The sequence below is a fragment of the Scomber scombrus genome, chromosome 3 (genome assembly GCF_963691925.1).
Source record: "Scomber scombrus chromosome 3, fScoSco1.1, whole genome shotgun sequence".
In the NCBI taxonomy this organism is placed as follows: Eukaryota; Metazoa; Chordata; class Actinopteri; order Scombriformes; family Scombridae; genus Scomber; species Scomber scombrus.
The window spans coordinates 13,047,896-13,192,074 of NC_084972.1; the positions used below are offsets into that span (position 1 = coordinate 13,047,896).

At 40.1% G+C, this 144,179-nt stretch overlaps 7 protein-coding genes across 8 annotated transcripts in view; 3 read left to right on the top strand and 4 right to left on the bottom strand.

Annotated features, from left to right (window-relative positions):
• The first annotated feature begins 705 nt into the window (after positions 1–705).
• LOC133978147 (vitamin D3 receptor B) lies at positions 706–31,020 on the top strand. Of its 2 annotated transcripts, XM_062416507.1 has the most exons (11): positions 706–806; positions 1,547–3,177; positions 3,454–3,527; positions 15,466–15,613; positions 16,624–16,754; positions 18,079–18,275; positions 18,959–19,058; positions 19,867–20,047; positions 23,297–23,448; positions 24,537–24,653; positions 25,291–31,020. In XM_062416507.1, the coding sequence occupies exons 4-11, from the start codon at positions 15,468–15,470 to the stop codon at positions 25,542–25,544; spliced, it is 1,278 nt and encodes a 425-aa protein (XP_062272491.1). In that variant the 5' UTR covers positions 706–806; positions 1,547–3,177; positions 3,454–3,527; positions 15,466–15,467; the 3' UTR covers positions 25,545–31,020. The 2 variants fall into 2 exon arrangements, with proteins under 2 accessions (XP_062272491.1, XP_062272492.1); XM_062416508.1 differs by lacking the exons at positions 706–806; positions 1,547–3,177 and having other exon boundaries at positions 3,186–3,527.
• Positions 31,021–43,998: 12,978 nt separating this feature from the next.
• LOC133978146 (histone deacetylase 7-like) lies at positions 43,999–90,248 on the top strand. Its single transcript, XM_062416506.1, has 25 exons — positions 43,999–44,137; positions 62,786–62,970; positions 63,328–63,415; positions 64,024–64,138; positions 64,340–64,419; positions 65,416–65,529; positions 65,845–65,942; positions 66,700–66,798; positions 67,261–67,414; positions 71,856–72,100; positions 72,369–72,614; positions 73,368–73,566; positions 73,827–73,960; positions 74,211–74,331; positions 74,432–74,481; positions 75,786–75,893; positions 76,124–76,179; positions 77,414–77,501; positions 78,154–78,273; positions 80,917–81,014; positions 84,643–84,761; positions 85,476–85,609; positions 85,701–85,785; positions 87,569–87,716; positions 87,802–90,248. The coding sequence occupies exons 1-25, from the start codon at positions 44,119–44,121 to the stop codon at positions 87,842–87,844; spliced, it is 2,946 nt and encodes a 981-aa protein (XP_062272490.1). The 5' UTR covers positions 43,999–44,118; the 3' UTR covers positions 87,845–90,248.
• Positions 90,249–96,894: 6,646 nt separating this feature from the next.
• On the bottom strand, positions 96,895–97,467 carry LOC133977809 (twist-related protein 2-like). The gene has a single exon (XM_062416097.1). The coding sequence runs from the start codon at positions 97,465–97,467 to the stop codon at positions 96,895–96,897; it is 573 nt and encodes a 190-aa protein (XP_062272081.1).
• Positions 97,468–108,602: 11,135 nt separating this feature from the next.
• LOC133978113 (heme transporter hrg1-A-like) overlaps positions 108,603–144,179 on the bottom strand; it is a 138,903-nt gene continuing 103,326 nt past the window's right edge. Inside the window, exons 2-4 of the mRNA XM_062416466.1 lie at positions 113,735–113,896; positions 110,066–110,233; positions 108,603–109,957 (exon numbers count right to left, since the gene is read on the bottom strand). Of these exons, the coding sequence (XP_062272450.1) occupies positions 109,821–109,957; positions 110,066–110,233; positions 113,735–113,864 (435 nt within the window). The 5' untranslated portion in view covers positions 113,865–113,896 and the 3' untranslated portion in view covers positions 108,603–109,820. The remainder of the gene's footprint in view (positions 109,958–110,065; positions 110,234–113,734; positions 113,897–144,179) is intronic.
• On the bottom strand, positions 115,499–127,409 carry LOC133977866 (uncharacterized). The gene is made up of 4 exons (XM_062416162.1): positions 127,203–127,409; positions 118,155–118,525; positions 117,124–117,170; positions 115,499–117,041 (listed from the first exon to the last, which is right to left on the bottom strand). The coding sequence occupies exons 1-4, from the start codon at positions 127,378–127,380 to the stop codon at positions 116,042–116,044; spliced, it is 1,596 nt and encodes a 531-aa protein (XP_062272146.1). The 5' UTR covers positions 127,381–127,409; the 3' UTR covers positions 115,499–116,041.
• On the top strand, positions 132,761–137,510 carry phf13 (PHD finger protein 13). The gene is made up of 5 exons (XM_062416103.1): positions 132,761–133,175; positions 133,902–134,003; positions 135,821–136,000; positions 136,122–136,548; positions 136,644–137,510. The coding sequence occupies exons 1-5, from the start codon at positions 133,131–133,133 to the stop codon at positions 136,874–136,876; spliced, it is 987 nt and encodes a 328-aa protein (XP_062272087.1). The 5' UTR covers positions 132,761–133,130; the 3' UTR covers positions 136,877–137,510.
• Positions 141,069–144,179, bottom strand: part of dnajc11b (DnaJ (Hsp40) homolog, subfamily C, member 11b) — a 9,729-nt gene continuing 6,618 nt past the window's right edge. Inside the window, exon 16 of the mRNA XM_062415542.1 lies at positions 141,069–144,179. This exon is cut by the window's right edge and continues 701 nt beyond it. The gene's annotated coding sequence lies outside the window, so the exon portion shown is untranslated.

A 144,179-nucleotide genomic window follows, 5' to 3' on the forward strand; every position in this document is an offset into this window, starting at 1 on the left:
GCTGATTGGTTTCATATCTGTTAACCTATTACTATTTATGACCATGACCTTTAATATGTTACAATACATAAACAGCATTTTGCACAGTTGTCACAGCTCAAGCTCTGCAGCTCTGTATGATTTCACTTTCCATCATATGCCACTTCAGCAAATGATTTTTTTCCTTATCTATAAGGTTTTATTCCCTCTTACTCTGCTGAGAATAACAAACTCTAATGCCCTGGACCAATATCCCACACATGAAAATATGTCTCCTCTGGAGCCACATTAATACTGTACATACTAATATGTGTTGTCAACTGATCCCTTTGCACTGTGGAAAGTCAAGTCTGGCTGCCCTTAAGGCATATGTCCGTATCTGCTGTTACTATGTAAGTTATTTATGTCTCTGCACTAGTGCCACGAATACTAATTCCGATATTTTTAGTGGGTCAAGTGTTTCTGATTTATTATTTCCACTCTCCTGGTTTCCAAACAGCAGGCTTGCTCACTGCGAAAGTCGGAGCATCTGAGGACACAAAATGGCTGGGCCAGGATACATGTCTGACATGGGTGTTGTGGAGCCAAATAAATCCCTGTTAGCAGAACAGCTTGATCCAGCGCTGGTGCCAGACTTGGAGACCGCCCAAGCCACAGGACAAGGATCAGCTCTCTATGAGCATGAACCTAACACCCACACACTTTACTACCAGTTACTGCACATGAATCAACAGCTAATAGGCTTATGACACATGTCTAAGGTGCTGGAGGGTTCAGGATATGCTAATTCTGAGGTTGAGACAGAATACAAAAGTGGACATAAACAGGTCTGTATTTGACAGTGAACTTTGCATGCTTGGGTTTTACAGTGTGACCCTAATTGTTGAGTGGTCTGTACTCTTTAGCCACACAGCGGGCACAAAATGTACAACTGTCTAATGTGGAAAAGACTGGAATATTTAGGAAATGTTTGTTGTGAAAATTCTTGTCGTTTCGGAGGCAAGGCAGTGCTGGCAGGGGATTTGGACAGCAGTGTACAACATACTGTAGCTTTAGCACAGTGCTGACTGTTAGATCAATGCAGGGGATAAATGGAGGGCCTGTGAGACTGCAAAATACCTGACACACACTTGATAAACTGAACAGAAGCAACTATGTAACTTGTGCATACAATTTGTGTTTTTTATACATTTTGAAAAGGGTAGGTGTAACAAGCTTTGGCTTCAGTCTACACCTTCTGCCATAAACTGTTTTTGCCATTATTCTGTGTCTGTTTAAGTACTTTAGTGCATTACTGTTTTCAGGTTTAAATGATGTATTCTGATCGAATAAGATCGATTCAATTTAACACATCAAAAAAACAGATTAGAGACAGGAATGATTCTTTTTATTTTAAGGTGTATAATGTGTTTGTAAAAGCTATCATATTTGTCCAAAAAAGGGGGCTGTAAAATGTGAGAAATGAATATGCACTGCTTTAGTAGCAGCTCATTTTATCGTAAGCAATTCACGTGAATCTGCAAAGCCAAGATCTGTTTTGTCTTATAATCTGCACTCTTGTTTTCAGCCTGCAGCAAGAAGAGGATATATAGACCGGATGGGGCCCTCCTCTTTCTTTCCCTCTCCCCTTCGTATCTGTCGCCTTTACTATGTTTACATTACTGACACACCCCTGACCTTCACCCAGGCCCCCTCCACTGGCCCTAACACCACACACACACACACACACACACACACACACACACACACACACACACACACACACACACACACACACACACACACACACACAATCATTACCACAACCATTTCCACCACATACCAGAGCTCACAGTGAACACAATTATGACTGAATAAATGTCGCTTCAATAAATATGACTGCAAAAAAGAGAAATATTATCGAGGACTGGAGTGCAAAAATATCAGCAATATTTGCCCGGTGCGGTGGTGTAACGGAGTTGTTTAATCGTCTATTTTTAGCATACTCGGTCGTCTCTCATGCATTGCAAATGTATGGCAACATCGCCATGCAGCGGCATTGCTTCCCCAGCCTACCACTGTACTGCAGAGTAGACACACCCCTCCAATACACACGCCTCAATGCACACATTTGCAAAGTGTCAAAGAAATCATGAAAGCAAATGCATAAAACCACACATTATGGACCAGACACAATTCATATTATGATTTCAACTGTGTGATATCGAAAGAAGCAGTGTTGCGGTTTGTTTGAATTTAACATACAGAGCCCATAGCCTGTCGCTATAAAAACACAAAGAGAGAGAGGGAGAGAGAAAACGCACGGCCTCAATAGGAAGACTTCGACCGACTGAGACGCCATATCGCGCCATATCGCGCCATATCTAATGCTGGCACGGTGATCCCCACATCGGGTCTCCGTTGATTCAGAGATCAGTGGCTAAAAAACGATGTTGCTTTAAACCTCACGCGGTCAAAGTTGTTTACCTCTTCGTTACCTCTGACGTCACGACACACCCCTGTTTGAGGGGGCGGCTCTCGGCGTTATGAGCACCGCGACCGACCAAACAGAGCTGGGCTGGACCGAAATGTCACCAACTGCAACACGGGAGACACGCCGAGCCCACCGGTGATTGGATATCGAAGGGGCTGGGGGGGAAATCCCTCTCTCCCGTAGAGGTCCTGAAGAGAGGGGCGGTGCATAACAAAAAAAAAAAAAAAAGTAATGGCCATCTATTTGGGTCCTGAAGAAGGAGGGATATTTCTCGTCGGACTACCGTAGGTGTGATTTAGTTGTCTCAGTGTTAGCGAGTGTGTTTCACCGTTATTAATACCCCCGTTGTGTTGTAGCCGTTTTTCCGTTAATTGTCCGTCGCCTGCGGTCGCAGAACGGTTAACAAGCTGGCCGGACTAGGTGCCGCGTTTTAGGGTTAAAGCAGCCAGCTAGCCCCGCTAACATTAGCTACTACCAGCGCCGCTGCTGCTGTGGCGAGTGAGCCAACGTCTGGAAAGGGCGTAAGTTACGAGTTTGACGTTTTTCTCCCCCAAGTCTCCTCACATTTCTGAGTTTGGTACAACGCAGTGCTCTCTCCTCAAAAGCTACCCCACCGAGTCAACATGGAGGGGACACACTTTCCAAGAGCATGAAAGAGGACGACGAACGGCGACCAAAGAGGATTAAAAGCAACTCGCTCTTGATGGGGGAAAAGTTGAGCTAAGGTATGAAACTCGCATGCACAGGAGGAATGCAAAAGTCGAGGCTTGAGTTATTGTAAGCACACAAGAAACAGGTTTAGCACATTTTTAAGTCTGTCCATTTTACATATGTTTTGCTTAACTACTTGCCATAAGCACTATATGATGATTATCAGTGTGTTGTATGTTGCTGTTGAAAATAGTTCAGCGTTACATAAACAGAGCAATAGCAGGTCAGGTACTAGGGTAAAGGCCCACTCTGTGACTTGCGACATGCCATTTTGCTTTTGTATTGAACAGGATTAACAACTTGGGATTAACTGAAGAGAGGTTTCAAGTCTTACCTATTGTACAAGGGCATGCTAACACCTCAGGTGAGACAATTTTCTTTTGCTTTCAAGTCATACCTGGTAAAATACACATGTGTACATTGATACTCTGCTGTGCTTGAACAGATACATTGCGAAATTGTTCATTCACCTCTAGATATGCCCAAACTCATATTGCTCTGAATTTTAAAATGTGTGCACTAACAATTTTCAAGGTTTGTTTACAGTCTTGTGATGTCACAGGTTGTTTCACATTAATCTCTCATCATTAATAAGAAACAAAATCCCAATACTACTAAGGTAGTACATAATGTATGAAGTATTATCAATATTACTGATATTAACACTGTAATAGCAGTATGGTTTAGTAATACATTTATATTTTCTGAATTGTAAATAGCAGTAATAAGAAACTTTAGTAGATTGAATGTCACCTGTCAAGATGTGACCTAAATCAGTGACACTCCTTTAAAGTGAAGGACTGAGGCCTGACTTGATCGGCTGTTTAATTAAATCTGCATAGCTGAAAAGGAAGTGGTCAAACAGTCCATTCAGGTGGTCACTATCTAAATGAGGACAGTTTATTATACAGACAAAGAAAATTCCCTCTATATAAATTAATATTAAGTACCACCTGTTTCGTCACATTCAATAACAGCTGCAATATATTTTTTATATATTACTTATATTGTGTAGACAAACAAATAATAAAATACTGAAAAGATTAACCTGCTCTTATCTCAACTAAGACATTTAACTGAGTGCTCACTGCAGTATTTAGCTTTCTTAACACTGTTGAAGTTTCCTTGTACGTGGACATGTACTATAATCTGGGCATGGAAAGATTTATCCATCCTTATCTGAAGCATTCATAGTTTCTTCAGAGAATCTTTTTCTTCCTCAGGTATCCTTTTTTTTTAACACCTCTAGGACTCTCGTAAATAGTCACGGAGGATGAAGCCACTGGATGATGATAATACATCATCAGGAATTAAGAGCGTCTTGTCTGTTTTGCGTCTTCTATATAAACAGCCTCCAGTGCCCGTCTCTCTTCTCATCATTAAAAGAAAACCTGAAACAACAAGGTGTACATATTCCTTCCTATCTTTGCAGTGATTTGGTAGACTGTATTTTTCACACCTATCCATTCCTGTTTATGAAACGGTCGGGCACCTGAAATATAGCATGTAGGGTGTTGTTTTTATATCAGCTGCTTCTTTACTCGAGTTAGGAAAAAATGAATGGGGCTTTCCTTCCCTACATCTTAGCTGACTTAAGATCAATGATCACATATGTTCTGAATTTAAATGGAAATTTACAAGAGAACCTGTATATTTGGGACAGAAAGTAGAGACTTTGCAGACACGGGGAACTGTCTACCTCGGCTTTTGATTCAGTATCCAATTAATTTGTTAGTAGAACAAACCATAGACATGCAATGGGAAGCTACGAAATAGGTTTGATTCTTTATTGACTGTAACTATCAGGTTGTTTATGGAGCTGTGTGCTGTGGTGATGGTACAGTCCATTAGGTCTGCTATACAGTGAAATACCCCGCCCCCTCCCCCCTTTCGTGACTACAGTAATTGGTTGCTTCCTCTCACATGTAACCCTATAGAAAGAAAGAGGCTGCTGTACTTAACTGTAAAGACCCACTTGTATGTACCTCGGTACATGCGTGCTGTTTTCCACATATGTTCAGTTGACTTTGAAACTAATGAAGTGTTAAGTTCCCCCTAATGTCTTTGGGTCCTCAATTACCCCCTGTGGTTGATGGTTTTGAGGCCAAACACCTCACACAGGTAATATTTGTGGAGTGCAAGTCACGCAGAACAACTTCTTCTTGGAAAGCAAAATATTTCTCACCATTTTTTTTATATATATATATATATATATATATATATATATATATATATATATATATATATATATATATATATATATATATATATATGGCAGTAAGTGTATATCCTTTTTTTTTAATAATCACACTTTTTTTTTTTTTTTACACTTTTACAATTCAGCTAGACTTAAATTAGAATACAAATGCCATTCATTTCTTATATTTTGCCTTTTTTTAGAGAGGTATTTCCTGAAAGAGAGAGCATTTTATGGAGGTTATATAACTTTGACTTGTGTGCGTTTGCACCCGTTTCACCCACATGTCCGTCGTCTGTCCGGTTCTGTCCAGTTGGTCCTGTGTGTGCATGACTGTGCGTGCTTGAGAATGTGCATTCTCTGTCAAATTCGGCACAGACATAAACAGGACTTTCGGTGTGTGTTTGAGTGGGCCTCTCCCTGCCTCGTCTCTTTCCCCTCTCCAGAGTCCAGCAAGGGGCCCAGCATAAGGGGGCAGGCTGCCGTCACTGGCTCTCTCTCCCCTTGCAGGCCAGCAGTGGGGCCGGGGCAGGGGGGGAGTGGTGCAGAGACCATAGGTTTGGACACGGGACATGGGACCCCCCACCCCTTCCACCCCAGTTTAGCCCATCCTGTGTGGGGCACAGGTCACCTTGTCATGTGCTATTACTGTTGCTGTAACATGCTCCCTGTGATCATAGGAAAAGAGCATGAGATAGAACCATGGAGGCTGCGGGAGGGAGAACGAGAGAGGGAAGCGAAGGGACAGGACTGGACTAGTCTGCTCAGCCAGTTGTTTAGCTGCATTACAGACTCAGTTTGTCTACTTTGTTGTTGTTAGGTCCACATTGTCTCTTTTTGTCCATTGTTCTCTTTCCTCTATCTGCTCTCCCCATGTATTGTCCTTGTTTTTTTCTAAAGAAATTTTAAACATCAGGCAGATTGGAATTAAACTTCTTCTGTCACAAATCCCAGATCATGTTTTCTTTTAATGGTTATTGTTTTCCTCACCCCCACCTTCCTGCCGCTTTAACATTTCCCTTTTTCACCCTGTTTTCTGTAATTGTTGTGCTTCTACGTGTGAATCAGGCGCCCGTGTATTTACATTGTAGCCCAGTTCTCTGCAGCCTGGGTCATTCCAGATCTGATTTGTTTTATGTCTCTTCTGTACTCGTAGTGACCCAGCCCGAGGTATGCAGTAAAACACATCGCCTTATGTTTTCTCCCTTCTCCCTCCAACTCTCTCCACAACTTCTCCCTGTCTTCTCTCTCTCTCGCTCTCTCTCGCGCTCTCTCTCGCTCTCTCTCTCCTCTTTTATATCTTTCTCCCTCTCTCTTTTTTTTCCTTTAAGAGAAACTTTTGGCAGCATGTAACAATTTCAGAACCATTTGCAGGATTGCGTCATGTGATGTAGAAGGAGGATGCTCATTGGACTCTCAGAGAGTGCCTCCTTCTTTCACTCAGGCGTTCCACAGCAATCCCTCTTTCTTCCAGTGCTGTTATAGGTCTGGATGTGATTCTGACTCTGACTCTTGTGTGTTGGGATGTGGTCTGTAAATTCATTGCTGACATTCTTGGGACGTGATGCCAGAGGTTTTTTATTTCCCCCTTTCCCCTCTCTCTTCTGCATGTCTGTGTGCAGTTAAAATGATGCCTCCTTGAAATGCTGTCTGGATCCTCCTCTTCACCTACTTTGTTATAACTTGCCCCATCCTCAATAGCTTTTCATTTTAATGCCCAGGTCTTAATGGCACCGCTTAATTAGGTCTCTTAGATGGTGGGCGTCGGTGAACTTGATATTGACTTTGATGAAAGTTAATCTTTTTCACAGCTGAAGTCTCATTTAGGTGTTTTCTGGTAAGTAAAAGGGCACCTGACAAGGAAAACCAATGGCCACTTTCCTGTTTGGTAATCATATCCTCAGACAATGGTGCAGCTGGAAATGAAATGCAGAGTAGAACAGAAGGAAATAAGCTACCTTATGAGTGGTATTGGAGTCCTGCCATGGTCCACCTTGGCACTTATCCCTTTATGAATATCTCACAGCAGCTCACTCTGTCGATACAGTAACTGCAGCAGGAATACACCGATTTTTGAAAGATATATTATATGGTAACACTCATCATGCGACATGCGCATGAAGTGTTACTATTTCTCATATTAGCGCTTAACAAGTCTCTGCTCTCTGTTTCTCAGGTTCGCCATTTGTAGTTGAGACTTCATTTCACATTCACTGACATCTAATATCAGCTAATTAGAAAGTGCAAGTTGGGTATCTTTTGGGGAAACCAGGACGCAGGTGGTGCAAACAGTTTACACTGATACATTGGTTATATCATCTTCTGAGGATATTATGCAAACTTGGTGGGACATTCCATCAACATTGTGAGCTAAAAAATTGTGAATGGTTCAATTCATGAATATTTAATTGAAGATTTTTTGTACTGTAGGACCCTTCATTATGGGTATTCGGTTATGTAACAGTTTTATGAGTGGTTTTTCAGATATATTGCTCTTAATTCTATCTAGTCCTCCAACAGCATTAGACGATTTATCTTTAAAAAATAAGCTAAATATTATGCACATTTACAGGTCTATTCATATTTTGGGGCTCTTCTGGAATATTTTTGCATGATTTACAGTAAAAAAAAAAAAATCCATAAAAATGGACCCTTTACGCAGCCCCTCGGTTCTCTGTCTCAAACTGGCTGTTTTCACTCGTGTCTTGTTAAAGCCGCCCTCCCAACGGGCCTGCTCTGTTCTGATTTGTTATCTTCCTTCAAGCTTCGTCATGGCCGAGTTCTGGATGCTTGGCAGACTACATGAAATAAACTATAGCCGTAGGACTATTTTTTTTCTTGTTCTGTATTCAAAACTTTGTCAACTTCTCAAATGCACAAACACGTGGACAAACCCTAGCAACCAAGGTTATGGCATGGATGAAAGTTTATGGGCATACACTACAGGCTGGCGTCAGCTCGTCAGCAAGGTGATAAAAATGTTGCAAATGAAGCGTTCAGAGCAGGTGAGGGCTTTTTTTGCAGGGAGCATTTCTACATATACTAACTCAAGCTTTGGAACTTTGTTTAGCATAGATATCTCATCAAAACATAATATAAATAACATAAAATCCCAAAAAGCATAATATGGCCCCTTTAAGAACTGATAAACCATCAACTGTTAATACTAAGGCGTCTGCAGACAGTGTGATGTCTTCAAATCCAACCTGGGACCAGTTCGAATGTCAGTCCCTGGATTATGAGACACATGCGCGTCATTTCAGCCATGATGTGAATAAATCAAAGGAGGAAAAGATGAGTCACTGCTCCACTGCATGCTAAGTAGCATTTGTTCTCCATCGGCTAGTTTGTTGGGTTAAAAGAAGGGGGAAACTCCCTGGCCTCTCCTTCGGCTACACCAGCAAACTTGGGGTAATGTCTTTATTTTGCAGCTTTCACCACCCAGTTAAAATGAGAAGCTAGACTCAGTTTGTGGTGTAACGCATAATTACAGCAGGCCTCATCTCTTGCTCATCGGCCACTGCCGCTGTGTCTCTCACATTGCCAAATTTCAGTCTTTCAGGCTTTTTCACCTTCATCATTAGTCTAATGATAATATGATTATCACCATCATGAGTTGTAGGAAATCGTTACAGGCATTTCCACCATTTCTTTCTACATTCTATCCATTGATCAAGAAAGTAATTGTGAGATAAATCGATAATAAAAATAGATTCGTTGCAGCCCTAGTTATTACATTGCTGGAGTTTGTTCAATCTCTCCAACAAACCTCAAAAGCTTAAGTGGTATTACTCATTGGGTGGGCAAGGGGGTGTGGTGGTTGTCACATGTGACTAGCCCCTTCCTACTAACTCAACCACATCCAGTGCCTTGAACCAACAAGGTTCCAGTCCAAAAGAGACTTGCATTAAGATCAAGATCAAGATTAAGATTAAATCAACATAAATGTATCAGTCTTTCTCATTCATAGAATTTGGTTGGCCCGTCGACAGATTTTTTCAGTCACATGGATCAGTGTACACACATAACACCAAAATCGCCTCCTCAAAATGTATTTTTTTAAAAAAGAAAAAGAAAATGAAGTAGGAACAACAGGAATAAATCACACTATAAATGTGACCCCAACATGAAAAGCCAATTGCTTTTCCCCCAGATACTTCTGAAGATGAGCTGTGAGAGATGACACATTTATTTATATTTAGCCAGTAATTGAAGTGGCTTATGATGTATTTTTAGCCAGCTTTTTAAATAACAAAAACAGGCTGTTTGTGTTGATGGTTCCTCTCTGGGCCGCGTCTCCTCGTAGCAGTTCTTGATCATATTCGCGACATCCATGAGGCTACAGTGGGGCTTTTTGTGCCACAAAAAGTCACTGTGACAAAGAGGTGACCCCTCCCTCACTCGCCGGATCTATGTATACATCTATGTTATTACTCCATCTCTCTTGCATCCCCTCCACTCCACTCCTCCCTGGTCTGCTTCTCTCGTGCATCGCTCTCTCCTCCCACACTACTCTCACTGCTCTCTCCTGTGGGCTGGCGCTTCCTCTCCCTGACTGCTAACAGCAAACAGCCATTTAGAGACCAGTAGATGAGAGCTCCACTGAACTGTCTGTGTAGTGAGGCGTAATTGACACATAAGCAGAGTAAAAACACAGCCATGTAGAGTTTCAATGATTAGTTGATTGATCAATAAGTTGATAGACAGAAAATTAAGCCATTATTATTTTTATAATTTAGTAATTGTTTAAGCAGCTTTTAATACGAAAATACTAAACAGTTGGTTCTTAAATGTGGTGATTTCCTGCTTTTCTTTGTAAAACATAATAGTAAACTGATTTTGGGCTGTGGGACAAACAAAGCAAGACTACAGGCGTTTTTTTTTTTTTACAATTTCAGACATTTTACAGACAAAACATTAATTGAGAAAATAATTGGCAGATTTATGAATAATGAAAATAACTGTTAGTGGCAGCCCTACTACCGTCATATGAAGATAACAGAAGCCAGAGGACATTGCTCTTCTGTAAAACAGTTGCTTTAAATTTGAGAAATTGTTCATTTATCATTAGCACAGGAGAATGTTAAACATATATTTTTGTACTTAAGTATGAATTGGTTTAACTGAGCAAAAAACTATGAAGTTACTCATGTACACTGGTAACAGTGTTTTAAGAGAGAGAAAAAGCTTGCATTCAATAAACAGCCCAGGTAACTTAAGGAATTCAAAGCATTTTACATAAACCAATGTTGCCGCCTTTAAAATCTGGCAGAACTTGGTCATGTTTAAGATATTCGACTCCTTCAGCTGGTGTAAGCTTACTCCTACTCATACTTGTCATGTGGTTGAAATGAGCTACCGTAATTATGTTCTGAAGCTTTCCACTTCACATGGATGGCAGTGTCACTCTTTGACTGTGATAGTCCATGTTTTATCCTCTGTGTACTTTTATTTTTGGAAAAAAGTCTATCCATGTCTATCTCCAAAGCTGTCGTGTGATTTCTAGTTATTTTTGTCTTAGTACAAACCCCTTTGAAAGAATTAGCAAAAGAAGATAAATAGTTTTTCTCGCTTACTCCCCCTTGACCATCTGTCTTTTCTTTTGTATAGAGTAGTCTGGAAGTCGGCGACATTGTGTTAATATCAATGACATTACTAGAAGTTCCCATTCCGAGTACTAATGTTGTCACAAGCCAAAAACAGTGCTTGTGTCTGTGTGAATTAAAGCCGTAAATGTCATTGTAGTCTTGGAGGCCTGTGTTTGACCAGTCAGTGACATTCTCTACTATAAACTACACATTAATAGTTCTTGGATCATGTCCTATCTCAGAAGTAGAGACTTCTTGGCATGATGGACCCCGCAGTCAAAATATTTCAGGAACTTTGATATTTGTGGGGGGGGAAAACAAAAAAAGTAGTCCAACAGTTGTTTTAGTTAAAGTTTTATCAAAAGAAAATATGAGAAATATAATGATAGGAAAAAAGCCACAAAACAAAGGTCAGTTTTTTAAAGATCATTATATTAAAGCAGGTATTAAAGTAAATGTTTAAAATGTGATTTTAAAAGATGATACATTTTAGTCCCCCTGATCTACATTAACGAACAGCCTGTAGTGACATAACTGAAAAGCTACGAAACATAAAAACTTACAGGCTTGTGTAGTTTTAGTGTCTGCCAGCATTGTGCTTCTTTGTTGCCTTGTTACCAGAGTTACAGTGGGTGTATTATTATTATTATTATTATTATTCAGGTCAATTTTCCAACATCCACACAACATTTTTTTTTTTTATTGATTTGTTTGGGCATTTTTATTACATAGCAACATTAGAGTAATGACAGGAATAGAGGAAAGCAAGAGTTGGGGAAACAACACACTGTGAAGGGCCACTGCTAGAGTTGAACTGTGGATGTTGCAGTTAAGAAAGCTGCATTAGGGGTCCAACAGTTGTTTTCTCCAAAAGTTGTTGGACTCCAAGTTATTAAGCTTATATAGTCAGTGGCAGTTCATAACATCCCTCCTGCTGCAATGCACCAATCAAAACACACAGCAGTAATTCCCTAATTGCTAAATGTATCTGTGTACAAGCTACAAACACATTGGTTTTAGATGCTTCTCATCAAATTTTATAATTATACAGTACATAGCGGCTTCTATTAGCCAGCCATCAGGTGAAAAATTTAAACATGGTTGCCCATTATGGAGCAGGACTCAATCCTGCAAGCAATCAGACATCACAGCATTACTGTTTATCCTTTAGGCTTTATGTAACACACAAGGAAGTGGCTCTGTGACTAATATTTACTGCATTATTATGGTGATGACAGATTTGATTGATGCTGCCGAAAGTCATACATACAATATGCACATCATTCAAGAGTGAGACATTCAGCAGAAGCTTAAAGTTCAGAGCTGTTCCCCTGTGTTGCATGCCCGAGACTGGAATGAGTGCAGATCTGGACTAATAACCTGATGCATTATTTAGAGCTCTCTCAATACTACTGTGCATTTAGTGTAATGGCCTGTCAAGGCTGAATGGGATCACTGAGGACTGACTTCACTGATCAGTTGATGATGTAGTAAGGTAAATGAGTGTTTTCCCTGTTGGTTCATTGTGAGTGATGAGTGAAAATGTCTGCTGGGATTAGTTAGCCTACATGCACCAAAACATATGTTATGCTTTATGTAGCTAATGTGTTACACCTGCTGAAAGATTCAATATGTTTTAACCAGTAACACATACTGCACTTTTTGGATTATAAAGGTTATTCATATATTGACTATGTGTCACTTTTCAAAATGTCAGCAGACATCCAGAAGGCCTAATTTTAATACTGTATATGAGAATGACTGGAAACTAATGTCCTAGGCCAGGCATAATTTAGTGGGGGTTTTTTTAAGGACATGTTGCATTACTGACCTTACTACAACTATTCAGTCTACAAAAATCTGACATTTTTGATAATGGACATCTCAGAAGTTGGGAACCAGTACTTTGACCACTTAAAAACAGGAAGATTCAAGTCTTTGTTATCCTTGTTTATGTCTCAGTTGTGTAACATCCAAATTGGCCATCCTGTCATCTAGCAAGTGCTTTAGTTTGGAGCTGCAATCAATTCATCATTTTTTTGTCATTTTTAAAGCTAAAATGCTTCTCAAATGGGACAGTTTGCTGTCTGTCCTTGCTAATGTATGACAAGTTTGAATATCCTAACATTTTGGGCAAAACAAGTAAATTGAAGACATCACCCTGGACTCTGAGAAATTGTGAATGCATTTTTTTTCTTTCTGACATTTCATAACAATTAAAAGGGAAAATAATCAGAAGCTCTACTATAAGCCTTACACAAAATATGTATTTTTCTATTAAATTAATTGTATTAAAGAACTATGATACTATTAATGTTGCTGCTTCTGGGGTTGACCCAGGAAGCTTTGTGTAAACCCCAAATGTAAAAAAGAGTATTTTAAATGGGATTATTCAGGTTTGCAGTGGAAATCTCCTGTTAAAATATGTATCTTATAATGTTGGTGCTTAGAAAGAGAAACAACAACAAACAGCCTGAGAGTCTTGGCAGGCAGGGTAACAACTGACATTAGCAGCACAGGCTACAATGCGTGTGAATGCTTGAAATATAAAACCGGTGCTCATTCATATTACATCACCTGAACGGCAAATGTTACTATACAGTAAATTGCCTGGAAGCTTTATCTTGATATGGCCATTGATAAACCCTACTGTCACATTGTCACATTTGATTTATTATGAGTGATAATTTACTTTTATTCCACAATGTAATTGTTCAGAAAGTCACCTGCTGTTAAATGGCAGCCCACGTAGCCTGGTATGTCATTTTTAACGACCTTTGACCCGCCGTGTGTACTTTACCTCTGCTCTTGAAAAGACGAGGTATGTGTGAAAGAGTGGAACAGAGAAAGAAACAAGTTGTGCACTGAGACAATCGGGGAAAACAAGAGAGTTTGGGACACACCCTTGCCTATTCTGTCACTAGAGGCTAGTTGGTCATCATAACAAAAAAACAAACAGTGCTCACAGAAACTATGCAGAGTAGACACTTCATACTTTATCAAGAGCAATTAAAATGTTGTATTTGTTGGGCGTAGCAATGTAGATTTAATCTGCTACATGTGTTTTTTCCCCCCTTCTGTGTAATGTGAAAAATGACTTGTCTGCTCTGAGTTTCGTTTCCATCAACTGGCCAGAGCTCACGGCTTTAGGAGCTCAGTGATGTGGCCGAGCACTCTGAAGTGTTTTCCCATCGACCTACAAGTTTCTCTGCGGTCTGTTGTTTATCAGAGTTCTGTTCAACCCATTTGCTGAATTCCCTCCACAAATATTTGCTGTTAGTAGCTGCTACTTCCAGTTGTGTGTAGGCTTACTGTTTCACTGTACCGTAACCTCATCGTATCAGATGTTCCTGGTCGGAGCATGTGGTGCCGTGATCCAAGACGTCAACATGCTGTAAATGCTTGAGCTACTGCTGTCCATGATGCCTGCAGCAGTAAGGCAATGACTGGATGCTCTGTTTGCTTTCTTCTTTTGACCTTTGGTTTAAATAGAACTAAATGTCCTGTTAATAGAATTGGCCAGGAACACAATTTTGTTTAAAGGCATACTGCTCATATTCACAGTTCAAAAAAACCACAGAAATAAGAATATCGTTTTTGCATTTACAGGAGGACTTAAAAGTTTTTTGTTTTTTTTTTGTTAATTAGAAATGAATGATGGAGGGATCTGTCAGAACATTTTAAATTATTCAGCAGGGCTCTTACCTCTCCGGCTGTTGATTTGTGAGTTTGTTGAGGTTTGTATCGGTTTAGTTACACACCCCTCCCTCCACTCTTCTCTGCATCTCCTTCCATCATTTGCTTCACTTTCGCTCTGCAGTGGAAGCAAAGAAAACAGTAAGAAAGGAGCTTTGTGAAAAGGACAGTGATTGTTTGTTTATGAGGATGCTAGCCTTGCGGTGACATGCCTTTTTTCTCCCTCTCACGAGGCTGTTAAGTGAAATAGATACTCAGAGCACTATGTAATCAAATGTAACCCAGATCTAGCATTTTGGAGTGGAACAAGGGTTTTTCCACTTGATTCATATTGCTCCAATTCCTTGCCCTAGGGCAAATTCACCTCCAAAGGGTAGACTGTGGACTTAAGTGTCTCCTGCAGGAAGGGACACAGTTTGGTTGGCATGGAGAGAGGTGACAGGAAATGTGTCTGACTTGGTGTTGGGTTTAAAAAAAACCAACTAAATAAGATAAAAACAGATTGTAGTTGAAACATGATCACTTTATTTTTTTTTAAAAATGCATGATGATTTTTGTCTGATATATAGTGCAACACAGAACAGATCAAAATGAAAAAAAGATTTTTAATTTAAGAAAATATACTTAATTGTACTTCAGTTGTTACAAGTTGGCAGCCTAATTTGTTTTTTTTTTCTCTTTTTCCTTTTTTGTGCTCATTGCTGGCAATGTTATTGAGTAAGTCAAGGGTTTGGATAACTAGGAGCTGGATTCATCTGTCTTTTTTTCCCCTCTTTCTCTCTCCTGTTTTTCTTTCTCCATTTCCTCTCTCATCTGTTTAGTGATGGAGCCCACGGTTGTGAGTACGTCCACTCTGGCCCCTGATGAGTTCGATAGGAACATACCTCGGATCTGCGGCGTGTGCGGTGACAAAGCCACCGGCTTCCACTTCAACGCCATGACCTGTGAGGGCTGCAAGGGTTTTTTCAGGTACGCAAACACATGCACCATTGTGTGAAGTTAAAAGCAGTCAGACGTTAATTGGCACATTTAGTGTACACAGATATGTACACACAGATACTATGCCTTGTGTGGCCAGCACACTAGCTCATACCACCATGATGGAAATAAAAAGATGCACATTGACCAAGTTATGGACACATATACACATTAGCATGCATACACAGGTCTGCATACTTGTATATGTACCCACCCACACACTCACACATTAAATGTAATTGCCACCCACAGTTCCATAAGAGAACATACAAAACTATGGTTAGTATTCATGTTCATACTAATGCCCGGCAGCAGGTAGGGAGCTCGAAACTACAGTTAATGTGTCGGCCACTGTTTGTTCATCGATGCACACGAGCAAAAACTAGAGCAAGTCATTATTTGGTGAGTTTGTGTGTATTTCATGTATCCGTCCATTTGCGCCTGTTCCTCTCGGCAGTGTATTTAAAGGGGGAGGATGAAATAGACGGATGTTTAGTAATCTCCTTCCTCATCCCTGAGCTGGCCCTTGTTTGAACTCTCACTAAGCATGTGTGTCTGTGTGTTTTTCCTCACGACTGTGTATAAACGTTCATACATACATGTCCATCACTGACTAAATCATTACACTTTGCGTCACCTTTTGGCAAGGTTTATCTTCTACCCCTGGATTCCTTGGCACGCATCCATAGTTTTGCTGTTTCAGCCAACCCCAGACTTGAAGGACAAAAATATTTATCCAGTTTTAACAGGATTATTATTTGTGCAAAACACTGTCAAAAGTGTCGCACTGCTGCAGCTAAATTCACATCCTTTGCACAAAGCTCTATTGTCAACATAGTAACAAACGTTCTGGCACGCATATTGAGCCATAACTATATTCTTAATAACTGAGAAAATTCTTGGAATTTGTTTTTATGTCACAGCAAGTCTTAAAGTCTTATGTTATATAAACTGCAATATCTGTGTATTTTAACAAATTGAAACGTGTATCATTTATTTAGGCGCAGTATGAAGCGCAAGGCGTCCTTCACGTGTCCCTTTAATGGCAGTTGCACCATCACCAAGGACAACAGGCGCCACTGCCAGGCATGCCGACTCAAACGCTGTGTGGACATTGGCATGATGAAAGAGTGTAAGTATGACAGGTGACCCATAAGTCATCAGGGCATCACTCTAACTGTACACCATGTAGTTTACTGTATCTATTTAAGTAGTGGCTGTTACATCCCAGTATGTCCCTTTTTAGATTAAGTTTCCTAAAAATAATTTATTCTATGAATTAGTATGAGATGCTTGGATTGGATAATCCGGCTAGCAGTTTTTGTAGCTGCTCAACATTGAAGAATATAGATCAGCACAGTTACCTGGGCTAACCCAAGGTCATCATCCCACTAAGACAATTAAGACATTAATAAAATATGTATATATGATACACAGAGACGTTATAGAAAACTCAATCTTGTTTCTTTTTCTTGGATGGATACTAAAATTTACACAACTGCTGTTTGCAGTTTTGGGGGCCTACTGTCCTTCTTGTAAATATTATGTAATATTTGGACTGAGGTCACGTATCCCTGGGTCTTTGCCCCCATTTGAGTGTTTACGTGTTCTATTTGAACTAGTGGAACCTCCCCACATTGTATACAGTAAGTATACTCCATCTGAAGTTTAAACACCTGCTGTTATGTACAATCTAGCGAGGCCTCTGCTTTCCACACAGTCTTGTTTATTTTCATTGTCTGTAAATAGCATGTACATCTTTCTTGTTTTCTCCTGATATCCGGATATTGTCCCCAGGCCTCTTTTAAGCAAAGGCCACCCGTTGCCAGCTGAATGTGTCTTACCCCCCACCCACCACCCCCTCCATTTGTGTTTCTGGGAATACCACAAGAGTAGTGGCAGCGGATACTGCGATTTACTGTACATGAACAGGAGCCAGTGGCATTTACTTCTTTTGCCGCTGCTGTTGCAAAAACAGCAGCATGTTGTTGAGACCCAGCTCTCTCACTCTCTCTCTTTCACTCTCTCTCTCTTTCTTACTTGCTCTCTTGCTCTCTGTCTGTGAGCTAATTCAGTGGCTACAACAACAAGGAGCGAACAGAACAAAGACAATGCCTTCAGTTGTTCAGTGCAGCAGGGGTCTCCATATGGACCGGTCCCCTCCCATTCTCTTCCTCCAGAGAATAACAACCCCACCACCACCCTGCACCACATTGACATACTGAAAAGCTTTAAAAACTGTGTTCCCTCAACTCATTGTGATGGTACACCTGAATTCTGTTATTCTGACCATCTCTAACCCTCTCTTTACCCCACGTGTTTTCTTTTGTCATATTAATATAATTGTCTATGCATAAACTGTTCTCTATATGTGTATTTTTTGTGTCCGTAATACTCAATCTTTCTTTACCACTTTGTCTCTTTACACTTGCCCCCCCCCGCCACACCCTCTCCAGTCATTTTGACAGATGAGGAAGTGCAGAGGAAGAAGGACCTGATTCAGCGGAGAAAGGATGAGGAGGCACAGCGCGAAGCGGAGAGGGAGGCACGGCGACCCCGGCTATCTGATGAGCAGAGTCAGGTCATCGCCACATTGGTGGAGGCGCACCACAAAACATATGATGACTCCTACTCTGACTTCTGCCGCTTTAGGGTTTGTGTCTCAATGCTGGGATGCCTGATATTAAATTAACATTGTTCAACTTAATTTATTTCAAATATATTTCATATTGCATGTTATGGATAAAAACAGAAAGAGAGTTGATATTGTTACTATAGTTTAAAGATAGGTGTGAACAGTTTCAGCTCTGTTGGACCAGTATGACCACCTTAGGTTTACTGTTTGTTTCTTCTATAGTTCAATGAAATAACAATATTGACATTAAATTGACATTATGTTACTCTGTAATGCGTTATCTAACATTCTCAGTATTTAATCAGACATCTCATTTGTGGTGCAGTACATTTTCATCCTGTCCACACAAATCCACACATCCATTCAACCTCTTTTTTTAAGTTAATATTATTAATATAGTTTGTGCATTTTATGCTTTTATTATACAGCAGAAGAGATGATGGCAGGATGGAAACCAGGGTCATTGTGGTTCATGAACAATGTCTTAAACCCCAAGGCCACTAGGGCTACTCTTTAAGCTTGTTCTTTTTTTAGAGGCCATTCAAAATGGCAATCTGTTTCAAATCAGAATCTGAAAAATGAACTCTAATTAGTCTGCCACATTTTCATATAAATGTAGAGAGTAGAAAGAGGTATTTTGTTGTATAAATATATAATATTTTTTTCTGCGGTCTCCCTTTATGCCCTTTTCTCCTGTTTAGCCTCCTGTGCGTGAGGGCCCAGTGACACGTAGCGCCAGCAGAGCTGCCTCTCTGCACTCTCTGTCTGATGCCTCCTCTGACTCCTTCAGTCACTCTCCTGGTAAGAAACACACTATGAAGTCTTTACTTAAAATCAAGTGAAAACATTGATTTCTGTGAGAAATAATTAAACTAGGTTTTCTGGCACTCTTAAGCTTTTGTAAGAATCCTCCTCAATCAAATATTACATTGAAAAAAGATCAGTTGCATCACTAAACATATAATTGACTTATCAATGAAACACATCTTAATTTGCATTAGAAAGTGGAACTGTCACACAATTCAAAGACAATAAGAAAACGGCAAGAAACTTAATATTGAGTTAATACTTGACTTAAGTCAGGCTGTTTTTTCCAGTAGGGGCTGTTTGCACGTTGGTTTATATAATCTGTTGTGCTGCTTTACTCAGAATCCATCGGAAATCCAGTGAATAACCTGTACCCTACAGACACCTGACTCCTACTAGTAAACATCAGTTCATTAATGCACCCATCACTAATGGAATGAACACAGCAAGGTTCAGCAGTCACGTGGCTTATCACCAACTAACAACAGAGACAAATCATTTATACAAGCCTAGCTAGCTCTAGATGCTTCACATCAGGACAGTCATCTAAGCTTTTTTCATTTCTGACCAGACACTTTTTAAGATTATCCATCCCATCAACAATACCCTCTATCTACTGTATTTTTCAGATGTGTCCCCATTCAGTCAGCACAGAGCATTTGTATTCATAAAAGAATAGTGTGATATTGCTGCACTATGTGTACATGTGTATAAACACCGGTCTTTCCCTTGTTTACTATTCTCTTTAGTCCTCTTTTCTTCTCTTGTCTCATTTCTTCTGTATTTATCCTTCTCACTGCAGAGTCAGTCGACACCAAAATGAACTTCAACAACCTGCTGATGATGTACCAGGAGCAGGGCAGCAGCCCTGACTCCAGTGAGGAGGAGGGCTCCAGCTTCTCCATGTTGCCCCACCTGGCTGATCTGGTCTCCTATAGCATCCAGAAGGTTATTGGCTTTGCCAAGATGATCCCTGGGTTCAGGTGTGTTTGTGTGTGTGGGTGTGAGTGTGTGTGTGTGAGAGGAGCATATTTTGTCTTTCTGTCAGGGTTGTCAATGTGTCACTCTGCATTAGTTGTTGATAACTGATGCTGACCGTAAAAAACATGCCTTGTCTGGAAAATTAGATTCCTAGGCCTATAAGCTGGCACAAAAGCTGGTCTCACTCAATTCTGGAAAGTGACCAATGTAGGATGGCAAGAAAGATTCTTGTTCAGCACAAATAATTCCAATGCTATAATTACATGTTGACCGTCGTTTTGTGATCAAGACACTGAAGCAGGAAAGGGTAACATCAGATTAGATGCAGAATTGGTACATGTTTGAATCAGTTCTGAGGCAGGCATACTGCATTGTTTGTTTCATAGTTTTATTAGAGTAAACAAAGACAAATGTTTGAATTCACATTTGCATTTATGTTAGTTGTCATATATAATTATGCCTATAGACTAGATGTAATTTTTTAAATGAATTTTAAAATGGAAGAGTGTTAAAGTTACTACATGAGGCCCCTGTGGACAAAAGCGTTAGTGTTTTCCCAGAATGAAAACCGCATTTCCCATGATCACCCGCCCCATGTGAGAAAAATCTTGGCTTGCGCGTGCCTTAGTTCTGGAAGCGAGTGGAAGAAAGACGCTACTTTATTTTTAAAACTATTTTTTGAACACAGCTGTTTGCAGGATACATAGTGATGAGGTAATGTATCCATTTGTGCTTATGTAAGATTATTAACTGTAATATGACATAGATGAAGCAAAGTAAACTTCCTTTTAGTGCAGTTCACACACCTGTTAAGCTGTATTCACACCAAATCCAGCAATGCAGCAACTTCCCGCAGGGTGTGAGCGTGTTTATTTGTGCTTTAGAACATAAGCGCTGTGAAACAATCAGACAATAACGTCTTATTTCTCCGATTCACTGCTTTGTTCTCACTACACTGCTCGCTGTCTTCATTCACTCTCTAGCTCACTCGACCACCGCTGCTCTCTCTCTCTTATGCTCTCGCTCACTCTCTGTTGTTCTCAGCGCACTCAAGATCGCTCTTTTTCTCATCTTTTTTAAAATGTACATATCTAATTTAACTTTTAACATTATCAAACAAAGAGAAATGTCCTCCTCCCATCCTCCCCTCATTCTAGTTAGGTCTTTGTTCTCTCTCATGCTATATAGACATAGCCAATGTTCTCTCTGACAGTCTTGATTGATTATGCAGGTCATATAGAGGCATCTGAAAGTTCCTTGTGGAAACTTATTAAGGTTACAACAGGTTACTCTTCTTGTTTTTTCTTCTGTGTTGTTTTCTCCATCCACACAATATTGTCACTTTTTTACCCCTTACCTGTTTGCATCTCTGTGACCAAATGGTGTATTTTGGCTAAATAAAATAGGTATACTTATATACTTATAACTTCCCAATAGCTATTTGTATGCATTCTTTATTTGCATATCTCCTAGTGACTCTTTACCTAAATATGCATTGAAGACTTTGTACACGGCCTTGTTTTTCTACCCGATGAGTCAATACTGTGCTACAGTAATGCTGCTGGTCTAAAGGCCATAGATTACTGATAAACTGTATATCACAGGTAGCTGGTGGAAAATCTTCAGAAATTTTTTTGTTGTGTTGTTCCTTCGCTGGATGAGTTTATTCATTTGCCATGGTTATGTTACACGTGTGAAGTTCAACACTTAAGTATGTTAGTAGGTGATTGCCTAACCTCAGAGGTAGATACTGCTGTAGTGCTCGGCGGTTACCTGTCTGTCTCACATTACACCATCAGGGTGTCTTTAGCATGAATATCCACATTTTCCCATGACAGACCTCCTCCAGAAAAGAATGCTTTTAGTTTTTAAAGTTTGAATTGTCCAAAACAAGCCGTAATAAATAGTAATATATGTCCCCTGATTAGCAAAGAGTGAAATAGAATTGAAAAAATGCCAGTGGAAGACAAACGCAAGCACATTATTTGTGGTTGTGAAGGGAAAATTATAATGGTTGGCCGGAGCTTTATATTGTTTCTTTCCGCTTTACGAACATGGCAACTGTTGCCTTGCAGCATGTTTGCCTCTCAGTGTGTTGACAGGGAGAAATTCTCTCTGGGGTCACCCCACAGTCGAGGCTAAAACGAGTCGGGGCCTGTATTTCCTGAAAGTTGTCATTCCCACTGGTAGCGACTGATGGACGTGGTTGGATTACCTTTGGAATGTTAGTCCACTTATGATCTTCCCTCTTAAGCCCTGAAAAACACCCCAGACCTCCCCCAAAGATTAAAAGGTTTCAGCTTATGGCTTATGTCTGCTGCTGGTTCAGTAGTTTCACTTCATAAACATTTAAACACATTTCATTACACTACTATATGCAGTATTTTAGCTGACAGTGATGATGCTTAAAACATTAGGTGCAGTAATGTATGAGATGAGTTTTCTATACACAATAGCCCACTGAAGCTTTTTTTCCTCCATAACGTATACCTGATAAAATGTGACTGACTTTGAACTAGGGCTGGGCAATATATCGATATCGTGATATGAGACTAGATATCGTCTTAGATTTAGGATATCGTAATATTGTGATATGTCATCAGTGTTGTCTTTTCCTGGTTTTAATGCTGCATTACTGTAAAAATATATAATTTTCTGAACTTACCAGACTGTTCTAGCTGTTCTGTTATTAACATTTCACCTACTTTGTCATTATATCCACATTACCAATGATTATTTATCAAACATTTCATTGTGTAAATATTTTGTGAAAGCATCAAGAGTCATCTCTACATTATCGTTGCAATATCAATATTGAGGTATTTGGTCAAATATTTCGTGATACTTGATTTTGTCCATATCGCCCAGCCCTACTTTGAACCCAGTCAGTAAATTATTGATAAGAAGAAGCCTGTGAAATGAAATATACAACCTAGAAACTGACAAGTACATTTGTGTAGACAGACAGACACACACACACACACACACACACACACACACACACACACACACACATACACATACACATACACATACACACACATACACACACACAGAAACAGACTATACTGAGTGGGCAGGTGTTTGTTTGTATCTTTCCTCGTTGTTTACCAGTGGCTGCATAATTTTCCTGTAATGTTTAACATTATCAACACTAAATTATTGAGGTGATTTGAGTGGAGAGTTGGTTGTTTGATTGAAGAGTTTACTGCTTGTGGCACACTAACATATGAGGTGATTCTTCTCTGTAGGGAGCTGACTGCAGAGGACCAGATCGCCCTGCTCAAGTCCAGCGCCATAGAGGTGATCATGCTGCGCTCAAATCAGAGCTTCAACCTGGAAGACATGTCCTGGAGCTGTGGTGCGCCTGACTTTAAATACCAGATCAGTGATGTCACTAAAGGTCAGTCTAAATGCTGCCACATGTACTGTGACTGCTGCGCAGTTTTTCTCAGCTGACAGTTGAAGAAAAAGACATGCGTGTTACACATTAACAATTCTACACTGAGCTCAAAGGAAGCAGCCCAGCACTAAGGAGGTGGCTGGATCTTAAGTGTGGGAGGACCCATTGGCAAAGGATGCTAATGCACATATTTGTGCAAAAACGAGTCCTACATATCCACAGAGGCAGAAGCCCCTGTGGGCATGACTTTCATTTGTCTTTCAAACAAAACCCCTTTTCTGGGATCAACAGAAGAATGTCAGTCCTGACCTGCTCACCGCACAAAACAACCACTGTCTGGACCAGGAGACACAGCACTGTTGTGCTCTTCTTAAAATATCACTTGTATAGTTGACATTACAATGGGACAAATACAGATTGGTTTTCTCGTGCAGTAATCAGTAGTACGCACTATATGTTGTAGTACATGATTTTTAACTCTCTTCAACTTTTCAAAACCTTATTTTTCTTGTTTTGTTTTGTTTTGTTTTTTTTCAAAAAAGGCTTTTCTTAAACTAAACTTTTTCAAACTAAATCTTTAAAATGTTTTAGTGTTTTGTTTATATTGTCAGAAGTAAGTCCATTATCTAAATAAAAGTGTAGAGTAGAATTTAAGAAAAATATTTAATTAGAAAATAATTGAATAATTAACTAGAAAGATTAATCTGACAAAGCATTTGGTTTGAGGTTCAATACACAGCTCCAGCTGTAAAATGAGAGAATGGTTGTAATCAGTCAACACTTTTGACCAGTATTTGTATGGGTTTTTATGTATGCATCCACTTAAAACCCCATTTGTTAAAAGAACAAAACAAAATGTAAGCTGATTGTAATTCAAATGTGTAATTTTCTAGTGTCTTGTGATTTACAAATGAGAATGCAGCATACAAGACAAAATTCTCACCAGAGATGATTCCAACATTCAAAACGAAATATTAATGAGTCAAAGGGATGGTAACATTCCCCAGAGGGGCCTTCTTCTGTGATGTAGAATAGAGCTGGTTGTCTACGCTTGCACAGGCAGTAATGATGTGTTGTATCTCGTATAGCGGGCCACACTCTGGAGCTGTTAGAGCCGCTGGTGAAGTTCCAGGTGGGCCTAAAGAAGCTCAACCTGCAAGAGGAGGAACATGTGCTGCTGATGGCCATCTGCTTGCTTTCTCCAGGTACTGTAGGTCTGACTGTGGAGGAGGGAACATGTAGAGGGTCATCATGAATTGTTTATAAGTGATCTGGTTTTCCTCTTCTTCTTTTTTTTGCCAAAGAATAAGATAATTCTTTCATTATTATTGTTTTTTGTGGGAAATGATCAACTTAATTTTGATTAGTGAATATTTGAAAGATTGTTGCTATGTGTCAATCAGCATGAATAAAATTGAAGCGCAGGTCTAAGCTGCTTGAAGGGTCTCATGTCTTGTGTGAGTTGGCTTGTTTGGACACACATCCATGCATATAGTATGCATTTGAAGGCTATATAGAGCATATATTATACATGCATAGTCATGCAAGCAAGCATGTGTATGTGGATATTTGCATCCCTTTGTGTATGACGCACTTCATTAACATTGCATAGATGTGCTCTCCTAGTTCTAAAATTAGACAACCACCTGACCAGAATGGGTAGAAATACAAACACAAAGATAATATGATATGTGATTTTATGTTAATTTCTATAATAAATCCAGAAATTGTAATCCTCTGCTTTCCAACATTTCAATTTTAATGAAAGATTTCTGTTGCTCTGTAACTTACGTAATAATCATAAATATCTCAACCACCGCTCTCTCTCCTCCTCCCCTACAGACCGCCCAGGTGTGCAGGACCACGCACGGATCGAAGCCCTCCAAGACCGGCTGTCAGAGACCCTACAGGCCTACATCCGGCTTCACCACCCAGGAGGACGACTGCTCTACGCCAAGATGATCCAGAAGCTGGCCGACCTGCGCAGCCTTAATGAGGAGCACTCCAAGCAGTACCGCTCACTCTCCTTCCAGCCGGAGCACAGCATGCAGCTCACCCCGCTGGTGTTGGAGGTGTTCGGCAGCGAAGTCTCCTAGGGGGCCCGCCTCTGAACCTCAGCGGTGGAGAGGAAGCTGGAGACAAGTCCCCTGGGGGTAAAAAAAAAAAAGGAGGGACTGAGCTGAGGATGTGCTGGATGGACTAAACGCAGGTGTGGAGTATGAAGCAAGTGGAAGAAAGAAAGTGGTGTGTGTGTGTCTGTGTTAGTGTGTATGCGTGTGCGAGTGTACGTCTTCGTGTATGTGTCATGTTTAAAGAAGTCTATCTTGGCAAAGAGGCCAAGGTCGTATGGAGAGCAAGCAGATGTTAAGAGACAGTAAACAAGGGAACTTCATATAATACAGATTAAACTATACATACAATGTCTGCCTATATATACAGTGTTTTTGTCTGTATTTAAATCAACCAACAGCTGCTTCAAATGCCTGGACATTTTGTGTGTGTACATGTCGTGCACACACCCACACAACAAGCATACTCAGTTATTCATTTAGCCATTCAGTTGAGCTACCTCTTGGTTTTACTGGGGTTGTTTTATATTTACATCACCTATGTGAAACAGTAACTTTTACACAGAACAGTTTAAATACAGCAAAGATTACATTTCAGTTTTATCAGTGCAAAAGCAGTGCCTGCACATTACTTTAAATGTTTGCATACTTTATTGTTATTATTGTTTTTTTGTTTGTTTCATCTGCTTCTCTCTATGGCAGCGTATGTATATGAACACATGCCTTTCACCTTTCACCAAAGGTATGGTCAACTACTCTCTCAAAAGCTTCCAGTACCTGACAAAAAAAACAAAAAACAACCTTGCTGCTCCGTGGCTTTTTTTCCACGCATGCAGCCAATCAACATGCTAGCAAGTTGTCTGTCTAGCCTCACAACCTATGAAGGAAAACTGTCATTAGGTTTATAATGCAGAGTACAGAATATATAGTCTTTGATTTTTGGGGTGCCTGGTTTTGAGGTGAGAATTAGCCACTAAATGTGTTAGCTACTTTTACACTGCTAACTGTCAATCAAACCAAGCCCACATTATGGCTTGTTGCTCTTTTTTTGTAATTGTTTTTTTCTTCCTCTTCTCTCTCTTTTTTTTTTTAATTGTTTCCCTGTAAATAGTTAATTGCTACCACATGTATCCTAAGCACTGTTATACCACCTTTTACTCAAGCCTATGTATTGCTATACAGTATCTATATTATCACAGATTTTAAAGGGCTAAAATGCCAAATCTAACTGGAATAGTAAATCAAGGCCAAAGCAAGAGGCCTGACTTGTTTAATATATAGCTGCATACCATACTTGGAATTGGCATAGACATGGATGTAATTGCAATGGATGCTTTTTTTTTGTGGGGGTTTTTTGTTTTTTTTTACGTCATTTCACCTTTAAAAACAATTCCATGAATTGTTCCACCTCAGTATACAGTGAGCTCGGTGGGTGGAGAGCTTTGGAAGCTGCTTCAGACCTCCACAAATATCACACCCCTTTCGTTTCTGACTGGGAAGTGGATTTTCTAGAATGTCGGAGGGCCTGGTTGTGCACCTCTTTGCCCAGGCCCTCCTGTTTGATGATGTATGCTGCGCAGCCCTCTAGTGGCTGCATCATGTAAATACCAGGTATATATAATATGTCCGCTGTACATAGGGCTACATAGATATTTCTCAAGGCTAATTTTTTCAAAAATATATATGCAAATACAATATTGACCCTTTTTTTGGTTTTTGATTCATTATCACTATGTTTTGAGACACTATGCTCTTTGTTTTTGACTTTGAACATGTTTTTCTTGGTAAGAATGAGTTAGGAATGGCTTAAACAGGGATTGCTTGTGTATTTTGATGTATTTAACTAATTTCCAAGGTTTATTTTAAGAAAGAGGACAAGCTAGACATACCGTGCTGCTCTCTAATATAAGCCATATAGATCACCAAGCTTATTATACGCCGATACATTACAGCTCTTCAAAATGATGACTCCAGAGCCTCGGATATTCTCGTTATATAATCTACTAAACTCATATGCTATTTATCTTTGGCTTTGGAAGATTCTTTTAAGCTTGTACGCAGTAGGAACTCATGCCTTCTCTCTGCTGTCAGTCATCTTTGGCTTATGCTTCATCAGACAGCATCTAATGGCTTATAAACCAAACTTCCAAGAGAATTGATATGCTAGGCTTTAGAGGACAGTTATGTATGACTCGCTGCATTTGGGAGGATAGAAAAACTGACATCAAGTGACATCTCTTATGTTGAGACAGTTCCCCAAAGAAGAAGATAATGATGATGATGGTCCTTTCTTGTCTTCTGTCTTCTCTGTCTTCTTCTGCTGTGCGGCTGAAGACATCTGTTCAAACGGTTCCTGTGATTGGCCATATGGGCTTCCTGTGTCAGGCCGAGAGCTTCCTGTGACATCATCTCAGCAGACCAGGGCTACTCTGTGATCTTAGTGGAAGATTGTGAGAGAGAGCATACAGTATGTGTATGTGTTACTTATCCGTGAGGAGAGTCGAGACAGTTGGCGCTTTAATCTGTTCAGCCCAGATGGGTTCTACCGTAGGATCTCAAGTCCATTCTCCGTCACTGTGGCTTTGTTCCAACATTCGCTACCAGTCACTGTGACACCCTGAAAGCCGACAGTCGGGGCTTTACATATAGATGATTTGTATAGCCCAGATAGTAAATAAATTTTGGATGTTTCCAAATTCCTGTAATCACGAGTTTGGTTTTCTTCCTGAAATCATCGGGATTATAAAGTGTGTGTGTGTGTGTATATATATCTATGTGTATATGTATATATATGTGTATATATATATATATATATATATGTGTGTGTGTATATATATATATATATATATATATATATATATATATATATATATATATATGTGTGTGTGTATATATATATATATATATATATATATATATATATATATAATTCCATGTGTCCCATGAATTTCCCTGCTGTGATTGAACTTTTAAGGAGTTGAGGCTCGAGCGTCTCTAGGCAGTACCACTCATATGTATAGTATGTCAGTTTGATGAGGGGTATGATGTGCTTGGTTACTGAACACTGACTTTTGAAGTTTTGAAAAGTCTCCATGTTGATTTTTCTGAATACATACTTCTGTATGTAGATATTGGTTTGATTTTGTTCCATTGTCTTCTTTGAGATAGAGATGCAGTGTTTGATTTGTGTATGTTTAATACAGTGGAAGGTTTGGTGAACATGCAAGTGCCACAGGGAGAGTTCCCTCCACACAAGAACAGGGTAAAAGAGGAGTTGCTCTTGGGGATCTAAAAACCGAACGGGAAAACTTTTTGACGATGTTTCATATAGCCGTTTATTGTGACAGGGAAGTTCTGACTGGAGGTTTTATATTAAGCGAGAAACCCCGTTTCCCAACCGTCACACTATACATAACACGCCGATACAGTTAAATGTAAATATGGTGCATCCACTGGTTTTCCTGTTTGGTTTTACCATGGTAGGCTGCTCAGAATTTGTAAGTTTTAACTCTGCATTGTGGTTGTTCAAATATTGGAACTTGAAAACTATCCAGCGATGGAAATCTACAGCAAACGAGATGCATCCATCGTATCTGTTTAGATTTCTGTTACCCTTCAAGATTGGCAACATAACACAGTAACAATGCAATATTCAACTCATGGTACACTATCACCAGCAAGCTTTACAGTTTATCAAGTTAGTAGACATTTTTGAAGTTTTTTGTATAACTGTTGCCATTACAAACCCTGTCTGTAAAACATGTATATCGTTTGCAGAAAACCGCTGGCCATCTCCCATGCAAAAGGCTCTCAAGTCTTTATTTTTGTTCATCCAATTAGGACAGGGATTGTAATGGAATCAACTTAATGTAGTTCTTACAAAAATGGAGTGTCCACAATGGATGTACACCATAATCTACCTAAAAAACCTACCTCTTTTAGCTCAGATTTTGCTTTAGCATTAAGCATTTGCCTCTGTTTTTACTTTTGTAATATTTGTATTCATGTTGGTATTTATTGCTGTCTAATGAGTCATACTTCAATGATTACCTCAGAGATATCTCACAGATTTGGGAGAGTCCAGCTAATGAAGTCATTCATAGTTTGTTGTTTTTTTTTTTTTTGTACAGTTTCTCTTCTCAGACTTAGCATTGCCTTTTATTTTATTTTTTTTTACGCACAAAATACCAGGAGTGTTTTTAATATAGTGCCTGCACTCTGACCAACGGGGCTCAGACTGGTTAGGATGAGGCTGCACTTGCTCCAAAAACTGACATCTCTCTCTCCCTCTCTGCAACTTTGTCCTTTGGATATTTAGGTGATTTTCAGCGACCGACGCAATTAATCTGGTTGCCACATTGCTGATATCTGCCTTATCTTTTTAGTTCTTAAGGGCAAATTGAGGAGTGGAACATTGTGGAGTGAGTGCAGCTGTAAAGAAGGAACAACCTGAAAGACTTTGTGGCAGTAGGAGAAATGAGAGGTGTGTTTGCGCTCCACTTGGTACTGTTAGCATGGTCTTTGCTCTGTAGTACGCCATCCTTACCGTTTCCCTCTTACTTGCCCCGTCATTTCCTCCGTACACCTCTCTGTGTCTTCACCTCTCCTTCTGTCCTAAAGTCTGCTCCCGCACCTTCATCATTCCCTGCCGATGTTTGGTCAAACGAGGGGAATTAGGAGAGGTGAAATCCTCAGTATCCATGCAATGCTGCTTTTATCTTGAGCATCACCAAGTCGCATGTCATTGACACAACGTAATGCAGGCATCGTCCAAAGTGTCGGCCCCCAGCGGCACGACAGGCCTCATTGGAAGATTGTGTCTCTTGACTCGTACGCAACTTAGTGGTGCTTATTGGAAACAAAAATTCCATTCAGATCCTAGTATCATATTAACGGAGCAACTACTCACTTTGGTGAATTTAAACCAAGTTTTTTTGTATTCATGTCAAACTGCTTCAGGTAAACACTGAATGAAATGAAAGAGTTTTTATTAATCAGTGAATACTAAGGAACAATATCGCCATGGTCACATCTACCCTGAGCTGTGTGCCATATGACCCTTTTAATGCAGGGGGAGGGTGTTAACGAAGCTGGCTTCAGATGTTCCCCAGCTTCATTTGAATGGGAAGGTTGTCCGAGTGTGAGATTGGCTTATTGCTTAGTACTCTGTCAGCCATGTATATTGATCTTTTATAAAGAGTAAATTTGAATTTGGCATTGAATTTCTAACCCTGCGTTGTGAACCCAAATCATGCAACATTCAATTATAAATGCCTGAACCAACAAAAGCACTTAATGTAATGTTTGTAACACATGCATACTGATGAATCTACTAGCCATAAACTGCCTGTGTAGGTCAGCATGATATGGCTCCAATTATCAAAAAAGTCACCTAAATTCTTTTTTTTCAAAGATCTTCTTTTTTCTATTATAAATTGGTGTTTATGTAATGTTATTTTTGTCAGATGTTTTGCAAATCAAAAATAAACAGTTGTACATAGCAGCGGGCTTCTGTGTGGTTTGTTTTTCATACTAGCTCATCTTTAATAATACAATGTCATTGGTTTAACTGCTGTTTAAATGCTTCTATTGTATAACACATGGATTAGCGTTGTTTGTACAAAAACCTTTTCTAGGCACACCCACAATACCAGTTATAAGGGATTCATGGATAAATTGTGCCGTTATATGCAGTCTTTAATTCCTACGTAAGTGACAGAATAGAGCTATGCTAACACCTTGAAAATGTTTTCATCATAAGGAAGGGACTCCCACTACACTACTGCCGAAATTAAAGTGCATTTATCGATACATATGTTTCTTAGAAATGCAATTTAAGGAACTTTATTCACTCTCAAAGACAATTTTTGTGAATATGTGAATTCTTGATGAAACATAGTTAAATGAATACATACATGTAATTATGTAATATGTAATTATGCTGGAGAATTTTTCTGTTTTCCCACCTGAAACTGACATTCTTGAAAATGAATTCTGTTGTGTTATTTTCTTCATTATATTTGCTCCATATTTTGGAATGTATAACTATTATAGTCTGTCTTTTTTTCACTCTCAATCTCAATGCCCTTTTTTCTTCTTCTTTAAGGTTTTCCACGTTGGTGTTTTTTTCTAATTAACTTTAAATATTTGCATTGTGTCACTCGGCCACCAGAGGGCACTGTCTCTCATTACATGTGCCTGCACACCCTCATTGACCTAATGACCTCCCTGATTAGAACACTGATGTCAGCCAGAAACATTTAAGATCAATTAGGTTATACTGGACAAACTCACCACAAAGATGTGGCGTGTGTGTGGGGGGAAACACAACAGAGCTGGTTAACACACACAGGAGGTTTGTATCAAGATACGTCTGACATTTGTACAATATGTCAGAAAAGATTTGAGCTCACCTCGGCACACATCTCCCTGGCTGGTCATGTATGGAGTGAGATTGCATGAGAAGTAATGTGCAGGAGGAACAAATAAAAGGTTATCAGAGAAATCCAGTCATTGCACGACAGTTAATTGTCAGCCCTGGTACGAAGCAGAGGCACTTCTTTTGCCTGCTGATAAGGTTGCGCCCATGCGGTCTGCTGAGCCGTTGTGTTGTGCACGAGGTTAGATGAAGGAAAGAGAGGCTCTGGTTGCAGCAACATCCCTTAGGTGAGGGCTTTCTGGTTACATTATCTCACAACAGAGCAACGAGAAACTGAACACCCTGTACTTTTCCCCCTCCATAGAGAATGCACATAACTGACAGGCAGCAGTCTCATGCGGCGTTCAGGTGTGCAAAGGTGAGCCACCGACACTCGGATATAAGGACACCTGCACGAGATGTGAAGGAGCCAGGCCACCTTGTATCCGTGTTATTTTTCACTCAGTCGGCACTGATTTGCACTGGAATTTACCAAAGCACATTTAGTACAAAAAGTTAATGAGGTTTCTACCATGAAATGTTTTAAGGTCAGTCTGAACATTCAGTCAAATCTCCTACTTTTCCCTCCACTGATAAGAATGTCTTACTTTAGTTTCTGGTCCACAACTAAGGAAATAACATCTTTTCTTCTTTTTTTTAAAGCTGCGCTAATCAATGTTTTTATATTAATGATTAAAAATATTACAAAGTGTATTATTAAGGCTGTTACTTGTAATGACAAGCCAACAGACAATTATAGCACAGTGGATGTTTCTCTAAAGCGCTTCAGTGTCTTTCAGCTCAATATTTTGGTTTTATAGCTCGTACCTGTACTGTTTGGTTCAATCTCTCAGCTCTCATCCAGAAGCAGCAGGCAGCTGTTGAACATAGTGGAGCATTTAGCAGCTAAAGAGGCAGATATTTGTCTCAGGAGTTTGTGGAGACCAAAACAGAGTTGAAAGTACAGTAAATACCAGACTAACATTCATCAGGTGACTAGAAGCACAACCTGAAATAAATGCTAATGTTGCTGAATGTGTAAACTTTTTGCTAACACATCCCACACATGAACTCAATATGGAGATAATATGTCAATGTGCGAGTGCTCAAAAACTCAATTCATGCAGCTATAATGTTTTTCATCAATAAAAACAACTTTAATTAGCATTAAAATATTCTGTTACCAGGTCCTGAACAAACTAAATCTATGACTAACAATACAGCCAAAGAAAATCTCAAACTATAATTTCACCTCTGGTTGTATGTGTGTTTTCTGGGTGAACCAAACGGTCAGCGGCCAGGGTCACACCAGGACAGTTTCTTGGAATACGACGTGACTTCGTTACGTTTTTGGGTGAGGCAGAGACGTGTCATGGGTACCAGATAAAGACGTCTACACACACACACAGACACTTCAGTGACCTCAATGCTCACACACAATAGGGTGGTCCTCAAAAGCACTTATTTCTGTCTATGGGGGTATTAATACCAATGGGCGGTGCCCATGTATTATCAAACCCTGATACTGCCGCTTCAAGTAGCACATGTGCGCTCTGATAGATGGCGGCCTCTTGATGAAATGTAACTGTTTTGCTAAGAATGCCCCTGGTTAATAAGTGTATTTTTGTGGCCCAGCTTGGGGTATGACTGTTCATATGGCACATAGCCGCCTGCAGGGGGATGTCAGTTGTGACTTTCCAGTAATAACAAGGGCGTGATGTTTTCTGTGTGCATATCTCTTGTACGTGTGTGTGTCTGTATGTGTGAGAGAGAGAGTTTTATTTCAAACTAAACAGCCAGTCATGATGAGAAGACAAAGCAAAAAGCAATGCAGTGAGATTAGTAATGTGAAGCTCATGCTACGCATTGACTGTCTGTCCGTGAGCCTACAGGGCAAAATAGAGAGGACCCTTTCTTCCTCTCATTTCCCTTGATTCTCTGCCCACTTAGATTGGATGTTGGATGCCCTTTATGCGAGTCATCCAAATATCATTAGGGCTAAACCAACCATGTGGTTTTGGTTGAGAATGTGAGGAACGCATTGCATGGTCCACGGATGTTTCTCTACTCTCAGGCCCTCAGTGGGGCAAAATAACATTTTCTACTCTCACAGAGCTGAAGGTGGAGACAAAGAGAAAATACATACATACAGAGCATCAATAAACCTGCGTTTTATGAAAGATTCTGAGATGTAACTGAGATGAGGCAGGAGACGCTCCTCGACTGTTAACAAATGACTAGCTCCATACGAGGACCACAGTGTGAATAATCCAGTTGTTTATTATTACAAAGCTGAGTGACTTATTTGAAACAGGATGAGCATCACATTTTTTTAAATTGTAAAGAATAAGATTCAGGGGGGAAAAATGAAAAGAAGAAAAAAAAACTGGAATGCAGAATGTTCTCTTTTTCTCCACATGTCGCTTTTTTCACACACACCCCCACTCCCACCCCGAGCTGGACATTGTTCTTGTGCCCTCCTTACTTTCCAGGGAAGAGGAAGCAGGCAGAACTGCAAGAAACTTTGTAAGTGTGTGTGTGTGTGTGTGTGTGTGTGTGTGTGTGTGTGTGTGTGTGTGTGTGTGTGTGTGTGTGTGTGTGTGTGTGTGTGTGTGTGTGTGTGTGTGTGTGAGTGTGAGTGTGAGGAAGTGTTCTCCTTGGAAAATAATGGCTGCAAAGTCGCATTAACGTCCAAACATTTCCTCCATGTTTTCCCCTGCCCTATATTTATACTTTGAGTACACACACACATACACACACACACACACACACACACACACACACACACACACACACACACACACACACAGCATGCCAGTCTGTTTATTCACTTTTTCGCCACTTGAGTCATGTGGTCTCTGTAATGGCCCTGATTTCATTATACATGGAGTTTAGGTGTAAAGTTTCTGAGGTGCACTTAATAAACACTGATTTATGTGAAGTTAAATATATATTTTACAAACTGAAGTGACTCACTTGGTTTAATTATACTCAAAGCTATGAATGTTACATAATATTAATTTTTCTGAATGTTGAAATGTTGATGTGGACTCCCAGGAGCTTAGCAAGCAGCACATGTTCTTACTGTATAGTCAGCTGAAAGGCATCAGTGAAACTATCACTTACAATTCATTGTGTTTTTGAGCTTGTTCTGAAACTTCTCAGATGGAACCAAATGAAAGGTCACTGTTTTCAATCTCAACACAAACTGGGAAAACTTCACTGTGAAACTGTACACAGTGCTACCAGTGTGCCCTTGAGTGAGGCATTTAAAGTCCCAGTTGCTTTGCGCTGAATCAGTATCAGACTGTTTGCACGAAACATGTTCCAGGTTTATATCTGTGAGAATTGTAAGTAGGGCATTGCTATAAAAAAAAATCCTGTATGCACAGCAAAGCTTTTCTTCATTAATAATAGCTGGAAAAAGAACAAAATCTGCCAACTCATTAGCATTTTTGAGTTTAGGTAAAATCCTAAATGAGTGGAAACCCAAAATCACTCCCTTGCAGTGACATGTAGAGAGGTTTCAGTTGATTCTTTTGAAGATAAAAGCTCAAGTATGAGAATGGATGGGCAGAATAATTATTTATGAAAATTATCTCAGCAATCTCTTTTGCTATTTGTTGTTTACTGTCATGTCATGTAAGCTGCAGGTGGAAATAATCTCTGTAATACTGAGATGATTTGGAGCAACCCTCACACCTGCTTTTTGTTTAGAAAAGTTTAGAAAAACAGTGAACGTTTTCAGCGTAGTGATCTGAAACTGAGAGAAAATTTCTGTTTTAAGTCGGGAAGGATCTTTCAAGATTGCAGCAAAATTCACCAACATCATGATTCACACAGTTTCCAGTTATGATGAGAAGACAAAGAAAAAAAAGTTACATTATGAAACTGAGGCTGAAATTTCTCAACAACTATTATATGGTTTGCCATGGAATTTGGTGCAGACATAGTTTATATAGCCTTGTATAGCTTTGTATAATTTATAGCTGATTGTTCTGCATCAAAAACTAGATGAGAATGGTGTGAAATTAAAGAAAACACTGTTGCATTATTATTATCATTATTATTATTTTGTTATTCATAAATTGACCAATATGAATACAGTATGTCTGTCTAGAAATGTAATATTGCAGTAAATATGTAAGTTTTAACATCTGGGACAAAAGCATGACTAGTATGTGCTCATTACATGTGTATGGGTGTGTGTGTTTGTGTGTGTGAACATGCTTTTAAATGTCAGTGTGTGGTGCTCACGCCGAGTTTCTCTGTGGTTTCCTGAACATTTAGTATCTTCGGCTTGACTGAGATCTCTCTCACACATACACACAAACGTGTAGAGCACAGAAAACACTGCCGTAAGATGAGCCGCATGTCAGATGAGCAGGTTTGTTGATTAACCAAAGCACAGTTTCATACAGGAGTGTGCTACTGGGTGTGTGAGAGTGCGTAGGGGTTTTTCTGCAGTGGGACAGTGGCCTTGCAAACCAGATCAAGTCAGTGCTTCCTGGTGATTCTATGCATTTGTTGGCCTGATGTTTAAATGTATTGGCCGGATGTTTAAATGTATGCATAATTCTGATGCATACAAGTTGCTACACAGCATTGTGTAATATTGTCAGCCAGATATGTTTTGGATGTATGTGTGTAATGTGAGTGGCTCAGAGGCTGAGGTGTTCACGCCTCTGCAGCAGGGCATTTTCTAAGAAAAAACCCCAGAGAGTATTTCTGATCACAGCTGGAGGTAGGGGGACACCTGTAGACCTCCTCATCAGCACTGTGGTCACCCTGGCCTACATACAGCAGAGAGACAGACGCACAAGAGAAAAACACTCGTCTAACACAAGGATGTTAACAAAGGTTGAAAGAAAATATCTCCTGTAGAAAAGTGAAAATCAGATGTTTTCTTTGTGTAGAAAGACACATCACCATTGGAAATGAAATGCTAAAAAACCCACATACACACACACACACAAAACATGTCCACATAAACTTCAGGAAATTATATTTAGGTTGCGGACAAAATTTTAAACAAGGCTTGAAACTTGACCTAAGGCTGCAGCCAGTGTGTTACCCCCCAACCCCCCCCCCCCCCAGTTCTGATAAACATTTAGACGCAATGTTCCTGTTCTTCTACGTTCCTGCAGAAAAATAATTACATTTCATTTTTGTGAAATGTGGAAATGTGCACAGATGTCAATTCCTGCCAAACCAGATGCTTCCTCTGATCAGACACCGATGAAACATTTAACAATGGTATTTAAAACATATTACACATACCATAATTGGAATTAATAATGCTAATATTGTGTACAGTATCTTTGTTTATCTGTGTCTTAAACAAGTCCTGCATCTGTAGTAAATACATTGCGTCTTACTTTACTGATATACATTAAATTTTCTTGGTAACATTTATTTTCTTAATGTATTTTGCTGTCCTCTTGTTCCCTCTGGGGTTTTTTTTTTTTTTTTTTTTTAAATTTCAAACATTTACAGGTTTTTGTTTTTTTTGTTACACAGAAAAAAGAAAACCAACAAACATTTAGCGGTGACAAGTGACACAATTGCAGTGAGAATGTGCTCAGCTATTAAGGTTACAAGACAGACAAGAGACAGTACAGGTGGCCAATGTGTGTGTGTGTGTCTGTGTGTGTGTATGTTGTGGTAATGGGGTGGGGGGTAAGGGGGGGGGAGACTGCGTTGCATTTCCGTCAGTGCACAGGTGCATGGTGGTATGGTATGTAGCCCCTACACAACCTTGATCTCACACACACACACACACACACACATATAAATACACACTCGCACACATCAACAAACACACCTCAGATGTTGTGATAAGTGTCATCTCCAACCATGGCGACAGTGGTATTTCAGCACAGATAGCAGAAGAAGGGGATTTCACAAGAATTGGGCCTCAGACGTCGAAACCTCTCAAGACAAAGAGTGCATGTGTGATTCAGGTGTTTCGATGGTAGGCACCAACATTTTAAGAGGAACAAAAAGAGAAGAAACAGAAACTGATATCACTCTATCTTCATTCAGTCGAGTTAAATGATTGACTCAAACACTTGTGCGTCTGAGTGTTTGCGTGATTGTGCGTGTTTGTATTCTTTAATTACATGTATGGCACTAAAGTCGTCTGGCTCTATCTCATAATGTTTGTGGTTTTGCATGCTGTTTTTTTTTTTTTCATGCTATTTCTCTCCACCGCTGTGTGCATGCAGAACAAAAATGTAGCTTGTCCTTCTGAAAAATGGGAGTGGTACATTAAACCACATGCAGATGCTTTCTAGCGTTAAAAAAAAAACAGACAGTGACAAAGACAGAGAGGCAACATTGTAAAGATGTCTATCTCGACCAGGTGTCCCCTAAAATAGGTGGTTACCAGCTCATTATAGTGTTCAGATGTATATTTGTATGGATATGTACACGGCAAATGAACACACCTAAGTCAAGTCATGTTTCAATGGTCCAGCTTTAACATATGAAGATGTAGTGCATACAGAGCCAAAAACAAATTAGCCAGCACCCTCTCTTTGCCAGGGTGACTTCATGTTATTTCCATTACCACCCACGTCCTACACCCCCCCCCCCCCCCCACACACACACACAACACACACACACACCCTCCCACACACACATACACGCACAAGGGATCTGCAGTTTGTCGTCCTTGTGTTGTCTTGTCCATTCAGCCTCTCTCAGTCGTTCAAGTTCCCAAGGCTGTTTCATTACAGAGAGCCCACTTAATCGAAGGCACATCCACCAACAGCGGATCGGTTCTGCAACAGCTGAGCAAAACATCTGCTTCCATCGGCTTCCAATCCCGTCCAGGACTCTCTGGGTTTGATTTAGACCCAACGTTTGACATAAACCGATACATTTGTTGATTCCACTTCCAGGAACGTCCACCCTTGCCGCATTCTATTACTCTTTTTTTTCTTCTTTTTAAATTTTTTTTTAATCATTTCTGCTTCTGCTGTACCTCGCCCCTCTTCTGTGAATCAACTGCCTCCCACCCTCCCCCCCCCCCTCCTCCCATTTTCTCACTATACAGCTGTTCCCTTGCCTCATGTTGCACATTCTTTCATTCTTTAGGGCTCTGGCTGTCAGGGACCCATTACTCTCCTTCCTGCTGTGTGTGTGTGTGTGTGTGTGTGTGTGAGAGAGAGAGAGAAAGAGGCAATGTAACAATTTGAGAGGGATATAGAGCCTGAAAGACAGAGTACAGCTGCATGGAGTAGAGCCCCCCTCACATACACAAACACACACACACTCCCCCAGCTGTTTGTCTCTCGCCAATTACTGCGTCCCTGCTTGTCCTGTCCCCTCCAGTCCCTCCCCCCGGTCCCATAAGCAACCTTCCTACTTCTGCTATTTATAGCTTGAGAGATGAAAAAGAGAGACAGGGGGCCCCCAATCGTGGCCTAATCACGGCATCCACTGTGTGACCACTGCCTTCGTATTTTCAGCACTCACCCTCCCCCCTTTGTCTCCCACTCCTCAAATTCCCTCTCCCTGCCCTCCCCATTTTTTGGCCAAAGGCTCAGGTAATATACTTGGGAATGCAAAACAAAGGAAAAGTGCAACACAAAAAACAGCACCGACCCGACAAACAACAAAGCAATTAGCCAGTGTTTGGTCTGGCTGGAACAACCATGACCTTTCAGGAAACTCCCCCTTCCTGAGAGAGAGGAGAGAGAGAGAGAGAGGAGAGAGAGAGAGAGAGAGAGAGAGAGAGAGAGAGAGAGAGAGACAGAGAGAGAGACAGAGAGAGAGAGAGAGAGAGAGAGAGAGAGAGAGAGAGAGAGAGAGAGAGAGAGAGAGAGAGAGAGAGAGAGAGAGAGAGAGAGAGAGAGGGGGTCGGCTCGCCGCTCAGGCTGACTGGAGGCTGAGAAGCACAACAGCCAGCGGTTTTTGGAAGTGTGTGACCACAGTTTGTGGTGTATTTCTTCAAGAGGTCATCAAGGCCTGCATGTGAGAAGGCAACACTTTGAGAACAGAGACTTTGTTTTGTTTTTAACTTTGTATTTTAAGCTCCCCTCCACTTAAAAACGTAAATTTATTTTAGTTTCCTTCACTGCTGACCTTTACTGTGCAGAATGACGTACGTACAGACTTTGACACATGAAGGTTTTCAAAATTGGGTTGCTGGGGGAGGAAGTTGCTGGAAGTTTTTCTTATCTTGTTTGTTTTTAATGTGTGTACTTACAAGCATGATTTGGTGACATTACAATTCGTTTAGAAGCCATTTTTTGGTCCCACTATGCAACTTTTTGGAAACTTTAGTAAACATGCTGTCTCCAGTGCACATACCCTGAGTCTGGATTTTTTCAGTACATTTGTAATTAATTGAACTTTTAAGTTAAGTTAGAGGTATTGGGCAGGATTTGGGTTTCATATTGTACTGCAATATGTTTCAGTACCGACTGAAATGTGTCTCCCAAGTACACTGAATATTGGGCCAATTTCAATTTCATCTTATTTACCTATTATTTGATCATTTGGTTCCCAATTTTCCAAGATTTTTTCACTTCTGTGCAAAGTTCTTGCATAGCTGCTTGTGTTTAGACAACATTTATGATAGATATAAAACATGTTTATATTAACAGGAGTAAGGTATCAAAAAAGTTAGTTTTGGTTTTGGTCCCTGGTTTTATATCAGTACTGCTATCAAAACCTTTCAAATGATACAAAACACCAAAGAGGAGATGAGGAAAAGGATTTTTGGAGGCAATTTTGATGGTCAAACAACCGAAGGAAGTTTTGAAACACTGTTCGCATAGCAGAAAATTTCTTGCAGATGCCATGAGGTGTAATCAGGGAGTAGATAAGTCGAAACATATAATGGGAAGAAAGATGGCCATTCAAATGCTGATAAGACATTTCCAGTATTTTCCTTTTCTTGTGATCTGTCTCAACTGTTCTGGCAGATAACGACGCCCCCCTTTTCCTACAGCGCCTCCTCACACTGATCTTTAAGGTCTTTAACAGCCCATGTGCACCTCATGTTTCCAGATGATGCGGATCCCATTGTATTCCTCAAGGGACTCCTAACCTGCTTCTTATCAGCTTATCAGCTTATTTTTTGGTCTTCTTTTCCTCTCTGCTCTCCAAAAGGAACAGGTTAGCTATTTGTATCAACTCAACCAGAGCTTCACGGTGCTCAACTCTTGATTATTCACGATTTTGTGCTCACAGAGCTTGAAAAGTGGGTTCATCTAATGCAGATTGTTTCCTCTATGAACCCACATGCTCTCATCGGGGCGACTGAAAATCTGGGAAATCTCTGCAAGGGAGTTTAAATCAAAACAAAAACGTTGAAAACAAGACAAAAGCAAAACGAAACAGGCATCCCACTGTAGTTTCTCTTACTAAAAATTCAAATCCAACCATCAATTCATTGCTTTTTTTTTTTTTTCTAGATTGGAAATTTGCACATCCCAATCTTTTTCTTTTTAGCGAGTTTGTTTGAGAGAAACCGACACCAAGAGAAGCCTACCTCAGAATCCCTCTTTACTTGCCATGAGGACAAAGGGCCCTAAACATGAGTTTCCTTTGGTCAGTATGTTTTCCAATGGATGAAGTTACATTTGAACCACAAAGCTAATCCGTTGCTGCTAGCGCAGTAGCAAAGGAGCCAGACCACACAGCAGTCAAGGTCAGGAGGGTTGTCGACCTTTGTAGCTGCATTTCTCTTCCATAGACAGCAGAAATCTTGGTGCATGCACTCCCTAAAAGTCAACACAGGTTAATTCAACTAACTGCACTAATGTGTGTTGGCTCAACTGCAGTGCATTGTCTGCCACTGACTTGTTATGTCTGTCTGTGGCATTGTTATGTCTGTCAAAAAGCTTGTGATTGGTCAGATGAAAGATGTGTTTGATTCAATACATGAATAAAAAAACATGCTAATTAGATTGATCATCATACTTTTAAAAGATTTCTACATACAGTGATTTTAACGTTTTGAGAATGGAGACAACTTCACAGGTTTATTGAAAAGAATCAATGATCCCATCACCATGATTTTTCTTGAATAGAAATGACCAATTACTGCTTGAAGGTCTGACAAATTCTACATCATTTTAACGATGGTTTTTCATGCTTCTAACCATGCAGTAGTAAAGTAACACATAGTCCTGTGATATACATATCTAAATCTGCACAGTGAAACTAAACCTTCACATTACTGTTTTTTCCCTGTCGGTCACATACATGTAATATGACTATTATGCTTTTTATTGCAATATTTTCGAAAAATGTAATCAAATTAGGATATTAAGAGCAGGTATTACTCATTGCAGAATATTATTGACAATTATTTAATACATTGTAAACACTTTGGTTTAGATAAAACCATGTTTGCTCTAAATATGTTGAAGAAGTTGGTGTGTCAAAGTTTGCACTAGAATACAAAAATCCAATCCAGCCAAAGCAGCAGCTCCATCTTTCATCTAACTGCAAGGTTGTATGAAAATGCATCAGACACATGTTCTACCTTTGGCGGTTCTCTGATCGTAGTTTTATATGAATGAATCTCCTGCTACTCACAGATCTCAGTGGTGACACGGGTCGACAAAACTGTGAGAAAACCACATGCAGTAACTCGGCTTTTCCGCCCGTATTTCCGGGGAAACGTCGTACGTTGTGTACCAAAATTACTGTACCTTAAAAAATGTGGTGCATTTACAGGATGTCATCCAGTTATTGCTCACTGACATCAGATTCACACATTGGGGGGCCAAGTATACGTAAGTAGCTGATCTTTAGACCTGCAAGAGATAAGAACGCTATCAAATAGAATACTATAATTAATTAGATGTAACAATGTGGAACTGTTCTCCCCTAAATCACCAACATTCTGGCTGTTTTCTCGCTCGTTCGTTAATTTCACTCAGGCTGAAATGTAATTGCCGGGGTGAAATATGTCGCCTTGTAAGTAATCACACTGAATGCTCCATTTGTGAGAGCTTGACTGGGTCATGGAGTTCTTGTTGTTGTTGTTTTTTTTTTTTTAAAGCTCACTGCTTCATACTATAGTTATCTGCCTTTGATAAGCACCATGAGTCAACTGCTGCTTTCAAGTAACAAATGTTTGTAACATTTGACAATAAGAATATTTTAAGACTGACAAGCAGAGAAGACTGGTAAATGTGCACTACTAAATAGGCTGAGTGGATGATCATAGATATATATTATATATGTATATATATGTTTATATATACATATATACACAATGCTCAATATAATGTAAATAAGAATATACACTAACATCTCCATTAAGCTAAGTTAGGTAATTAACAACATTTAAAGAAAAACATAATTAAATAGTACTTATTTTGGTCTCAATGCTTTGTTGTCCTTTTACAGGTTGATAATATATCAAAGACGATACTGAAACAACACACTTGCTTTGGAGGTGGTGGTTTATTTGTGAAAAAAGTGTAATATCACTGTAATGTCTTTTAACAACGTTTAATGCTCCATTCTGGTTTCTTATTTCGATTCTGTGTGCTTTGTGCATCCTAAAGCAACACTTCCTGCTATTGTCTGTCAGATGCAGGCTACAAACACAATCTGTTACTCTCTCTTTCTCTCCAACACACACACACACACACACACACACACACACACACACACACACACACACACACACACACAGACACACACCCTCCCTCCCTCCTTCCTCACTCCCCGTAGCTTCTGGTGCAGGGGCAGCACTGACAAAGTTACAGGGGGCTGATAGGGCAGAGCAACTGTGTCTTCTCTAAAAAACAGAATTACAGGGAATGAGTGAGAGAGAGAGAGAGAGAGAGAGAGAGAGAGAGAGAGAGAGAGAGAGAGAGAGAGAGAGAGAGAGAGAGAGAGAGAGAGAGAGAGAGAGAGAGAGAGAGAGAGAGAGAGAGACAGAGAGACAGGAGAGAGTAGAGAGAGAGAGAATAGAGAGCAAGTTTAGCTCACATGAGAGGAAGTGCAAGACATAGAAAATCCAGAGCCCGTTGTGTCAAGTAGTTGACTGTGACTCCCCCTGTCAGTGCAAAGCCGGGCTCAAGCGCTGCAGCACCACTCCCCTGTCAAAAGCAGGATCTATCTTCTCTCCGAGCCTCCCAGCCTGTCCGACTGCTGCCTCTGTGATTGACTGGACTGCTGTAGGAGCACGGAGGGGCCTCTTACTGGATGTCAGCACCCAAAACCGGTAAGACATATTGCACATTTGCATATTATATCTATCCGTTAAAGAATGTGTAACAACCATGTAGAAAATGTGCCCTTCATTGACTGTAAAACACACAAAAAAGTCAGTTGTTTATGTACTGTGCTCTGAAGAGAGCATTATAGCTGTTCTGGTAGTTTTGCAGATGTTTTGCCCATGCTTAAGATTGTTGGTTCAGTTGTTGATTTTGTCCATCTGAGTCTTCTGCTGTTACCACTGGCAGCTTTGGTTGGCTTCAGTTATGAGAAACGTGAGTTTGTCCTGGAATCAATATACCATATACATTGTTATCGTTGCAAATTCTTCTAAATCATGTAGAAATGTTAAATATGCAAGAATGCCAAGAGGAACACTGTGGTCTGAAAAACAAATAATGGTACCTCATTTTTTTGGTTTTATTTGTTTGGTTTTGGAAGTGTTGTTTCTTAGGACGGGAAAGGGGAGAAAATTGGAAACAGACCCACCCACCCTAGAGAGTCTGTCCACGAAAAGTGTGCAAAGAATGAGGAGACACACAAAAACAGTCCCTCACTGCAACACACTGCTGAAGGAGACGAGTACAGAGAGACAGACATTAGAAAAAGATGTGTAGTAAAAAGGCTGGAAAGCACAGGTTAGGATAGTGAGAGTTGATTAAGTTGCTGTCACATTTTGTTGGTGTTTATGTCCTCTCTGAAAATAATGGGTGGTATAGTGATAACATTCCTGCTTTATTTGGCCTTGCTCCTGTGACGATCAACACATTAAGAGAGTTTAATACGGATTAAAACTTGGCAAACTGAAGCTTGAAAAATATAAATTCTCCTTGGACAGATACCTCCCTGTACCAGTGGTGGAAAGTACATTGACTTAAGTACTGTACTTAAGTACAATTTTGAGGTACATTTTATGCTACTTTATAATTCCACTCCACAAATTCAGAGGGAAATATTGTACTTTCTACTCCGCTACATGTATCTGACATCTTTAGTTACCTTTCAGATGAATATTTGACAAAATGGATAAAATAACAAGTTTTTACATTACAAAACATTGTTAAAGATTAAACCAGTGGTGTCCAACCTTTTTTTTTTTTTTGATAAAAAGTAGTTTGTTGTCAGGGTCACATTTCAGATGTCAGAAAACTTAGTGATTTTTCTCACATGCTTTCAATTCAATAAATCTTCAAATGACCCAATATTTCACCAGAAATCAAAGATTAGAGAAAAGGTCCCAAAACTGAAAACAGATTTGTTTATCAGAACTTAGTTGTTTCTTCTTTCCTCTCCCATTAATCATCTCATGACCCCTCAGATTTATCTGGTGACCCTTTAGAGGAGCCCAACACCTAGATTGGGAACCACTGGACTAAACTAGCTAACTGTATATAAAGTAGTTGAAACTAGCTCCACCTCCAGCAGCTACAACAGTAAGATACTGTTTAATTTGAATGCAATACTTTAACTACATTAAGATGCTAATACTTTTACTTAAGTAGGATTTTTCGTGCAGGACTTTTACTTGTAATGGAGTGTTTTTACACTGCTGTATTGGTACTTTTACTTAAGTGAAGGATCTGAGTATTTCTTCCATCACTGCCCTCACTGGTCTCAGAATCCTTTTGAGACTGAAAAGTTATTTGTCCAACTGAAAGGCTTTAAAGCAAGTTTCTTGTAAGCAATAATTGCACTGTTCTGTGTCTTGTGCCACACACACTATTCATACTGAGATCATGTTGAAAACTGAAGCAATATTTTTATTCAATTAGGTGAGAACAAAAAATGTCCTGTGCAAAATGGGAAATCCATCTCAGCAGCTAAACTGTAGAAGTTGGTCTATATTTCTGTCTCTGTGATAAATCATCAGACTCCGGGTTTGTTTAGTTTGCAGAGGTCGAGGGTCAGCAGGTTAAGAGGCCACAGTCATATGGAAGTGGCCCGCAGGGACATAACTCTCCCTCTCTCAGGGTCACTGACTCAGACTACATCTCTGTGAAGGAGTCGCGTCACGAGTGTCTAGCTCAAGCTGAGTGGGTGTCGACTAAGACCACAGAGGGATTCGTAACAATGTTGTGTGTTTCAGTTTTAAAGACGAAAAGGTCTTGCGTATAGTATTGAAGCCATTTTCTCCTGTTCACCAAAAAGTAGTGACTTGTCTTTAGAAATCTTCAACCATAATAACTTCTTGAAAAAGCTTTTGTCTCTCTGAGAGTGTCCAGTCAAAACTTAAATACATTGTTTTCAATTACCAAAATGACTTTTGGATTTGCATTGGTTCCATCACATTTTCCAAGTTTCTGAAAGACAGTGCAGTCAGTAACTTGGCTGCACAGTAGACCAAAAGTATGGTGATCTAAAATGGATCACCTCTCATTAAGTCCGCTCTGGTCTGACGAGGGTTCTTCATGACAGCAGAGGCTGCCAGCTAAAGTCAAGTGAGCACTGTAAAGGGATGAAGAAGGAACTTGAGATTACTGACTGATGTACACGATACTAATAAGTGGTCCATAGTAAAGTTCACCTCCATCTCATACACCTGAACAGGCTATTGTTTGTGTTTAGATAAGAAATAAATGAAGCAGTCATTTGAGTACTGCCCCCTGGTGTAAAATTATTTTTACTGCAAGAATCTGATCTAAGAATCTGATCTCATGTTAATGTGCCAGCCAGGGGGAAGTCTAATTGGAAAGGAAAGACTGTCAGAAAGCTTTTGTCATGGAGGAAGCACTGTAATTGCTGTAGATAGTGTCAGCAGGAAATAGAAGAAATGTTCATGACAACTTTTGACTTTTCTACACTCATCTTTGTTTACATAATCATCCTGGCCATAACGTGGGAGCATTTTTAGAAATCTATTTTCTCTCATCATATTTGGCTGTTGGACCTTTAACCTTATAAAGGTTCTTCATTTGTCTATAGTTTAATTATCAACAAACATTATGACACTTTTTTCAAAATGAGCATTAAGTTTACAGCAGCTTCTGTGAACTTGTCATCTTACAGGTTTGAAAAAGCCATGTCTCAAACCTTTTCAAAGGGGTACACGCTGTTCTGAGCTCAGTGTTTTGACCTTTTTCCACACGTGCACACACAGGAGTGTGAAGGCGTCGTAAAGTAACACTTTCCAGCATCACAGTCTAGTTTCCAGAGAAACTAGATGAGCGCTGAGTGCTATCTCTCCCCTCTGTGGGTTGATTTTGCTTTGCTGTTGGGAATCGAAAGGCTTTTCGAGGCGAGCCACTGCTGCGAGCAGCCTCCAGTACATTCTCAGTTCAAAGTTACCACATGGCTGCTAGCTAGAGCTTAGCGAGGCCTACCTGCACACATGCAATGGGCTTTATTATTCAAATTTCAAGGTGAGTGAAAGATGAAAAAAACCATAACCACTGTTTGACATATGAAATAGATTTTTCTTTTTCAATTTACTATAAAGGCAACATGGTTTTGTATTGTAAGTTTGATTGAATTTATTTTATCTTTCATGCATCGTGACATGTTTGACATTCCTTCATCAATGCTCATGAATGGTAACAATTTACATACTACTAATAAAACTACTACTATTACTACTACAACTGCTACTTCTGTCTACATACATGTACATACACAACAACAAATTGCACCTATTAGTCTTTTGGAGGCTTCCCCGATTTTTCTTTCCTGTTTCAGGATTTTTAGTAGAGCTTTTCTTATCCAGATTGAGAATCTAAGGATGGAGGGTTTTTTATGTTGTACAAATTGCTGAGCCTTAAAATAAGGTGATGATCAGAAAAGAGAGGGAGAGTAAACCAGACAGATAGTATGCTTTTGTATGTATGGCCATGGTATGCATATTTATGTGCATATCTGAGTGTGCTGTCTATGTGTCAGTGCATGTCTGTGCATGCATGTGTGTGTACGTGTGTCTAAGCTAGGATGACCTCCTGCATAGTAAAAAAGCAAATTCTTGTTTGTGGACCCCGAGCCTCCTCTTGTTACCCGGAAATCTGTCCGAATGATAACTCCACACATTCCACCAGTCACAATAATGTACTGTGGCATTCCAGCCAGTGACTCCTCTAATGCAGTACACATTATCTGCATCAGACTGTCAATATCAGAGAGACAGAACAATTACACTTATGCAACTACAAAACCTGTTGCTGGGTGTTGCTTTTGGTATGCGAGAGTGTCTACACGGCTCTGGAGGCATGCTTAATTATTCGCACCCCTGCCTTTTCCACTCTCTAATCACTGTCTCACTCTCTCCCTATCTTTTCCCTTTTCTTTCATTCTTTTTGGCAATCTGCCCTGCAACCGCTGCTCCCTCCATCACCGTATTGCCTGACTGCATTCCGCTCATTCCTACTGGCTTCCTGTGACTGGAAGAGGAGTGAGCCCTACTGGCCACAAAACTCCACCTTGGAGTCCTACCCATGTATGTGTCTTTTCCCCACTTCACTGTCCAGGTTTTCAGTTCTGGGGATTCTGTATAAAATCGAACCTCTTTGAGCAAAGATTTTAAATGATGTCTTTTCCACAGCATCTTGCTCATTCATCCATTGTTTTTACTGAAGGGTCAATGAATCTGAACTTTTATTCTAAAGCTCCAGAGGCAACGCTGTTCTGTCCAGTAAAAACAGACAGAAAAACTAATGAGGCAGCTACAATTGTTAGATTTCATCTGTGAGACCAACATTTACCTTCCAAAAGGGATTATATATCAAAATGCGGAGACATTAGAGCCAGCAGTAAATCACCAAACAGCTGCACAGATCAGTTCATTAGATCATGTTGTTTCCAAGATGACGATGCAGGACTCAGGCTGCTGCTGTGTGATGACCAACTGGTCTAACCTGGCTAGTGGCCCCTCACATCACTGAAAACATTGAGATTTTTGCAGCAGATTTACAAACAGATTTAGATAAACTGACCACATATTGGGAACCTAAATGATAACTTTCCCACTTGATAAATAATAGAACTTAATAATATTAAAATAAAAAAATTATCCACCATCACCTTAGACATCTCCGTCAGACCATGAGACATACTGGGTAATGTAGGCCCAACAAGGCCCCTCCTCTCTACACCAAAACACTGACAGTTGAAACTGAAAAACAGGGATACTGAAAACAAACTGACAAATCGTATTTTCAATGCCAAAATTTAACTGCCGCTGTTCTTGTGCCATGTTGCACTGCCCTTATGACGACAGAGACCTTGTAGAAGTAGTGTGAGGGGGAAAGATAAGAAGGGAGAGCTCAATTGACATCTGATGATGAAGCATTAACAGAAACACAAACTTTGGCACCAACTTAATCAGTCCAGCTCATAAACACTCAAAGTGACCACTAGGAGCAGCCATATTATATTAAATATTGCTTTAGATTTTGTGTAGAATTAATGTCTATTTTGCATGACAGCCGATCACTTTAAAGCAAAACTTTCTTAATCTTTCACTCTGTAGCTCAATTTTTTTAAATCAAAATGTCAACCGGACAATATTTTAATTAATTACCTGCTATCAATTACTAAATATTTGCATGTACCCCTTAACATCAAAGTACAGGAACCAACTATAGAGCCACAGGTGGAAGGTAACAACCTACAACTGCTGTGATTGTTGTACTTGAGTTGATTTCTTGAGTACTTTTCAAACTGGGTACTTACCTTTAGCTTTCAGCTCCTACATGTATCATTTCAGAAGTGAATATAAGTTGAATAACATGTGCCATTTTATAATATACTAACAATATTAAAGCTTAGATTGTTGGCGATAATATTAAGATGAATAGTGGTGTGTTGATAATGGCTCAGGAGATTATTTGTGAATGCCATACCAAAACAGCAAATTAATTTGATTTAAATTGGCATTTTTAAAAAAGAAGCTGTTTTGAATGAGCTCATTTCAGGGGAAATGTGGCAACAGTTACCAAGCACACTCTACTCTACTCACTCTATTTGCAAATAGAGGAGGCTCTGTCTGAAACATGTGCTGTTCAAGATGGAAGATCTGCTATGAAATTCAATTTGCTTGTTCCTATCTCAAATTATTTAGGCCACAGTCAACCCCATGACTTGGGGGATGGACTGTTAAGTCCTGCCAAGAGCACAGGGGAAAAGACACACTGTTGTTGAAATTAGACTGAGTGTTGTTGATAGCAATTTTTCTAACTCAGGCCATAATTTCCCCCTTAGGTACACAATTTAACTGAACAACAGCAAACCTCATAGGAGCAGGATCAGCCTGGGTCACATGAAATGAAAAACTGGCTCAGCTCACTGTCTTTTACTAGTTTTATTCTCCCAGATTGGTTTATCTTCATGGATACAGTGATGTGAACTTTTGCACTTGTAAAAGTAGAGACTGAGAGACTGTTCGATATTTGATAATGCACAAGAATCGGCAGCGCTATGCAAAGTAAGAGTTGTTATTATGTTGTTTTGCTGTGCGTGTGTGTGTGTGTGCCTGCCTGAATTTGCACGTATGTGCATCTACAGAAATATAAATTTACCTTTACAACACAATAAAATCAGAAAACTGGCACATACTTTAACAAAGTACAATGAAATTAACAAGTTGGCACACAACACAGAGCATCTTACACCAGCAGCAAACGCAGGTTAAGTCAAGAATTCAATAATATAAAGACTTATAAGTATAAAGGATTTTTTTTACAGAGTGTTCAGTAGATGAAATGTGGTGTGAAGTGGATTTGAAGCCTTTCTCTCAGGCTAACCTGTGTATGCATATAACTAGCTCCTTTGTCTTACTCTCTGTCCTCATACCAATTGGTGTGCTCATTATTATGATTAAAGTATTTTTAGCTCTTTATAGGCCCTGCAGTAAACCAGTTGGCTGACTGAATTCATTGTGTGTTTAGTTTGTATAGACTGTATCTCGAAAACACTGTGTGCATGTGTTTGTGTCCATAAACAAAGTTGATGAACAAAAGTTTATGTGACAGACTTATGTGAGCTGGGTTACATCATCTTAATCATTGTTATATTCTTATAGGGATTTGTGATGTGTCTTTAAAGTTTCAGTGTACTTCTACCTTCCGTGGTACCTGTATTACCATGTTTGGAAGAGGTACAAGTAAGTGCACTTATGGTACTTAGGTAAGAGTTGAAGTGCTGATACTTGAATATACTTGAGTAATGAGGAATTTCCATATGACAATATTGTACATTTTGATATGATAGTTGTAGTTATTAGTTATGTAGCAAGACATTTGCTTGTCACATTAATATTGCTGAATATTGAAATACTACTTGTATCTCTAAAATGTCAACTGTTAAGTAACTATTTTTGAAAACTATTTTTGACCTTATCTTAAGGGTTTTAGACATTGTGAGACTTTTTCAACCTGTAGTCTCAGACTATGGACTCTGACATTTGATTTGGGAATGTTAGCTTTACTTTTACCTTAATTTTAGATAAGAGCAGGACTTTTACTGGTTGCAGTAAATATAGTAACAGTAATATATTTTTGCATTGTATGTTGTATTACTTCAAAAGGGTTTTAGGAGAGATGGGGAGTATTTGTAGACATTTTCGAATGGCATGGTGATATATAGGCCCACCGTGGTGTTGGGTAGACTGGTTTCATTTCAGTCTTATTTTTTTTCTTTGTTATTCCAGATGTAGCGTAAAGCAAAAAGAGCAAAGGCAAAACACACACACACACACACACACACACACACACACACACACACACACACACACACACACACACACACACACACAGAGAGAGAGAGAGAGAGAGAGAGAGAGAGAGAGAGAGAGAGAGAGAGAGAGAGAGAGAGAGAGAGAGAGAGAGAGAGAGAGAGAGAGAGTTATGTTTCCATTACTTCAGAGGACATTTCATTTCCTGGAGACTTATCCTAACCTTAACCATAACCACCATGTGCCTAACCCTAACCCTGGACTTAAACTAACCCTAAACTAACCTTAACTTAAACCCAGTCTACAACCTAAAATTAATGATTTACTTAAAGGGGGCTTGCTTTTTGTCCCCACAAGATGACTATGTAAACAGATTTATGTCCCCACAACATGAAGAATAGCCTACCTGGTCCACACACGTCTAGGTCCCTTTTGGGGACATTACATTGACTTACATTCATTTCCTGAGGACTTACCCAAACTGTAACCTTAACCATTACCATAACCACTACTCACCCAACCCCTAACCCTTACCCTGACCTTAACCACTGACACAAAAATCAGCTAATTCCCAACATTGGGGACACGACTTTTGCCCCCAATTGAACAAGCCGTCTTTAGTCTGAAATCAGTCTAGTCAAGAAGCCTATGACAGGAACATCACCCCCCCACCCCCACACACACACCTCCCGCCCACAAACACACAGACACACACACACACACACACACACACACACACACACACACACAGCATCCTTAACCAGTGAGTTCAGCAGATGGAGCCCTCACACCAGCAGCACACGGATGAAAGTGAGACTGCCTGTAAGTTTTATCAGAAGTTTCACTACTGACAGAGAGACTCAGTGAGGCGGATAAGGGGAGAGCAGCTCTCGGTGACGGTGGACACACTTTCTCTCTTCAACCATCGAGACATTTTGAGGTTAGCTTACCGTATGATTACAGCTCTGGCAGCGGCGTCTATGATTTTAATGTCAAGGACCCGCCTGTGAATTGACACATTAACAACACATTTAGTACAAAAAAGAGAGAGCCAGTGACAAGGATGGACGTTTGGACGAAGTTTTTACCTGTCTTCAGTTTTCTCTGACTTGCTCCTGCTACTTTAAAACCGGCTGTCAGCTCCCTGGTGTCGCACAAAATAGAAAATGCGTCGCTTGTGAACTTCACCTTCAACAGGTAGGCGATGTTTGTATGCTATCGTCCACCGGAAAGTAGCCGACAAACGTGGTTAAAACTATTAACTACTTATAAAAAAGGCTTTAACTTTACTTAATAAATATCTCGACTGCTACTTTACTGCTTTCTTGTGTTACGGGAACCTATGTGAGCTGATATTATTTAATACTTTTTTAGCTTGTTTTTCGGTACTGTGAAGTTAAATTTCAGTTGCCTAACATTTAGCATTAGGCATTTAACACTGATTCAATCCATGTTGTCCTTATCTTGCCCACAAACTCAGCAGCAACAGGTGTAAAAGCTCACCTGGCTGAGATTTACTACTGCAGTTAAACAGCAGAGCAGTGTGCAGATGTATTTTCTCCTTTTGCTATTAAGAAAATGTAATGTAGCATTTTAAAATGCCCTCTTTCCCAAAATCAGAGGAAATGTGTACATGGTTTGCAGTAATGACATTGCAGTCTGAATTAGTAAATACCTCATTACCTGCCTGAACTAATGGATGTCAGTAACATGAGGTGCACAGGTAATTATCCTAATCTGACAGGTGAAAGGACTATTTTAGGGTGATAAGTAATGCAAATGATTGATGTAATTATGTATTAAGGCCTCATTGTGAGTGCTAGTGTAGAGTTTCCTACTGGATGTATTTTTGCCCATAACGTCATTGAAATGTTTGACTCATTCACTACTAAGCAACAAATGTTTGGTTGTTTGATGGACCACTGGGTGGGCAGCTGTGTTTAAGTGTGTCTGCTGTATTATGACAGAAGTCATAAAATTGTTAAATCCCACCCAAGCCCCTTCAGTGCCTTGCAAATGAAACACACACACACACACACACACACACACACACATATGTATGTATGTATGTATATATATATATATATATATATATATATATATATATATATATATATATATATATATACATATATATACACACACATGCGTGGAATAATGTTCTCATGTGTCCAGGTTCTCTCTCTGGACAGGACGAGGTCATAGCCTCAGTGCTGTTGCAGGGATTCAGTTACATTAGTTTCATGTTGGCCATGCCAAAGGAATCGACACCACCTACACTCCTGTGCCACCTTTCTGTTGCCGTTCCCTCACTCCTTCATTCATTTTCTTTTCATCTCAGATAACTAGCAGGGAGCGTTATTGCTTTGAATGGGTTAATGCCTGTGAGTGTGCATGGTTGTCCCTGCAGCACGCAAACACTGTACACAGGCATGTAAACGTATCACTGAATAAACACTTTGATCATAATAACTAGCCTTTATTCTGCATGAACAGTGTCACCTTACCCGAACTGTTGATCACAAAGGCCCCTTTGCTCTGTGAGTTGTGACAGCTTATGGGTTTGTCACAGCTGTAAACACTGAACAGGCCTCATATGTCTGATGGTTAAAGTGAAACTTTGGAGAATTATGGGATTCATTCGTTTCCCACTCACAATGTGTAAATTGTCTGCTGCTTTGATATTGTAAACTGATTATGTTGGTTGGGCAGAACAAACAATTGGAAAACATTACTCAACAATTTTCTGGCATTAATCATTTAAAAATAATCAGCAGATAAATTGATAACAAAAATAATCAGTAGCTGCAACCATAGTCTTCATTTTGGTGTTTTCATGTTTTTTTTCTTCCTGCGCATGAAGACATTTTGATGTCAGCTACAGTCGCATCTTTCCTGCCGCAACCATCAGTAGCCACCAATGATGCAAAAGATGAGGCAACGATGTTCGTTTCGAGCATTTTCTAAACATTGAGCTCACCGTGTGGTTTGACTCAGGGTAACAGGTGGAGATGTGTCATAGTTGTTCTGGTTTTCTTTGAGTTTCATTACAAGTTCGGCCTAATGTTTTATTCGTCCATTAAAATTGAATGAAATTAAGATTCAGAATCTCAAATGCATACCTGCATGTGGAAGTTTTCCGTTTTGTTGTTGTTGTTTTGAATCATGTGATTAATATGTTGATGGCATTGTTGGAAATAGAACTGTAATCATTTATAATAATAATCTTTATTGATTATCTGCCATTTATATAATTTTGTCTTTAAAATGACAAATTCCCATTATGATTTTACACAGTTCAAGATAATGATTAACAAATGTTTAATCATAAAAAAGGTTCCTCTTATTTAACTGTTAACTTATTGATTAGTTGTGTCAGCTCTAGATGAGACACATATTCACAGTGTCTTAACACTAATCCTGCTGTCTGGGATACCTGCAGATCCTACAGGTTTACTCTTTGTCATATGTCGCAGGTGCTTTATTCTATCATTCCCATTTTCATGGCTTTGTAAATCAGTTTCTTCCCAGTTTCAGTTTCTTGTTTTCTCTTTCTGTTTTAATTAGTGCTTTTTTTTTAAAAAAAAAAAAAAAAAAAAAAAACAATGTATTAGGTTCCAGTCAAAAGCACTTACTCTGTCATCATGAAGGAAAAATACATACATTTCCTCATGTGCTCTGTCAGTGACCCTTAATTTTCTTTTACACAATATGCAAATGAACTCTTACTTTCTTAAAATAATATTAATCTGTTTGCTTTTTTCAAATTACATTGATTACATAACTAATAATGTTTTGAGAAGAGTTAAATGTTGCTGTGTTGGTTGTTTCTTACAGTAATATTGGAGTCTCCAGGGATCCCAGTTGCACATCCTTGTATGTTAAATATGTCGGCATGATGAGGGTTAAAAGTTCATTGTATTGTTTTATTTGCATGCTGCATGAATGACTGAGATGACGAGTAAGGGACCTTCCACCACTTGTTCCACCCCAGTTAAATAAGCTAAACCAACTGTTAACGACCCCTTTACATTTATAGTAAGGAGCACAGGTCATCATCAGGTATCCATTTTGGGTGTACCTTTGTGCTGCAGGATAGTTGTGAAAGTGAATATCAACCTTTTCCCAGGACAGATAACCTTTAAAAGTCCCCAGTGTTTTCCCAATGTGAGCCACAGCAGTGCACTGACAATAGGCACAGTGTTCTGGACCGGCCAGAGCCCCAGATCACATTTCCTGTTCCTGATTTAAGATCAACTCAGCTGACTGCTGATACACTCTGCTCCTCAAAAACAGGACTATCGCTGTATTTGTGTATTTGTGTATTTGTGTGCGTGTGTGTGTCTATTGAGAAAAATATGTAGAGTACCAAGAAAATCAACAATCAAGTTCAAACAAAGACAGTAACTTTATCAAAAGCAGCAGAAGACAGTAACCTGGTTCATATTGACTGCAGGGTGTATTTGAAACAAAGAAGCCTTTCTGTGTAAATAGCCATCTTACCGAGTGTGCAATAACAGACTGATACACAGTATACTGTAGACACATGGGTGACTCATTGCATTGTAGGAAGTGGGCACGAAAACCTGTTCTCACAGTCAAATAATTTTCACCGTCATGTTGTGCATTGGGTTGGGTTTTACATGTAAAACACAAATATGTCACAGTATGTCTGTGTGTGTGTGTGTGTGTGTGTGTGTGTGTGTGTGTGTGTGTGTGTGTGTGTGTGTGTGTGTGTGTGTGTGTGTGTGTGTGTGTGTGTGTGTGTGTGTGTGTGTGTCTATGTAGGCCTCATTCCCTCAGGTAACATCTGGTAATATCGAGGCCACACAGCAGAAATGGATGTTTGTGGGTGGAGATTAAGTGCACAGTCCACTGACCTGAATTGGTCCAGGCTTAGATCAGCCACTGTTTCTTTTGAAGTACGTAAAGGAAGTCAGCTGATGGTCTTGTCAGGTGTTAATTTGCATAATTGACGGCAGTGTTAAGGTGATAATTTGTATGTGGTACGTCTGAATAAGGATGTATGTAGCGTGTTACATCTCTCAGCTATGAATGATGAATACCTGCCAGGTCTTAAACACATCAGTGTCACTACTTTAAAACATACTCTGCGTGTCCTCGGGGCAAAAGAAAAGTTTCAGTCTCATGCCAACCTTATGACAGCGCGCCGGGACAAATTTTGCTGTTTTCCCCTCCAAAAAAGACGACCTTTTGGAACCCACAGGAGAAATTATGAAACCATTTTAACAATTGTCAGTCTGTTTGGTCTGTGAGAAATCGAGTCAGAGAATCACACTAAAGAGCATGCTAGCTTGTGACACTGTCTCATATACACACAACTCCACAGTGAGCCGGTGACCCCTCACCTTTTTTCCCGCGATGCCTCAGGGACACAATATCAAGAGAGGTCTTATAGCTCTCTTGACATCTGACCTTTCGGTTGAAGAGAGTGGCAGGAACAGTACAAAACACTTCTGACTACGAGAGAAACAAAGAAAAGACTACTGTAGACGATGAAGGAATCTCATATTTACTTGTGCTGTTATTCTGATTGTCAAGTGTAGTAATATATGGCATAATAAGCACTTACTTTATAGGTTTTATAGGTCCTCTCATTTAGTTATTGAAAAATGTATAGCTGAAATTATGGGTTAATTAATCAATTAGCTAATTGACAGAAAAATAATCTCCAACAGTATTGATAACTGAATAATCGTTTGAGTGATTTTCAAGCACAACTGGCAAACATTTTCTGTTTCCAGCTTCTTAAACGGCAGCATTTTGGGCGTTTATCTTCGTGTTGTTTACTGTTGTTTGGACAAAACTATTTAAAGTAGAAAAAATTGTGGTTAACATTTTCTGAATTTTTTTTTTTAGCAAAACAAATACCAAACTATTAATGGATTAATCATGAAAGTAATTAATACATAATAAAAATATCATCAGATGTAGTCATAAAAAAATAGATTACCTATATTAAGGCTAAGTTAAATGGACAAAAAAATCTATGTACTGCAATTTCTGTTTGTATATTTATCTATATTTACTGTATGCTGATACCGAGACAATATCATCAGATATAATCAGCTCACACATAGTTGTTGGCTGTGGTAAACACGTTCTCGCTCCACATCCATGTGCCTAAAACGAGGCTCAAGTTATTGACAGCCACTTGCACACACGCCATACACATACAAACGCATGTGTGGGCAATTGGGATTGCTATTAATACACCTACAAGTGCACACACTTGCCACACACACAAAAACAAGTGGTGTCATGCTATTAATATGCCAACAGCAACATACAAACTCAGTGACCACAAACACACATGTGCACTTGCATGATCACGCACAATAACACAAGTGTTTACTGACAGGTGACACTAAAAATAAACTGGCACGGCTGCATATACTGAATATCGCACAAAGAGCCACAGTGTTCCTTCAAAAGAAACAAATGGGCACTATTAATACACTGGCACCAACACACACCGGCTCTGATACACAGATACACACGCATCGGTTCGCTCAACTGTCACACATGCAGATCCTACTTATGCAAACACAAAGACCTGCTGTGTACACTCAAAAGAAACAACTGCAAGCTATTAATATCTTGGCGCGTATAGGATGGACCCACACAAGCGCGCGCGCACACACACACACACACATATGTATGCACACATAAGGAGATTGATACTCCAGCTGCTCGGAAGCAGAGGGACAGAATGTCCCCAACAGCTGTGGATTCCTCCAAACGTAAGGTTGGGACACGCAGGCGTAGGTGGTGGGCAGGAGGAACTGCTGAAGGTGGACAACATGGTGGAGGAGGTGTCATAAAATTGCTGTTTTGTGTGTGAGCGCAGTGTTAGGCTGGGTGTAAACTTAATGAATTTACACTCAGCAGATGTTGACATGCTCAATATCTTACTTGAAACAATGTTATTTGTTTACATGTTACTTGACGTTGTGCTCACTGAACTTCTGCTCTTTCTGCTTTGCTGCTCATCTAACCAGGCAGAAACCTCGAGCCTGTTGCCACTGTTTACACATACAAATAGTAACTAGCACTTAACCTGATGTGTGACATCCATCCAATACCATTGTGGTTTTCACTCCAGCCTAACAATAAACAAAGCACATTTAAGGGCTGCGGCATGGATATAAATACTGCTGAAAGACATCTGTAACTCTCATGCTTTAGAAATGAGCCAATGAAGCCATTCAACCAAAATAGCAGCTTCTGCTTGCCTAAATGAACCAAGAGGATGTTATGGTGCAGACTAACTTTAGAAACAGGAAGTCGCTGTTTCTGTGCGAGCGAGTGTCTTATGTGTGTGTGTGTGTGTGTGCATGCAGGTGTGTGTGTGTGTGTGTGTGTGTGTGTGTGTGTGTGTGTTTGTCAGCGCCTCAGTGTGTAGCTGCAGAAGGCCCACAGAAAGAGGATGATGGTTGTGAAACGAATATGCTATTACAGAAACCAGAAGTTTGTCTCCTGCCTATTTTTAGCACCACAACTATCAAATGAGAGACAGAAGCACGCACACAGATCTTATCTAGATGCAGTTCTCCTTATTTATTTTCTAATGTTACAGATTTTATCGTAAAAATAGCATTTCTTTTCAGTTTTAAAATATGTACCCAGCATTATTTAGTGCAAATTTGATAAATAGCACCCCTTTTTTCTTCTTTTTTTTTATGTGATGTTGAAACAAGTATGTATTGTAAATGTCCTCTTTCAGTGAACTCTTGGTAAGATGATAGGAAGTAATCAGCACATTTTGAAACGCTTCAGGGTAAGAGTAGAAGAAACCTGAAGCTGTTTAGTCGGCTGGTTGAATTCATAATGCAGTGACTGAGCTGGTTTTGTCTCCTGTCATGTAGTGAGTCATGTGCTAATGTCACAGCTTTAGTGTCAGCGCTAAAACTCTGGTCTGAGAGCAGATGAGACAAATGTTTTTTTTGAAGAATGGCCTTTTCTTTAAAACTGGAGAGTGACACAGAATCATTTAGTAACTGTTGATTGTGGGTCCCTAAGAAGACATTTAGTCTCCCAAAGTGAACAGTATTCAGATACATGCTTGCTGCAGCCTGGTCTTTGCTGTATTTTCTGTGTAAAAATATACCGCAGGTGTTTCTTTTCTGTTTAGATGAGAAGCAAGACTGACTTCCTGATCATTTCCTTTCTCTCAGGGGAGCTGACTTGTTTGGTGTGTGTGTGTGTGTGTGTGTGTGTGTGTGTGTGTGTGTGTGTGTGTGTGTGTGTGTGTGTGTGTGTGTGTGTGTGTGTGTGTGTGTGTGTGTGTGTGTGTGTGTGTGTGTGTGTGTGTGTGTGTGTGTGTGTGTGTGTGTGTGTGTGTGTGTAAATGTGAAAGAAAGAGAGAGAGAGAGAATATGATTATTTGTGTTCCCAGCACCATCATCCCACTCCTTCTGTAATGGTCAGATTTCCTTTGAAAACACATTCGGTATTCAGTATTATTCTACTGCAACTCATACATCCTGTTGCACCTTTCACATATTTTATTTTTATTGCAGTATAAAAAACATCCATAGCTAAAAAAACCCAAACAATTCCCACGAACTCCAGCGGTTTTACATACCGTGACACGGACATGAACGAGCTGCAAGTGGGATGTGTCGAAATACTTCTCTCTGTATCTGGGATTAAGTTTTGTCTGATGTGTCACGGCTTCCTAAAGTAACCTGGCAAGGTTGGATTCCAGTGACGCAGGAAAACTGCAGAGCAAGAAGCGTGTAAATTGCAGGCATAATTTCTTACAGCAGACATGTCATTTTGTGTTTCCCTGTATGAAAATAATCCTGTGCCAAAATGTTAGTTCTCACATAAAAGCTTATTTTTCTTTTTAGTTTTTCTCTCTTACACATACAGAAAACATGAAGACCTCTGGCTGTCCCCATGAACGAGTGCTGTTATTATGAACTCTGTATTGGGCTGTCGAGCAGGATAACAGAACTGAAACCACTTTGCTTAAACTGCTAGATATTATCTTGTACTTTAAGTAGTTCTGGTCTTATTAACTCCCTGCCTGTTTTTTCATGTTTTCATGTTACTGTGTAAATCTTACTTGACCTGCAGTAATAAGAGCGTGGGAGTGTTTTTTTCTTCAGAGGAATTCTGTCAACCTGAAACGCTTTCACAGCCATGATTATTTCTCTCTCTCTGGCTGAGTCAGTCTTGCTGTTGGGAATTAGGGCCAAATAAAGCTGCCTGGCTCTGTATGGCTCAGACAGGAGGGAAATTCAGTGGAGGTGTGACTTGTTTGCAGCCTGCATATGGAGATTTTCTTTGTTGTTGTTTTTTTTGGTTTGGCTGTTTAGTTGCATTGCTGAAAGTTAAATGTTATGATGTCTCTGTCGATTGTGGAAGTGTGTTGAGCTTTATTCAAGCCACTCCATTTTGACAGAGCTGCCCTTGATTGTAACGGCAGACATTGAAGAGCATGTTAAAACAGTGTCTTCTTGACTCCTCTGAATTGATATTTTTGCCTTTTGGTTTTATACTTGTGTCTATAGGGCCTAATCAGTGTAGTTGGTCTGGTAATGTTATATTTTCTCCATTCCTGTAACTAATAACTGTGATACAGATATGTTTTAACCAGGGCACTGTGATGTGCAGGGCAGTGTTGCACTGCAGAGTTGTTACTGTGTTACAGCGTTATCTGCAGCAGTTAATGTAGTTCAGCAGGGTATGCCAGTAAAGAAACGGCCCTTTACAGGAATTATATGAGTAATGTTGAGTAATATTTTGGGTTGCAGTCATTTAGGCGTAAGGGTTCAGTAAATTTCCATGTTCTTCCCTCCCTCCTGCTGTCCCTCTACCCCAGAGGCAGCAAGGTGTCTCCTTCCATACTGTATCTGTCTTCGCTTTTGTATCAATACCGAAACATTCCTCACCATGTTTTTTGGTTTTAGGTGTCAGTCGCATTGACACGTGAAAACAGTATCAAGTTATCTGTGAGCTTGCATATGTTTTTGTTGTGTCAGTATATGATGCCTCACAAAAGTCGAGAATAACTTCAGGCTCATGGTTTCTCACTACCAGTTATCATTAGCCTTCCTGTTTGTTTTATAGGTCATACAGTAAGGACATATCGTGCCACGTATGTGACAGTGAAAGCAATTGTGGTGGTAAAAAAAAGGTTGCACTAAATATTTACAACAGCTTCTGGATTATATGAATGGATCAAAACTGTTTCTCACTCCCCTGCGCTTATAAAAAAACCCAAAGTTGTTAAGACACTGAGTTTTGGTTCAATTGTCTCACCGGTGCTAAATTTAGCTTTTTATTTCTTTAATTTTAGTAAAACCTGGAAGGGAGATGACAGATTGATGTACCTGACCCACATGCCTTGACCACACAATGTTCACATCCACTCCGCACCCCGTTTCCTTCATTCTTTCTCTCTTATGCGCCCCCTCCAACTCCAACACACACCAACGCCCCTCTCCTCTGCTTTCTTGAATGCAGTGTTGGACAGTGGCCAGTTCACTCGAGGCAGGAAGACTTGAATGAAATGAAATACGACTGGCGACCGTGCAGAGTTCAAGTACAAGTACACATCTGGGCATACACTTATGCCAAATAAACTGAGTGCACTCTTCATCGTGTTTATGTTGAGCACAAACAGTCAATGACGCTCCAATTGTTCAAGGGCTTTTTCTATGAATATCTGTTTAAAACATACTTCCTCAAGTGACCTTTTGTGTTACAAACTGGAAACCCAAAATATTACTACCAAATCTAAGAGATTTGCCCGTTATCTATCTAATCTTATATGTATGTAGTGATCAAATGACGTTGTGATGTGTTTATTGGACAAAAGTCACATAAAAGAAGGAAAGTAGATATCCTTTAAGTAATAGATACAACAGAAAGATACAATTATATATCAACTTGTAAACATCGATTCTGCAATTTTGCCTTTAATAATGTGATGTGCTTCTCTTTCTATGTCTCTTTCTCTCTCTGTAGTGGATGTGATCATCAGCAATCAGGTTTTATTACCCAAAAGTTGGGAGCAGCCCATGGACCTCAGTGTCACCCAGCGGTTGGTACACCCAGGCCCAGATTCGGCAATGCTGGCCCCCCACCCTCCCTTCTTCCTGGGACACCTCTCCTCTCAGCATTGCTCCCAGTTTTCCCAACAGCACTTGCAGGTAAGGACAAATGTGAACATCAGAAGAAAAACCTTCTTGAGCCAGTAAAGGCGGAGGGTGAGGAAGGGAATCTTCAGCAGTGATAGAAAGTAAAAATGAAAATCACATTTCTGCATAATCAGGATTCAAGACCAAAAGACAGACTGAAAATGGTAGATAGAGTGATTGCTGCTGTACTCTTACTGTGATTTTATATTTCTTTAGTCTAAAAATGAAGTCTTATTTTCAGTTATATATAGGTATGTGTTGCCTTGTGAGAGACTGTGACAGCAGATATGTTTGTCTCTTTCAGTCTCACACATTCACAGCCCAGGCTGATTAGACTGGTCAGTGTTAATATCTCTCTTTCCTTTTCAGTATAACATTGAACAAAGGCAAAGAGAGATGGAGGACGATAAAAGAGAAGAGCTGCAACAGCTGATACGAAAGAGTAAAAATGAGCAAAGTGAGTATTTCTTCATACTGTAATGTGTTTTTGTAAGTTCTCTGAAAGCCCATTAGGTTGTTGACGTGCTCTTCATCTGAGTCATAGAACACCGTATGTTTCAATAAAAAGGGGGGGATTTCCAACAGTACTGTGGTGTATTCTCAGATTCCAAGGAAATCGTACTCATATCAAACCAGCAAGCCTGTTTCAGGAAACACTGTGAGCTGTTTTTATTTTTTACCATGTAGAGGAAATGAAGAAAGTGACAAATATCCTGAATCCTACTTTTGAAGTTCCCTCAGTGCTTATTGAGACTGCAGCAATAACAACCTTGTTGTGAAAAACTGTTCAAATTAAGTTATTAAAACAAATGTTCTCATTACTTTATATATTAGCCCCACTCTTAACTAGAATATGAATAGAAAGCTTAGAATAAAATAGTAATTATATTATAAATGCAACAAAATTAGGAGCGCTGCCCTTGCTTGGTGCATTAAAAACGCAATACAACGTAGTCTCACTCAACCACACAACACAAGTCAAGCAACTTACACAAAAAACACAGCGCTGCCATCTCACATGATTGAAGTCTCTGTTCTTGATGGAGTGACTTTATTGACTGGCAGGTGCTGTAGCCAGTCCTCTGGTGAGGCAGAAACTTCGGGAACACATAATCATGAAGAACCAGCCCACCCATGATAGAATCACTCCCAACCACAGTAGTCCTACATCAGGATACAGGTGAGTGAGGCCCTGCTCTAAGATTATTGATTTCTTTAACATGACATAGTTGCTGCAGACTTTAATGATTGTGACGTTTCTTTGTTATAATACTGCCCCTTTTAATTTGGGATTTAAATAAAAGCAATTAACTGAAAGAAAATACCTTATTAAACCAAATCTTCTGGTACCCATTGATCTGTTATTGTTTTGGTTACCAAGGCTACCGGTGACAGACATGTCCCCAAAGCCTCAGGTCACACCTTGTGACCAGCGAAAGGACCTCCCCCTTCGCAGGACAGGTGAGTTGACTGTGGCTGTTTGTGTGTGTGATTGGGGTTCCCGCCCTGAGGTAAAAATTGTGCAGGTGATTTTCCACTTCAGATTTGTTTTGTTACGATGTGCTCTGTGTAATTTGAGTGAGACTCAAAGTCATCTGACTGCATACCTCAGAGGGATATTTTGTTCAGTGTGATCTTTTTCAGTGTCTCAGTAAACTGTCATTACATTACATATGAGTTTGATATGAATGAGCATACTCAGGAGTGTACTTTCCATCAACAAGGAAAAAAGTCATTAAGCACCAGGCCTGCAGGGCCAGAGAGATACTCAACAGTCATAAAAACAACAGTGACAATAAGACACAAAGACCAAAGCAGTTACATAACATTATCTAAGGTATGTGTAAAATGAACTGCGTGAGAGTCCAGAGCAGATCTCCTTCACTGTGTGAATTAGAGTGGGAGTGGTTTCATCTTCCTGTAGGTCTCAGCAGGCACACTCACCATTCAAAATGCCATTATTTATTTGCGTTGCCCTAGAACCTTGGGTGCCAGCACACACACATATCCTCCAGAGCTTTTTTTGGCCTGGCGACAACACAAAGCTGCCTTTTATGTGCTCTGAGCCAGCCACTGATTGATTGTTTTGTTTGGGCTTATTGAAGCCTGAGCAAAGTAAACATGGAACTTTTTTATGCCATTAACCAGGGTTGAGGCTTTTGCTTTGTTCAGCTGTGCGGCAGATTGCTTTAACTGGGTTTTGTTACGGAAATTGAGTGTATCATTATAGTTCATGCATTACCAAGTGGGTGCAGTCTTGCTGATGTACTGTACAAAATGTATAAGACAGCAGTCAGTTTATCATCAAGCTGCAAGTTTATGAGCTATATGTATGTTTCCTTTTTATGAGACCTGGGGGGATAATTACGTTCATGTCCAGGTGTGCATATGCTTCTTCGTGTATTGTGTGTGTGCATATGTTTCTTCGTGTATTCATTCATATTCGTGTGTGTGCAGTCTCTGAGCCCACTCTGAAGTGGAAGTTAAAGAAGCTCATCACAACAAGGCCCAACCCGCTGCAGCGTAAGATTAGTGCCCCTCCCGCTGTTAAGCACAGGACAGAAACTCTAGGTAAAGTATCTACATTTAGCAGGATCACTCTCATGATCTTCTGCTTCTGTTTTATTTGCACTGCTCTTTTGGCTATTTCAAGTTAATGTTGCTTTGATGTGCCATTTCCATCTGTGTTACTTCCATCTGTACAACATGACACACTTCAAAGGTGTATTTTTAGCAACACACATCCTGTAATAGAATACTGCACTGACACAATTTGATTCATTTTCCAATTTGATATGTGTTATCTTTTATTGCTGTATGAATACATCTGTTCTGACTGTGTTGGCTGCCACAAGTTGAGATGAGTGTATCGATTCTGTCACCCAGAGTCCTCTCCCAGCAGAAACAGCACCCCATTATCAGGGTGCAGCTCACCCAACGACAGCCTCCATTCGGACAACGGTGCGCTCCCAGTGGCCCACGAGGTACATTTACATTATTGCAATTTAGCATATAATCCATATTAGCCTATAATAAGTGCAAGTAGGGGGTTCAGTGCAAGACAAGATGTTAACTTCCATGCATCTCTGTCTTCCATTCCAAAAACCTGGTAGCCATTATTTTCCTATATGCATTCATTTTAAATATCTTTCTTTTAAAACTTTTGTTTTTTTTTAAATGAAACTAAGAATGAAACAGTAGAGTCCTACAGCACCTACAGTCTGTATAGTTACAGAGCAGTCCATGATCACAAGGTTTTTCCTTGTGATATTACCTCTACTCTTTGAAGGACAACATTTGAATGTTAATGAGGTGATTTTATGCTGTACAGTAATGTTTCCCAATGCTTTAAACAAGGAGATTTGAGAAGGTCAGATGGCCCATTGTACAAGAACACCTGTAACTTGATCACTTGTTATCTAATTAAAACATTCATATAAATTCATTTTATATTCACTTTACTAAGCTTATTTTCTTTGCTGGTTGCACTAGCAGTTTTTAACACAAAAGTCTTGCATGATAACCTTTTTAACAGAATCACATTTATTACTTGTGTGAAGGTTTTTATACTCTAAACTCAGCCCACTCTCTTAATATATGGTATTAAGGAAAGAAGTAGAATTACTTTTTTAAGGGAATGTGTGTGTTTATGTTTTTATGTTGAAAATGGTTTATGTGATCATTTGTATGTGACTATCTGCACAGATAAACTTTCTGATCAAACTTTTTTGCCTCATTCAGGTACAGAGGTTGCTGCTGAAGGATGGTAGTTTGGCCCACTTCACTTTGCCTCCCAACCCCACTGCCATGCCCAACATCACTGCTGGGCTGCCTGCACATGTAAGCAATGATACCCTCTTGTGTCTAACGCTTCTACGGATTCTCTCTAGAATCAATCACAATATTTTTATTGACTGGCTTATTCAGTTTTATCTCACAACAAAAACTACAAATAATTTGCCGAATCATTAACCAATTTATGAATCTATCTAAAAAGACTAAATGTCTAAAATAGTGCCTGCAGACTTGAACAGTTATAGAAACATGTGGTATATTCAGGCTTTCACTTCCCTCTTGATCTCTGTGTTACTTTCATATCTTGTGAATCAGTCATGTGTTTCTGTACTCATCTAATGATATTGTTAATGGGTTTGTTGATGACAGCACATTAAACTCTTGCATTATGCACTAACCTCCTATTTTTCTCATTTGTGTGATCTGCAACCATGATGAGTCTCTTAATTCCAGCATTGTCTTACCATCATCTCTCGTTTATTGCTCTCTTGTCTCCTCTCTGCCCAGGCTGACCTGCGACTAGCCAGGCCTCTGGCAGTATCTGCTTTGCCTCAAGTCTACCTGCCTCTGGAAGGAAGCAGTCCAGCCCTGGCTCAGCGCTTGCAGCCGGTGCTCATACTGGAACCACATACCGGGCTGGTGCACTCACAGCTTGTCTCCTGTGAGTTGTTACTGTAAATGTGTTGCACTACAGAAACAGAAATATCTCAATGCTTGGTGCTATGCACATATACATAACACATGCATTGGACATCCAGATGCTCACACAAAGGAACAAGTATAAATGCACATTGTAATAATCTTAACTATGGAGTAACTTAAATGGAAAAGATTGAGCGTAAGCTTTTATCTTGTCATTTGACAACAAGAAGTGATGTCATTCCTGCGGGTATTTCACCTTATTTGTTAGTAGCACATGTGTAGATTTTGGGCAGTCTATAGTATCTATAGTACAAATTTGTTGCAGTTCTTTATTTGCATTTGAGGTGGGATGCTTAATAATAGGAACTACTTGTACCTGTAAGAGAGGCATTACCATATATGTGGATGCACACTTATTTTTTGGTAGTAGTGAAGAAACTGTTTAAAGGTTTAATTCAATTCCAATTTTGAAAAAGAAAATATAGTAAAATGCCAACCGCAAAGTTGGATCCAGACCTTTGACCACTAAATCGACTAGAAGTCAACAGTTGTGTCGTTGAGGTTTTGAATCTGTCTGCCCATGAATAGATAGATTTGTTTGAGTCAGCATGCTCACAGGATTAAAACATTCATCATCAAGCACCCATCTTTGTGCCTAATTTCTACAAGGCTGGTGGGATTGTACAGCTCGCCACAAGCCATGGAAAGAGCCCCTTTTAAAAAAAGTTGAAATCCTACCTAATATTACCAACATAAGAACCATAAACTTTATGAACTTGGTGATCTGTTGTTTGAGCTTAAATCTGCAAAAGAAGATAGATACCTACCTGACTTGATGTTCTTAGATACAGCAAGAGGAATCATCCCAGTTGTGGAGAGTTCCCTTTTCATTTGCAAGAAAAATTGGATGGGTCATTGCTGGCGATGAGTGATTCAGTGGAGTTTACACTCCTAATACCTTTTAAAACATGCTCCCTGGATAATGTCATCCAAGTCACCTCTTCCATGTGATAATTATGTCAGAGGTAAGGAAGATTTCAGTCAGGAATTCAAGCAGTCTGTCAATGTATGAAGATATAATAGGTTTTAATGCACCATAATAAAACCATTTGGGTAGAACAGTATTCCAGAGAGGGACCACTATTTGCACCTTGGATTAAGGATTATGCAGTTAATGGACAGGGGATTTGTTAGAGATGAAACAGTTAGTTAGATGTCTCCCCTACGTTTTCACCAGCCAAAGGAAGGCCTCTAAAATAATCAACGTATTGCATACCAAGGGCTTGTGTCACTGTGGCAAAAGGAAACTACCATGACAGATTACTTCTTTGGGTCCATGCAAAGATTTTTAAAGAACCATCATAATGAGTTGGCACTACTATGAGAAGAAGGAACATGACAAATACATGTCTATTTTTGCGGTGTGCCACCCAGAAAAACCTGGTTTGACTGCATGTCAATGAATGATATCGTGCTTCCAGGGCTCAATCTCAGCAGTCCTCACGGTGTCCTCATCATGTTTGGGAAGGAACCTGACAATCCGACTGATATTTAGCCAATGTTTTATTCTTTTTTTGTTAGCAAAGAAAACAGGAATGTGCCACATTTCTTGTTGTATAGAGACAAACTCATCAACAACATGATGGATTACCATATGCACATCCATGTGTTTTGCAACTGCCCATTCCCAGCTGTCACTGGACTACAGAGAGCAGAACTCACTCTCTAGCTTGGATGTTGGCTGAAGTGGTTAAACAGTGCATAGTATTTCGACACTGACTGGTTATTTATACAAGTCGTGAAGATTTGACATCAATGTGAATAAATGTGTACAGAGAATTAAGCCGTCCAGCTTTCCAGACCAGTGGAGATATGTTCCCACAGAGACCAATCCACCAGACCATGATACAAGACATGTACTAGCAGGACAGCTACAGAGCACCAACTGGCTGGACCAATTTATTTTGTGCTTAAGCTTGAGAGTTCAGCATCAAAAAAATTCCTTTCAGCTGATCAATCCAACCACAGATCCTCAAACTCCATTCCAAGGACACAGCCATCTTGAGAAAGGTTTCAGTAAGGCAACTAAGCACTAGGTGCTTTGATTATTTCTCTTTATGGCATGTGATTGCAAAGGCCTTAGAGAAACTACGACATATTGCACAAGTTTTCCATAAATAGGCCACGAGCTGTGTAGGTTGGCATTTCTGCAAAAGAAGTCTCAGTGGTATTGAGTTTACAGTGACCGAACACATGAACATTAAGAGGGGGCATATGCAGAAGAGACTGTTTGCATTTAAACAAAGCGAGATTTGCCTTCGAGTTGTTCTCTGAAGCTCCAGACCTTTGCAGATGAACCCTTGGCCAAGGGGTCTTGGAGAGTGACATTAAAGGTGACTGTCCCAACAGCAAAAGATTGGCAGTACTTTTCACCTGTACAAGAACTGTCTAAATGACCTCATTGACTTAAATAGTGCAGGTTGTAAAAATGCACTGCACAGATTTTTCCTCATCAAGGCACTGCCAAAATAACTGTGGTCAGACAACAGCATCAGCTTGATTGGTGCTTCCAAGGACATGCACCTGAACATGCTGTTGAGACTGATGTGGAGAACCACCATTTCACTCAAAAATGTACTTGGGTCTTCACCCCACTCACAAACCCAACACGTAAGGCAGTTGGAAATGTATAGTAGTTCTCACATACCAACCTGCTTACATTACATAAAAACATTCTGGTCAAGGTGGCACAGAAAGTATTTTGGGGTACTCTTCAAAACAGACAGATGATAAGAAGAAAACCAAATGTTATGTCCCCCTCCACTTATAAATATCTTTTCCTTCTTTTTCCTAGAGTTGGACGTTTGAGTTTGACTGTACAAAATGATCAATGTGCAGAGTTTGATAGTAGAAAGCTGTTTTCACATTCATCTGCTGAAAGTGGAAAGTTTCCCTGAGCTCATTGAAAATCCAATTTTAGTGGGTGGGCCTGTTAGCATGATTTGCGACATCGCAAATAGTTTTGAAGCCATTTCTGGTCCAATATTCAACTTACAAAAGTGTGATGGGAAACCTGAAGCTTCCAGTGCACATACACTGAGAAAGGACTCTACAGTGAAGTAACAGACATCTTGTATCCGGCAGTTAAACTTCTGAAATGAAATATATTTGCATATTTATAGATTCTGAAATTGTAATGAGGGAGAAATAGGTATAGATGTAGGATTTAGTTTATTTTAATACTTATACTTATTTAATAAGATTATTTAACTTTTTTAATGGAAAAAACACATCAGACATAAATTACTGTTTTAAGCACAGTGTTTTACATCTTAAAACATGTTTGGAAGGAGTCTTTAAAGAAGGTGGTTTTGCTGAAAGATGAAAACACAAGAATAAATTGTCAAATGCAAATTAAGGCCTTTCCAAACACAGATGGTTAATTGAGGAACTTGGAAGTACCATCACATCCCACAAACCCTCCAGGACTTACCTTAGACCTGTTTCCTGAAGTCAAATGTAGTCTTGGTACAGAGGAAGTGATGGGAGGGACTTACTGCGAAGTGTAGTCTTTTATTTTGTTTTCTGAAATCAGGAAGAGATGTCATTCATGTAGGAAGTTGTTTCTTAGTCACATATGCTTTTTTGAGTTTGAGCAATAGTAATCACCCTTCAGTTCCCTTCCTGTGAAATTGACAGTGAGTGGATTTTTCTTTATGAACATGTTAGCACATATTATACACACACATAATATATTTATATATTGAAATTAGATTGCTTATTTCAGTACTAGGTTTACATTTGAGATGTAATGTTTAGTTTCTTACCTGAGTCTGCAAGAGAAGCATTACCAGTTATTTTATGTATGCTTATATTTGTAGTTTTTGTTTCTTTTTTTAAAATTATTTAAATCTTGACAGTAACAACAAAAAGCCTTTTTAATAATCATCAACAGCCATACTTAATTTCAAATCATCAGTTGTGGGTACATCAATTTCCTCTGTCTTGTACTACATTTCTTTTGTCTGTACATTATAAACAGCTCACGGGCGCCCTCTACTGCTGCTTGTTAGTGATGCTGTTTTGCTAACAATATAGCCATTCAGTGCAGAGTTCTACAGTGAAACTAAAATATTTTCCTTAAATTATGATTTTCCTTTGTGTGACCATTTCACTCTGCACTCCTTTTTTATTTCTCAGTGTGATATAAATAAATTACCTAGATTGACATAGATTATTTATCAAGATTATTCTTTTCATTCCCTTAGACCTTATCATTCCCTTCCTCCATTTCACTGTCCTTTTTCTCCATTCAAATCCCTTTTTTCTGAGTCAATCTTCGCCATGTTTATCTTCATCCTTTTTTTTATTTTTACAACCCTCCCCTTGAACCCTGAACCCCTGCCCTCATCTTTATTCACCAATAGAATGTGTTCCTCTCTCTCGCCTCCTCTCTGTAGTTCATGGTTTGAGCTCCGTCCCTCTGCAGCCTCAGCAGCCTCACGTGACTTCCCCCACCAGAAGAGAAGGCACAGTCACCTTGTCCTCCCACAGACCTCTGGAGCGAACACACTCAGAGCCTCTGCCCTACAGCCACTCACCCCTTCTGCATGCCAGCCATCACTCTCACACCCAGCACCAGCTGCCCCAGCAATGTCACAAGAGCGGGCTGGAGAGGTTCAAGCTGAATGCACATATGAGCAAGGTGAGAGGAGACAGGTGTGGACACAAACATGTCACACACAAATACACAAACTAATTAGTTCTAATACTGACAGTGGAAGATCTTTGATTAATTCTTTGGCTTCTTTGTGTGGACTTGTGCATGAACCTCCTGTAAAATAAAAAATAAAAACTTTATTAGAATAAACATAGAAATCATTTGTTATTGTCAGTTGTAGACCAGTATATCTTAAAGAAAACATTTGCAAACTTTAGATTGTTAAGACTGTAAAACTTCTATCTTATATCAGCCAATGAGCAAGTCCATTGAGAAGCCTCGCCTGACGCAGATCCCATCGGAGGACATGGACCTGGAGGAGATCGGATCAGGATCAGGGTCTGGTCCAGGGTCTGTGTGCGGCTCAGAGCCTGGCTCAGTGTGTGAGGAAGGCTATCGCAGGAGACAGAGCACTGCCAGCACAGACTCAGTTTATGACACAGAGTCCACTACTTCCTCTCGAGAGAGCTTGATTGAGCCTTCACATTCTGCCAGTCAGGTAATATAAACACTGTTGCATCTGCACACATGCACGCACATGCACGCACACACACATACACACACATACCCACTCTCAAACACACACACACACACACACAGAGCGTACCAGAAGGATGATGAATTACTTTTCCCCAAAAGAAAAACTCCTTAATACCTTAATGTTCTTTGTACTGGTAGAAAAAGTATATTGACATAAACTCCCTGATAATTAATTTAGTTTGATTAATGACCTCAGACATCAGACTTTAGGTTCAATTAACAGATTAACAGGCCATGCATTTTATGTCTTATGCCCAATAAAGCTCTTAGAGTAATTTATTTTAATAATTTGCCAACAGTTACATTTAATATTAGGAATCCGGTTTTTAATTGTTAAAGTCATTAATCGTATGACTAATGACAAAGAACAAAATATTATAGATTTTCATATTTTCTAGTGCTTATGTACATGAATTCACTTGCCTGAACCATGTTTTTGACATTAGGGGGCGCTGCGGCTTTATTTATACAAAATGAAAAGAGTGGGAATTACAGTTCTGTGGCAGGATGTTTGGCAATGCTAAATTTCTTTATCAGATGGTTGTTCTCGGCAAGCAGTATTAAATTGACCAAATAATGAGTAGTTGCGATATTCTAGAGACAGGCAATGGGCTTATGTTTATGTGGAAGTTTGTCTTTGACATGTGTTGCTGCTGTTTCATGCTGCTCTATTTCCTGTTATGTCCTTAACCCACTGTTCTGGGAACCACAGAGGCAGGTGATCCATAGACCAGGAATTCAGCTGGACTCCCCGAGTGTGCCTGTCCTGATGTGGCCTCACCAGCCTCTGGTCCGCACCCAGTCCTCTCCTGCTTCCACCTCCCTGCCTCCTCCTCCACATCCACCCCCAACTATACCCTCCCTGTCACTGTCCAGTCCTGCTGCAGACGTCCAGCTACGCTTCACCACAGGTGAGGAACACAGAAAGATTGATTGAGAAACTGGTGTGGTATATAGTATTAGCTATAATTCATGTGGGATTGGACTATGAAATCTGAGTCATCAAAAACAAGGTTAATAGGACTGTGTGTGTGTGTGTGTGTGTGTGTGTGTGTGTGTGTGTGTGTGTGTGTGTGTGTGTGTGTGTGTGTGTGTGTGTGTGTGTGTGTGTGTGTGTGTGTGTGTGTGTGTGTGTGTGTGTGTGTGTGTGTGTGTGTGTGTGTGTGTCTAGGTCTGGTTTATGATGCTCAGATGCAGAAGCACCAGTGTACCTGTGGGGACAACAGCCGCCACCCAGAGCATGCTGGGAGGGTCCAGAGCATCTGGTCCAGACTGCATGAAAGAGGACTCAGGAACCAGTGTGAAGTATGGCACAAACACGTACACACACATTAGTCAAGTCAGTTATATTTATACAGCTTAATATCAGAAATGTGCTTTAGAGCCTTACAATCTGACATACAACACCCTACCCTTACAATGTAGTATGTTGTACCACAGTCACTATTTTAAACAGAATATATATGTGTGTGTGTGTGTGTGTGTGTGTGTGTGTGTGTGTGTGTGTGTGTGTGTGTGTGTGTGTGTGTGTGTGTGTGTGTGTGTGTGTGTGCAGCGTATCCGCAGTAGGAAGGCCACTCTGGAAGAACTGCAGTCAGTACATTCAGAGAAACATGTGCTCCTGTACGGCACCAATCCTCTCCACCGCCTCAAGCTGGATAACCGCAAGTTGGCTGGTAAGATAAATAATAATAATGATGATGATAATAATAATAATACTATGATGATGATGATGATGATGACAAATATTGAATCACATCAATTAAATTCCTGCAGGAATCCTTTCTCAGCGGATTTTTGTGATGTTACCATGTGGAGGAGTTGGGGTGAGTGATATGTACACACACATGCACAATAACACACACCCACACGTACTTACACACACATATAACAGATGCATCACTGGCCCCTTTTAAACACAACTCATGTGGGAATCTTTCCACTTATCTAATTGCATTACTGAACAGCAAACATTACATGGCTGATTATGCCTCATTACACAATTAGGCTAATAATACTACAAATTGCTAATGCAATTGCTTTTGGCTAAGATAACTTTGAAACCCAATCAGAAATCAAAGGCTGTACAAAGGTGAGAGATGTGAGAAAGACAGAGAAAGTTGGGAAGAAGAGGTTACACAAAGCTCTTGTAGCTTGGAGGGTTGCGTGCCAGTGAAACTGCATTTTATTTAGAGGGAATGGTTGTGGAGAAACAGGGAATTAGGATACAGAGGAAGAAAGAGAAAATTTAATGTGAAGGTAGGAGAGCAGAATGGAGAAAATTAAATGAAGGACAATGAGAGAAGGAACAATAGAGAGAATAAAGAGGACAAAATACTTTTCTCCTTTGATACTGAAAAGCACAGGTAATGATGCCCCTGAGAAACTGTTGTGAAGCACAACTAGAACAGAAGAAACAGATAAGACGAGACAAGAAGAGAAGAGAAAAGGCAGGAAAAGAAGAAGGGGGCTGGGTGTCAGTTGATAAGACGACTGATCTGCCTGGATTTCCGGCCTTTGACTGCTCTAGTGAAGAGGGGTGATTGGAACAAGATGGCAGCGTCTGTGATAAAAGAAATTCCTCTGATTTCATTGTTCCTCTGCAGAACACCACCAGAAATGCAAGTTAAAAACACATAAGACTGGGTTTATTCTGAGAAAGGATGCAACAAAAAGAAAGACGATGTCAAGAAAATATCGATAAGGACTATCTTCTCAGCAGAGGGTATCCAGATACATTAAAGTTATTATTTTACATTATTAGCTTTATACTGTATCTCAAGGTAATAATAAATACTGTCATTTATTATTTAAAAATAGGAGCAGTGGAGTCTGAAGTAAAATTCAGTTCATTTAATGAATGCAAATCCTCATTGACAGGACTGTTGATTTGTTGACTCATTTTTGGCCAATGGCAGCACTTTGAAATAAATTGTTGTAAACCTGCTGACTTTTATTTCAAGAAATCAACATCTTCGAACAAAATCTTTCACCAACTTTTGTAATGACTTGACTAGATTTAGACTACTTTTCGTGAGTCCCTAACAGGAGTAATAACTTTCTTAAGTGCTGTCCACCATGGTCCAGTAAGCCTCAACTAATCATTATCTCATCATTGTTTTCCTGACAGGTAGATATTGATACAATCTGGAATGAACTTCACACATCAGCAGCTTCCCGTATTGCTGCAGGCTGTGTCACAGACCTGGCACTGAAGGTGGCACAAGGAGAGCTGAAGGTGTGTTTTTGTTAACAAATATCATACAAGCTATGTGTTTTGTCAGGAATTTCAGTAAACTTTAGTAGATCCCCTGGATATTTCGGCCATTGTGTATAATGTTAAAGGTACAATATCTACAACAACATGACCAGGTGTAAGCTTAAAGATGCGAACCTCTGCAAACTGACGTCTGGTTTATGAAAGCAGCAAGGTGTTAAGGGTTTTTTGTTTTTTTTCTCCTCTCACAGAATGGCTTTGCAGTGGTGAGGCCCCCTGGACACCATGCAAGCCACTCCTCCCCTCTGTAAGCACAGTAGTATGCTCTCACACACACACATACAGACACACACATGCACACACGCACATACCAAGAGCCAGGAGGTCTCTGCAAAGCGTTTCAAAGGATTTATTGCAGATCAGCTACACTTCTGAGAGAGAGAGAGAGAGAGAGAGAGAGAGAGAGAGAGAGAGAGAGAGAGAGAGAGAGAGAGAGAGAGAGAGAGAGAGAGAGAGAGAGAGAGAGAGAGAGAGAGAGAGAGAGAGGAGAGAGAGAGAGAGAGAGAGAGAGAGAGAGAGAGAGAGAGAGAGAGAGAGAGTCTATGTCACTCTATCTTTGTGTGTGTGTGTGCCCGCTGAGTTTGTGTGATGTGTGCTACCTGCCTGATGCTTGAGGCAAACTACCTCCTCCACTCAGTTTCTTTTAAGCTTTCAAGACACAGCAAAAGAACAGTGTATGTGTGTTTGTGCGTGCACTGTGTGTATGCATGGATTTGTGTCAGTCTTTGATAAGAGGTATTAACCAAGTAACCACATTCAGCTGGGACTGTATGTGTGCTCAGCAGGACTTGTCACCAGTTATTTATGGGATGATAATGACTTTTCTTGATGAGCAGAGTTTGGACAGCATATATGATATACCGTCCACACACACACACTCAGTTTTACGACCCATGCTGACTCTGCCACCTCCAACATTCCTCCATTGTTTTTCATACATCAACACTTTTTTTTTGCATACCTTTACTGTAGACAGTAAGTGTTGAGGGAACTGCTGCGCCAAGCTGAGTTCATTTCTCTGAAATCATCTCACACGTCCCGCCAGCAATTCACACAGTGTTATTATTTGGAATGTGGAGTGAATTTTATGATAAGCCCGCTTTTCTGTTTGTCACAAAATTTGTGGTTTCTGCATTTCTCAGGAGCGCAGGGATTTTTGACTCAGCATAATGTTCCAATATGAAAAGCTATTTTTGTTTGTCAGCAGTGGAAGATGAAATACAAAACAACCTGAAATAAAATATACTCATTTCTCAAATATTTGTCGTAAATATTTGCGTGGCAAGTTTCCCTGAATGACTTGCACATTAAAGTCAGTGCTGTGACAGTCACAACCTGGACTAAATAGCCACCACATGACGCCACATAACTGGAGACATGTCTCAGAGGTTCCTAAGGTCCATATGGTGATTCTGTGTTATTAATTTGTTGAGGATGTCCTGATTAACACACGTGGCTGCCTCCTTTCTATTTGTCCACAGGGGCTTCTGTTTCTTCAACTCTGTAGCCATCGCTGCCAAGCAACTCCAACACAAACTCAACGTCAGCAAGATCCTCATCGTGGACTGGGTAAGGACTCACCGCATGACCAGCATCACTGGTCCCCACATGGACAGGAATAAACACACACACACAAACACAGGCTCACAAACACAAATGTACCATGGGCACAAACAAGGTCCCAGAAGCAGAGAAGCACTCTACAGTAGCACTCCTATTTATCATTTAGCTCATTTAGATATTGTTATCTCTGGCCTCCACATGTGATCTGAACTGTCACATATGCTTAGGGAAGACACACAGGCATATGAACACACACCTACACACACACATGCAGATACTGATCCTCAGCCAGGTCGATGTCTCTGTTCTCCATATGTGTGTATATGAGCCTGCACCATGTCTCTACACACGTACCCTCTGACATATTATTGCATCAAACACTAATTACTACCTGTTTCATCAAAAAGTTTAAGATTAAAAAACATGTTTGCAATTGACAAAGAAAATCCTTGCAGCTTTTACAGACCTTGCTCTCTGCATTTTGGATCATGGGTTTATAATAAAAAAAACTAGACAATGTGATTACATCTATTACAGAGTTTTTGTGCTTTGGTATCATTTAGATTTTTTTCCTAATCTGTCAAGTTTTTAGTTTAGTGTGAAATACCTGCTTCAGTCCTCAGCAGTTTTTCTAACTTGTCATCCAATCATTATCCAGGATGTTCACCATGGCAACGGCACCCAGGAAGCCTTCTATGATGACCCAAGTGTCCTATACATCTCTCTACATCGCTATGACAATGGCAACTTCTTTCCTGGTAGTGGAAATCCCAGTGAGGTTGGTACAAAACGGACCTCCACAATAGTGCTGTGTTTGTCTGTTTTTGTTTGTGTTGTCATGGTGATGTCTGCTGTGTATGTGTGTGTTTATGTCTGCCTTTATGTTCACAAAACAAGGTAACTTAAGAGCCTTTATACAACATGTGTGCCATGTAGAGTTATTTCTGCATATTACAGCAATACAGCTGATATTTTCTTGATACAGAGTTTCATGATAATACCACCCTTGTCTCACATGAAGATAGATATGTTGGCATAGAAATTTGGTAATTATGCGATTCCAGTGGGACATTAGGGAGCTCAGGAGCCTTGTGTTTAGCATTTACTTGTCAAAACAAGAAGAATGATTGTAACAATAAATCCAGAAATAATCTACGTGATTTAAAGCCCAATTATAACCCCAATTTTGTCGTGATGACTGATTTTCATGTCACAGTCTGCAATGCAATGCTCAGGAAAGAAATATGACAGTTTTCTATGGATCTGCAATCTCATAGTGTAAAGGGGTTGAGGACTGAAATATTTTGCTTACAATTGATCTTAAGACCTGTCAGAGATATCATGAAACCTTTTCCACTGTTATCTGAACAACCTGTTCTGGTAACGTGAGTAATATACATCTGAACTAAAAAGGGCTTGTCTAAAAGGGTTAAAAACAATCATTTAAAATACAATTTAAAATATTGTGTTAACTTTTTCACTTTTGTCCACTGTGATGTGTGTATTGTTGTTTTTCAGCATGATAACTTCAGAATTTCATGATGCTGCAAATGTGTTTATCCGGTGAACTCACCGTCAGTAGATCACACTGTGTGTATACCGAGGATGTATTTAGCTTGTTCAGTTTATTTGAGAAAACGTCAGTGCTTTGAATGTCAGAACTTCACAACAGGATGTGTACAGTGGAATTGCATGCCTATGTTTACATGCAGGAAATTGAGATGCCTATGAATCCTGCCTGCGGTCTTACCAGAAACCAAGTGTGATGACTATCCCAAGTCAGATGAATTGACCCCAACCCACGGTGGCATTCACCACCCATTCAATCCCCCGCATCCCCTCTTCTTCTCCTATCCTCCCCCACAATAATGAGGATAAAATAGTCAATGTTTTCCCATAAAATCCCCTGATGAGGGACGGTACAGAAAAAGCTCCGCTCGCTTGGATGTGGCTTTGCCTTAAGTGGCCCCTCAACCTCTGTTGAGCTGTGTGGTAAACCTCTGGAGTCTCACTGTCCCCCGTGTAGGTATATAACACACCATGGGGTAGGGGTGTGATGTCATAGCCATAACAGAGAGTGCCGAGTACCACACAGAAACCAGCATAGGCCTAATCCAGTCCAGCAACTCTTGAAACATGAAAGAGGACAGAGAGGAGTGCAAGAGACTTGGAGCAATAGCAGGAATTGTGTGTGTGTGTGTGTGCGTGTGTGTGTCTGTGTGTGTGTGTAAGTGTGTGTCTCCGTGTGTGTGTGTGTGTGTCTCTGTGTGTGTGTCTCCATGCATGTGCGTGTGCATGTGGGTACATTACCAGTTGGCAGAGGACGGGAGGCCTCATGTGTTTTTCGTTTGCCCTGTGAACATCCCGTCCACTGAGAGAAGAATGGAGACAGACGCTCTGCGATGCTCATCAGCATTCTTTCTCTTTCAAGCATCCTCTCACACCCATACACACACACCCATAAACGCACACACATATACACACACACAAAGGAAATTACTACGCCTGGTTGCCAAGAGCGTGTCAATCAGCCTCCTCTCTCTCCCCTCAAACTGACACATTGACTGATGGTGAAAGGCTCAGAGAACAGCTAAATGGCTGCTAGCAGGACTACAAAGAGAGAGGCAGGAATCCTTAGACCTTCTTTCCAAGACCCGGGCCTCAGTTCACTCTCTGCCCCAAATATGTGAGGTCAAACTGAGAGGAGCTCCCTCGGCTCTGCCTGGCATTTTGGGGAGAACACTTCAATCTCAATACCACAAAAAATCCACTAGAATCATAAACAGTATGTTGTAAAATATTAATGTAAATGTGTAGTATTGAGTCGTATACCATGCATGTTTTATATGACATGTCATATATACCTAACTACTAAACTTACATATACAGAACAGATAGTATACAGTAATTCTGTTTATATACAAATAGTACATTTTAAGTATAATAATAGTACATTTTACAGCATCAGTGTATGATTTTAATGCAATGTTTTTATATATGAGGCAGTATTTGCCAAATGTGAAATATTTCCCAATATAGCTGTAGCCTAAAGCTTGGGAATCATAAACGGCTGTAACTCTGTTGTGGCTCAGAGTGATTTATAAGCCATTTGACAAATTGTATCAAAATCAAAATGGAGGGACAGGGGTGTTGAATTAATAGCCATCCGTCTTTAATTTAGGAAGCATAATCACTCCCTGGTGTTGCCTTAAAGAGATGCAGTCACTTTCCCTCAATTGCTACAATGCAACGTTTTGCAACAGCAGCACTGATTGTGTGAACATTTGACACAAATCAGTCAGTGTCACGCCGTTTCTCAACTTTCACTGGGACCTATTAACTTTCTTGACATTCACAGGGACGTCTCTCTCTTAACTTCTCTCTCTCACATTCTCTCCCCCTTTTCTTTGCCTCCATCCAGGTGGGTGCAGGTGCAGGTGAGGGCTTCAATGTGAATGTGGGATGGACAGGGGGTTTAAACCCTCCAATGGGTGACGCTGAGTACCTGGCTGCATTCAGGTAAAAATTAACTCAATATGCCACATCTTTTTTTTTTCTTCGTAGTCTGCAGCTCTCAACAATTTCAAGTCAAAAATTAGAGGTCTTTACTGGTGGTTTTATCATGTTCAAGCCCATTTTATACACATATGATTCATATTAGTGTTTTATCTACCTTACAGGCTGCCATAGTTTGTTTGTCAATGCAGAATGAAAATCAACTTGTATTCCACCCCAAGAGCATCACACTGGTATTTAATTTGTCAGAGTTGCATTAGTGTTGCTTGGAAGGGTTTCTGGTTTAATACATTCAAGTAGGACTGCATGATTCAAATTTTTGTTATTGCATGATGTGTAAAATGTCTACACTCAGTTATTACAACATGCAGTAAAGGTTACTTTTAGTAGAAAAATAATATAGATGATAGCTATATTAGCCGCCTTTGATCCTGGCAGGTATACTGTGAAATGAATAGTTGAATAGTTACACTACAGTAACAGAAACACAAACAGCAGGAGTGGATAAATGAGTGTTCTGTCTGTGCTGAGACTGATTATTAAACTGGATAACTATGCTCCACTCAGTTGAAGCATCTGGTACTGACAGTCAGTAGCTGTATGGGATAAACTGTATTTTATGCATGTGGTGCAGGTCTTTTATTATTCTTGCTTAACTGTCCTGCCCCTACGTTCATGTTGTGGTTCAAAAGTATGTCACTGAAGAGTTGGCGGCCTTACAGCTACCTGTTTTTGAGAAGTTCGCCTAAGACTTAAAAAATGCAAACCTGTATTTCAACCTGACACCGTCTCAAATACAAAGCAAAGTGATTATTTGCTAACCAGCAGTCATTCAAATAAGTGGCGATACTGTCTGTGTGTCTGTCAGTTATGTCAGTAACTCAGTTTCACTAATAAATTTGCCAAATTCACAATGACCATATGAAACAGCCAAGCTAAACATACTTTGTGCCAGGAGGACAAACAATAAGCCATATTTTCTCCCCCTGGTTTAAGCCCTCTCTCAAATATTGGAGTCTGAAACTTCCCATCTGCACTGGAATGCAACACTTGGAAGACTTGCATACTTTTTTACTGTGTTACAATGCTAGGATAATGTGATGTTGCATCCAGTTCAATCTGGTTTAATGATTTCCTCTGAAAGAAAATGTTGGTCAGAAATCAATGAAGAGTCAGTTGTAACATTGCAATAGTTATTGAGTTAAAAACCAAACAACAATGTGTTACTGAGACACACCTTTGCACGCTGCACTTTTCATTTCATTCAAGCTACTTTTCCTGAATGAAAATGTGTTGATTCTGCTCTATACTGTAATAAATTCAAAGTGTTTCTGTTAGCAACTCTAGCTTGCCACCAGATGATGAAACAGTGTGTGAGCTCTACATGGTGCTTCATGCAGCACACTCAGTGGGTGGGCCCCTCGTCAAAGGAAAGATGCTAATGAGCTAACCCGTACTGGTAGAAAAAAAACCCATAGACCCAATAGGCAGGCTCAGAAACACTAAGTCCAGTGTTTACTGCAGCTCTGGATGGTAATTAAGGAACAATTGGTCCTTTCCTGAGCAGCCGCCTGGTTTTGGTATTTTTCATCCAGTTTGGGAAATGGCAAGTGTTTTCATGTGTAAAACTTCCTCAGCTAACCACACTGTAGTACTGTACCGTATTGTGTGTTACCCCTACAAACTCTAGCCTACAGTATATCAAAGTACCTAGGAGAAGAAGGAGTATCCTGGTGGCCCAGTGGTTAGAGGCTTGTAACCTCACTGTAGCTGTGATGTTCCGGGTGTATATCCGGCCAAAGACCTTTGTCACATGTCATCATGCCCGGGAACAACCCCCTATTTACTGCCACTGTAAACCCTCTAATTAAGACCTAAAGTCAACAGTAATAGTAAAAACTTGCAAAACTGCAGCAAAATTGTGAAGATTTTTAAGAAGTACAATGAACAAAATAGCAGAGGAAAAAAATACACAACATGAAGTTTTGAATGCTTTTTCAGTGGACTTTGCCACCATTCATTGGAATAACTGGTGCGAATAAATGCATAACATGCCATAAAGACAAAATTTAATGCATCATGAATTCATGTTTATGCAATTAAATATCTAGTCCTGTGCCAGTTCTGTAATTCAGTTTGAATACATGATTTATATGACAGGGTGTTCCAGACTGTGTGTTTTTCTTCATGATGGAACAGAAAACTAGCCAGAGTGCGGTCGTTGATGATGTGCGTCTCTGTTTTTGGGTGTGTGTTAGTGACAGGAGAAATATTGTGGTTCAGAGTGGTGGTGGGACTCTAGTACAATCAACAGAAAGCTCAGCTGCATTCAGACTGAGTGTCATTACGTATGCGTGTATGTGTGGAGGGCTACTAAGGTGGTCAGAATTTAAGGTCAGTCTAATCACCGGTAGCACAGTACACACATGAAACACCCAGTTTCAAAGGCAGGGCATGCACATGTGCGTTACCCGCCAGAAGTTCGGACACACTTTCTCATTCAATGGAATGGAAGGTGTGTCCAAACTTTTCACAGGTACCGTATGAGTTTTGGTGCACAAATAGCACATATGTGTGCATGCACATATTTCCCCGTGCATTTTCTAGGTGGCTACTGACTAACGACAAACTGTGGAGGAGAGGAGAATACAGGAAAGGAGAGGAGAAGAAGTGGGGGGTGCATTGTTAGGGAATCCAAAGGCGGCGTAATTAGGCCCAATGGATCCCAGATGGCTGGCTGTCAGTGACGTGAGAAGAGGGACGAGCTCCTAATAGGAACCAGACGCACACAAACGCCTTTGAACTGCCGCTGAGAGAGAGAACGAGAGAGAGAGAATCAAACGCGGCATGGGCTGTGCGCTCTTGCTAAATAACTGGCAGCGGGAGAGGAGAGGAAGTGAGGAGGAGAGGATAGAAGCAAGGAAAGTGGTCTCCCCTGAGTATAGTGTACGGGGGTGTCTCAGTACAGATATGTCAAGGGTCTCATATTTATCTGCTTGTGTCACTCGCAAAAACAGAAACTTTTCAGTGTGTCCCACCTGCCTCAAGTTATGTGATTTTGACTGTTTTTTTAAAGTCTTTATATAGCCAGGAGTGGCGTTCTTTTTTTTTTTTTTGCAGTGCTCTGCTTCACATTTAAACAGTTATACACATTCACACCTGGGAGCTACCCTACCTACTAGTGTTGGCCACTTACCAGGAGTGGATCAAGAACAGAGATCAAGCACTTGGAACATGGCCGTCAGTAATTGATCTTTCATCATTTTCAAATGGACGGAGTTTACAGTGAAGTAAATGTTTGCAGTTAACAATCCAAAAAAAATGTGCCAGTCGCAAATCAATCACCTCAACCTTGCCGTGGTTGCAGTTTGATGTTTTTCTTCTTTACTTTACAGGCATCTTTAAATTCTGTTTATTACAATAATAAATCATTTTTAGTCTATTCTGATCTTACATCAATGCCACATTGACTTCCTCTCTCAAATGATTATATTTTGCTCACTGTTCGTAGCTCTAATTTCCTCACATATGTACATGTTTGTAATTTCAACAAGGCCAGAGTGCTTAAATAAATGTACATGTGAAATGAACGTTTGATTTACAGCATGTTGTTTCCTCTGCTCCTCCTCAGAGCTGTGGTGATGCCCATTGCCCACGAGTTCTCCCCTGATGTGGTGCTGGTGTCAGCCGGCTTTGATGCTGTCGAAGGACATTCGTCACCGCTGGGAGGCTACAAGGTCACAGCCAAGTGTAAGGCTCAGTCAACTCCTCATTCACATACAGCACACACTCACATTTACATCCTCTTACACACAGACACAGATTTATTTATGAATAAGCATTCATATTACAGAAAGCACAGTCTGAAATCCATCATACTTACAGTATTTATACATAACTATACTCTTCAAAACTTTTAGCTTAATAAAGTATAGGTGTAGGTGAAGGAGACTCTCGCTTTCCCGACTGACTGCCTCACACAGAAAAATAATATTTATATCTGGAATATTTGACAGTGCTGCATTTTATGTTAGTGTTTTCATTTTGAATGCAGCATGAAAGCAGAGACCAGGCTAGCTTGTGTTAATAAATAACTCCAACTAACTTGTGGGACAAATAGCCGAAAGATAAAGCTTAATTTATTAATTTCAGGTGGAGAAACTCTCTTTAAAGCTGGACAACTTTAAGAATCGATGCCAGACATTAGCATCAGTTAGTAACACTGGAGTTTAGATCAAAACAAACTCACTTTGGAGAAAAAGCAAAGGAACTACTTTTTCTTCTTCTTCTTCTTATCCTTCTTTTTGAATTCATACATTTAATCATAAATTATGGGCACTGGTCTGAATGGGGTGAAAGGCATAAGACAGGGAACATCACTCTAGACTACAGTAGAAGAGTCCTTTTAATCCGTATGGATAAATAGCTGACCAGCTGATCCTGTGTGTGTTTGTTTTCTACCAGGTTTTGGCTTCCTGACCCGTCAGCTAATGTCACTGGCCGGGGGTCGGGTGGTACTGGCTCTGGAGGGGGGACATGATCTCAAAGCCATCTGTGATGCCTCTGAAGCATGCGTCAGCGCCTTGTTGGGCATGGAGGTGAGATGTGTGTGTGTGTGCCTGTTTTTGCATCCATGGCATCTGTAGAGATACGCTGCATCCTCATGGCTGGCTCTGCATTGTTTCCCAGGTGGAGCCTCTGTCCCAGTCCGTGTTGGACCAGAGGCCTTGTGAAAACGCTGTGACGTCGCTGCAGAGAGTCATCAGGGTTCAAGGTGAGAAACTGAACAAGACAACAGCAATGTAGCATGTCAATCATGTTTACAGCACTGTGTGTGAAGTGTTAACATACACAGTTTGGCGAAGTCTACGCTGTTAAATTTACTGCTTTAATGGATCTCGGACAAATGCAGTTTAAGTTCTCTAAACAACATTCTTGCTGGTTGTTCAGTTCAAGACTGCAGAGTTGTCAAATGTTCACTGCCTTTGTTGACTGTTTCAGTTCTTTCTCTACAGTGGTTACTCTCTCTTTATCTCACCAGTAACTGCGATTTCTCCTTTACTCTCACTTCCACTTTCAGCCTCAGTGACCGTTCCTCCGTTTGTTCTCTCAAAGATCAGTCATAATCCATCTCAGATGACAAGCCAATTTTACATTCGCTGTTGAAATCTCACAATAAATATGACAAAGCCAACATGTTTCCATCAGCTGATTTGAAATTAATAAACAGGTTTCTTAAATGCAAAATAAAATAAATAAAAAACACATCCAGAAGAAAAATGTGTTTTCAAGAACTGAGCAGCACTTGGCGAGCTGGTATTGCTCTGTAAGGTCGGCTGAAGGTAGTGGCCGTAATTCATGCTTTCATATTTAGATGAAAACGAGAAATACACCCGTCACTGGTGCACCACCTAAAAGTTATACAACCATGTTCTCCAGCTTATAAGAGATTCAAGTCAGGTCAAGTCATTTTTATGCAGCATATGCCCCAAAATGAGCTTTAGAGCAGAGAGCAGTGCAGCTGCTGTGCAGTCTGTACGACACCTGCACATGAAGACCAACTGTAATGGGTAAAAAATTCAGAGCAAGTTTCAAATGCAACTTTCACATTTATTGACATCTTAAACAAAAAGTATTTGACTCTGATTGAACATGTCTCGGGAAAGAGGAGCTTTATTTTTTCGATTGGCGATCCACTTTTAAGTTTGATGATTCCTTCATTTGCAATTAAAAGATGAGCTCATTTATTTTTCTCTCTCTAATTCTACAAGATGTTCAGCATGCCGTCCCCCATCGTCTATAATTTAATCTCTCTCTTTCTCCATTTAGCATAATCTTCCTTCAGCTTCCTCATCACTCCTGCTCTCTGGCCACCTCTCCTCCTTTACATCCCTGTCTCCTATCCCTCCCTCCAGCCGTCCCACACACAGACAGACACACACACACACACACACACACACACATACAGACACACACGCTCACACACTCACACGGCCGCCCTGGCTCCAATTATCTTCAAACACTTCTCTGGCACACGACCTTCGCAACATCCCCTCCTGATTGCACACAAATGTTATCCCAACCAAATTAGATTAATTAAAAATATTTGCAAAGCCACAAAAATGTTAAGCCCATAATTTAGGCCTGGGGTGAAATATATGTGAGTTGCATGCTCCCACCAACGCACACAGCCAGAACACACACACACTCATAGACTAACACTCAGTGATTGATTTTTCCCTCCACTGCGTGTCACAGGACTCGAGCATGTCCTGAGCCTGAGAGAACATTTGAGTTTACATTTCTGAAATTATCAACATGGATATTTAGTCCTCAGGCTGTTTATATCATAGTCAGTGCTTATAATCAGATCAAACGGCCACAGCCAGATGATCAAACACCAAGTAGTGCCTTTTAATAATACAGTGCAGGCACTTTCCCTCAAGGAACCATTCAAGATGAAAACAACATTGAAATGCCAGCGACTGAGACCATTAATCTTTTTCTTTCTCCTTCCTTCCTCTTCTCCCTCTTTTCCATCTCTCCGCTTCCTGCAGGTGAGTACTGGCAGAGTGTGAAGGATTCAGCCGCCACAGTGGATCTGTCCTACCTGCAGGCCCAGAGACGACGGCTGCGACGTGACTCGGACAGCGACGCAGTCAGCGCCATCGCATCCCTGTCAATGGGAGCCGTCACCTCTGTCAGGTAAACACGACGTCTTGTTTCATTTATTCCACTTTAACAAAATGACAGTTATTTTTCTCACATTTTTCTCTTGTCGTCTATTTAGGAAACATCCAGAAAAACTGACGGAGAAAGGTGATTCTATGTAAAGAAAATAATCTCTTCACAGCTGCCTTCGACCAAGTCTCAGTGGAAACACGCCCGCACGCACACACACACACACACACACACACACACACACAGAAACACACACAAAGATATGCATTTGGACCATCACTGGAAGCAGATGTCCTCTTCAGTTCAACCACTGTATTCACAAAAACTCCTCCACCTGCATTACTACTGGCCGCAGTCTGATTCAAACACACACTGAGGAACAACATTCACATTTTCATGTCAGAATGGGTCATCACTTATTGAACTGAAAGTTAAAAAAAAAAAAAAAGACGCCCAGAGGCAGATTTATGAAGGATCCTCTGTCTCTTGTAGCATTGTGAGCTGGCAACGTGACGTAGCATGAACGCACTCTTGAAGAAGCACAGCTCTGTGACTCTTTTAAATGTTCACCTTGTAAACGACTCCCACAAGACCTACGCGGGACCGCTCGGACCGTCATAACCTTGAAAGCGGGGGTCAAAGGTGACCTCGGCTTAACGGAGCCAATCACTCAGAACGGAAGGAGTCATCCCCGCGGGATGCGTCCGTGAAGGAGAGCAGACATACACTGCACTTAAAAAACGTCCCGCTATGATGATGTCATGTGACAAAGGTCCAATGAAGGAAAAAGATCAAGAGCTTCTCTGATCATTTTGCACTGTACGTTCTGCAATGTGAACTGGACAAAAAGCAGCCATACCACCATGTAGACAATCAAACATCTTGTTTGCTCATATTTTCAGTTTATTTGAATATTCATTCGTTTGACCTATGGCACACATTTTTGTTTAAGAATCCAGCTACAGTGAAGCCTGAGATACATATGTTTCATATTGTTTTGTATGTCCACATATTTTCTTAAATCTCTTTCTTTTTTTTCTTTCTCTTTCTTCTTCTTCTTTCCTGGCCTGTCGGGCGAGCACATGCAGCATGACTCTAGACTGCTACAGTTATTGTTATCGCTTCCCGACAGGCTAAAGAAGACGCAGCAGTGTTGGTAAAGTGCGTCTTAATACTGATACTGTAGTTTTTACAGAAGGCATTAGTCACAATGAAGAGCTAACTCCTCAAATCACCGAGGTATCAGGGGAGAAAGCGATCAGACCGAAAGAGATTCTTTACACGTCAGAAATCCTCCCTGACCCTTCAGTGCAGCGTGACCACTCAGAGATGATTGTATATGTGACAGTGCAGATCACGTCTTCTCTGTCAGGACGTGGATTTTGACATTTTAGATGATATTCATGACAATCACACACACAAAGTGCACTTGCGTGGACCTCAGGAAACGAGGTTCAGTGTTTTGGTCTTAAAATTTGAACTTTGATCATGTTTGTTAAGTGGACCAGTGTTTTTATACCTGTGGAAGAGCATTCCTGCTGTATTTTGTAAATGTCTTTTATACTTTTTATTTCTTTATTAACGAGGACAAAGTGAGCTCTCCTTTGTTCGTTACTGACGCAACGCTGTTCTGTTTACTGTCAGCGTTGGGGATGTTTGGTTCCCCGGACCAAACAGTGACATTTTAGCAGTTAGCAGTTAGGATGGAGCAATAATACTGAGATAGTTGAATATCCACACAGTGCAATTGGACACAGGTTAAGCGCAACCAAAGTTTATGAGAACAATGTGCCGTCCCTGGACTGGCATGGCTTAAAGAACTTCAAAGACTTTGAAGAGTTTGTGAATGTTTCTTTTTTCTATCCAAACTGTTGAACAGCACCAAAAGCACAGGATGGATATATAAACAAATTCATTTCTCCAAAACAAGAAAATACTACATGACTTCTATTTATACATTCAGATTCTGCCTTTGAAGTGCTCTTTGCATGTCTAACACAATTACGACGGTGCTATAGATTTTTTTTCTTTATTAATGCAGTATGTTTGCTCTTTTGTTTCTTTCTTTCTTTCTTTATGTTGCATCGTGCGTGCAACAGGAAACTTGTCAAATCTTTGTTAATGTGATGAAAATGTGAAAAACAAATGACGGCAAGAGAAGGTCTTATGTAGAACAGTCCGATGCAGAAGTGTAGCTTTAACGTACATTTATGAGAACATTCGTGACAGTGACCTGACATATCTAATGTCTTATATTTTGTCTTAATTAATGCAAATGACGTATTTTTGTATTTGATCTCAAAAATTAACCTTGTGCACACTTAGAGACCAAATTATAAGCCAATGTGCCTTGAAGTATCATGCTGACCAACCTGTGTGAAGGTAGCCTTAACAAACTGGATCTTAATTAAAACTGCAGGCCAAGTCCAGTTTTCTCATAACTGACTGCCTGATTTTGTTTCTGTACAGTGTACATAATGACTGTTTGTTTTTTGTCTGCCTTTTGTCTTTTCTACTATTTGTGTTCCAAAAAACCTTAATAAAGGTAAATTATATTCACTTGATTGAGATGATTTATTTCTAAATGTTTGTTCCTTTGAACTTGGTTATTCTTGTATTTCATTTGAATAAATTCACCACGGCTCCTTCTAATATCAGACTATCAAAATATTGCACTTACATACATCATCAAGAAACATTTTATTGTCCACAGGAGCTGACACAATAAAGAAGAACAAGAGCGGATGCAAAAGAGTACAACACAAACATGGTCAAACAGCAATTTCAGTACTTATGGTTACAAATGAATCCCCTATAATGTGGCTGTAATCACTTCATCATCACTTTGGCACATTTTACAAATAATTTTCTGCTGTTTTGTTTCTGCATTAGTCATTGGAAATGGTCACAGCAGGTCTGCAAAGATATTTCGTAAAGCTGCGGGATGTGGAGATACATGAATCAGATTTTCTTGCGTTATAGAATAAAACTTTATACATCGCTCACTAATAACAGCACAAATGAAGTGAAAAAACAAAACAAGTGGAATAGTGGCTGAGTGATCAGTGGTTTCCCATGGACATTATTCATTAAAGCCAAGTGTAATGCATAAGCAAAAGTGTGTGTACACCAGATTCACAAACAGATACGACCCCAAAATACACAGAAAGCGATCCAGTTACTACAGCACAACAAAAGGAGAAGATCTGCATCAGATTCCTCGTGCTCTTCCTTTTCCCACAAGTCAGGGCTTTGAGAGCCAGAGTGATTAGCTTATTAGCATTTTAGCTGTAAACATTCATTGGCTGTGACCGCCCTCTAACCATCTCTGTGCCATTATCATTAGTCATCTTAATGTCTGTCTGGCAGTGAGTCATCCCATGTGAGACGCTGCAGAGAGTCGGCTGGATGATGGTTATCAAGGTGTTACCAAAGGCATTCGAACCAGCAGCCATTTTGTTTCATTGTCACCGCAGGCCAGCTGTTAGTTGTTTTTTTTTTGTGGTTTTTTTCCATTTCTTCTTCTTGTTTTGATCATTCAAAGTGTTCATTGCTTGACTGTCATGTCTCCTCAGCAGAGTTCAGTGTTTCAGAAACACACGGCGAAAACTGTCAAGCTGGAAGAAACACATCTCGGTGTCACGAGTCGAGCACGTGTCCAGAGAAAGAGAAAAAGTGTTAAAAGAAAGTTGGGATGACTGTTGAGGCAGGAATACATTTCTTCTTTGAGTGTAGAGAATTTTCCATTTGTCGGTGTTCTGCAGAGATGAGAAAGACACCGATCAGTTAACATCATACTGTAACACTGTTAGATATAAAGACACTTCATACTTGTGTTTCACTTATCTCAAATGGTGGCATATATGTGCAAAAATGGAAGAAAAAAAAACAACACCTCAGTGTTGAGATTTGTGCGGAGGTTATAAAATGTGTGTACAAACAAACAAACACTTCTGTTTAGTGGAAAAGTGGAAAAATCCTTACAGCTCCTCAACTTCTCCTCTCTTGTTTTAACAAGCAAACATTTCATCTGGAGCTCCCTCAGCTCGCCCTGATTACAGCCTTTCTTTTCCATCTTTCAAGCAGAGGTTAGAAGTCTGTTTGCGGGTGTCATCTTGTCACATGACTCCCATTATGCCATAAAAGCATGAACGTGTAAATTGAAGGATTTTTTCTCTTTTCTTTTCTTCTTTTTTTTTGTCATGTAATGTAACAAATGTCACATGCATTTGCTTTTTATTTTTATCACCAACGTTACATCTGAAACTCTCTGACTCACATTTTTCTCTAGTCACACAACATTTAAAGTTTTAAAGATTTTCATGAATTCAAGCTGCATTTTGATCCTATTTATAGTTGATATTTTTTCTAGCATAGCCCATTCAATGTATTTATATTCAGTAGTTATCTCTGTATAAGTAGATTATATTGGTGGTGGCGGAGTCCACTATTCCCACATTGAATTCTAAGCAAGAGATTCACAGCAAACAATTAGTAACACGTTTAAAGGCGCTTTGGGACAAATTTCTAACATTTCTTTTTATTTTAAATTTCAAAAATAATTCAAACTTTTATTTAAAGTCACACAGTAACTGTTTCTGTTTCTGGGAACTGTTGGTGTTTGTGAACAACATGCTGTATTGGAACCACGTTTGACAGATCCTGATGCAATTTGGACTTCAGTTGTGCGCCACTTTGTTGCCTACGTGTCAAACCAGAAGTCATTCCTCCATGGCTCTTTACCATTGAAGCTGTGTGAGCAAGGCCAACACACACACACACACACAATCGTACTCTCATACATGCACAGGCACATGTGTATGCAGCAGTTGGATGCACACACAAACACACACACACACACAAAAAAAACCACACCTGTGCTCGGATCACAGTTTAGTTCTCTAAAAATAAAGATGACTATCAGAAGCCACAACTTCTGGATGAGTCTTTTAAAACGCAGATGAGCCGCAGAGGACTTTAGATCTGGTCCCAGATCAGTCCGAATCGAAAGCCAGAGATTTAATATGTACAGAGGAGAATCCAACAGCTGGTCAGTCCAAACTGCAAAACACACACACATACACACATTCATGCATGCAGCTGAGCCAGGGGTTCCGGCAGAGGAAAGAGCAGTGACAGGCATTTTGATTATAGTATAAACAGAAAGGAGAGCATTGTTTTTTCCAACTCAAACAGAACAATCCTCTCATTCTGCAGTTCTCACGCTGAGAGACAGACACCCACACGTCCCACAATCATGGTCATCAAAACGCACAAAGCCGTCCGCATGTTTGTGCATGTGCATGCTATAGATACTCAAGGAAAATACTGAAGGCTCCTCTACACTGAAAGTACAAACTATTAGATTCTTCTTTCAAGAAATATACTGATGGTGTGAAAACCAATGATCCATCTTGAAATTCAGTGCAGCTCAATACAATCATGACAAAAACTGCAGCATCAAAAAAGTTTGACAAAGTCAACAAAAAAACTGTGTTCCTATTATTTTGTCCACCCCTGGCATACCATCTACCACAGATGAAATGCAGATAAAAGGCTCCAGAAAACTTAAAAAGAGGAGGCAACTTTAATATTCTGATAAAACCTCAGTGAATATTTACATGTATGAGTGATACACTGATATACTTGTATAAGCTACTAGTGTACTAATGTCTTATATGTGTAAACTAAATTTCTTTTGGGATCAATAAAGTTTCTATCTATCTATCATTTAAAGCAGGTACAAATCTTCTAAATACTTTCCAGACACACACATGCATGCAAACTTTCCTGTCTTTGAAGTTTTCTTGACTCTCTCTAATCTCATCTGTTTCCTAAACGGAGACGTACTGGACATTTGCAGGCCTTAAGGTTCCAGCACTTTCTGTGACGGCCCCTGCAGAGCTGATGATAACAGGCAGAGCAGGCAAAGTGGTGGGTAATAACTACCGCGTTGCATTCAAGGACACTCGGCTCCACGTGCTGCGGCCTTGACTTTCAGTCCGCAGCTCTGGGGCCCTCGACGTCTACTGCGGAGGCCACTGGAGGTTTAATAATAACACAACAGTGGAACACCTGCAGTGCGCACATGGCCGGAGGCTGCATGTGTGTGTGTGTGTGTGTGTGTCTGGATAGTGTAACGTGGGTCTGTGTAATATATGATACTGTAGAGTTATGTGCTGTTGCAATGTTCTCTTATCAATACTTCAAAGCACTTCGTATTACTTCGCTGATTCCTGCACAGTAAATAACGTCTTTCATACGTCTGCTCACAGATCTTTGTCAGTGTCTGTTTGAAATGTGTTTACCTTGACTTGTCATCTAGGTAATGGAAAAGTGTGCGTTTCCTCCAGCACATAAACACACACGTTCATCTCTACACCGTCTCTGCAACTAATCATATTTCATCCAGTCACTCTTTTTGATTTGAATCATGGATGTTGTCAGTGTTCCTGGCGGCAGAAGTTTAACCATAAAGTCTAAACAACTAAAACCAGCAGACGACAGAGCTCAAAATTGCTGAAACAATATCTCTAAGTGTATTCCTGTTTACTAATCTGCAGTTTTCTTCATACACACACACACACACACACACACGCACACACACACACGCACGTTCGTGTACGCTGCTGCACAGCTAATTAAAGCTCACTACAAACAACTACACAAACACACCACAGTACACATGTACACGTGCTGTTCATAGGCTACACAGGCCAGTGTGCCTGACCCTAACCCCGGTACACACACCTTCCTAATACCTCACAACTGTTTCCAATCTAAAGGTTCCTGCTTGTCTGGGCCCCAGCGGGGCCTGATTGCACGACACTGGATACAAGATCCTGAGGAGAGAGGGCAAGGCTGCAGGGGAGAGAAAGAGGGGGGGAGAGAGAGAGAGGGAGAGAGAGAGAGAGAGAGAGAGAGAGAGAGAGAGAGAGAGAGAGAGAGAGAGAGAGAGAGAGAGAGAGAGAGAGAGAGAGAGAGAGAGAGAGAGAGAGAGAGAGAGAGAGAGATAGAGATGTGCCTTCACTTTTTTCACTTCACTCTCCCTTTCTTTCCCTCCTTTCATACTGTACCTGTGCAGGAATCTGGTGTCTGTTAAAATGGCTGAAAAAAAAACAGTCCCTGTGTGAAGTCGATCCTGTAGATTCTGGAGGAAAACATTTGTCTTAAACACATCAGAGGTCTGTCAAACCCTGGACCTGGAGAGTCTAGATCACACTGATGATATGCTGTTAGCTCATTTGAGTTAATAAAGTGAAAACGCCAGCGTACTCAGAGAAGCTCTTCTTAAATCTGCGCTCAACCTCTCATTATATTTTGTTTTGGTTTCTTTGTTATTACAGTTTTGTTATTCATGTGATTTATTGTAGTCATGGCTTCAAAAAAACAGAAGATTTGTTCCTGTTTATCAAAGTTTATTATTGATATGTTTGCAAGAACAAAAAGGTTTACATACACAGGCAGAGAGGACTGACATTAATTTTATTTCTTTTTACTACTTAATGTATTTAATGTAATGTTTTTATCTATTTTGTCTCAGTTTTGTCATCTGACATGACTTTTAATTTTTACATTTTTTTTTCATGAATTCTATATGAAGCATTTTGTACATGTTAAAGATTATATACAGGTTGTGAGTTCAGCTTGATTGGATCTGATTTTTACTATTTATATAAATATTTTGAGGACTTTATTTAACAATGATGATTCTTGAGACTGACATTTCTTCGAGGTTCCAGCCCAAAATGGCTGTATAATTTATACACATGGACACAGAACCAACACTTGCTTTGATAACTTATTTTATATTTCCTGAGCTACGTAACATTTTTATCAGTTTTATGAAACAAACAACAAACAATAAGCTAATAATTAAGGATGCCTTATGTATTAAAAATGTGTCAAAAGTAATGTTAATAATAAATAAGTGTACCAGTTATAATAATCTGTGATCAAAAATAATTTTGTTTCATGGAACATGAATGAACAACTTTTTGATATAAGATCACTGGAGTTAGATTTTAACCATTGGCAGCTATATTTTTTCTACAGAAAGATTTTGAACTTTCTGTCACAGTTTAGTTCAGATTTGTTTTTTATAAAATATAATTTAATTCCTTCAAATACAAAGTGTTGCATATTTAAGTGAAAATTCAAAATGTCAAAAACTAAACCTGCACATATCGACAAATGTTTTGTTTTGTTCTTTGTGTCTTTATATATCTGAACGCAAAGCTTCAAAAAGTTGTAGCTGTAAATATCAAACTAATACATGCTGTATGTAAATGGAGGCCTACTCAGCATGTGCTGATGTGTTGTACTGACACACTTTTTAACTGTTTACATTTCTGGTGAGGTTTTATTATTTGCTTATAAATATTTAAATATTCTGTGCTCAGTTATCGTCACCTTGCTGAATATAAGAATAAATTTGCTCCAAATTATTTAGTCTGCGAAAGGAAGTTTTTGCTTTGTGTCTCACAGAAAATTATAAAATCAAAACACAGAACATATATAAATGTATTCATCTTTTTATTTTATTGTCGCTTTTGTGAGTGTTAGCGACTGACACAGATTTGCAGCGGATTTTAGTTCCCTGCTAATGTAGGTAGTTGTTATGTGTATTATCAGTATTTATTTGCCGAGCTGAAAGGCTGCAAATAACATGCTGAAGCGCTCTTGCACTATTTTGAATGTGGAAATAAATACTAAGACACAACATGTATGTTCACGTCCATTTGCGGATGACATGGAGAATACAGAAGTGTGTATACATGTGTGTGTGTGTATGGTTTATGTATTTGTATCTGTGTGTGTGTGTTGTGTCTGTGTGTGTCGGTGCATGTGTGTGTACATACCTGAGGGGCTGCAGTGGAGCATTTTGTTGCACTGGACTAAACTGTGGGACAGACAAGGGAGAGCAGTGGGAGTGGAAACAATGGCGGGGAAATAAGGTGAACTGTGAAAGGTTTTCGATCCAACCATTGTTAAAGGTGGTGTAGAGGTGGAGTGAACTACTATGGAGCACATAGATGAAGCAGGATGAGCAATGTATGCAAAGGTTTGAGATAAAAAACAAGACTAAGGTCGGGGAAGAAATCAGAGGTTCAGAGGTCAGGAATGGGGTGCAAACACAGACAGAGGCGGTGGGGTGGAGATGTGGACACGAGAGGGTTTAGGAGAGAATTATGATGGGGTCCTAGTGGCTGGTGGACATGGCCCAGGCCCCCTCCATCCTCCAGACGGAGAAGGCGTAGCTCAGTCTTTCGTGGGCCAGGTAGTTGCAGCTGGCCAGCTTAGCGTCCATCTCGTCACTCTGCAGCACCTGGTAGAGGAAGTCGATGTAGCGTGAAGCCAGTTTAAGGATCTGGATCTTGCTCAGCTTGTCTGAAGGGAGTGTGGGGATGATCTTGCGTAGAGAGGCGAAGGCGTCGTTCAAAGACTGAGTGCGTTGACGCTCCCGCACATTGGCGATGACACGCTGAGAGTGGAGGTCCTCAAAGGGTTGGTCAGGCCTTGGGCCCAGCGACGTAGGAGCCAGAGTCACCAGTGTCGTAGGGCTTTTCTTCACCCTCTTTGGCCCAGATGGCAGCAGGCTGTTGGGACTGCCAGTGCTGCTCTCCTCTGTCTGACCAAGGCTGTCCTTTTTGGGGTAAGGATTGCGTTTTCGGTTTCCTCCTTGGAGGCTCTTCTTCGATCCCCTCTCCAGTTCCTCTTCACTGGCACCCATCCCTCCTTCAGGAGAGTTTGTACAGGACACCTCTTCTCTCATTGTACTGTCCACTGACAACCTTCCAAACTCCACTGCAAAGACAGGACGCTGTAAGGCTTTTCTTTTTCTCTTTTCAGCCTTTCTGACAGCAGCTACAAACCTGAACTTGACAAGCTTGCGTAAAAAGAGTCTTATCCTCCGTCAAAGAAAGCTACGGCTGCTGAATCTCCATTGGCTTGAATGTCACTGTAGCTGTCCTGTTTCCTGGTTACCTTGTTAAACTTCTCGCTTTCACATTCCCTTCTCAACCTGGCAGACAGAACAACAACAAACCATCTGACAGGCAGGTCCACCTCCGCCTCTTTTATACCCAAACGCTAACCCAGGGCCTGCGGGCACTTCTCATTGGCTCATCGGACGTCCAGAAGGCGTGGTCCAGCCTGAGCCAGGCAGGAAAGCAGGAAGTGTGCGTTAGCTGGGCGGGTGATGGAGGAAGGGGGTAAGTGGTCCTTTCGGCCAATAAGAAGTGCTCTGTCTAATGTTGCAGAGATGTCTGAGGCTTTATGGGTTCCAGATTTAGGCTGGAGTGTCAGTCCACATGCACCCTCGTGTCTGCCTTCTCGTTCATCAAATCTGTTATAAAGACAGAAATCTAAACCTTTTATTTCTGACAGTTGTCAGTGTAAGCTTTAATGTTGAGTATTTTGTGCGGCATTTTTATGAACATACATTCTTGAAAACCTTCGTTTTTTAACAACAAATGTGCATGGAAGTCATAAATCACAAAAGATGTAAAACTAAAAATGGGTTGTTTTTCCCTTGATCATGAGAACAAGTGTGAATTCACAAAAACCTTTGTCTTTCACGATGTTTATCATACTGATAACCAGATATAATAACAAATCTATTAAAACCACGGGTCACAACATGGACCGAGTCAATGAAAATACTGCGGATTAGAAGAATGAAGGGGGGATTTAGGTTAATGCACGTTATGATGTGGAATTTATGTTTATAAATGGCACAAATTATAAATTTTGCCATGACAGACCGTGAAGTCCTGCAAACCAAAAAAAGGATTTTTCATAAATCTCTTTTGGCTGCAGCGGCTTTAAGTAGATCTGAGAGAGAATGTGAGGTTGTGCAAGCACGCATCCTGGAAAGAATTTCACAAGATGAGTCTTTACTGACAAAGATCTGTCTCTGGAAACTACACTGGAGACATCTGAAGACATTCATGATCTAACACCAGACCCATGCTTGTTGTAGAAAAGTGTGTCATGAACAAACACCTCTATCATCACTGCTGACATCAGCTGTCCTGCTCCGCCATGTTGGCTTGGGAAGGGAGAGCAGACAGGACCCTAAATAACCCCTGACCTGAGTGGCCCAGTGACCTCAGTCTGAAGAGGTGAGGGAGCACCTAATTGTGCCAAACATGGCCTCAGGGCAGAGCCGACACATGTTCCACCTCCACACCGCGAACCAAAATGGGTCTGCAGCCACTTAAACACATTTTCTACACATTGGCAGTCATGACACAGCAGGCAAGTCCTCCTGAAAAACTGACAGCATGTAGCTCAGGGTCATGTTTGTTCAACCTGCGTTGGGATTTTACTTGTTGAGCCACTGAGGACACCAACAGTAGAGCAACATACAATTTGGCAAGATTACTAAATCTTGCATAAATTTACCTCGAAATTTGGTTTCCCAAAGTTGTAACCATTTATATCTCCATGCGTCACAACTTCAGTGACTTATATGTGCATCATTGCAGAGAAATCTTGCGGTGAGGATACCACTGAATTTAGCAGAAATGCTGTACTTTTTGATGATGAATAGAAGCCTTCCCATTGCAACACCTCCAACCTTTTTTTTTTTTACTCCTTCCAAAACTGATTGAATTCAAATTGAGCCGCTGTCAAGAGTTGTTACATAAAGACCCAGACAGACAAGACATTTTAACAGAAACTGGTACTTACCAACAAAAGTTTCATGGGATGCAACTGAACCTCACATGATTTTTGACACAGTGCTTGACAGCTTCTAGCCAACAATTTGGGTGTGATTGCGGCAGCATGTGAAGGACTCTATGTAAGGGGAGCGGCTCAGAAGATTTTTGATGAGCCCCGTGATTGCACTGGTTTACATTTCATTCAGAGAGCGACGCTGAACGGAAAGTAGCTCGATCCCAGTTGGGTTCAATCAACTCGGAAGAAGAAAAAGAAAAACTCATCTGGCCATCAAAGCAGGGAGACAGTGAATTATCTGAGTTTGTATTTACATATCAGGCCAAGTCAACTCCAGGATTAACTGGTATTAGAATTGGGCTTATTGGGAGCTCTGGTGGAGACAGTGGAGGGACAGGAAAGTCATTTTTGCTGAGGCTAATCTCTGGGGCTGCCGCTTACCTTTAGTGAAAGCATGGGTCCGTGCCACCATCATGGAAAAAATGAGCTAACGAAGCAAGTAGGCCAACAGGAATGTCGTGGCACAACCGTTTCGCAGAAGAACAGAGGGGAGAAAAGAGAGAGAATTGGAGAAGAATAGGAAAAGGGGAAAAGAAAAGGACAAGAAAGGAGAAGGAGAAGGGGGAAAAAAGTGAGGCTGTCCAAACAGAACCAGATGCAGGAGTGTGGAGGTTCGTTTGATCTCTGTCCTCATAGGCTGATTGATGTTGCACATTTCATTTCCTTGTCAGAGTCTTGACATAATGTTTCACTAAACACTCAGGCCCTGCTCTCTTCTTCGTTTTATTTCCACGGGGGTCATAATTAACTCTTTCTGGAGCTGAAAATAGATCATAGATATATCAATATATATCAATATATATAGGCTTACACGTGCACACAGGGGTGCTTGGATATCAAAGAAGACCGATGTATTGTCTGCCATATGGTTTTGTCTGAACTGAAACGCACAGAGGAGCGGCCATGTTGAAACTTTTGAAGTGCTCCACTAACAAAAAAAGGTGGGGGAAACAGTTTCTTTAAGTTCGTAATGCAGTCAATTCGATTACCATCATACAGCGAAAGGTCGAAGTGCCTCAGCGACGAACTCAGCTGGTAGGAGCGTGGCTGTGTGACCAATCATAAGTGATGTGTTTGGAAATCTATACTGGCTGGACGAAAGGAACCAATCATTAAATTCCTCCTCACCTTCACCCTGAGAGTTTCTTTGCCCTCTTGGCTGCTGTTATTGATGTTTGCACACAGCACATTCCTCCCCCTCCTCACTCCCTCCTCATACCCATCCTTCCACGGCTCCATCCCTCCCGGGGAGCCTGTAGTGGCACAAAGGCAGACATCTGGGACCCATTTCCCCCCTGGAGAAGCCCTTCCTGTGGGGTATCCACTTAGAGGGGTTCGGGAGGAGTGGGCTGGGGGGCTGAGGGGTGAAGGTGCATGGAAGGTGGGGGATGGTGGTGATGGGGCTGGGTTGGCGTGAAGGAGGGCTTGCAAACCAGTAATGAGGACGAGAAGTGTGGATGATAAGCAGGTCTACTGCAAACTGAGCGTGGGTTGATTTTTACAAAAAAGGTTAAAAGTTCATCATCAATAATCATAGAATCAGTCCTGACCTGCATTCTCTAGTTAATGAATCAAAGAAGTAGTTCGACATTTTGAAAAACCTGCTTTTTAATGAGATGATGAGAAGATTGATACCATGCTTGAGTGGCATTAATCTTCTCATCTAACTCAAGGCAAGAAAAGCAAAAAGAGATTTCCCAGAATATCAAACTATTACTTGAAGTCTGACGGTTGAATCCAATTCAAAAACTGAATAGCCGTGACAAGGAATTAAGAATGTGTAGTTGGCTTTTAATTTCTTTTTAAACTAAAAAAACAAAAAAAACAAAAAAAAAAAGGTACTAAACAAATATAAAACAGGTATAACCATCTTAGAGTAAAAAACATTTTTGAACTTTTGTTTTTGTATAGCCTAAACCTAGAAGTTAAAGGGTTATATTATTAGGATATAACCTATAAAAAACTTCAGCCTACACCTTTTCAGTCAATATTTGTGTTGCTTAACTTTTAATTAATACCCTGTTGTTTTTCATTTATTTCTATGTGCATTCTTTTTGAATTGGTACTAATGACCAAAATAAATGACTACTACTACTACTACAAAAAGAGATTATAAAGCTGATGGTGTAGGAATTGGGCATCAAAGGTGTAACAAAATCATTGAAATCGATATATCGAAAAATACACAATTAATTCAGTGAACCAATTGTAAACAACATGTGCTGCTGTAAGCATATTTTCTCATTTCTGGCCGCTACTTTCTATGTTATTGGTAGCGTTTTTTGCAACTCAGCCCAGTTCATTTAGCTATATTCTTTATTACTGCAGCCAATTACCCACTATACATTTAGTTCTGTTCAAGCGCTCGTAGTGCTCTCTTCTTTCTTTTAGCACTTTTCTTGCTAGATAAATGACACACAGTTGTTTACACGCTTTTCGATCTGCTAGTGACTTTAGCTTAGCAGTTAGCAATAGTTCCCTCACCCTCACCCTCTCGCTCTTCTCTTCTCTCTTGCTGGGTATGTCATGTGTTTTGCTATTCCTCTGCTTCCTTTAGTGCGAATGGTACATGTATTAAATGTAGTAAGTGCGGATACGTATCACGGAAACCTAGTTGTTAGCTACTGTAGTTAGCCAGCCCTCAGTAGATGAAGCAGCTACACAATTCTAAACAGCAAAATTATGTTTGGTTTTTTTACTACATTTTCTAATAGTTGTGAACATCAGATTTTTGATGTGGATGCTTAATTTGACATTCAACTTTGATATCATATTTAGAGACTAAGTCCCCTCCACCCCAGAGGGTAAAACAATGAATTGCTCTCCACTGACTTTCTATTGCATGAAGGTGCCTCCTTGTCACCTAGTCTGCTAGCAAACAACAGAAAAATGCCTAAAAGCTGCTGTGGTAAAGGGTAAAGAACCAAGAACAAAGTTTTTAAAAGCTGCTGAACTGAAAATCTGAGCCTTTAAGAAGACAAAAGTAGATAACGTTACACGGTAGAAGAAGCAGACCCAACCTGAACTGCACAGACAGCCTGCAGCTTAAAAAAACTCAGTAAAATTGCACATAGGTCTATACCTGGACACCTGCTAGTTACAGAGAACACATTAAAGTAAAATCAGAACAGCTGCAGTGTTTGGAAAAGACGTTTAAATCACAGGCAGGTCCACCTTAAATCACAGAATAGCAAACCTTCATTCAGCTGAAACTCTGTGAGTGTAATTTCTTCATGTGTTTTTACAAACTGCATTTGTCATAAGTGAAAAGTGTAATGCCAGCCTGTTATGTGTGGTGGAGTTTGCTATACAGTTGTAATATCTTTGCTGTAGTCGTGATGTCAGGGCTTGCATTGATGTATTGTATCTTAATGTAACGGGTTTCAGAATATGCTATAAACTACCTTTTCTCCTCTGGTAGACATATGGTGTTAAAATAATCCTTTGACATGCTGAAATCTAACGCTTTTAACTAGCTACAGGCATTTTGTTAGCGTTTCAGCCCTTGGTTGCATATGGCACACATTGTTTTATTGAGTATGACACTTTGCACTCTATCTCTATCCATTTTTACTATTTCAAGACAAATTCCCGGAGGCTTTAGAGGTCCTGACAACCTGTTCTCCAAATCAGCTTCTTACTTCAACCAAAATGCGATGATTGTTGGTCAGCAGTCTGCTTATGTTGCCGCACAGTCCTGCAGAAGCAGATCTATTGTTTTTTCTGATGATTAAACTCTTAAAACATCAAAACCGAATCAAAAATATTTTTCAAACTTGCACTTTGATTGTAGCAAAATGTAATATTATACAGAAAAAACTTTGGGCTTTAAAGTGCTCAGAAAAATGGATCTACAACTCCGTGACAAACGGCAAACTCCATCTGCTGAAGATCATGTGATATGATCAAAAGCTTCAGAACGGCTACTAAGTGGACCCTGAGGTGAGATCATTCTGTCAAAATGTTTACGCATACTTTTAACATAAATGTTTTTTAAATATAAAAGCACCATCTCGCATTAAAAATACTTCCCTCCCCTGCTGCGTGCTTGCCTGTATTATTCTTGTTTCGCTGTGACTTATCTTCTCGCATTAGGCCGTAATTTATCATAATATTTAGTGCTCAAGCTTCCTTCAAATGTCCCTGCTTGCATGTGTAATTTAGCTAATATCCTGCCCTGGCTCTGATTACAGTGTTTAAGTGCTGAGGTCCGTCCATGGCACATTACAAACAGTCCCGGTGGAGCTCACAGCTGAGCCGGGGATACAGCATGCTGGGCTGGTGTACACTGAGCAGCAGGTTGGGGCTGGGGTGTAACTCCCATGGCTCATTCTGGGACATCCATGGAGGAAGCAATGCATGATGATTATAAGCACACATCCACTGGGACAGATCTAATTCCACTTTCCGATACATGAAAGTGTTTAAAAGTCATAACTAATAGTTTTATTGGTGATTAATAAATCATATACTAATGCTTTTTAGATCATTAATAAGTCAATTCAAAGTGATACTTTCCATGAAGCACCTTCATAAAACTGTGTGTGTTTGTGTATGTGTGTGTGCGTGTGTGTGTGTGAGAGAGAGAGAGCGGGAGAGAGAGAGGTTGCTTGCATGTTGCATCATATCCATATGTGTAAACAGCAGGACATATGGTCTGTGTGTGCATGTGATAATGTGAAACAGAGGAACACATTAGAAGTACAGTTGGACAGGAACCTCTGAGCGCATAAAAAGAACAGATATTTGCATTTTTATCAGAATCTGCCCCATACATGAAAAATGCTCTAATCAGCCACACAGTAAGACATGATGTGATCCAGCTCTATTTATAGCAAATCAGCACATGAAAGCCATTTTCACTGCTGAGTCAGCTGTTCAAATTCAGTGTGTTAGGTTCACTTTCTTTGCAAACACTAATAAGACTGCCAGTGAGTCAGCAGATAGGCTGACCGTGTGGCCAACTCGGGCTGGAAAATCCTGTTTTAGCGTGAATGTCAGAGCCACAAGATTTACAGGAGAACTTTTTCACAACACTTTCTGCACCTGAACGCTGTCAAGAAAAAACTGTAGAGGTACAGTTAACAAACCAGTCATTAAAGGCCATGGATAAATATCGAAATTTCTTTATATAAAGGGAAATAAAACAGCATTTCAGCCCTCCATGAACACAACTCCAAACCGCAAATCAATTCGAGGATAATTTTGTCAGATAAGGAGCCTGCCATGGAGTCAAACAGTGCTATCTCCAATCTCACACTTCAAATACTCGTTCCTGGAAGTAGTGTCAACGTAGGATCTCCAGGATTTGGCACTGTCACGCATCCACTCCTGTCAAACGTACAGAGAAGCCCTGTCTGCAAGGTACAGAGGAGAACAGAGCTATTGCATTAGAAACATCAACAGAGCTCAGCAGCCAGCTTCAAAGGAGTGCGCCTTCACATTGAATCAATCCCCACTTCCATTAGATTAGATGACCTTACCAAAGTTACATTGCGCTAACGTTTCTTTATGGTTTCTCAAATCCCTTGCTCTGGTTCTGGTTCCCCCTGTGAAGCCACTTCAAACAGCCTCTGCCATGGCATATCCCTTTGTGCTCTAAAACAGCAAATATGTGTCTCCCTAAAATGTTTCAGATGCGAGCTTGCAGTGGTCCCAGAGGCACAGACAGCATTGCACACAGAAACACAAGAGTCAGAGGAGAAAGAAACAATGCCTGGGTGTAAAAAGGTAGGACATCTACTGTGCTGTTAACAGGCTGCACCGGAGGGGAGGTAAAAAGGTCTGACTGACTGAGGAGTGATGTGAGAAGATGATAAAGATAGACAGATAGAGAATATGAGTGAAGAAAGGAAAGAAAGAAGCAAATGGTGTGGGAGAAATCCTGCAGCAGTAAATCAGCACGGTAATAAGGAAAGACGGGAGGGAGGGAGGCTGCAAAGGTCTAGAAACATATGTTTCAGTTTGTAAATAAAACAGTAAATTGCTATGGATATTGCTTAAATATCTGTGGGCTTTGTACCACACTTTGCGGAAGTTCCTCGGAAATCATTCTGGGACTGCCTTCTTAAAATGCCAAAGCGGCTCCTTAATGTCAAAGAGGCCATCTGGTTCTCTACCAATTCAAGATGTTTGCTTTTCATTTAGCTTTTTTTTGTCTCTCTTTGACGCTTCCTTTTTTAGATCAAATGATTCAATTTTGCATCATTAATACCAATGTCCATTTCACACTCATCACAATTCACATACCTGTTCATCTTCTATCACTGGAGGAAAGGCTCAAAGCACATTTACATGAGCTTTAGTATTGTATGCAAGTACAATCTGTAAAATACTTTTACTTTCTAAGAGTACTTTGAGAGTATTATTGTGCTACTTTATACTTACAGTATACTACATCTCAAAGGGGAACATTGCACTCTTTAGCACTACAGTTATTTGATGTATATAGTTACAAGTTAATTACCTTGAGATCACATTTTTATATACAAAACAGTTTATAAAATATGATGTAGTATCATAAATCAAACAAGTGATGGGAATTCTGGCTCTTTATAATGAGCCAGATCATTTGGCTTAGCTCAGCAATAAGAGCCGACTCTTTCAGTTCCCAAACAGCTTTTCATTTAGTCCCACTTCTGGCTTTTACAATTTAGCCCAATGTAGCAATAATTTGACCTATGACTAGTATGTGTGCACATATATCCTTAAATTATCCAATGTAATCACACTAAACCTCATCATTTCTGTAATTATAAGGTAATTATTATGGAAATAATACTGTAATTTTATATTATGTTTGGTATAAAAACCTTAAATAATGTAAAAATGTGATTGCACGCAAATACACATCAACACAACATCAGTCAGTGCATGGAGCGTGTGTGGCTGAGCAGTGAGGTGAAAAGATCATCCTATTATTCTGCCTTGTATTAATTCTCAAAGAAAAAGAAAAAAGAAAAGAAGAAATGGGCTCTCAGATGAGAGCCAACTCCCATCATTCACTTAAAGGAGCCAACTTCACTAGATTAAAACTACCCTACAGTTTATAAAGTAGCCAACATGTTTACAGAATTGCAACATTGATAGTAATTCAGTACTATTATATAAAACTTTGGAAGGAGCCATGCTGCCACAAAAGTACTTTCGTTGCTCATACTTTTGTACTTCTACTTAAAGGTACCATGTGGTATTGTTGGCCACTAGGAGCCCTATGGTTTCTACAGGTAAGTTGCTGTTTAGTTTGTATCAGATTTGGCACTCATCCTCATGCACGCTGATCCACAGCTGGTGGTGGTAACACGTCAACAAACGTATACAATGCGTTAACAAAGGAAGTGAAAAAAGCTGACTTCTAGCAAGTAAACATCCACATAAACAATGTCGAATATCTTAAAAATCTGCTTTGTATGAGGTATGTGTATGTTGTATGAGGAAGGAAATGCTTTCAAGGCCTCTGTGAGTATCACAGAATGTAAACATAAACATTTGTTTGAACACAAGAAAACTACACAAGGTACCTTTAAGTACAGTTATGAATGCAGGACTTTTACTTGGAATCAAGTATTTTAACAACGTGATATTGCTACTTTTACTTTTACCACTTTATGAACCAATGATAAACAGTCAACACCAACAGAGAGAATGCTGTAATAAATATCTAACCCTCAAAGAAGATGAAATCTGCTGTCCCAACTCATTTTAATGTGTCTGAAGGTACACATAAACAGGTCTGAGAATAAACAGGTGGATGCCTATAAAGGTATAACATGTGTGTCTCTGTGTTTTCTATGAATAATGTCAGATACTTTCATCCTGACATCATCTGTTGAATTTCCCCTGTTGGTTGATCACTATAGATTTTAAGTCAGTTCTTGGAAAACAAATCATTGTGACTCTTTAGTATCCCATTGAACAGGATGTCGAGGATATTTGTGTTATTTCAATGTATAAACTATTGTTTCCAGTCTCACCGCACTCTGCCAGACAGCATTCAACACTTGAGACAACTTCCTTCCTTGATTTGGGTAGAAAGGAGTCCCATAATTGAATAAAATGAGACCCCTCCCTCTCTTTACATACCACGCAAACACACATACACACACAGAGACACACACATACACACACTTTTTACAGGCTGGTGTATAAACTTAATAGGACGCATTTGGTTCCAAAGCCCCCAGCTTGCTCAGTGGAAAGTGAGCCGGATTGTTTTTCAGTTTCTTAATGTCGAAGTTTATAACGGCCAGATAAAAAATGTTACTATGGTGATTTAACCACAACATTGCAATTACCTTGATGCAATGAGACTCTGGGGGCTTACAAACAAACCAGCGTAATGCAATTAAGATATAAGTACCACCAAAAATGTCCTTAAAACACAGAGGAAGGAAGGAGAAAGCAACAAAGAAAGTGAAATAATGATAGTGGCTGCTTAAAGATCAAAGTTCCTGATAGTTCTTGTAAATAAAGGAACGCTATGCCAGATTTGCATAGTGAGTTTTTCTTCAACATGGACCTAAGACACATTTTCCACCAGATATTGTCCTGTGAATTAATCTATTAATGAGCTATAATGCACCAAACCCTGATAGCTCTGCATAATCCAGTCACATATTTTTCACATCAACTTCAAAGTCCTTCTATCAGGCGACTGCCTTAACAAAATCATACACCAAAAACTCTCTGCAACCCCCCACCTTCCCTTTGAGGGCCAAAATAAAAATGTGGATGGATGGAATAATTGCCAGACTTCAAAGTGCAGGTTATTGCCCTGCATTTACTGTTGCGATTGCAATGCTGTGGGGTGTTTTTCTTCATAAACGTGGCGCTGGTGGGTGGGAAAAGTGGTTCATTCCTCTCATGGCGCAAATCCCACTCTAATGCCCAACACTGACCCTTGTGGCCCAGGCTTAGTATGAAGAAGAATGTGTAACACCTTCAATCTGACTCCTTGACTCTTTCTCACATTACATGAGAGTCACAAGCCATATGAAGAAAATAATAAATTGTTTTTCCGCTGCCACAGTTCCTTTGAAAAGCACAAAGGAATTAAAGGTTTTTAAGGAACAGAAACTGTGAAAGATGCCGACACATTCTTTCTTTAAAAAGGGGAATAGTTATTAGCCACTGGTATGGCTATTTTTATATTTCATGCAAAGGGGATATCAAATAACATATTTTATTAACGTGGCTCTCGGACGCACTCCTGTACAAACACACATTCCTACATTCAGTCAAGAGAAACGTGTGGATACACAATGCCATCCTTCATTTCTAACATGGTAGTGTACAGAGATAAAAGAAATACAGCAATATAATCTCATTAAGCGACAATATAAATGCCATAGATGAGTTTGATGCGGGCGGGCAACGTAAAATCAAACATTAATACATAAGCATGCACATTAATGGTATCACTGCTGTTGAGAATTAAAACAATAAATGAAATATAATCAACAAACATAAGCATCACTCATTTTCATGCTTATGGCATTGAATGCTATCGGGTTTTTAAAGTGTTTTCTGTTTTTTTGTCACACTGATAGAAAAAAAAAAAAAACTTTCTTTACATATAAAATGCCCGGTCATATTCCAGATATACATTGAACCAGGACATGTGGTGCTGATTTGGAATTGCACATGAAAGCATTCATGTTGATGCTGCAGGTTTTTGGCTGACCTGACAGACTCAGTGGTGAGCTGTCTGAAAGCAGCGCCTGGATTTACATCAACCTGAAAGCGCTGTTTTCGCCATAAGCTTGATGCAAAGGTGATAATAAAGATTTCACCATTTGATCCCTGTGATGGAAAAAAAATTTCTTTCTGTTTTGTAAGGCTATTTAATCATTCTTTGACACAGAAACATGTAAAGAAAACAGATGCAATATCACAAAGCGGGAGGATGACAAGCACACACTTTCTTCATACGGCATATAATTGTTGGAAGAGTGACACCCCCTAGTGGCCATCGCATGAAACTGCAACAAATAATTACAACTGAGGGGTGTGTTTTGATTCAGCTTTTCCCATATTTTGCATTTTGTCACAAGGGAATTGTACAGGTGTGTGACAAAACAGGATGCGAGAATGTAAGAGCAAGTGAAGACATAAGAGAATAAAATCTATCGAGGGTCATATAAAACAGGGCTGGATCTGTCTATAAAGTGGCCAAGTCGACAACAAATCCTGCACATGTAATAAAAAATAATCACAGGAGACACTGTAACCAGGATCAAAGTGCTCATCCATAACACAATGTCTAATTCCTTGTGAATGTCCTCTATCACGTTTACGCTGTGACACTCTCATGGTGGGAGACCAGAGACACAGTGAGTGCACTATATAGAGTCTGTATAGTTACTGTGTGATGTTTAAGTGCCCTTAGAAGTCACTGAGGATACTGATGTCAGCAAACTCTTTGCGGTAGCGGTTAGCATACATGGTGAGCAGGAATGACCACTTCAGACTCATACCGCTCCACACGCAGGACAAATAGAGACTCTGGGGGTCCCTCAGGGCTGTGAATGAGGAGGGACACAGAGATTAGAATCCTGTACTCTGCAGACCAACAACACTAATATAATCTCAAGTTATATGAAACAGGAAAGCAGTGTGGACCGACTTACACTCCCCGTTTCTGATGGCAATAGACAGGAAGGTGATGAAGGCTACAACTGCCAGCACAGAGAAGAAAATCCCAATGAAGAAGAAGAACTTGAGGCCCTTCAGCCAGGTCCGCCAGTAGTCCTGCAGATACATGATGTGGGTGATCAGGGCCCAAAGTGCCAGCACACCTAAGGAATGGGACCAACACAAAAACACACATTGAAAATTTAGTCAACAAGGCTTCATACAACTTTTGGTCACATAAATCACTTTTTAAAAAGACCTTTTTTGACACCAATGTTTTAGATTGTTTGCCAACACTTTATGCAACAGCTGACATACAGTGTCAGTATGAAGCTTCCAGATAATTTCAAATTGTTTCTGCACTGTAGGTATAATAAGATACTGGAAGTGGAAGTTCTGAAAACGCATATCGCCACATTGAAAAGATACTGCATGAAAGCCACTGTAGGCTTTGTTTCTTTAAAAGCACACTCTGCTCTCAGCTGTATTACCATGTAGGGCTTGACACATACTGGATTTTTAGGGCAGTTACCAATATTGGAGAGTAAAAGAAATTCCTATATCAATACTTCGGCCAATAATCTTACGCATATACAGAATACTTACATAAACACACATTTTTTGCAATGATCCCTCAAACGTGGTTATCAAACAGTTGTGACAAAAATATGTAATGGAGTCATGACATGTTACTGTTCAATAACAAATCTTATTGTATAGGATGACATCAGTGCACTGAAACAGTAAACTTCGACTTAATTACTACACCAAATGTTTTAGATTGTTTTTCAACATTTCATGCAATAATTGTCATACACTGTTAGTGTTAGTTTAACTTGTTTCTGCACTGTCGTTGTAATAAGATGTAAAATATGTAAGATGACATAAGGGCACTGAAACAGCAAACTTCACTGAGAATTCAATAATTAAAAATTACTATAAAATACAAAAAAAAAAACACATACAACAAAAAAGACATGTTAAACTTGAATAAAGAAAAAAGATGCCCAAATAATAAATAAATAATAATCATAATAATACATATATAGGCACACATCGGACAACATATATGCTGATACTGCCAAATCTGTGATAGGCCCATATCTGCCAGTTACATCAGCTGACTGATATATCAGTCAGGCTCTGTTACCATGTGACTGTCAAAACTAAGAAAAATAGTGGACCAAAAGATTGATTACTTGTGTTTGAAAGTTAAGTTTATACAGTGAAGTTTCATACATCCTGACATATTAAACTAAACTCGCTTTGATCACTGTGAGTGTCGCCTTGATTATATATAACTGCTGTTGACCTGATGTCATGAACCTTTGGTGGTGTGAGGGATTAGTGTGCAGTTTCAGTGGCACGCGCATCATGACACAGCATGATGTTGTAATTGCTGAGTCAATGAATCACACTTCCCTGTCCATGTTCCCCTTAATTTCTTTTTTTTTTTGCAGTGTTGTGAAGCTTCAGTGAAAACTTAAGTGTAACTATGACAACCTGACAGAAGCATTAACTTCAGTCTCAGTGTTTCAGTGACGGTTGGGTGCACATGCCAATTAGACCAGAAAGTATATTCTTGCTCAAGGAAAAACATGTACAGCCAGTTTCCTTTATAAAAATAAAAATTCAGCTTCCATGGAAAATGCCCTACAATGTATGCAGGTCATTAGTTAACGGAGTGTGAAAGAATATAGATGATGCTGCAAAAAAAGGGAATTTGATCTTTGGAACCAATGAAACAGATAACAGAACATCCTGTGAGTAGACGAGTGCAGCGGTTATAGATATGAATTAACAAACTTGAACAATTGCTCAAAGGTCAGATCCGGGGCTAGTCATGTCCAGTGGATATCTGGCACATTTACAGTCTTTCTAGCATTAAATTCCCACTTTGTGGTTTCTCGGACAATGTTTCCCTGTTGAGCTGTGGTGGAAGGTGGAAGTAACAAAAAGTAAAATTACTTAAACATTGAAAGATATCGACTTGATTTGACTAATTTAAAAAGTGTGTTTGGGAACAACCACTGAAATAGATAACAGCACATCCTGTGAGCAGACAAGTGCAGAGGTTGAAGATGAATTCGAAAACCTAAACAGTGGCTCAAAGGTCAGATCGGTTGATACAACACTTACCGTCTACAGTCTATTTTGCACACTTAATGACTTCCTGAAGTACCGTTTCAGTTCAGTGGTAATTTCTTAACATTAATAATAACATTTGTCTTCAATTGAATGTGTTTTGCATTTTCATAACAGTATAAAATTAACTTGTAGAGATTTTAAATGGATAGCAACCAACAGCTGCCTGAATTTGGCTTTGGCTCAGGAGGTAGAGCGGGTTGTCCATGAATTGGAAAATTGGCGGTTCGATCTGCAGCTCCTCCAGTCTGCATTGAAGTGTCCTTTTGCAAGATACTGAATCCCAAATTTCTCCTGATGGCTGTGCCAGAAGTGTGTGTGTGAGAGTCTGTGTATGTGTGTGAATGTGCATTAGATTAGATCCTGATGAGCACGTTGGCACCTTTCTGGCAGCGTCTTCCATCAGCGTATGAATGTGTGTGTGAATGGGTGAATGTTGACATGTGTTGTAAAGCCCTTTGAGTAGTTTGAATACTAGAAGGGCAATATATAATTGCAGTCCTTTTACCATTTACCATGAAAAATTTACAAAACACACTTTAAAACAGTAAAAAGACAGGGATAAAACATGCAAAACACTGATATGGTGTCGTAAAGAATAGGTTCAAAAGTGTTCAAGTTTGTCTTAAAACAACAATCAGGTGTCCAAATGAACACTGAAATAAGTTTCCCTCATTGTAATCATTCTTCCTGTTCATACTGACTATTAAAAGATTCCCTTCAAATGTGCATTCAATGTAAGTATTCATTCTGTGCTAAACCCTATTTAGGAGTTTATCTGAAACTAAATGAGGCTTCTACAGTATGAGTTAGTCATATCAAGTGGATATCTGGCACATTTAGTCTTTTCAGCATTAAATTCCCTCTTTGTATTTCCTTGGATAGTGTTTCCTCGGTGACTGTGAATTTGCCCCCCATCACTTACACTGGAAGTCCATTATGAATGGATCCTCTAATGGTGAGTATGAACAGGAGGAATTATTATGGCAAAAAAAACCTGTTTCAGTGTTCATTTGGGCACCTGACTGTTGTTTTAATACAGACAGAAACATTTGTGAACTTGTTATAACAAAAGGAAAACTTGCCATTACCTCTAAACAGATAGTGAGCAGAGTACATTTTAACTTGTCTACACTGCACCTACAATATTTAAATTCTGATTATTCCTCCAGTGGTATTTAGTCAGTGTAGGTCAAACTTCAGCACATGTCCAGCTGAAAACCTGTCAGTCACTCATACAAATGTGCAGTTGAATTTATGTAGAGCCCAAATCTTCCAAAAATAACTTGACTGCATGTCATTGTAACATTGTATTGACATTGCTGCCCTTCCGCCTGACTATGGGCTGATTTTGCAATCAGTGTGTTTAACTTAGAACTAGGGAACCTTCAACCTGAGGAGGAGTCGCTGGTGCTTAGCTGAGGGCTGGAATAAAAACATGTATTTGGCAGCTTTTCTATGCAGAAACACACACACTTGTGATGCATGTGGTTAAAGGAAGACAGTGGTGAGGTGTTTACCTGACAGTCCCCCCATGGCTGCAGTCCACGGCTGTTTGAACGCGATGTTCCACACCAGGAAAGCAGAGAAACCCATACACATACCAAACGCGGCATAGCCGACACTAATGTACGTCTTGTTTATCCCCATAGTCACAAAAATAACGCCGGTGCGGGAAAAAGCAGCGACACAACAAGCTCGACAAGACGTCAACCGAGTATGTCTGTGTGAGAGAGAAAGCAGAGAGCTGATAACCTCAAAACTGCATCCGGTCAATCTGCAACTACAGAGGAGAGGACACAATGTGACTCAGTGTGTGAGTCCAGCTGACTAATGGTTGTTGTCACACACACATAACGATTAAATGCTAGACATGACAAAGCGTTTCTATATAGCAGAAGTGTTCGTTTTTCTGTCCAGCCTCAAAAACACATTGCCCCGCTCTACGTCATCTAATTTTAACCAAAGAAATCCTGCGACCGTCTCACATGGTGAGTCAACTCAGAGCCCCCTGCAGGAGAAGGGAAAATAAACCTGTCGACCACCATGGTCGCAGCAACAACAAACTTATCCTTTTTATTGTTGCTTTATTGTTTCAAGACAAGCTCACAATTTTCAAGTATCTCTCTAAACAGTAGATAGGTGCCCAAATGAACATTGAAGCAGGTTTTTCTTGCTGTGATCATTCCTCCTGTTCATACTGACCCTGTTCATACTGAAGTGCAGTATGAAGATCCCTTCATACACACACTTACAATGTCATTGATGGGGGAATTTTGGCCCTCTTCACTTACAATGAATGCACAATTGAAGGGGATCTTTTAATGACCAGTAAGAATAGAATAAATGATGACAGTGAGAAAAAAACGATGTGCTCATAGACACCTGACTGTTGTTTTAAGCCAGATAGAACCTGTCCTTGAAATATCCAACACTCACATTGTGTAAAATAATAAATGCAAAATCAATCTGTAATTTCCCTTTAAATACTTTTCTTCTGACTATATTAGAGCCAAACATATTGAGAAGTTTTGGAGATGTAACACTTCCCTTTGCCATAAACTGGGCTTTGATGGAGGCAACCAAATGTGAAAATGAAGCAATTTCAAGTTTTATGTTTTATTCGCTATGCATGAACAAATGTATATTCTTTTGTTTGCTTAAGCATTATTCTCAGGTTAAGAAATGTACATTTATTATTATTTCACCATGTTTTACAGCTAGTGTTTCTGTAGTAATGTTTAATTTTCTGTTACAGGCATCTGAAGATTGTCATGTTTTTATGCACAAGTCATGATACTAAAACAATGTTAAAGATTCCCTCAAGTCATGTTTTAAAATCCCCTGCTTGGAATAATAACTTGTGTGTGATACGAATCCTCCATTTAAAAAAAAGTTCAATTACCTTGATAAAAATCCACAAAATGATGTCTTCTCCTTGTAAATGTGTTTTAAAAAGTGTAAATGCTGGATACAAGATGTTTTCCACTTAATCAAAAAGTCCCATTTTTATTGCCTGTGTACTAGGTGTAATGTCACGAAACCTGTTGGTAGGTAAATGTCTAACTCAGATTTCCAGTGAGCTCAGAGAAACTTATCACTCTAAGCAGATGAATGTGAAAACTGTCTTCTAGTGTCAAACTCTGCAGATACATCATTATACACAGTGAAGCTCAAAAACATGAAGAAAAACGTATTTTGAGCACAAAACATTCTGGTTAAGATGAGAGACTACTAGATCATTTAAGACTATTGACACAGATCTGATGTGGTTAGATGTTTATTTCTGAACATTCAAATCTTCTGCTCGAAGTCGTGCTCTGCAGTAATATAATTACTGGATTTACCGGTTGTTCTTCTGCCCAGAACTCAATTGAATCAACTTTTGAACTTGTGGTACTTCTTATACTTTAGCATACAATTAAAATCGTATTTGAACAATTAACTTATCTACAGAAACAAACCTGATAACTTATCAATCATTTCAATATTTTTAAAAGAAAATGCCAGATGGTCACTTGGTGGTTCCACCTTCTCAAATGTTTACATTTGCTGGTTTTCTTGTATTTTAGTAAACTGAATATCTCAGACAACTATTTCAGTCAAAACAAGCAATATTAAATGTCTGTTGGGCTCGTAGGTGAACATGTTTCACTCATTTCTGACATTTTGTAGACCAAAGGGTTAATCAAACAGTCAAGTAAATGATCAGCACATCAAAAATGAAAATAATCTCTTCAGTCAGGCACCTTTGGTCAACTCAAAACCATCCGCCAGAGGGGAACAGCATGTGGTGTAAGACAGCAGGGTGACGATACCACAAAAACTCAAGTTGTGACACCAATTTCAGTATTCTTAGTACGGAACAAACTTGGAAGGTAACAATAGAAAAAGAAGTCATCTAACTTTCTCTTCATGAGATTGATGGTGAATGGTGCATCTCTGTAGATACGCTGAACCAGTATGTCTTCCCCAGAGAAGACCACCAAATCACTCCACAACGTGCCTGTCACCATCATCTCACCTTGGATGTGCCAATAGCATGAGTGGGACTTCTTCAGGTGCAAGACTCCATCCTTACACTTCAGGAAAGTGCATTCGATGAAGCTGCGGAGGGTGGTACATTTCAAATGCACCAGCCCAAAACAGGGTTTCTCTTTAGGGTCGTACACTAACCCGTCAGGCACTGCCCCCAACCACGGAGCATTCGGGTGGACAACCAACCCGCAGGGGTACCAGTTGACACACAAATACTGACAGTATTTCCGAAGTGCTTCAGTCTTCATTTCCTCCTCTATCTCTGTTGTCTTGCACTTCGCAAATCCTTTTCGTATTTTGAATATCAGGTGCTCTAAATGACTCTGTCCTGGTTTAAGTTTGCAGATCTCCCTGAAACGTGTTGTCAAGTGCAGCTTCCTCAACTCCTCTATGGACTCCTTGTGTTCACATGTAGCTTGCTCCAGACTGTGGGCTTCTTCCCAAGTGATCTCCAGGACGTTTAAATGCTCCTGCTCCTTGATACTGAGAGTAGGAAGAGACAATATTTGTTCCAGTCTATGACAAGTCATGGGAAGCAGCGGGCGAGAAGGAGCATCATCCTGCATTTTGAAATCCTGACTTGATGGTACAGGGCACTGGTAGGACAGGGGGCAACCTTTAGGGACTTTACCAAAAGCACAGTCTACTAACTCCACATTCTCTGTGAGACCCATCCGGGTTATCAGAGGCTTCTTGCCATCAGGAATGTCCTTGTAGGCTTCAGTGAGTCTTGCAGGAAAAGACTGGCAGTCGGTTGGTGCAGCAATGAAAGATTTGTAAGGCATCATCCTGTATGAAAACACCCAACAGCATTAGATATAAATAAGCAAACCGGTACCACTGCAACAGTTCAACTTCTCACCATTCTTACCTTGGAAATTCTAGCAGAGTTTTCTGCAGGGGGCGCTTTGACTTCTTCTATTTTGTAGTGAGATGTTCACCCAAGAAAAAAAAAAAGGTATTATCACATGCATGACTGTTGAACAAAAAACAGGCAGGCAATGTAAGCGGAACATCTGATAATACTAAATGAGATCAGGGAAGAGTTATGCAGAATTAACAAGCCTCATTTACATCAATTAAACCAAAAGTGTCATCCTTGGATTTCTTGGTTTAAGGACAGTCCATTTCCGTTCCAGAAATTAATTTGTTAAGTTCCTGTCAAGTAGAAACTAAACTGTACATGTTCACTGACCTCTGAAGCCAATTATTAGGTCATCTTAGACTTTGGGAAACAGTGATTGACATTTTTTAACATTTTCTGACATTTTATAGACCAAACAAATGATCAACTATCAAGAAAATGACTGATGAACTTATATTGAAAATTATTGTTTGTAGCTGCCCTAATAACTATGTTTATATCTTTCAATTACATAATCAGAAAAAAGCCTACTTATCGTGAAATATCACCCAGTAGATTAAAGAGATTATATTTGAGAACAGCATTTGTGAGATGTTTTTTTTTCAATCAAATGTTCTGTGTTGTATCTTCTGAAAATGAATTGAATAATGTTGATTTTTTTTTGTTGATTTATCATTTCAGCAAAACATGTCAGATAGTAACAGAAACTTGGTTTCATGCTTTAGCAGGCCAGAAACAGTATTTGAAAATGTGCGTTTCTTTTCAAAACTGAATAATTACAAAAATGTTTTGTTCTCAGCTGAAAATGTGTTATTCCCAGCAGAGATAATGATTAATTCATTGCATCATGTCTGACGAAACACTCCAACATAATACATGTGGCAGCGTTTGGCAATAGATGTAAGCCATAACTACTTTAAACTTGTGATTTTGTATACTCCATAAAAAAGCTTCCCCAGTGTGTCACAGTCAGACTTATTCATCAAATACTTTACACCTATGGAGATTTAAGTTCAATAAGGTATGAACAAGCGTACCTTTTTCTTTGATGACTTCTTATTTTTAGGTCCTGGATCTTCATATGTGCTTTCTTCACCCATGGACAGCTGAAGACAATCTGTGGCAGAGACTAAGTCTCCAGAGGCCTTGTCAATGTCATTATTTGCTGAGACAGAGGCTGAGGAGGTGGGTTGATACTCCACCACTGGAGTCTGGAAGGAGTCTTTTACATCTGGGTCATTTTTTTTACAATCTGGGTTAATGAAGTTATCGGCTTCCCTCGGACCTTCATGTGGCTCTGTTCCCCAACTTATGTCACATTCACTTGGTTCCTCTTTAGGTATAGGCAATGGCTCTGATGTTTCCAGGTCCACATCAGTGTTCAGCTCAGGGGGCTGCTCTCCGTCATCTGTGGTTAAGGTGTACAGTTCACAAAAGAAAGAAAGAAAAAGAAAGCACACATATTTACTGAATACAAATCTCTTGCTTCACTTTAGGTTTAACAAGTTTATATCAACAGTGCCAGCCCCTTAAAGCTTTAAGTCTTTTTAATCACTCAAAAACAGTCTTACATTCTAGTAAATTGAATATTTTCGGTGTTGGAGCCAAATGCTTGATTTATGTTTCGATGAATATTTGATTTTTTCTGGTCTACTATTATTATTTATCTAATTAATTATGAGATACGAACATACAATATTATGGTTTGAATTATTAGTTGAATTGGTAAGAATTATGAAATTGTGATTATTGTTAATTCTGGTTATTTTGAGGCCGGCATGACTATGCATAATTGATGCCGTTTCTCACCTCCGCCTCCTCTTTATAGACAGGTGACTGCAGCACCTGGGTATATTAGTGTTGGCTAGTGGGGCCGGCGGGGCTCTCGGTTTTAGGCATGCAGCCATACAGTTTTAGACCGCTGCTATGTGTTGTTTTTGTTTTTTGTTTGAACAATTGGAAAAGAAGGAAGTGAATTAAGTTGACCTGTCTGTCACTCCATGCTGCGGTAAGCAACTTAAGTTTTTTTTGAAAATAAATATATGGAACCAGAGAAGAGTGTTTGGATTTCATGAAACTGGAAAACCCTTTAACAACGCACGGAGCGCGTCGGACATGGAGGCATGAAAACCGAGAGACAAGAGCATCTTTTATTGGAAAAGATAGCGCTTACATTCGTCTAAAACTCAACTGCATGAGGAACGTCAGCAGCTTGTAGTGCAGTCAAGCGGGACACATAAAGGTTCATCTCCGATTTGCAATTGCGGAATACGTTTATGTGCACGGAGCATCAGCAAATGTTTATCTGCTTTTACTACGCTACCTGTCAACTGGAAATTGAATGAATGAAGTGTGTGGACACGCCTACGCAGCATGACGTCATTCAAAATGGGAACGATCCGGCAATACATCATTGAATGTTATAATGTTACAACTTAAATGGAGTGTGCACTCAAACAAACACTTGTGGTAATCAAACAAATCAATAATGATTAAACCTGGAATAAGAGGATTTCATGTGTTTTCTTGTGACGTTTGAACAAAGGGAAAATGGATGAAGATGTCATGGTTAAGAGTCTTTCTGATACTCAGCCACAAAAGGGTGATGTTGAGCCACAAACTGGAATGGAATATGAACATTTGATGGAACCTGAAAAGGAAAAAAAGGTTATTAAATTCACTGCAAAAGGTTTGGAGTTGTTTTTGGCAAACACTCAAAAAGCAAGAAACTCAAAATGCAAACAAACCAAAGTACTAATGGAAACAATGAAAGAGCTCATGCAATCAAATGAAAATGCAAATAAAATAAGAGGTCACTTGGATGAAATGGACAGGCTTTGTGAGGAAGCATGTGAATATCAGAAATCACTGAAGAGTTTTCTGCCTGAAAATGAACTTGAAAAGCAAACTCAGTGGCTTAATCAAAACATGGACAAATGTACTGCTTTTGGACAGGGTGTGCAAATATGGTTGAGTGAAATTAGACAAACAAGTGTTGAAAATGGACATCAAATAATTTCACCCTCCATTGTTGGAGATGACAAGCAACCCAGTGTTGTAAACTCTGATGACATCGGACCTAGTGACAGTGTTTCAAATTCCCAAAAATCAAAGATCAAGTCCAAGTCTCGTGCATCAAGCACATCATCAACATCATATGCTCGCATAAAGGCAGAAGCTGAAAAGGCTGCTATTATGGAGCGGGTTGCGGCCCTGACGAAAAAACATGACCTTGAGGCACAACAAGAACAATTAAAAAAAAGGCAAGAACAACTGGAACTGGAAACAGAACTTGCAGCAGCAATGGCAAAAATCAATGTACTGGAGACCATGGGATCAAAACAGGGCTCTGAAGCATCTGATGGATCTGATGGGATGAATTCTTATCTTAGAAAAGGAGCTGTTCAACCACCACTTGCTCATGAATACTTACCTGAGCAAGTGCAGCAGCCACAGGTGGTGAGACCAAAAACAACACAAGGACCACATGTCAGAGCTCTTGGCATTGAATACTCCTTACAACCTGGCAGAGCTCCTGACATGCAGTACTTACCAAGACAAGACATGCAAACGCACAGGAAATCTGGTGTGCAGCAGCAGCAGCAGCAGCACACACCTGCCATAGTTGAAATGCCTGACAATGTGCCTAGACAAGAAAACAATAGCATAAACAATTTGTCAGAAATCATGGAAAAACAAAACAAGATAACAGAAGCTCTTGTAAAACAACAAAATATGTCATTGTTACCTTCGCTCACTATACCAGTTTTCAGAGGTGATCCACTGGAATACCAATTTTTCATGAGAGCTTTCGAGCATGGAATTGAGGAGCGAACTGACAACCACAAAGACAGACTTCACTTTTTGGAGCAGTTTACAACTGGCCAAGCACAAGAGCTGGTACGCAGCTGCCAGTACATGCCACCAGGCAGAGGATATGTGGAGGCAAAAAGACTGCTAAAAAAGCACTTTGGAGATGACTACACAGTTGCAACAGCCTACCTGGATAGGGCATTTCGCTGGCCAGCTATAAAAGTGGAAGATGCGGAAGCTTTAAGGTGCTTCTCACTATTTCTAAATAGCTGCCTCAACGCTATGAATACAGTAGACTATTTGGAGGAATTGGATCATCCAGCCAACATGAAAGCCATTACCTCAAAGCTTCCTTATAAGCTAAAAGAAAAATGGAGATTCAAAGCTTGTGAGCTACAAGATCAGGGTGGAAGAAGAGCTAGATTTGCAGACCTGGTGCGGTTTGTGGATAATCAGGCTCAAGTATTGTCTCACCCAGTATTTGGCAGTTTAAAGGACATTACCCCAACCACAAGAGGAAGCTCCTCTGTGCAACCAGTGCCAAGATCTAGCAGGGAGAATAGGAGCAAGAGTGGTTTTGTCACCAGCGTGACACCAGTTACAGAGCCCACAGCAGGGGGCACTGTTCTCCTTTGTCCATCTGCTACTAAAAGACCTGGCAAGCTTTGTTTATTTTGTAATGGATCTCACAAACTTGACTCCTGCTATCAACTTAATAAGAAAGCCCACAAAGAAAAGCTGGAGTTCCTGAAAAAGAAAGGGGTGTGCTTTGGATGTCTAGAGGCAGGGCACATGAGCAAAGGATGTTCTCAAAGGCTTACGTGCCAAGTGTGTTTACTCAAGCACCCCACCACTTTACATATCAACAATAGCGAAGCATTAACAGCCTTCAAAGACAACAAAGAAAAGTCTATCACAAGTGGTCTGGTGGAAATAAAGAATAAAGAACATGGATCGAGTGATACTGGGGCCGGTGAATCTGAATCCGTCCTGGCTATCGTCCCTGTGAAAGTGAAAAACAAAAGAAATAACAAAACAATCACAACGTATGCCTTCCTAGATCCAGGCAGCACTGATTGCTTTTGTACCAAGGCACTTCTCAGGCAGCTACAACTGACTGGAAGGGCAACTGACATACTGTTACGCACAATGAATAAAGAGCAAGTTGTCAAGACAGCTACAGCGTCTGATCTGGAGATATGTAGCTTAGACAGCAATGAATACATTGGTCTCCCTGATACTTACATGCAGAAGGAAATCCCTGTAAAAAAGGAAAATATTCCTACAGAAAAGGATCTGGAACAATGGCCATATCTGAAAGAGGTTAACCTCCCTCAAATTGATGCAGATATTGGTCTGCTGATTGGCAGCAATGTTCCAAAGGCATTGGAGCCATGGAAAGTGATAAGCAGCAAGGAAAATGGACCATATGCTGTTAAAACTGCATTGGGATGGACTGTAAATGGTCCTTTTCGAAAGACCAGTGTCTCAAAAGCTGGAAAACAGATTGTAAGGGCCTACAGGATTTCTGTTGTCAAGCTAGACGAATTGCTGCAGCAGCAAATCGAACAAGACTTCCCGGAGCGTCGGCATGAAGAGCGCCTTGAAATGTCACAGGAGGACAGAATGTTCATGGAAAGCGTCTCCAAGTCCATCAAGTTGGTAAATGGACATTATAGTATTGGACTGCCATTGAGGAAAGGAGACACTGAATTTCCAAACAATCGCTGTGTCGCCGAACAAAGGACACTCAATTTGAAGAGGAAGTTTGTAAAGAACAATAAGTTCTGTGAAGAGTACAAGACGTTCATGGTTAACATTCTGGACAAAGGCTTTGCTGTTAAATTAACGCCGGAAGAGAAAGCTAAGACAAGCCAGAGCAGGAAGATTTGGTACATAGCACACCACGGAGTGTACCACCCAAAAAAACACAAGCTTAGGGTGGTATTCGATTGTGGTGCTAGCTATCAGGGTACCTGTCTGAATGACCATCTGCTACAAGGTCCTGACTTGACCAATAGTCTTGTTGGTGTGCTCACTAGACTTCGTCAGAAACCTGTTGCCTTCATGGCTGATATAGAGGGGATGTTTCATCAGGTCAGAGTCCCAGAGGAAGACTCTGACCTTCTAAGGTTTCTCTGGTGGCCAGACGGAGATTGGAGCAAAGAGCTTGAGGAGTACAAAATGGTTGTACACATATTCGGAGCTACATCTTCTCCAAGTTGTGCGAACTTCGCTCTGCGGCAGTGTGCAACAGACAACTTGGCAGAATTCAACTCAGAAACCATCTCTACAGTGCTCAGAAACTTCTATGTAGACGATTGTCTCAAGTCTGTAGAGAGTGAGGATGAAGCACTTACCCTTGCTCAAAACCTAATTGCTTTGTGCGCCAGAGGAGGCTTTAGATTGAACAAGTGGATCAGCAATAGCAGAGCGTTAATTCTCTCCATAGCCGATGAGGACCGAGCCAAGGAGGTCAGAGACCTGGATTTTGACCAAGACATCTTGCCTGTCGAAAGAGCACTAGGTGTGCAATGGTGCATTGAGACAGACTCCTTTAAATTCAAAATCCAGCTCCAAGACAAGCCACTTACCCGGCGTGGGATCTTATCTATGGTTAGTTCCATTTATGACCCGCTTGGAATGCTGGCTCCGGTCATCCTTCCTGCTAAACAGATCTTGCAGGATCTCTGCTGCTTGAAGCTTGGATGGGATGAGATAATTCCCGAAAGTCTCCATCAAAAATGGTCTACCTGGTTGAGAAACTTGAGCCTGCTGGAAGACTACAAGGTTAGGAGATGCCTCATACCTGATGGTTTAGGACAACTTGACTCAGCACAGCTTCATCATTTTGCTGATGCGAGTGAGAGTGGCTATGGCACCGTCTCCTACTTGAGGATGTCAAATAAGTATCAGCAAGTTCACTGTGCTTTTCTTATTGGCAAAGCTAGAGTGGCTCCTCTAAAGCTTATAACTATTCCAAGAATGGAGCTCACAGCAGCTACTGTAGCAGTAAGAATGGATCGGATGTTACAAGAAGAGCTTGAAGTCCCTCTTGTGCCATCAGTCTTCTGGACCGACAGCACATCAGTGCTAAAATACATAAGGAATGAGACTTCTAGATTTAACACCTTTGTCGCCAATCGAGTCGCAACTATTAGATCTGCTTCCAATGTTTCTCAGTGGAGGTATGTGAACAGCAGCCTGAATTCTGCTGACTGTGCTTCACGAGGTGTTTCTGTACCCAGCTTCTTAAAGTCTATGACCTGGATTTCCGGCCCAGAGTTTCTTCAGCAACCCGAATATGAATGGCCTAAGACACCAGATTCAGAGTTAACCCTCACTCCTGAGGATCCAGAGGTTAAGGTGCTTGTATCAAACGTTGCTGTTGTGAAAGAGAGCGGAAACACCGTCAATAGGATGCTCTCATGGTATTCTGACTGGCACCGCCTTAAAAGAGCTGTGGCCTGGATTCTTCGTGTCAAAGCTACACTAAAATTGGCAATTACAAAGAAAAAGGATTTACCTGGGAATAAAAAGGACAAACAGGACAAACAAGCTCTCTCTGTGCAAGATCTGCAAGAAGCTGAAGTTGCAATCATTCAGTTCTGCCAGGAAACAAGCTTTTCAGATGAGATGACCGCTTTAAAGAAAGGAAACGCAGTGAAAACAAGCAGCCATATCCATAAGCTGTCACCAATTCTGCAGGATGGACTGATGAGAGTCGGTGGTAGATTAAGCAAGTCTGCTATGCCATCAGAATCCAAACACCCTGTCATCTTGCCAAAAATCAACCATGTGACAAAACTCATTATCAGACACATCCATGAGAATATTGGACATAGTGGCAGAAGTCATACTCTATCACGTTTGAGACAAAAATTCTGGATACCAGGAGCTATCTCAGCCATACGAAAAATCATCTCCAAATGCGTCCTCTGCAAGAAGATGAGTGCTGTGAAAGGTGAGCAATTCATGGCTGACTTACCTAAGGAAAGGGTCACTCCAGATGAACCACCTTTTACCAACGTGGGTGTAGACTTCTTTGGTCCATTCAACATAAAGCGTGGAAGGTCTACTGTCAAGCGATATGGAGTTGTATTCACATGTCTCAATATCAGGGCAGTTCACATAGAGATTGCACATACTCTCAATACTGATTCCTGCATAAATGCAATCAGGAGATTTGTCTCCAGAAGAGGCCCTGTCAAAGTCATGAGGTCGGATAATGGGACCAACCTCGTCAGAGCAGAGCGTGAACTGCGGGAAGCTGTTCAAACTCTGGACAACTCTCAGATTCAAACTGCTGCTCTTAATAAAGGCATCTCTTGGCTGTTTAACCCACCTGCAGGATCACACCATGGAGGAGTCTGGGAGAGACAAATCCGTACTATAAGACGAATTCTCAGCACTCTCCTACACCAGCAAACGTTGGATGACGAAGGACTTGCCACCTTACTCTGTGAGGTAGAAGCTATCATTAACGATAGACCAATCACTAAAGCATCCAACGACCCCATGGATTTGGAACCCTTGACACCAAACCATCTCCTACTTCTCAAAACAAAACCCTCCATACCGCCTGGAGTTTTCAGTCCAGATGATTCTTACGGCAGGAGGAGATGGCGTCAAGTTCAGTACATGGCAGATATGTTCTGGAAGAGATGGATAAAAGAATATTTGCCTGAACTTCAACAAAGACACAAATGGACAAGGAAAACGCAAAACTTTAACAAAGGAGACATCGTCCTAATCATTGACGATACAGCCCCAAGAAGCTCTTGGCTTATGGGCCAAGTCACAGAAACCTTACCGGATTCCAAGGGATTTGTAAGACAAGTGCAAGTTCGGACCAAGACCAGCACCTTCTGCAGGCCTATCACCAAACTTGTTCTTATCCTGGAGGCTCCATAGAGAGTCTGAAATACACACACACATGCCCCCACAGCCCCCCCATGATTCATTTACACACACATGCACACATCCTTGGACTTTTTGCTCGTACATACTCAATGTACATCGTCTTCAAGGATCTACAGACTTCATAATGGACTTTTGAAAAAAAAAAAATGAAAAAAAAATGTATGAAACTGTACTGATTGTAAAAAAGAAAAGGACTTTGGCTCCTCCGTTTTGTTTTAGATAATTGACATTTGTTCCTACATGCCAATTAGGGGCCGGAATGTTGGAGCCAAATGCTTGATTTATGTTTCGATGAATATTTGATTTTTTCTGGTCTACTATTATTATTTATCTAATTAATTATGAGATACGAACATACAATATTATGGTTTGAATTATTAGTTGAATTGGTAAGAATTATGAAATTGTGATTATTGTTAATTCTGGTTATTTTGAGGCCGGCATGACTATGCATAATTGATGCCGTTTCTCACCTCCGCCTCCTCTTTATAGACAGGTGACTGCAGCACCTGGGTATATTAGTGTTGGCTAGTGGGGCCGGCGGGGCTCTCGGTTTTAGGCATGCAGCCATACAGTTTTAGACCGCTGCTATGTGTTGTTTTTGTTTTTTGTTTGAACAATTGGAAAAGAAGGAAGTGAATTAAGTTGACCTGTCTGTCACTCCATGCTGCGGTAAGCAACTTAAGTTTTTTTTGAAAATAAATATATGGAACCAGAGAAGAGTGTTTGGATTTCATGAAACTGGAAAACCCTTTAACAACGCACGGAGCGCGTCGGACATGGAGGCATGAAAACCGAGAGACAAGAGCATCTTTTATTGGAAAAGATAGCGCTTACATTCGGGTTTTGGATGAAACATGACATTTAATGACACCATCTTATGCTTTATTATATTGTACTGGATATGTTTCACTGTTTTCTGATGTTGTATAGACCAAACAAACAATCAATTAATCAAGAAAATAATCAACAGACTAACTGAGAAGGAAAACAGTCTTTAGTACTAAATAACATTCAAATAAATGCAGGAACAATTACCATAATATTTGTATTATATACACACACATCTGATTATGCACTTTTTTTGAACATACTCAGATCGTTGTGCCACTACACTCAATGTTTTATATTAATTGCTAATTGTTTTGTGTTCTGTTTTTATTGTGTGGTCCTAAAGAAACAATCCATCTCAGGAGTATTTTGGGAAATTACAAGTTCTCCAAAACTGTACTAAAGTACATAAACGTGCTTACTAACATTAACTAGTGAGGTTTTTGCTTTGCTGACGTTAAACTGTAGTAGCTACCATCAATTAGTTGGAGTCAGTAGGTAAACCTGAAGTTACACACCTATCCTGCGTAACCTTATTTCTGGGTTTAGCACCATGTGCAAGATGTTCTGCAGTCGTTTGTTTTCCTCGCAGATCTCCTCCACAATACTTTCAACTTCTTCAAATATCTCCACAGTCGCGGTCGTAAACCTCTGGGTTATAAAACTCCGAAACTGCAGGAACCTGGTGTTGGCCATATTGAGCACACTGAAATATTTCTCTCCTCTCTTTCGTCCCCCACTCTCCGTACACCGTGTGTAGAGCCTCAAAAACAAACGAACACACGAACCAAACTAACCGGAAGGAGAAAAGGAGAATTCAGTTAGGGAATTTGTTACGTCAGCGCCCTCCTCGTTACGATCAATTACCTGGGAGTGAAACACCACCCTGCTATGGAAAACTGTTTTAACATAATAGCTAAGCTGGATATATATTGTAGATATCTGACCAAGGTACGTTTTATCAGTTTGTTTTCTGGGAATAATTGACACAAGAAGAAACCAGAAACAAGTCGTTTTTTCGTTTTTGGAAAAAAAACGAAAATCTGAAATTCACCTCAATTTCTTGTTTTCTGTTCCTATGACCAAAAACAAATTGATTTCATTGGTGGGCGGGTCCTCTGATTTGCTAATATGCTTTTCCCCCCGGTACTCTTCAAAATAAAAGTTCGTTGTTCTTTCCGTTTGACAATGTCGACAAAAATATTACTGTATTATAGACACTTTAGCTTTCAATAATTGATCATTATTTACTCTTTTGGGGGGACTCTTGCGTGATAAATCGGCATTTAACCTTTCGTTATGATTATGCAACAACGTTTTATTGTAGGCTATTGTCTGTTCATGAGCAGCTGAGTGACCATAACTCATCATGTCTATTTTGAAGATGAAAACCTTGAAGTCTTTGGCATGGTGTACTTTGACAGTCTGTCAACGGGCACTGCACTAGTTATTGAAAAAATAAATGTCATATATAACCATATTATCTCACAGCAAAGACGCCAAAAGTTGTTACAATAAGTTATCATTTGCTATTTATACTACATTGATCAACTGCAGAACTGGAACCATTTCACAACCACATCTTGATTCTACAAATTAAAAATGTCATCATATAGAGATTGTTGTGTTTTATCTTCTTTTTTTTCTTAAGGTAAGTCTGAAATAAAGAGTCTGGGAGATTGAATTTATATGCTGTTGCAGTTCCAAAGGATGACAGTTACTTGCCTGACACGAGCCAGACATCTGACCCACATTAGCTCAAGTTCATCTCTGGAGTTCCAGCCCTGACCACAGAGCAGCTCCTGGAGCATCACTTACAGCATATGCTGAAGTCAGCAGGAGACTTGGAACAGGTAAAATGACATATTTTACTGCAGCAACAAACCTCAACAAACCAGCAGGGCACCTACACCAGACTCTAGGAGCTGCACTGTAATAAACACATTCAATTTTACCAGATAAGTCTGAATAAAAGATTTCCTTCATGCAGACAACATGAAATTAAGATTCTGTTTCTTGTTTACCTAAGCTGCAAATTATTATTATGAACAATATTCCTGTAAATACACGTAGATACATCTATCATGCATGTGTGTGTAATCAGGCTACTAATTCCTAAACTGTTGTTGTTGTTGTTGTTGTTGTTGTTGTTGTTGTTGTTGTTGTTGTTGTTGTTGTTTTTGACAGGTACCATGATAATCTCCATCAGTCAACCAGAAAAACAGTCATCAAATCACCTTGGCAAATAAGCTTGATAGGAGATGGACACTACTTTAACAGTATATGTTATTTAAAAGTTTGACATTTTATTTGTCATGGTTGTGGTTGGTAACTATTTCAAGTAGAGAGCTGACATTTCGATGTAATTATCTCTATAACAAGTAATAAGAAAAAGTCTTGTAGCATCTTGTCTGTCATGCTTTTGGATTTATATGTATTTAGCTTTGGTAATGTCATGACACATAGTTACAAGTTTTTAGCAGTACAAATCATCAATACACACATTCCCACATCCTAAAATCAATTTGCCCCCCACCCCCCAACTTTTATAAATATGCCCTCCGCATCAAACACACACACACACACACACACACACAAACACACACACACACACACACACACACACACACACACACACACACACACACACACACACACACACACACACACACACACACACACACAAATGTTAACAAGTTTTAGCAAGCATCCAGCGTTTTATGTTTTGTGTTTCACTCAAGGATACCAAGACATCCCAATTACTCACACCAAGGAGGAAATAAAAGCAAAACAAACCAGTGTTCTAGTAGCCTCTGACAAAATATTCTCAAGACAAAATTTAAAAAGACACACAAGAAGGACACATTCATAAAACACATACACATACTCTAGACATAAAAAAGTGCATACAAACCCTGTGTAAAGGGAAAGTTAGAGCATTGTTGTAAGCATAGGTATATTGCACAGGCCCAGAAGACAATATAAATATAATAAAATAAATATGATAGTATATAGTGTGAGGTAGTTCATTTTGTTTTGGCCAAGAGTCTCACTGTGGCAGGGAAGAAGCTGTTAAAGAAGCGTGTTCTGTTTGTGTTGATGCTGTCCGCTCGTCTGTGTCTGAGGTTGTATGTTCATTGTTTGTGTTTGAGCAGGGAGTGAGCTGGATGTAGTGTGTCTCTTGTGATTTTCTCTGCTCTTTTTTGACAGCGCTGTGTGTAAATTGTGTCCATGGAGGGGAGTTCAGTTCTGGGGGGTATTCCAGAAAGCGGGTTATGTGAAAACTCAGAGTAGGTTAACCCTGAGATGAGGGAAACTCCGTGTTATCCGTTCCAGAAAGAGAGGTAACTGAAACTCTGAGTCAGTCACCATGGTAACTGACTCTGTGAACATAACCTGCTCGCTGGCAGGTTTTCTTTAAGAAACCCGGAGTTTCTACCGGTCTCCTCCTACCTGAAGCAAGCTGACAAACATGGGTTGTCTGTTTCTTCACAATCCGATAGATATCGAGCCAGAATTAATTCGCAATGCCTTATGTCAGGAGATGTATTCAGGGCTCAATTGGATGTGCTTTCATTCCGAGATGAATATCTGTTAGAACAGTATCACTGTTCATTACACTCTATCATTTCTTAACATTGTCCGGCCATATCTGCCTTCTTGTTAATCTAATTTTTTAAGTATTTTATTTAATATTCATGTACACATCGTCACATGTTAGTCTTATAATCAATGACTCCAATATGTATTATATGTAAAATTGTGTTAAATAAAAGTATTAAAATAGTGTAAAATGTTAATCTACTAAGCAGGATATTAGATGAGAGGACATATGTGTTAAGCAGCTTTCAGTTTGAGGTTTAAATTACTACATGTTGAAGTAGCCACTGAATTAATATTTACTTTGTTTATTAACGTACGTCAACTATGAATACAATCAAAGCGAGGTACAATCATAGCCCAGCAAAATGTGCCTTACTTTTCTGAATTATGTTTTTTTATTTTATTTTTAGCTGCTTCCAAATACATTACACCACTTTTTCACCTGTATGCTACAATTTTAAGTGAGGTAAGTTAAGTCAGTGGAGTGGTGCATTAAAACTGAAGCATTGACTCGGGCAGCAATTTTCTCTCATGCCGCTTTTCTCTCCTTAGCGTCTGCAGCGGTGTTACTTTTTGTGAAATATATGATCATAATTGCCACAGGCCTGCAGGGGGAGCTCCAGTTACAGTGAGGTGACGTAACTCGAGCTTTTTTTCTCAGTAGTTGCCATGGTGAATCAAGGTATCGGGGCTCCATTGATGATGGCTTTGTATAGTGGTCGCGCACGCCCTAAAATCAAGGTTAACATACTCGGAGTTGATTTACCTAATTCAGATCAGCTGTTCTGGAACCGGATACTCAGAGTTTCCCATCTCAGAGTAAGTCAACAGTTCTGGGTTAGACTGAGAGTTTGTTGAACCTCCTACCTCGTATTACGGTGACCGACAAGGGCCAAACGCACTGCAACGGCCAAACGCGTCTCCGTTAAGGAAAACAGTTTCAAGTACAGAAACGATTCAAATGTACAAACTCAAACACAAGTCTAAACGAGGTGCAAAAAGAGAAACGTGTTGCAAATGAAAAAACGCGCTGAAAAAAACAAAGACAAATGCAGCATCATCAAACGCGCTGCAAATAGAGAAACGATGCACAGCACTAAACGATTCAAACCAAGAAACCTTCTTCAAAAGCAAAACGCTTCATAGCCGGTCACTGCTCCAAACCTGCAGGGGGCGCTCGGGATGCAGAGAGACAGAACAGCTGACTGATTGATATAAGCACCCGTTATAATAAAAAGTATAATAAAAATTACTTTCTGCAGGACACAACAACAAAAAAACAGGTTGATAGAACTACTGGAATAACTTGCTTACAGTGCCTGAGGCAAACATTTACTGTGGCACCCTATTGGTTGCTGCACACCCCTCCCCCTCTACATACTATGTATTCTGTTTTCTTTCCATAAAAATACACAAATTTGTTTAGTTAAAGGGGTGCTGTGTATTCATAGATTTTGACACAAGCCCTCTCCACAAGACAAAACCTCCAGATCAGATAATAATGAAGCAAGACTTAGATTTTATAGCACAGAGTGCAAACAGTGAAGATGGGGCTTTCAGGGCCCCTGGGAGTCCTGGGCTTTAGTGCACCTGCCCACTTTTCCCAAGACCAGCTTTGGTAAATGGTTTTATAAAATTCAGCATGTGTCATGAGATTGATGGTCATCATAAAGGACTCAGAGGTCGTCGGTTGTACACCCAGGTCAGTTAATTTGTCATGAGGCTTGCTGTAATCATTCTTCCTGTTCATACTGGCTGTTAAAAGATCCCCTTAAAATGTGCTTTCAAAGTAAATGATGGGGGCCAAATTCCACAGTGTGTCCACACAGTAATTCTGCGCTAAAATCTATTTTAAAGTTTATCTGAAACTTAAATGATGCTTAAACAGTCTAATTTAGTCTTATCAATTGGATATCTGCCACATTTACAGTCTTTTGGCATCAAATTCTCTTGTTGTGTTTCCTTGGACAGTGTTTCCTTGTTGAGCTGTGGTGGATGTAACTTAAAGAGGGACTTTGGCACTAAAAAGACTAATGTTGAAACATATTGACTTGATTTAACAAATCTACATGGCTGAAGTTAATATTAGGTCAAGATAAACTTTTACATTACATTTTAGTTTATCAGAGGAGGGTTTGGGATTGTGTCCCTCATCACTTACGTTGCACGTACATAATAAAGGGATCTTTTAATGGTCAGTATGAACAGGAGGAATTATTACAGCAAGAAAAACCCATTCAGGTAGACTGTCATTTTAAGACAGACTTGAACAAATTGTGAGCGTGTCCTTTAATTTAAAACACAAAAACGTCACACACCAAATGAGGGCGCTGAGGAACCTTTTTTCATTTAGTTGTCAATAAAGTTGGGCAGGGGGAAAAAAAAGAAGCTTTTTCGTTTAGCAACCGCTGTAGATTTGATGATGAAGATGATGATGAAGACGAAGAAGGAGAAGAGGGGGCAGGTAGACAGCTGGAGACAGCCAAAGTGAACCGCTCCCCCAACAGTCAGTAAACTGGATCAAACGGAGACATTACCGGGCTGCGCGGTGGGACGTTCACCGACCACGGGATGCACGTTTTTACAACTTTTAGCCCACTAGCTCTTTGGACAGCTCCTAGGCAAACTGAGTGAACACTGTTGCTTCCAGTTTTAGCATAGGTACAGTCAGCTATCCAGCAAAGCAAAGCCTAAAGATAAACCCGCTGTTTTTGTTGTTGTTGTTTTTTTACGTCGGTGTTTACGATCGGAGGTGGTTTCCGTAAAGGTAGCCCCGTTAACTTGGTCAGCCTGTCACGTTATCGACTAAACGCCAGGTGGTCGGTAAACGTTACTCGGTAAAGATGGGTGATATAAACCCCTCGACATCCCACGCATTTCATTCAGAGGTAAGGCAGTGTTTTCATTTTGTTTTTTAATGTTGTACATGTTAGTTTGCAGTCATGGCTACAAGTTGTTCAGGTCTGTGCAGTACACGGTCATTAACTAGTTAGCGTTAGCGTGCTCTGCTAATGTTGACACATTAGTTATACGCGAGAAGCATCCAGACAAGTCACTAAGACTCAAACTTTTCAACACAAAGACATGACATCGTGTGGGAGGATGTGTCACTCGTGTTACTTTGGACGGTACTTTGTAGGGTTGGTGTCGTTAAAGCAGTCCATCATCACTGCGGCGCATGCTAACGTCAACGCCGGCTAACTAAGCATCATATTAATGCCATCTGCTTTTATCCTCCGTTAACAGCTGATGATTTTATGACACAGCGTGACTCTTTTACAATGTTCAGTACGAGATCACGTAGTTTAATAGTTGTTGTTGTTTGCCGGTTCAACTCCACTGACACTTACTTATCTGCTTTCCATTGCTAGCCGACATGGCTAACATTGGCTGTCGCTTCTAGTTTGTTTTTATCGAGGTTTTCAACAACGAGCCCAGGCATGTGTTGGTGCAATGATTGAAACTTAAGTCTGTGTTAGGAGGCAGCACGTTTTAATGTAGTTTGGCTCAGTTTTGCACGGTGTGTGTTTATCGGTTGTCGTGTATGTTAAACGCCATGTCGAGATGTGTACGTTTTATGCATCTAATGTTTCAATGACGTGACTGTGTTTCAGGGCTTCAGTCCGCCATACAGGAGGGGGAGGACAGTCGAAGATTTTAACAAGTTTTGCACTTTTGTCTTGGCCTATGCTGGTTACATCCCATACCCCCAAGAGGTGAGTAAACAAAGCGGCCAGCGCCACTACATTACACTCTTCTTCACGTCAACACCTGTTTTATTGGGCTTTAGCTGGTGCTAATGCACTCGTTTAACAACATTCATTTACTCGGAGCATTGCTGTCTGGAGTTACGATATTTTATTTAAGTCAAATAAAAAAAATAAAAAGTCCCGGTAATAAAGGAAAACCAATTCATAAACAATGCAAATGCAGTGGATAACGTTGTACAATTTATCAAGCATCATATTGTTGATGCATTTGATTTTGATGTTTAATTTTCCATTAAAAAAAGACCTACACTTTAAGATGAAAATAGATTATTATTATTATTATTATTATTATTATTATTATTATTACAACAGTTACATTTGAATGTTTGCCCCCTGGAGAAAAAAAAATCCTGAATGAATTTAGAAGCAAATGTTTTAAACTTGAAGCTATCTTCATTGGTTGAATCGTATCCTCTGTTTGGAAATAGGGAGGTGGATACAGCCAGACCACAAAATTATCTTAAACAGAATGTTTTGTCTGTAGTTTCTCTGGCTCTAGTGTTTATTTTAGTTTCAGCACGCATTCTACCAAGAACTAACCCAGGCTTTGTCTTTCACACAGACTATAGCACACCATTCTCATTTTCAGCAAGATTTCAGTTGTGACTGTGTTACTGGTCACACGGCCGGTGGGTCTCTTTTCCATGTTGCTCTGACCGTCCGCTACATTCAAAGCTTTCTTCAGCTGCACTAGCCTTCAGCTATTGTGTGGCAAGTAGTCCTGGTCACACTGGCCACCTACATGTAAGCAATGCTCCCAGTGATCAACATATTTATTATGGTTGAAAACATCAGATTCAGTTAAATAATAATCTCTAAAATAGTCACTTACACTACCCAAATTACGACTCTGAATCAGTCTTATAATCGAGGAAGGCTGCTTTCACAGTGTTGAATTCACTGTCAGTTGTCATCCACCTTTCTTTTTCTCCTTCAAACAGCAACAGGTAGGACCCTCTGGGTGGCAGGGTGTTCTGGTTAAAGTTGTCCCACCCTTGATATTGATCCAAGTGTGTTATGTTACTCTCTAGTGCTGTAACTACGGCAAAACAGACAACAAAGTGTGACACGCTTTTTCAGTATGAGCACAGTATTGGTCAGAACTGGGATAAATATATCTCTTCGTCAATGCCAGGCTTTTCTAAAAATCTGACTCATTTTGATTATGTTGTGGTTGTTCCTTCAAAGGTCTTTCTTTCACAGTTTCAGTTCTGTGTTGGTTTCCTACTCGTGCTAGATTTGTTTTCATTTCCTCCCCCTCTGCCTGTGCCCATTTTTCCACGTGGTGCAAGGATGTATTGTTATTTGTTGATGATTTGATGCAGCTGTTTTTCACGCAATTTAAATACAATTAAATTGTTGTCCTGTAACCATGGAAATTCAGAGATGTCAGAATTTTAAAGTTAAAAATAAAATAAATAGTGCAGCCCAACATTCAAATTGTCATGACAGCACTTAAACATTTCCCGCAGTGTAATTACTGTTTACTCTTACAAATGGATTCACAACAAAAAATCACCCTATGTTGGCTACACCTTATGAACTTAGATCTCTAAACTAGTACAGTGTCATGCTATTTCTTAGCACAGTGGCAATGCATTGATTGTTAATGAGGAATATGACAGAATGGTAATTTAATTGTTGCTGTTGAATGGATACAATGTTCACACTGCTTGCAGGTTTTGAATATTTTTTAACACCAGCTGTATCTCTTAATGTGTGTTTGCACTTACTGACCTCTGTGTCTCCATGTATTATTACAGGACTCGCCACTGCGCAGTAGTTCCAGCCCCCCCAACAGTACAGGCAGCACAGCTGACAGTGATGGCTGGACCCCGGGACCCTCACCCTCCTGCCCCCAGCGCCCCTCCAAGGTCCCCCAGGACAGGAGCAGGAAACGTCCACAGCCAGGGGATACACTGTCCGGTCACACCAAGAAAGATGTAAGTTGTGTTGATATTTCATCATTTGCCCAATAGATGTTAACTCTAATCCTCTAAAATCAGACCAAGTCATATATTTGCTGTCATTTTGACATAAATAATGTTTTATGTTTTTCTGCAGCACACAATCACCACCCTGCATCCAGACGACCGCAGGAAAGCCGATAAGCTGAAGAAGAAGAAGAGGAGAAAGGAGAGGGAGCATCAGGCTGGTGAGGAGAGTCAGCAGGCCCACACGACAGTCCCAGAGCCGCAGTCCCCCTTCTCCTTTGGTGGCAGAACAATCAAAGAAGAGCCTGACGATGATATCAGCATCCCCCTTCATCCTCAGCACCTACCTAGCCCACCCCCCTGCAAAGAGGAGCCCAAAGAGGAGCCGAAGGAGGAGCGTCGACACTGGGATGGTCGAGACCTTGAAGAAGGGGTGGTAAAGGTACAGAAGGTGGAAGGCTTTGCAGGAAGCAGAACAGTATTCCGCCAGGGAAAACAGGTGGTGTTCCGAGACGAAGATGGATCAGGAGAGGACGAGGACATCATGGTGGACTCAGGTGGGGCCTTGTGTTGCTGCATACATTACGTTGTTACAGGTTTGCCGAAGTGACCAGTGTGAATGCTCAGTGTATTCCCTCTCTTGTCTCCTCAGACGACGACTCGTGGGACCTGGTGACGTGTTTCTGCATGAAGCCTTTTGCAGGCCGGGCCATGATCGAGTGTAACAAGTGTAACACCTGGATCCATCTGTCGTGCGCCAAGATCCGCAAGAGCCACGTGCCAGAGACATATGTGTGCCAGAGCTGTCGAGATACTCACGGAACCTCAGATGCCCGCCGCTCCCACCGCTCACGCATAGGCCCGCGCAAACATCTGCTAGACTGACCCCAGGCCGAACCTTGAACTCTGACCCCCTCCACTCCTGTGTCCCCCTCCACCTGCTGGACTGACCGTTCCTCAAATTCAGGTCTTGCACCCTTCAGCAGTCTGTCCTTCATGGTCAGCCATGAACCTACATTTTCTATAAACACTTCGGTGGACCTATCCCGAGCCTTTATCCCATTTGAAATCCGTTTGAGTGCTATTTTACATTTACTAAGGTTTGTTTCTGCCTCCCTACAGACTCGTGCGTAAGGCAATCACTGAATGGATGTCTGTCTGTAGATGACATTAGCATAGCAGCAAACCGCTACTATTGGGACTTTGTGTCTCATGAACACTGGAAACATTTGAACTGCCATATAGAGAGAATACCTACCCTCACAACTGCCACCCACTATGGTGCATGCTGGGATTTATGGGAAAGACTGTTTGCACTTTTTCTCATGTTTAAAAGAAGAAAAGAAAAGAAAAAAATCCATCTGACCTTTCTGTGATAGGGACAGGTATGTCTTTCTGATTAAACTGGATTTGATTTCTCTAAGATGCCTCTATTAATGTTACACGATTAACCGTTTAAAATGACAAAAAACAAGTTAAGCCTTGTCTTTATTGCTTCAGATGGTGCTATAGTATTAAGCCGAGGTATAATCCAATAGAACAAAGATGTAGAGTCTGCATCTGCTTCATCTATTTGTTGTCCTGTTTTGTTATTTAAGACGTTGTGAAAAGAATATCATTGAGGCTTTAAGCCCGAAAAACTGAACCAAGTGCTTGCTCCTCTCACAAGCTGTCTTCCAGCCTTGGCTGCTTCTCTCGAGTTGAGATGTCATTTGGCCAACAGTGGAGCATTCACACACTTTGCTTCTCAAAAATGCTTAAACAGTGTTCACTTTTCTGTTCATGGCAAGTTTTTTTTTCATTTTTCATAATAAAGAATTTATCTTATAGTTTAAAAAAAGCCAGATTAACAAGATTTAGATAAGTCAGTTGGTTTTCAGTAAAGGTGTTTTCTGTTGGCTTTGGTCCGTGATTTTTGCTTAATTTCAGACAGGGTTGGACAGTGGTGTTGTTCATGAATACTTTTTTTTCTCCATGCCTCGAATTGTATTTCTCTTAGTTTTCAACGGTTTCATGCTCAAGACAAAGTTTTCAGAGACAAATATATTTATAGAAGGGAACTTCTACGGCCGTCCTGTTTAAAGTATCAACAGAAAAAAAGCTATCTAGTTAACTGGAATAGTATCGTTTGAGAGATTCTCTCAAGAGTCCAGTTGAAATTATGCATGTGAGTGTGTGGGTTTTTTTTTTTTTTTTTTTGAATGGTTAATAACTGTGTGACGGTGTTTGGCAATGCATGTGCTGCTATGAGTTGACTCAACTAAGCTCTGTGGGTTTTTGGTCTTTCGTAAAATGGAGGAATGGATATTTGCAAAGTGCCATGGGCAGAGTCGGTTTGTTTGTCTCTGAAGGGTCAGACCAGAAGAGCAGATCTCAAGTCCCTTTTCACCTCTCGCTAAAGTTTTCACAGCAGTATTCAGTTACTTCCATATGCAGCAGGTTTGACAGGCTTAAAGGGCACCTTTTTCCCTAAAACTTGCTGCAATTTGGAAGAAATAAGTTTTGTTATTCATGTGCCATCTGCTGTTGGGCCTGTCTGTGTAAGCTACATGTTGCTTCTGATTATATAAAAGCCATACGGTAGAGCAGGGGTCGGCAACCCTCTGGATGTCCGGTGCCACTTTATAATGTTTAAAAAAAAAATCACAGACCCGAGTGCCAGTTCATTTTCATAATAAGCATTAATCTATTTATTTTCTGCTGCTTGTTTCCCCGTCTAGATTGCCCATTTGCCTGCACACACTCTCTCTTTATTACTAATTCAATGTTATGATTTAGTGCAACCCTTGTTCCTACTTTTCTTTGCTGAGCTGTGTGATCTCTGGTCCATATGGGTGACTTTCAGTTGGACACAAGCTTCTGAATGATCCGTAGTCACTCTCGCTACGCGTGGGACTCAAAATTGGCTTTGTATGTAAAAATATGTTTGTACCCCTGGACCCTACTGTAGTGGATGCACATGCTGAAATCGATGCATCGGCCACCTTCTTCAAACAGTCAAACTTCTCTAGCAAGCTTTCCTAACAGGTCAGAGTGGAGGCCGTGTTCCTTTTAGTCCAACTCCAGCTCACATGCTGATGTCATTGCGGTTGACAGTTTGATGCCCTGACAGCTCCGCCTGGTGCTTGAAGTGACAAAATGTTTGATGTTTTATGTCCCGTGAGCAGGCTACAATCTTCACCATGAATGTCATCCATACATCAAACACCTCACAGCTGTAGGTTGAACTTGTTGAGGTTGGCTGTGAAGCCATTTCTCATCCTACAGCTCAGGGTAGTCTTGCTCTTTCTCAACCAGAAAGGTCTTGATTGCATCAAAGCACTCAACAAACTGTTCCAAAATCTTCCCGCCACTCAGCCACCAAATACTTCAGTAGAGCGGCAAACCCTTGTGAATACTGTCCGTTTACTCCAGCAGAGATTTGAAGTGACACAGTGTCAAAGAGAAGCAAGCCACAATATAGTTAACCATTTTCACCACTTTAGCCATCGCGCAATTAAAGATCAGATTTTGAAATGTTTGCACAAAATTTTACTGGCAATGGATAATCATCATCTTCTCCTTTAGCCGAACCGTGCATGGGCTTTAAACAACAAAGTTTTCGCATCTCTCTTTTGTCGCAAAATCTGGTTACCACTGCTAGACATAGTATGTTGTTTACATCCACACTCGTCAAGAGCTACGCTGAACACAGAGACATCTTTCAATGCAACAGTTTGCTGGTGCCTTACTTATTCAGCCCTGTTGGTAATGCACCTCTCTACGGGTATTTCTTTGATCCTGTTGATTGTGTCTTTGTTTGGTAACCAATCAAATATGACCTCTGAACTGCTGAGGAAAGCCTCCTTTATATACTGTGTTCAGCAACGCAGCACTTGCCTATCTAGTGTCCCTCTGTAACGTTAGCTTGGTTTTTGGCGGCACATACGGTTATAAAGAGGCTGCTTTGCTTCCTGTGCTGGCCTCTTTTGATTGGTTCAGCTTTATTAGCCTTATCTTTGAAGTTTTTCTTGTGCCTTGTTTTAAAATTACGTTTAACCCCACTTCAGTTCAACACAGATTTTCGCAGCACAGTGTACACAGCTCAGTCCTTTCGTGAAATAAATCTGAATTTGTTTGTCCAAGACGACTAAAAGAGGCGACTAATAGACAACTTTCTTTGTTTTGCTTCTGCCATCGTCAGTTCTTGAAATAAAGCAAAACAAGCTGGCTAGCTTTCCTATGTTTTCACTATTCTAGCACAATTGTGTGCGCTCTGTTGCTGTCAATAATTACTGCTGTCATTACAATTATTTCAGTATTATTTTAAATTGAATTGTTCATTTAGTTAACCAATAGGCTGTACTTTATATTGAAAATGCTTTTATTTAAAAAATTAAAAATCATTTTTTATTGAATTGCTATGCGAGCCCATGGTGACACGCAGAGTGATTCAATAAAAATATACACGCCATAGGTTGCCGACCCCTGCTGTGGAGGGACAGATTTTAGACTCAGAACCTTGGCTATTAGTCCAGGATGGGTTTTACAAAAAAGAATCAATGACTTGACCAGGGAACGACTAACACACAATGAATGTGGTTTGTAAAGAACACAAGACTTTCCAAGAGTTTAAAATTGGTTAAGCTCATCTCTGCACTCTTGTCTTCTGGCATTTACAAATGTTGATTATTTGGTTTGTACCCAGCCATTACCCAGGTGGTGATGTTTTTTAAAGACGTTTCAAGACCTAAAATCTATTTGCTGTTTCTCAGGACATGCACTGTATGTCTTGAATAGAGCCTGAAGACATATTCTGGCACAAATTCCCAATTTTAGTCCACGTTTTAAAGACATCAGTGTAATTAATGTTAACAATGCTCATTGTGATACAGCTCGTTTATTCTGATCCTGGGTTGTCCTATCCCCTTATTGAGAAAGCGTTTTCTGTACTGTGGTGCAAACTGTTTCTGTGAAACTATTGTAAACTATTGTAAATAAAGAGTTACCATTTTAACCTGTTGCTTTTTGTTGTTCATAACACCAAAGTGTGCTTTCTGTAGAGGCTTGAAATCAAACACAACGTCTCATTTGTTCTTATTTATTGTAGTCTTTACAGGATGGAGAACACAGGCTCTTCAAACATACAGTACACAAACTAACATGGGTCATTTTGGATGATGGGTTGGAATGTAACCACAGGGAGCAGTCTTTCTTCGGGCCTCACAGTGGCGCTAGAGCAGAGGTGACCAGCACACCCGTCAAAATACTTGACAGCACACTTCAAACAACAGAGATAAGACAAATACCACAAACAGAATCAGTGCAAAATCTGTCATCATAGTGACCCCAATCCAGCTGTAGAGCATGTTCATTCATATCCATCTCAATGCTTCACATTTTATTCTTGAGACTACCCCCAACCTAACTAGTTTGGCAGGCCAATCAATGTACTCCCACTCACTGATGGTGAAACCAAAATCAATCAAGATGAATAGTCACTATTTCTTAAATGAACTCCATGAAGTTCAGTTAAAAGCTAAGCGTAGATATACATTTAAAACACTGATTCCATGACAACTAAACAATAATTTTGGTTTTAAATACTGTACATTTTGTGCAAAATATTACTTTTCTATTCAATAAAATAACATTTGAATCCTTCAGTAGTGGTTTTCGGGGATTACCTGTAGTCCATGACATAACTCACGAACCTCCCTTTGTGGTTACAGTATTAATCCACCTAAAGTTAAGAACATCCTAGCTACAGATACATATAATTAATCAGGATATGGAATAAAATCTGAGTAGAAGGGAATGTGCATTTTATGTAGTGTGCATCTGATATATTAGAAAAACGTGCTGCAACACCTTATGTCTGAGCAGAAAGTGCATCAGAGGTGATTAGATTTCCCGATGTCAACCTCACCAGTGATGAAAGACAGCTACAGCTGAGGTAAAGTTACCTAGTATAGACACCATTAAAAACTCTGGTTGGAGTATCTTAAACATGGCATTAGCAGATTTATTCAATTGAGGAATTTAAATAAAACAAGGGAAGAGAACAATATCAAATTAAAAAATATGGCACAGAAGTAGTGTACAGACTAAACCTACGTTCTGTAACCAAATTAAAAAAAGAATAAATGTAGAATAATTAATGTGCCATAATGAGTACATGAGTTGTAGTGTGGCTCAGGTCAGCTCCAGTAATAAGTTACAGCCTGACACAGTGACTGCTCTATGGGGTCTGAACAGTGAGTAAATTCTGGCATTGAAACACTGGAGTAGTAGTACTGGAGAAATTGTTTTAGCACTTAAAAATAAAAAAAACAGTAAAAAAGTTGCAATCGAATTATCTTATTTTATTTTTTCATGTGTGTTTGTTCATTTTTTGTACTTTTTTTCAGCATAATTTTTCTTTCAGTGTTTTAGCCTTGAAAGGAGGGCCCTCACTGGGACTACATTCCCCAGTGTGCCTTGTGGTCCGACAAAAATATTCAAGCGTAATGGTGATTTTGAGCCAGACTTGTAATTTTCACTCTAGAGCTAATATGTCACTTTTTTAGTTGTTTTATATTTTTTCAGGTGAGAAAGTAACCATGTCGATTCCCAATATGTGGTCAATTTATCCAAATGACGCATGTTTGTAAATCTGCTGCAACATTTCAAAGCCGCTGGGCAGGTGAGACCAGCCGGTCATCTCACAGCAGCAGCCTGAGTCCTGCATCGCCTTCCTGTGTAGAACATGATCTGATGAACTGATCTGTGCAGCTCTAACACTGACTCTAACATTTCCTCAGCATTTTGATATATAGACTTCCTTTTGGAAGATAAATATTGGTCTCACAGATGAAATCTAACAATTGGAGCTGCCACATAAGTTTGTCTGAAGGTAAAGTGAAGCATGAAAAAATACCCTTATTGACAGAGAGATGCAGTAAATTAAGTTATTCAGTCCGTAATGTAGCTGTAATAAAAATCCAAACTGTTATGTAGCTCAATAAAATAAAAGGAAATTGAATATGGGCTTATCTGTTTGTTTTAATGCATTTATATTTGTATAAATGTGATATCATTACATATAGAGGCCCCAGAGGCAGCACTGTTGTTCTGTCCAGTAATAACATGAAGCTTTACTTTACATTCAGACAAATTGCCACAATTACACACATTTGATCTGTGAGACCAACATTCATCTTTGAAAAGGAATTCTGTTTGAATTTTTATATCAAACAAAACAGATAACTCTTCACACTCCGTTTCTATCTTCAGTCAGACATTGCCTCCACTCTAACCAATTTTCTTTTGGGGAGGGGGATTTGATTTGATCACCACTAAACAGTCCGGCTGGTGGTGACTTGGTTGGTGAAGTACTGTGAGTGGGTAAAACTTGGTTTTGCGTCAACATGGCGGTTGGGTCATAAACTTTCCAACATTACAGCTAAAGAGTGTACCAAAATGTGTTTCTGAAAACATTTGAGGTGAGAAATAAGCAATGCAGTAAAAGAATCTTGACTCACATTTGATCAGCACTGTCTAGCTTTACTCCTCCTGGCTTTTGGTGCCATGGCACTGACTTGCTGATCATCAGTCCACCCGCGACAATCACTGGATCGACTGCTTTTCAACCGAGAAACCTCCGTTTCATGTCATGATGCCAGACGAATCAGTCAACTCTGTGGAGTGAGTGGATTCAAAGGACCCACACCTTTTCTATGTCAAAATTTAACTGTCACTGTTTTAGCCCCATACTGCTCTAGCAGCAAACATAACCTATATGAGGGGAAGAGTTTACCTACACCCTCTATTGATTGTATTCCAACCATGAAAAGATTCCAACCATTCATATCTCAAATTTTTAAACATTACTAATCCACACAAGTAGTAACTCACTGTATTAAAAATCATTGTCAATAAGTCTGTTTTGGCTGCAATTTCATCAATAAAGACTGATGTAAACCAACTCTTAAGCGGAAGTTCTGCTTTTATATTGCAATGCAGTTTGAGATGATATTGTAAATTCTGAATGAACTTTCTTGCCATTTCTTTACGTGGTTGGATTGCTACCACAGAGTGGTATTGGCTGTATCGCTGTCCCTCTCTGTACTGTCTTTCCCTAAACTCCCATATTCAAACACTCAAGTTTTAAGCACCATTTTTTTGCATCCCCCATGAGCAGCAGACAAGTCACTAAAGGCATAATAAA

What these genes read in the sequence shown, in the direction of transcription:
- phf13 (XM_062416103.1), top strand. Translation starts at nt 133,131, where the DNA reads ATGGGTGATATAAACCCCTCGACATCCCACGCATTTCATTCAGAG. An exon ending in ACATCCCATACCCCCAAGAG is followed by an intron (nt 134,004 to 135,820) that starts GTGAGTAAACAA and finishes GTATTATTACAG; the next exon opens with GACTCGCCACTGCGCAGTAG. An exon ending in CCGGTCACACCAAGAAAGAT is followed by an intron (nt 136,001 to 136,121) that starts GTAAGTTGTGTT and finishes GTTTTTCTGCAG; the next exon opens with CACACAATCACCACCCTGCA.
- LOC133977809 (XM_062416097.1), bottom strand. Translation starts at nt 97,467, where the DNA reads ATGAGAGAAGAGGTGTCCTGTACAAACTCTCCTGAAGGAGGGATGGGT.
- LOC133978146 (XM_062416506.1), top strand. An exon ending in CTTCACATTCTGCCAGTCAG is followed by an intron (nt 72,615 to 73,367) that starts GTAATATAAACA and finishes TGGGAACCACAG; the next exon opens with AGGCAGGTGATCCATAGACC. An exon ending in AGATCCTCATCGTGGACTGG is followed by an intron (nt 77,502 to 78,153) that starts GTAAGGACTCAC and finishes ATCATTATCCAG; the next exon opens with GATGTTCACCATGGCAACGG.
- LOC133978147 (XM_062416507.1), top strand. Translation starts at nt 15,468, where the DNA reads ATGGAGCCCACGGTTGTGAGTACGTCCACTCTGGCCCCTGATGAGTTC. An exon ending in GGCTGCAAGGGTTTTTTCAG is followed by an intron (nt 15,614 to 16,623) that starts GTACGCAAACAC and finishes TCATTTATTTAG; the next exon opens with GCGCAGTATGAAGCGCAAGG. An exon ending in CATTGGCATGATGAAAGAGT is followed by an intron (nt 16,755 to 18,078) that starts GTAAGTATGACA and finishes CACCCTCTCCAG; the next exon opens with TCATTTTGACAGATGAGGAA.
- LOC133977866 (XM_062416162.1), bottom strand. Translation starts at nt 127,380, where the DNA reads ATGGCCAACACCAGGTTCCTGCAGTTTCGGAGTTTTATAACCCAGAGG. An exon ending in AATAAGGTTACGCAGGATAG is followed by an intron (nt 118,526 to 127,202) that starts GTGTGTAACTTC and finishes CCTTAACCACAG; the next exon opens with ATGACGGAGAGCAGCCCCCT. An exon ending in ACTCTGCTAGAATTTCCAAG is followed by an intron (nt 117,042 to 117,123) that starts GTAAGAATGGTG and finishes GTTTTCATACAG; the next exon opens with GATGATGCCTTACAAATCTT.